The 144,179-nt window shown below is 43.1% G+C and overlaps 4 protein-coding genes and 1 pseudogene across 9 annotated transcripts in view; 3 read left to right on the top strand and 2 right to left on the bottom strand.

The window, feature by feature from the left end:
• Positions 1 to 5,602: 5,602 nt before the first annotated feature.
• On the bottom strand, positions 5,603 to 107,321 carry trim39l.1.L (tripartite motif containing 39 like gene 1 L homeolog). Of its 5 annotated transcripts, none has more exons than XM_041582872.1 (4): positions 107,239 to 107,291; positions 105,493 to 105,558; positions 103,630 to 103,632; positions 5,603 to 8,609 (listed from the first exon to the last, which is right to left on the bottom strand). In XM_041582872.1, the coding sequence occupies exon 4, from the start codon at positions 8,589 to 8,591 to the stop codon at positions 6,972 to 6,974; it is 1,620 nt and encodes a 539-aa protein (XP_041438806.1). In that variant the 5' UTR covers positions 8,592 to 8,609; positions 103,630 to 103,632; positions 105,493 to 105,558; positions 107,239 to 107,291; the 3' UTR covers positions 5,603 to 6,971. The 5 variants fall into 5 exon arrangements, with proteins under 5 accessions (XP_041438806.1, XP_041438805.1, XP_018103325.1 ...); XM_041582871.1 differs by lacking the exons at positions 5,603 to 8,609; positions 103,630 to 103,632 and adding exons at positions 95,367 to 95,876; positions 97,348 to 99,073 and having other exon boundaries at positions 105,493 to 105,575; positions 107,240 to 107,321; XM_018247836.2 differs by lacking the exons at positions 5,603 to 8,609; positions 103,630 to 103,632 and adding an exon at positions 97,114 to 99,073 and having other exon boundaries at positions 105,493 to 105,575; positions 107,240 to 107,321.
• On the top strand, positions 32,998 to 73,468 carry LOC108708801 (protein mono-ADP-ribosyltransferase PARP14). Its single transcript, XM_018247839.2, has 10 exons — positions 32,998 to 33,269; positions 34,261 to 34,479; positions 38,906 to 39,142; positions 43,312 to 45,548; positions 49,563 to 49,617; positions 51,191 to 51,340; positions 62,547 to 62,711; positions 64,541 to 64,735; positions 68,442 to 69,024; positions 72,979 to 73,468. Exons 1-10 carry the CDS (start codon positions 33,161 to 33,163, stop codon positions 72,986 to 72,988), a joined length of 3,960 nt encoding a protein of 1,319 aa, XP_018103328.1. The 5' UTR covers positions 32,998 to 33,160; the 3' UTR covers positions 72,989 to 73,468.
• Positions 107,322 to 109,823: 2,502 nt separating the features above from the next.
• LOC108707773 lies at positions 109,824 to 115,849 on the top strand (annotated as a pseudogene).
• A 10,426-nt stretch (positions 115,850 to 126,275) lies between these two features.
• art5.L (ADP-ribosyltransferase 5 L homeolog) lies at positions 126,276 to 135,152 on the bottom strand. Of its 2 annotated transcripts, NM_001096851.1 has the most exon segments (6): positions 126,276 to 126,546; positions 126,549 to 126,658; positions 127,083 to 127,115; positions 127,554 to 128,247; positions 130,718 to 130,807; positions 135,046 to 135,090. In NM_001096851.1, coding segments are annotated over 5 exon segments (990 nt in total). In that variant the 5' UTR covers positions 130,781 to 130,807; positions 135,046 to 135,090; the 3' UTR covers positions 126,276 to 126,456.
• A 2,638-nt stretch (positions 135,153 to 137,790) lies between these two features.
• Positions 137,791 to 144,179, top strand: part of rsph1.L (radial spoke head component 1 L homeolog) — a 15,677-nt gene continuing 9,288 nt past the window's right edge. Inside the window, 3 exon segments of the mRNA NM_001095320.1 lie at positions 137,791 to 137,962; positions 143,004 to 143,117; positions 143,665 to 143,770. Of these exon segments, the coding sequence (NP_001088789.1) occupies positions 137,909 to 137,962; positions 143,004 to 143,117; positions 143,665 to 143,770 (274 nt within the window). The 5' untranslated portion in view covers positions 137,791 to 137,908.

Here is a 144,179-nt window from a genome sequence, read left to right on the forward strand (position 1 = left end):
GCTTTTACCATACCAGCTGGTGGACTCTGAGGCCTTCCGCAAATTTGTAGCAATTGGGACACCGCAGTGGAAGGTACCCAGCCGCAATTTTTTTTCTAAAAAGGGAATACCACACCTGTACCAACATGTGCAGAGCCAAGTTACCGCATCTCTGTCACTTAGTGTTGGGCCAAAGGTCCATATGACTACTGACGCATGGTCCTCCAAGCATGGTCAGGGCAGGTATGTCACCTACACTGCCCACTGGGTGAACTTGGTAATGGCTGGGAAGCAGGGAATGGGTAGCTCAACAACAACAGTGGAGTTGGTGTCACCGCCACGGATTGCACGCGGTTCTGCCACCACCTCTACTCCTCCATCGCTCTCTACCTCGTCTTCTTCTTCTTCTTACTCTGCTGCTGGGTCCTCCTTCTCCTCCTCCACACCTGTGCACCCCCAGCTCCCCCTAGGCTATTCGACGTGCCAGGTACGCCGTTGTCACGCTGTCTTGGGGATGACGTGCCTGGAAAGCAAAAACCATACCGGATCTGTACTCCTGTCATCTCTGCAGTCACAGGCCGATCGGTGGCTGACCCCACACCAACTGCAGATCGGAAAAGTGGTGTGTGACAATGGAAGCAATCTGTTGGCAGCGTTGAGACTAGGCAATTTAACACATGTGCCCTGCATGGCACATGTGTTAAATTTAATAGTCCAACGTTTTGTCTCCAAGTACCCAGGATTCCAGGACGTTCTCACCCAGTCCAGAAAGGTGTCGGCCCATTTCAGACGTTCCTACACAGCCATGGCACGCCTTGCTGACATTCAGCAGCGCTACAACATGCCAGTCAGGCGTTTGATTTCTGACAGCCAGACTCGCTGGAATTCAACGCTCCTTATGTTGGAACGTCTGCTGCAACAACAAAGGGCCGTCAACGAGTACCTTTTTGAACTGGGTGGTAGGACTGGATCTGCACAGCTGGGGATTTTTTTTCCCCCGTTACTGGGTGCTTATGCGCGATGCCTGCAGGCTCATGCGACCTTTTGAAGAGGTGACAAATATGGTCAGTCGCACCGAAGGCACCATCAGCGACCTAATACCCTTCGCTTTCTTCCTGGAGCGTGCCGTGCGACGAGTGACAGATGAGGCTGTAGACCAGCGTGACGAGGAGCTGGAAGCGCACGATTTCTGGTCGGAATCACCAGAACGAACCCAGGCACCTGCTGCAACGCAGGGAGAGGTGCCAGAAGTGGAGTCAGAGGAGGAAGGTGGCTTTGTGGAGGAGGAGGAGGAGGACCAACAGGAGCAGGCTTCCCAGGGGGCTAGTGGTGACCTTTTGGGGACCCCTGGTCTTGTACGTGGCTGGGGGGAGGAGACCGTGGATGATGCAGTCCTTGATAATGAGGAAGCGGAGATGGATAGCTCTGCATCCAACCTTGTGAGAATGGGGTCTTTCATGCTGTCATGCCTGTTGAAGGACCCCCGTATCAAGAGGCTTAAGGAGAAGGACCTGTACTGGGTCGCAACGCTACTAGACCCTCGGTACAAGCATAAAGTGTCAGAAATGTTACCAACATACCACAAGTCCGAAAAGATGCGGCATTTACAAACCAGCCTGCAAAACATGTTGTACAATGCTTTTAAGGGTGATGTCACTTCAGGAACTCATCAACATTCCAGGGGCAGAGGTGCCAGTAATCCTGCCACGAGCACACCTGCAAGGACAAAGCCCTTTGGCCAGTCTGTAACGTCAGACATGCAAATGTTTTTCTGTCCAAGGCAGCGCCACAACCCTTCTGGATCCACCCTCAAAGAACGCCTCGACCGCCAGGTAGCGGACTACCTGGCATTAACTGCAGATATCGACACTCTGAGGAGCGATGAACCCCTGGACTACTGGGTGCGCAGGCTTGATCTGTGGCCAGAGCTGTCACAATTTGCCATGAACCTCTTGTCTTGCCCAGCCTCAAGTGTGCTCTCAGAAAGGACCTTCAGTGCAGCAGGAGGGATTGTAACTGAGAAGAGAACTCGCCTAGGTCACAAAAGTGTCGATTACCTGACCTTTATTAAAATGAATGAGGGGTGGATCTCGGAGGGTTACTGCACGCCGGAAGACTTGTTCTGACTTCTATGCAGCTGTCCTTCTCTTCAAGCCTCATGACTCCACACACAGCTGTCCTTTAGCGTCCTCCTCCTCCCTCCGCCACCGTTACAAACTAGGGTGCAAACCCTACTGGTTTAATTTTTTCTGGCCTCTGTGCTTCAGTGGCTGCAACCAAAAAAACTGGGCAAACAATGTCTACAAGGTCAACGTATGGCAAAAAATGACTATTTTCAGCATTTATATGGCATATTTTTTCTGGCAACTGTGCTTCAGTGGCTGCATCCAAAAAAATGCATATTTTCTGCATTTATATGGCATAATTTTTCTGGCCTCTGTGCTTCAGTGGCTGCAACCAAAAAAATGCATATTTTCTGCATTTATATGGCATAATTTTTCTGGCCTCTGTGCTTCAGTGGCTGCAACCAAAAAAATTTATATTTTCAGCATTTATATGGCATAATTTTTCTGGCAACTGTGCTTCAGTGGCTGCGACCAAAAAAATGACTATTTTCAGCATTTATATGGCATATTTTTTCTGGCCTCTGTGCTTCAGTGGCTGCGGCCAAAAAAACTGGGCAAACAATGCCTACAAGGTCAACGACGTTGACCTTGTAGGCATTGTTTGCCCAGTTTTTTTGGCCGCAGCCACTGAAGCACAGAGGCCAGAAAAAATATGCCATATAAATGCTGAAAATAGTCATTTTTTGCCATACGTTGACTCAACGTATATGGCAAAAAATGACTATTTTCAGCATTTATATGGCATATTTTTTCTGGCAACTGTGCTTCAGTGGCTGCGACCAAAAAAATGCATATTTTCTGCATTTATATGGCATAATTTTTCTGGCCTCTGTGCTTCAGTGGCTGCAACCAAAAAAATTTATATTTTCAGCATTTATATGGCATAATTTTTCTGTCAACTGTGCTTCAGTGGCTGCGACCAAAAAAATGCATGTTTTCTGCATTTATATGGCATAATTTTTCTGGCCTCTGTGCTTCAGTGGCTGCAACCAAAAAAGTTTATATTTTCAGCATTTATATGGCATAATTTTTCTGTCAACTGTGCTTCAGTGGCTGCGACCAAAAAATGCATATTTTCTGCATTTATATGGCATAATTTTTCTGGCCTCTGTGCTTCAGTGGCTGCAACCAAAAAAATTTATATTTTCAGCATTTATATGGCATAATTTTTCTGGCAACTGTGCTTCAGTGGCTGCGTCCAAAAAAACTGGGCAAACAATGTCTACAAGGTCAACGTATGGCGAAAAATGACTATTTTCAGCATTTATATGGCATATTTTTTCTGGCAACTGTGCTTCAGTGGCTGCGTCCAAAAAAACTGGGCAAACAATGCCTACAAGGTCAACGTATGGCAGTTGTTTAAAGAGAACAGTAGATTACTAGCCAGCAAAGCTACCTAAGCTAAAATGTCCCTCAAATCCCTGCAGACTTCTGTCCCTCCAATACAGAGCAGTATCAAGCAGATTACTAGCCAGCAAACTTACTATCATCTGTCCCTGAAATCACTAACAGCTCTCCCCCTACACTATCTCTTCCAAGCACACACAGGCAGATTTTTCAGATACATTTTTGCCCTTGATCCCCCTCTGGCATGCCACTGTCCAGGTCGTTGCACCCTTTAAACAACTTTAAAATCATTTTTCTGGCCAGAAATGTCTTTTCTAGATGTTAAAGTTCGCCTTCCCATTGAAGTCTATGGGGTTCGCGAACCGTTCGCGAACCGCTCGCGTTTTTGCGCAAGTTCGCGAATATGTTCGCGAACTTTTTTTCCGACGTTCGCTACATCCCTAGCTGCTATCTGGTTACCTTCCCATTGTTCTGTTGTTTGGCTGCTGGGGGGGAAAGGTAGGGGGTGATATCACTCCAACTTGCAGTACAGCAGTAAAGAGTGACTGAAGTTTATCAGAGCACAAGTCACATGACTTGGGGCAGCTGGGAAACTGACAAAATGTCTAGCCCCATGTCAGATTTCAAAATTGAATATAAAAAAAATCTGTTTGCTCTTTTGAGAAATGGATTTCAGTGCAGAATTCTGCTGGAGCAGCACTATTAACTGATTCATTTTGAAAAAGAAAAATTTCCATGACAGTATCCCTTTAATTAAACACTGTTTAAATGATACCTGCACTACGTCCACACTATGCTTGACAAAGGGGCATTCCCCGAAACGTTGCACTGCATTAATAAAATTGCAAGGGCTTGCCCTCCTTGCTTAATTCCTGTGTGCCAGTGAATCTCTACGTCATTTTATTTATGAATTCAGCTGAAATCTACAAACTCTCTGTACTATGGACCAATCACTACCTAAACTGCTAAGGAATAAAGATTGGGTTGAATCAAGGGGAACTGGAGCAGATGGAGCTCAGTGTGCGCAGAATTGATTATTATACAGATTTACACTATGAGACCTAATTATTAAAATAAACGTCATGACATTTTTTCAAAAGATCAGAATAACAAAAGTACGAACTCAAAATTACCCTGAATGATGCACTAAAAATACAAATACCCTGCAAACCTCTACAAATATGAGTTTCTTCAGACAATTCCTAGGAAAAAAAGATCAGAAAACTTCTACAAGTCCCAATTGATTTAAAGCCGTCGAATAGGATCAGCGCAGCCCCCACTGACTTCTACGGGACCTCAACAACTTTTACCTGGCGAAGTTTTGTATTAAAGGTTTTCATGATTTAATAAAGCTCAAATTTTTAGAGCTTTTGTTTAGGAAATAGGAGATTGGTAGAAAAAAAAACAAAATTTGACTGTTAGTAAATGGGCCCCTGTGTGAGCTCATTTTATGTTTTTACGGTATCACATGACATCACCCGTCTTCTAGAATTGTAGCAGCACATTAACGTTGTGAGGATGAACAGCTGGGGGTAATTAATCAACTGTTTAAAGACCATTACTATAATAATCATGTCATGTACATTAGGAGACAAATAAATGTTTATTCCTAAATCTTACCCCAAATGTGCTTCATGCTAAGCCCCCCAACCACTGCTCTGGGCTCCCTTAATGTGGCCACTGCCTCAAAGGTTTAGAATGTTGGGGAACCGGTGGTGTAACGACCATGCACACACCCTGAGACTATGGGGGTCCTGGGAAACAAGGGGGGCCCAGATGATTGTGAGGATCAGCTGTTTGGTTCCAACTCCACCACCCCCAGTGCCAAGATATTGAGAAGCCTGGCCCCTTGTTATTGTGTAGCTGAGGGTGAACCACTCCCATCCAGGATCTTTTTCTGGGGGCTTAACCCCCTAACATAACCCCAATGGGGGAGCACTCTACTGGCTAAATAACAAGGTTCAGAATGACTCAGTAAGTCCATCTGATGTAGAATTATCACTACTAGATACTGTACATCATGGCCCAATGAAATGCTCTGAGATCCAGTCATTTAATTTAAAGAGAACTATTGTGGCCCTGGGTAACTGCCCTTCTCCCACCAGTGGCGCCATCATTACTTTCCTGACCAGACAAGAAAATACCACAGCTGCCACAGAAAATATCTTTATTGCAGAGATCATCAAATAATACACTGATATGAAATACCAAGGTTATTGTATAAGAAACCAAGGTTATTGGGTGTGATAATAAGGGTAATAAGGATGTGATACAAGAAGGTTATGATAAGATAATTATATGAGATAACAGGTTATTATATATAATAATAAGGTTATTATATGAGATACCAAGGCTACTGTGTGTAAGACTATTATGTAAGATACCGAGGCTACGTTATTAGATAATAATGTTATTATATGAGACTTATATGTAAGTCAAGAAGACCATTGTTTATGATAATTAGATAATTATATGAGATACCAGGCTATTGTATATAATAATAAGGGTATTATATGAGATACCAAGGCTACTGTGTGTAAGGCTATTATATAAGATACCGAGGCTATGTTATTAGATAATAATGTTATTATATGAGAAAACAAGGCTATTATGTGAGACAAGAAGACTATTGTTTATGATAATAGGATTATTATAAGAGATAACAAGGTTGTTATATCAGAGATTTCTTGGTCCCACAGCCCTAACTGCTCCTTAGTCAGAAATATGGCAGCTCCTACATCCTTTATTACTATATATATATTTTTTTTTTTTGTTTTTTTTTTGTTTTTTCTTGTGGGTATTTGTGCCTCAGATTTATTACATACATAAAGATCCCAGTCTTTACCCTTCCAAAAAGCCAAGTCTTGGCCAGGTTTCAGCTTCCTACAGCTCAAAATAAGCTCAAAACCAGCTCCAGTTCTGCACTGCTGAATGTGCTCCCATGTGCCACCTAGTGACAGATGTGAGAATAGCACCCAGCAGTAATATAGCAAGAAAAACTCAGTGTATGTGACAGAGGGAAAAGGATTAAATAGACAGTAGCTGACAGATAGAAAGTGCTTGGTGCTGGTACTGATTGGTTCTGGGTCATTCTAGAATGAATTATTTGCAAAGCCCACAGTGTGAAATGGTATTGAAAACGACAGCATCTGTATCATGACAGTGACCCCTGAATTTGCTCATTATTCAATATGAAAGTTCTATACGGCAGGGCTATATATAAATACAATCACATGTTGCCATTTCATTTGTCTCCAGGGTCTTCACAAATGACAATTTACACAACACTGTAAGCCTCAGTAGTATCTATTAGTATAGGAACTAATGTCCTTATTTTATCATCATCATCATCACTTCCACCCATTTCATATAATCAGTGACAAGACACAACAGCCCCCTCTCCCCCCACTATACACTGGGGGTCTTACACCCACTAACATATGGGGGGCAGGGTTATAGAAGTTAAGGATCCCATCCAAGGGGTCATGTAGCCTAATTGCAGAGAAGAAGGCTCTTTCTCTATTCAGTAATGGTCACACTGTTCTCCCCTACCCAGAATGCAACATGGAGGGGCTCAGTGAATGTGGCAGTGAAGGTGTGTAAGTGTCTGATTGGCTCACTCAGCTCATAGAAGGACAGACGTCCGGCCTCATAGTCCAGATACATTCGGATTTTATTAATGGGCCCAGATCTGCCTTGCAGGTCACATAAACTTTTTCCATCATGTATCACTGAAATGTTATATAAATATCTTAAATTCATATTGTTAATTCTGTAACCTTCCACCACCACCCAGGACTTGTTATTATTCCCAATCAGTGAATTATTTCCCCCCCCCCTCTCTATACTGTTATAGGCCACCCCTACCCGCCACTGTTTTGATTTGCTACAATCTACATCCCAGTAATGTCGCCCTGTGGGTAAACTCCTGGTGCTTAATACCTGGGTACAAGTCTGAAATGTCATTGATGTCTCATGATTAGCATTATTGAGCTGTGCAGGGCACTGTTCTACTGTTTTACTGTTATTTGAAATCTTTAACAGACGATGAGCCGTGTTACCATCCAGATACAGGAACGGGTTCTCCCGGGAGCAGTAGCTTCTTTTTATCTCACTGACTTTTCCTTCCAAGCCCTGTATCATTATCTCTGAAAGCAGAAACACATCCAGATCCTCTACTGGTGGAACCTTCATATCATCTCTCCCTATGGGCTTATTATCTGCCCCACAGAATTCAGCTCCATGTGATTCCCATTCCTGTAGGACAGTGAGTGGATCTGCCATGTTGCACAGCTCCTCAATGTGACGGATCTTCCTGGACAGCTCGTCCTTCTTTATTTCCAGCTGCTCCATCAGATCAGTGAGTGTGAGTGAGAGCTTCTCTTTCTGGCTGGAGATGTCACTCAGGAGTCGCTTCTCTAGGGCTTCCAGCTGTTCCCTGATGTCTCTAAACAGGGCAGCGACTCTCTCTGTCTCACCGGCTGCTTTTTCTGCCACTTCTCTCCTGCGCTCCTGCAGTCTCTGGGCTCCTCTCTCAGTCTCCTCTCTCTCTGGCCTCAGTTTCTCCACAACTTTCCTCAGTTTCTCTTTCTTCTTCTCAGAGGCCTCACTCAGCAGCTCCACCCTGTGGCCCCTGTGCTCCCCAATCCGACAGCAGGATTCACAGATACAGGCGGAGTCATTGGGGCAGTAATAATTGAGGGGTTCATCATGTTGGGGGCATTTCCTCTCCCCAAAAGAACGTGTGGGGGCAGTTAAGATGTGCTTGTGTGACTGGCTGTGCCCCCTCAGGTGGGTATCACACAGAGAAGCCTCACAGTGCAGACAGGATTTAGCAGCAGGTACAGGAGAGAGGACACAGTAGGTGCAGAAGATCTCAGTACATTCAGGTTCTGGGTGAATAGTCAGGAGTCGCTTTGCTATGTTCCCCAGAGTTCTGTTCCTGTACAGGGCAGGGCGTTCCTGATACTCTGCTCTACATTCAGGGCAGGAATAAGCCCCAGATCCCTCCTGGGTGTCCCATGTTGTCCCAATACAGACCTGGCAGAAGTTGTGCCCACACGGCAGGGATACAGGATCAGTATAAAGGATCAGACAGATGGAGCAGCTCAGCTCGTCTCTCAGATCTGCAGTCGCCATCACTGAAATCAGGAACAGGAATCGAAACTCACGTTTGTGTCTCTAAGAGACTCGCCCCTTGTTCCTCTAACCCCTCCCACTGGGCTTTGTCTCCCTTTTATTAACCCCCATGGCTCCAGTTTACAGGAAACAATTCCTTGTGTATATTGGATCCTCTACTGTTGAATATTTTCTTTATGTTCATATAATGAGGAGCGTATGTGTATGTTGTGCCCTGGTGCTGCTGTAGAATAAATGAAGATTAACATAACTAAGCAGCACTCATGGGACAGACTTCGTTTTATTGGACTGGTTTTTTTTCGGTCCTGCGCAGGGGACATTTTATCAGAACATGGAAACAGATCCCATATCCCCCAACCCTCTATGTACCCCCCAGTGTGGAGTAATGGCACCCACATTCTGAAGTAATAACACACAAAATATTATCTTGCTGTGGGTACAGAGACAGACAGAGGAGTGAATGAGAGGGACGAGAGTGCTTGCTGTGCGCACAGAGACAGACAGTTGCCAGCTTCCAGTTCTACCTCCATTGCAGCCCAGTTACAGGTAGGGAACAATGTGATTGGCTGGGAAGTGGGGGTGCCTATTGCTTGTGGAGAGCCCCAGGATATATCGGGGGAAAAGAGAATCAAGGGAAGGCCTGGGTGTGGGAATTGCTGGTTGTGAGGAGCCCGTGTGCTGTGTAACTGAAAGAAATTAAAGAAAACATCATTCTAAACAACTTTCCAATATACATTTTTCTATGGTTATGTGTCTATGTATTGCTATTGGAAGCAGTGTCTGTCCCTTTCTTTCAAAACTTTTTATTGGATGAAAAAACAGCATACACTTTTCTCATAACAAATTTTTTTATGCATTCGTAGATATAGAAAATGTGTATCCTCCTACGCAGAGGGGATTATAGGCATAACATACAAATGTCCTGAGAGTGAAGGAAGAGCAACGGCTCCGGACACTCCACATAATGACACATCGGGAAACAACATGTAGTATAAGTAAAGAATACATGTTGAAAAAAAAAAGTGTCTGCCCCTTTCTATTCTCTGCACTGCTGGTTCAGACTGTTGATACAACGTAAGACAAAGCGGCTGAATAACAGACCTGTCTTTGCTGCCAAGACTTTTGCAACATTGTTTAAACAGTAACAACCAGGAGTTCAGCAAATGTTGCTTTTCATAGCCATTGGTTTTGCAAATGACTTTATTGTTAATAAATTTATAATTGGAAAGTTGCTTAGAATGATGTTTTCTTTTATTGGCCACATTTTTTATTTTGGGGTTCACTTGCCCAACACAGGAATTATTAACAAATATTGTAAAACACAAATGAGGAACTGGCAGAAAAACAAAGTCCAGGTTCAGAGTCAGAGTCAGGACAGGAGGTATTTGGGCCAAGTAAAAATAGCTGGGGTATAAGAATCATTGGAAAAGGACCTGAACTGTATATTTATTTATTTATTCCATTTATAGTCAAACTGTGGGACTGTGATATTAAAAAGGAGTCTGACCCCATGTGTCCCCAGTGCAGGATCATTTATATCAGTTTAACCGTAATTTGGTTACTGTTTCTTTAAATAGCAATTTACCTTTGGCAATCCAGGGGCCCCGAGTCCCTTTTGCGTATGACCAGGAACTGGGAATTACAGCGCAGTGCCTCCACCTAGTTAACAGTGAGAAGCACACCTCAGGGAATTTCCACTAGGACAAATAAATCACACAGTTTGCAATTGAAACAGATATAAACTTTATATAAACAATAATGAAAGAACTTGGGGACACGTCTGACCTACCTACCCAGGTAGCGCTACCTCTTCCTTTGGAATTTAGCAGCAGCTGCCACATAGCAGGTAAATACACAAAACTTGTCTTCACTTTGGGGCCCCACAATTGTATCCGTGCCAGTATCCTCCCTTGGGTGGCTCACTCACCGGGGTGCTCTCAGAGGAATTCACACTGGAGATTACAGGCAGCTCTGCAGCAGGATCAATCTCACCAGTGGCACCTTTCTCCTTCTGAGTCTCTAGCAGCTTGGCAGGGAACAGCCTGGGCTCAATCTGTACCTCCACAGATTTAACAGCTTGTCTGTACTTGACAGTCTTACAGCCCCGGTGCTAATGTATATATGATTATTCACCAGATATCTCTCATCTGCAAGGAACATTACTTGGATTGTACCAATATACTGAGCAGGACTACAACATGTACATTTGTATCTTTTAATATTTATTATGTTCTAATTAAGTTATAAATAGTCCCTGACAGACCACTGTGAGACAATCATAGCCACACACTGAGTAGAACCTTTGGACTTTCCCTAACTCCCCCCTGTATGTCCTGTCAGTTGGTCTGGTCCCTCAGTGCTCTGGTTCCACAGAAGAGGTGAGATGTCTGTCACTGCTCTAATCACCTCACAACTTTTATACTTCATGTTAGGGCTCATTTCTTTGCTGAAGCGACTTGTTTACCTGCCGCTGTAGCAACTTCATGCTTCTGCCATAAAGCAAGACAGTGCTGCTGTGTTTGTCAGAAAGGAAATACAGACATTTACATGAACATAAGGAAATTCTCTCCCACATTCAGGCACAAAAATAGACTCAGAAGTATAATAAATATTTTTCTCCCCCCAAAATCTCAGCCTGTATTCAGATGCTAGTCATGTTTATTCCGGTTACCAATATATCTATTTATAGAGGTATATATATATATATAAAATAGCAATTCAATAGGGCAGAAGTAGAACAGTAAATATACAGAGGGGCCACAGAAGATCATTTTGGGGGGAGAAGTAGGTGCAGAATGATGTGTGGATCATACCAAAAATTTCTGCCTCCCACTCACCTGCGTGAACATTCAGAACCAGGTGGAAACATTTTGGGCACATACCCCCCCTGCCCCCAGTGAACCACTGGCTATAAATGTGGCTTCATCATATACTAGTACAATGGGCAGTGTAAGTGGCAGCATTCTACCCCTCTGCATCTGCTGCTTTATCACTCATTCCTACCAACACTACGGACTGGGTGTTGTACTCTCACGTATCACATTTGTTGGGCCCAGTTCTAGCCAACAACAGTCACACTGCCCTCCTTTACCCAGAATGCAACATGGAGGGGCTCAGTGAATGTGACAGTGAAGGTGTGTAAGTGTCTGATTGGCTCACTCAGCTCATAGAAGGACAGACGTCCGGCCTCATAGTCCAGATACACTCGGATTTTGTAACCAAATGCAAAGTAATTAGTAGGAGATTGTTGAGCTCTTTCTGTCATGAGTCACTAGAACTGAGTTACTATGTTTCTCCACAGCCCAGAACTTGTTATTATCCCCAATAAGGGAGTCCCCCCCTCTATACTGCAATAGGCCACCCCAACCCACCACTGTTTGTGGAACGACAATCTGCACCCCAGTAATGTCGCCCTGAGGGAAAACTCCTAGTGCTTAATACTTGAGCATAAACCTGAAATTTCTCTGATACATTATAGGACCCTAAGGTCCCCCCAGGATTTAATAATCAACGACTATAACACTGGTGTTCTGACAATTCCCTTAAAAGCCCCCATCGAATGTTCTCTTCCATTGCTGATTTAGCAACAGCCCAGCCACTGACCCGATCCATCTGGGCCTCACTGTCAATGATCAGAACCAAACCTACATCAGAAGGGAACATTTCTATCATGATATCATTTCTATCATCTATCAATGTGGCACTTCACAGACAGAACACAAAGCATAGGCAAACAAATGTTGCGGTTCCCCAACACATCCAACTAGGAAAAAAAAGGGAGGCCAAAGAGTGTCAGGGAGCCGGGAGCTCACTCCAGGGAGGTAGTCAGGATGTAGGAGGAAGCCTTCTTGAGGGAGCAAGGTCGCGGTGTCCAAAGGGTTAAGCAATCGGATGGTCAGAGTCCAGGCAAGAGTTCAATGGCAGGTAGATCAGGATACACAGCCAGGGAGCAGGAATCAAGGCTGGAATCAGGAAACACAACAGGAACCCAGGCTCTATGGCAGCAAATCCTATTCTTGGGCGCCTTTCTGGCATCCTGGGCACCCTTTTATAGTTGAATTTGGCACCATAGTGACGTCATCGCCTGCGTCCTTACGCCGGCATTGCAGCGTCGGCGTCCTAGCACCCACGTGGGCCGCCTGGGCGCGGCCATCTTGGATTCTAAGCCGCCGGGAGCAGACGCGTCTCTTCGCGCTCTTGACAAAGAGGAAGTGACACCCCTTTCCAATAACTAAATAATGTGAGACATAACATAGATATGACACAATATGGACTTAAGATAATGAAATAAGTTAACTTAGATACAGAGACGTCTGCCCAGCAAGTAGGGAAATGAAAGTGTGGGGGATTTAAAGCCATAGAGACTGCTAACCCTATGGGAATTCACAAAAGTGGAGGAAGTATTTTGTTGCAGTAAATGTGATGTTACAACGTGTGTAAACACAATCTTCCCATTCACAAACAGAAATTCACTGACTCAACCGACACTTTCCAGTTTTTGGTCAAAAGAAAGACATTTTACAGATTCTTTTGTGAATGTCGTTAACAACAAAACCAGAGTGTAACTCGTCCTCCTGCTTCCTCCAATCTCCATTCACCCCATTTACAGAGGCAGTTATGGGGGGCTCATTAGCACATTGTTGGGGATCAGCAGCCTATTGGCCTATACAATAGGTGACAAAATATGTTTTATCTCACATTTGAATTATTTTGCTAGTTTTAGCTTATTGAACAAGACAATATTGGCATTTTGAGTATTGTATAAATCTTTATTCACAGTGGCCTGGCCACCCCCAGTCTGCCCCCCCCACTGGAAGATGTGACACTCAATGGCATTTACCTTGAAGCCTCTTTGTACCAACATGGTGACTCTTGGAGGCCCTACTAGTTGGGTTGACCCATGTGCCGTCACACCCACTGCTTCCCCAGTAGTAAATTTAAAGGGAAATAAAAAGTCTCCCTGGTAAATGTTTATCATCTGTAGTAGCAGAACACAACCCCCAGCCCACCCCCAACATGTCTCTGGCACCAACTTACCTGTTCCCCCAATGCAGGACCAGAACTAGAGAACTGCTGAGCAGGGTTAGTTCTACGGTGTCCCTTCTCTTCCCAACATCCATCTTGTTGATCAAGAAGCTGTAACACTCTGGCACCCAAATGGGATCTTGGGCTAGTGCAGCAGTTAGGGCAAAGACACACATGGCTATTGGTCGCACAACTTTTAAAAAACCCACCATTGCAGCAGATCACAGCGTCTCAGTGGCCGTAGGTTAATGCACAAGTCCCTGACTGCCTCCTGGATGAACCGAGGACTTTGTGGTATAGCAATTAGTTGCCATTATTCATTTCAAAAGTCATGGTTATTCTTCGTCCTTTCATGGATGGGGGTGACTGTGCAGGTCTAGATGTGCAATGAGCCACAGTTACATTGGTAGCAAGTGTAAGTGATGTAGTTGAGGAGTTGGAATGGAAGATTTCTGCTCAGGCGCTAAGAGTAGAATTAACTTACCCTTTAACAGGAGATAGCACCTAATGGATATAAGTCATGTGGTACTGCATTCATCAATTAGGATAAGAGAAATGAACTCAAATTATAGGCAATGCAGCATGAGCTCCCCCATAATGACGACGCACTGACAGGATTGGGAAGAGCTAAAGACAAATCCACAAAAAGAAGGTGTTGAAAATGTTGGAAACAAAATCTGGAAACTGTGTGTTTAAAAGACAAATTGACAGAAGTGGAGATAGAGGTTTGTGAATATGGTGAGAAATACGACAAATACGACAAATCTCCACTTTTATTTTGTCTCGATATCAGCACTTCTGTAATTACTATTGTACCACTGTATTATATAAATATACAGCACTAATACATAGACGCTATACAGTCATATGAAAAAGTTTGGGAACCCCTCTTAATTCTTTGGCGTTTTGTTTATCGTTGGCTGAGCTTTCAAAGTAGCAACTTCCTATTAATATATAACTTGCCTTATGGAAACAGTAGTATTTCAGCAGTGACATAACGTTTATTGGATTAACAGAAAATACATAACAAAAAACTAGACAGGTGCATAAATGTGGGCACCCCAACAGAGATATTCCATCAATACTTAGTTACAAATGTAACAGCCTCTAGACACCTCCTATAGCCTTTGATGAGTGTCTGGATTGTGGATGTGGCTATTTCTGACCATTGGTCCATACAAAATCTCTCCAGTTCAGTTAAATTTGATGGCTGCCGAGCATGGACAGTCTGCTTCAACTCATCCCATAGATTTTCCATGATATTCAAGTCGGGGGACTCCAGAATATTGTACTTGTCCCTCTGTATAAATGTCTTTGTAGATTTCCAAGTGAGTTTAGGGTCATTGTCTTGTTGGAATATCCGACCCCTGCAGCGGAACTTCAACTTTGTGACTGATGCTTGAACATTATCCTGAAGAATTTGTTGATATTGGGTTGAATTCATCCGACTCTGGACTTTAGTAGTCCCTGAACTAGCCACACAGCCCCACAGCATGATGGGACCTCCACCCAGGGCCGGACTTGGAGTAAAAAGCAGCCCTGGCAAAAAAATCAAAGCAGCCCACATAGAAATGTACTTACACATGAGTGTATATATATATATATATATAATCTACAGTCTGATAATTTCCCTATGGGACCAGACTGTAAATTATATCCTTATAAACACTGTTTATAACAGGGGCCCCCAGGTCGCCGAATTTGACGCAGCTTCTCGGAATTTGCCGCCGCACATCCAAAACGCCTGAGACCAAAATTTGACTCCGGCGACCGAAATTTTGACGCCGATCCCTCCAACCCCCCCACAAAATGTAGATTATAATGCTCCTAATGTTCCTGTGTGGTACCGAAACGTTGGATAAATAAACCTTTTCTTTTTTTGACACCTTTGTTTACTTTTTGTTGAAAATCCTGTGAGTGCCATCGTTTTGTATCCTACATTTACACTTCAAGCTTGAGCACCCAGGTCTTTTCAATAAAGGCTTAAATAGAAAATACTTCACGTGTGGTGCTACTTGCTGATCGTGTATACAGAACAGGTGGAAGTGGCCACCATAGACCTGCACCTTCTTCTACTGAATTTTGTGGGTGAGTGCGGACTTCTAATTTTTACTGCAATTCAGCATTAGTGAGTAAATCAGCCCCAGTTTATTTATTAAAGGCAAGATGCCAAAGGCAATTCCAATAATAAGTCACAGTATGTCCATAATTTCACAGATCATACAGAATCATTTATTAAAAAAATTAACTGGTCGTCATTCATTATTTGTGGTTTTTCAGCTATCTGGTTGCTAGGGTCTTATTTAGCCTAGAAACCAGGCAGTGGCTTGAATGAGAGACTTGGGGAATATTTAGAGAGTCATATTTTTAAGAGTTTTTTAAGAGTGAAGTTAGAGATCACCGCAGTTCTCTAGAGTGATATTCCTCCACTTTCCATTCGTTTCTATAGGATTTTTAAAGGCATATTTATCAAAGGGTGAACTTTCACCCTTTGATAAATAAGAATCCCATAGAAATTAATGGAGAGTGACGGAATTTCACTCTAGAGAACTGTGGTGATCTCTTAACTTCACTTTTTGATAATTATACCCCTATGAATAGCAATACATGAGTTACTTAATAATAATAATAATAATACATTTGTAGCCTTTCAGAGCAATAGTAAGTGACCATCATTTGAAAGCAGAGATAGGTAGTAAATAATTAATAAAAAGTTAAAATATGAAGACCAATTGCAAAGTTGCTATAAATAGGACATTCTATAAAACACTCCAGTAAAACTGTGCAAGAACATTAGGGCTAATATGTTTGTCACACTTCTGTCTTCCTGATAAAAAAAAACAATGCTCCCTGCCTCCCCTTCTAAATTGCAGTTAAACCATCATTTTACAGAACTCCTTTACATTTTCTTAGATTTGCTTTTTTCCTTTTCTACTGGAACATGAGAATCAAGGGTTCTCTGTATGGGAAAAGTTGTGGCTGAAGCAGACTAAAAATAATTCAAAGTGCCCCACAGCTCACAATGTACAGTAGAAATGCGCCCCCCCCCCACCAACCAAAGAATTTGAAATGCTGCTCACCTGAGAGCTCTGTGCTGTTTCTTCAGACTGCTGACACTACTGCTCCACTCTCAGTGTAATCCTCTCATCCAATTTCAGTATCAGCTCTCCTTTGCCCCAGAAAAAAAATACTTTTCCACAGCTTCCCAGGAAAAATTCTAAGTTTTTCTGCAGTCCCCCCCTCTCCCTCTCTCCCTCCCTCCCTCCCTCCCTCCCTCTCTCCCTCCCTCCTCCTCCTCCCTCCCTCCCTCCCTCCCTCCCTCCCTCCCTCCCTCCCTCCCTCCCTCCCTCCCTCCCTCCTCCTCCCTCCCCTTCCTCCCTCCCTCCCTCCCTCCCTCCCTCCCTCCCCCCCTCCCTCTCTTTCTTCCCTCCCTCCTCCCTCCCTCCCCTCTCTCTCTCTCCCTCCCTCTCCTCTCTCCCTCCCTCCCTCCCTCCCTCCTCCTCTCCCTCCCCCCTCCCTCCCTCCCTCCCTCTCTCCCTCTCTCCCTCTCTCCCTCTCTCTCTCTCCCTCCCTCTCTCTCTCTTCTCCCTCCCTCTCTCTCTCTCTCTCTCTCTCTCTCTCTCCCTCCCTCTCATTACAGGTAGGGATACTGCTGCCTGGCTGTGATTAATAGTAAACAAGTGAAGCTCTGCTCCGCATGTAATCAGACAGCGGGCGGCCCTCTTATACACAAAGCAGAGCGGCCCCTCGGGCATTTGCCCGTGTCCACAGATTATCAGTCCGGGCCTCCACCAAATGTGACAATGGACTTGTGTCTCCAGCAGAAGCTTCCACCATCCTATCATATTTCACAATTAATTTGCTCACATTTCCCTCTGAGCTGTAGGTGCACAAGGTCCTTTATTGGTGCTGCACCTCCACATGGCAGAACTGCATTTGGACTAATCAGGCCACCATACTCCCAACATGTGAGATGTGACCTACAGTAGTGCCTTTTGTTTAGAAAATCCCTAGAAGTTCAGCACACATCAAAGAATCAAAGAGGTTTTGGAATGGCAATGGTTAATACCAATAGCAAAGCTAAAGACCCTGAACAATAGCCCCACATTGGGGCCTGCCTTTTTTGGGACCCAAACCCTTTCCCTGGCCCTTCAAATAGTTTGAAATGGTTTGATATTATTTCTATCTGGACAGCCAATGAGAGAGAGAGAGAGAGAGAGAGAGAGAGAGAGAAGAGAGAGAGAGAGAGAGAGAGAGAGAGAGAGAGAGAGAGAGAGAGAGAGAATAATTGGGGAGGACATCAAAGCTGGAACCAAGAGGACATTGGTTTTATAGGTTTCCAGTTGTTCCTTCTAGAGGAATAAAGTTCACATCACCCTGATTTATCCACCCTCACCCAGTGACCCACAGTAACAGTCCAGTTACCCACAGGCAGTGGCATAAATAGATGTTACTGGGCCCCACAGCAAATTAATTTTAGGGCCCCCAACAAAGGTTGTCCTGTTTTACCAATATATGTTGAAATTGCTCTTTATTTGGGCCTCATAGGGTCTCCTTCCTCTGTAGTTACGCCCCTCTCACTGGCAGTAGTTTGCACCTAAATCTCAACGTATCCCTGTTACTGAAATACACAGACAAGGCAGCCATGTCCTCAGAAGCAGATGATTATGGGCCTGGCTGGGCTGATATAGGACACAGATCTGCTGGGATCCACATTGGTCTCTCTGAAAGTGCAGAGGCTCAGAGTGCAGTGCTGGTGGCTACAAGGTGATCCTGTTATTAACATCAGCTATAGGACAGGTGTTAAATACAGGGCTCCTTTGCACCCCATGCACCCTAACTTAGGGGACAGGCAGGGGGACACCTATGTGCCTCCCCATCATGAATACAATACTGCTAAATACAGAGAGTGCTCCTATGTTCATAGGGAGATGCAGGTCTTTGTGCAGCGCAGGGGTGCAGAGTGCAATAGTGCAAAAGTGCAAGATACATGGCAGTTTGTTGCAGATTTCGACAGTTAGCACCATGCCCTCCCCTTTGTTATTGTGACCTATGAAATCCAGCAAAATAAAGCTACATTTCATCCAATGGCCTCTAGAGGGGGCTAGTAACCTAGTAATTGTACAGAAGGAACATAATAAGTGAATATATAAGTATACTAGTGTTTAATAATAATTCTGCCCATTGCTACAACCATAGGTGCGCAGTATGGATCAGCTTCTGAGGATTGACTCATATGGACGATAATGCAGCGCCGCATTCTGATAAGAAGGAGAAATCTAGTTGAGGCTCTACTATATAGTCATACCTCCCAGCAGTTTGAAAATAGAATGAGGGACAAAAAGTTTTGCAGCATGGTGAATTTTATTGACCATGCCCCTTTTTTTTTTATAGACACACCCTTTAATTTTTGTGTCCATTTTACAAAATATCCCAGGTTATGAAAGTTTGAACACATTTCTGTGGTTTTTATGTTATCACAGTTTTGCTAATGAGGGTGAATTGCCCTTTAAGCTGCAAGTCGCAGTTTCCCCAAGAGACTTACTTATCTTAAATTGTTGCAATTGTTTCTTTGCTTAACTTAAATTGTTACAAATGTATCTAAGTGCACCTGCCACATATTCTGGAAAGCTGAGCTGATGTTTCTGCATGTCTTCGCAGATTTAGTAATAGGAAAAATAATATATATATTTTCTTTATTTACTGAATGAAGGAATCCTTTTTGGTTCCTATGAGTTAATGGACCAGGGCAGAGTACCATATTTTATCAACTAACCACTACAATTTTCCTTTGACTTAATTTTCAGGGCATCATACCAAATGTAGCTACCTGGACAGAGCACCATATGTTATCACCTATCCCCCCCAAAATGCATACTACTAATTGGTTCCTATAAGTTCAAGGACCTGAGCAAAGTATTATATGTTATCACCTAAACTCTATGAGTTAAGGTGGCTATTGGCTATTCACAAGCAGATTAAAGCTGCCGATATCAGTCCTTTAGATCTGCCAGTGTATGGGGGCCTCCGACATGTCTCCCTGATATCTGGCCAAGATATCGATCTGGTAGGTTTGATTTTTCTGGCGATCGAGGACTAGTGGATTGGTCCTAGTCCCGTAATCGACCATTGTCTTCTTTTTAATCTGATCATTCAGCCCTAGCACCTGCCGTTGGTGGGCGTGTCGTGGCCACCTGAAGAATAGCATTGGACTGGGGCACAAGTAGTCTACCAGGGCTATGAATTCAAGGGTCCTCCTAGCAACCTCCTGAGGTCCACAAAGGCCGCCCACCTGCGCAGATGCCAAATCATGTACCTTTATCTTAATTTATTTTTATGGTGCGGCTTGGGCGAGGGAACAGGCCTGGCTCGGTGGGGCACACCAGGTTTTTTCCCCAATATCTTACTGGTCCAGCTCAATCCTGAATTAGAGGAGCAACCCTGAATTAGAGTACATACATTATCATAACCCCCAAAATGCTTGCTCCTGATTGGTTCCAATGAGGCAGTAGACCCAGCCAGAGCACCATATGTTGTCATCTAACATCCAAAATATTCCTATGAGTTAGTGGATCAGAGTACTATATGCAATTATTTAACCCCTAAAATGCTTGCTCCTGAGTGCTTCCTATGAGTTACCAGACCTAGCCAGAGTATCAAAGGTTATTACCTAACCCCTAACCCCCAAAAGTTAGTGGACCAGAGCAGAGTACTACATGTAATTACCTAACCCCCTAAATGCTAACTCCTGATTGGTTCCTATGAGTTAGTAGACCTGGGTAGAGTACCATATGTTATCACATAACCCCCAAAAATATTCTTACAATTAGCAGATCAGGGCAGAGTACTAGATATTATTACATAACCCCCGAAATGCTGACTCCTAAATGGTTCCTTTGAGTTAGAGGACCGGGGCCAATTCTCATCTGTTATTATTTAACCCCTAGTTGCCTAAGGGAGAAGGAGCAAGTCTTCAGTCCTCCAGGACAGGAATCAGCTGCATATTTTGTGTACACTATACAATATATTACTATAAAAGACCTTTGATAAGCATTGATAAGAAGAGACTCTGTGATGAAGAGGTATGGATTCCACTGTTTCCCTGAGGGCTCTTTGCCTTTCCAATGAAAGAGAAATAACCCCCTTCCTGGAGTCCAGAATCTCCCCCAAATATTGAAGGGTCTGTGATGGTGTAAGTTGACTCTTCTGTAGATTCAGAATCCAACCGTGAGATTTCAGGAATTTCATTGATTGGTCTCTGTGGACTCTCTGCTCCTTCGACGAGGCCAGGATTATTAGATCATCAGATAATGAAACAGACGAATGTCTTGCCACCGGAGATAGGCTACTAGTGTTACCAGGACCTACGAGAATACTCTTGGTGGTTTGGATAGACCGAAAGGTAGGCATCGAAACTGGAAATGGTCCTTGTACCACCTTGAAACGCAGGAATTTCTGACCCTGTTTGAAGACTGGGACATGATGATTGACATCTCTGATATGTCTAGAGAACACATACAATCTCCCGTGGCAATGGCCACCTTGACTGATTCTAAAGATTCCATTCTGAAATGATGAACTCTTAATGCCTGATTGACCATGGCTAGGTCCAGGATTGTCCGCCATGTTCCTGATGATCTCTGGATTATGAAGAAGATTGAATAGTTCCCTAGGCCTCTTTCGTTCATCAGGACAGGAATGATTACCTTCTGTGCCAATAAGGTTGAAAGGCACCCAAGGAGAGCAATCTTCTTCCCTGGACAAGCGGGGAGTGACGATGGGCAATAGGTAGGAGACGGAAGATACTTGAACTCTAGTTTGTACCCTTCTTGTATGATGCTTTTGTCTTCTATTGATCTTTCCCAGGCGGTCCAAAACAGCATTAGTCTTGCCCCTACTGTTTGCCCCTGGGAGCACCACCTTCAGAATTGTTTACGAGAATTGTTGGGGAGCCTTCCTCTAGCAAATTGAAAGAATCGCGACTGACCCCCTTTCCAGTTATTTGATCTTTGTGCATCTCCTCTGGAATGAAAGGACCAATGGTCATACGAAAAAGATCTAAAATTGAAGGGGCTTCTTCCCTTAGAAGACTGTTTACTAGGGTATTTGTGCTTTCTTTTTTGAGACAGCAATCGACTTTTGCTTCCCGATGCTTTGTGATCAAATCTTCCAGCTTATTGCCAAACAAGGACTGTCCCTGAAATGGTAAAGAACATAGAGCAACTTTGGATGCCGCATCTGCTTCCCATAATCTAAGCCACAAGGCTCTTCTTGCCGAGACAGATAGAGACAGACATCTAGATGCTAAGCGTATCTGGTCCACTGAGGCATTGAGGAGAAAGGCTGAGCCCAGTTTTAGCTCCTTCAGGCCCTGTATGATTTCAGCTCTATCTCAATCTTCCTTCAATGCTGATTCCACATTGGACAGCCAAACTTCAAGGGCTTTGACCATCGAGAGACTGGCTATTGCAGAATTCAGGGATTCTCCTGCCATTAAAAAAAACCTTCTTTGAATCAGTTTACAGACGCTTATCCATAGAGTCTTTTAAAGTTGCCTGATCTTTGATTGGCAATACTGTCAATTTAGATAGATTGAGAACTGGAGCATCCACCTTTGGTATAGAAGTAAAGTCCTTAATGTCTTCCTCTCCGAAGGGATACAGTTTACTAAATCTCGCAGTGGAACTGCGTTTGTACACGATATCCCATTCGGACTTGACCAAATCCAGTGCTTCCTGATGAAGGGGAAAAGACTGTGTTTTCCCCTTGGATTTAGTCAAAAATACAGATGAAGTTGCCTGTTCCTCCTGCTGAAGAGCCAAAGAAGCTCTCACTGCTTTGATTAAGGGCTGATCCAGGGCAAAGTCAAAAGAAGAATGTTGAACCTCATCTTCTTCTTCAGAATCCGATGTTAGCATAATTGAACCTGCCCTTGAATCTCTATCATCTTCTGGGGTGATGGTCGCCACCGTCGGGTACCATTTATCTCCTGTTGCTGAATGAACTTCCTTGGCTACTGCCTGCTTTATCCATGATAGGATGTCAGCACTGGGGCTAGCGGATTGTCCCTCAGCAGCATTGAAACAAGCCTGGCAAGCTTCTTCTCAAGTGGGGCCTCCGAGCAACCCAAGCAGTGACATAGTCCACCAATACTGTCTCTTGGTGCAGAATGTTCCTTAGATCTTTCTCTTAATCTGGACAGCCTTATAGCACTGTCGGAACAAAGAGACATTATTAAAAGAGTCATGGGATTTTTTTTAATCTCAACTCAGGGTTGTAGACTTCTTGGGGATGGCAGCTGGGACAGAAACAGGAACTGGACAATCTACCAGAAAATATATATATATAAGGAGACTACCTAAACTCCAGTCCTAGTCCTTTAAATCCCACTACTTACCAAGGGGAAAAAGGACCCGAGGTTAAGGGCAACGTGTGGATAGAAGAATGGCAAGCAAACTGAGCCATGCTTCCTCTCTTCCTCTTCCTCTATTTAACCAGGGAGACTCCACCCACTGCAGGAGCCACCAATCCCTGCTGGCAAACTGCCACTCACTACTCCTAGAGGGGAACCGATGTGGACGTGACATCACTGCACATCGGCGTCGTAGACCTGTCTTGCCAATCGCAAGATGGCGTCTGAAGTCCGCACAGGAAGCAAAAAGTCTGAGGAGTCCGTCCGGCTCCCCCCTCCTGGGAACAACATCAAGGTACCGAAGTACCGCCTACCTTCCATCATCCCCTCCTGTTCTTAAAAATATGTGTGGGAGAAGGATACCAAGTCGCCGCCCAAGGCTTGAAGAGCAGGGAGACACAACAATCACAGTACCTGGAGGTCCCGGCTGAATACAGACATGCTGCTGGAGAAAAGGGTCGTCCCCAAAAAACTCTGTCTCCAGGACGCTGAAAGCAGCCCTAGCTACACCCCGAGAAGCGACCTGCTCCTGCAAGTAGCTAGGAAAGAAAAGAACCCAAAAAAAGACGTGGTGGGAGGTGCTCAGTGAGAATTTATTGGTTAAGCACGGGTTCTATAATTGGGAGAGGGAGGAGCTATCCCATAATGTATTGACATGGAGAGGAGTAGGGAAATTTATCGTTGCACACAGGTTGCACACAGGTTGCACACAGGTTGCACACAGGTTGCACACAGGTTGCACACATACTTGAGACCAGCAAGGTACAGGTATGGGACCTGTTATTCAGAATGCTCAGGACCTCAGGTTTGTCTGGATAATGGATCATTCCATAATTTGGATCTTTATACTTTTTCATGTAAACATTAAATAAACCCAATAGGTTGGTTCTGCTTCCAATAAGGATTAATTCCGGTATATCTTAGTTTGGATCAAGTACAAGCTACTGTTTTATTATTACACAGAAAAAGGAAATCTATTTTAAAAATCTGGATTATTTCATTATAATTGAGTGTATGGGAAATAGCCTTTCCATAATTCGGAACTTTCTGGATATCAGGTTTCCAGATAACGGATCCCATACCTGTACTAACAAGCTGACAACTAATAACACTGCATACACTGTGTAATACACTGAATAATACATACAGACCCCAACATTCTGGAATATCATTTAGTTGTTATTTTTATCTGCAGTATCAGTTCTCACTGGGAATTCTAGTTTTAACTGCCCTTGTCTGCTGTTTAAGAATGTCATATGTTGAATTAAGTGAAGTATATACTTATGTTATAAGGGACGCCTATTGCTTTTATCTTTTCATTTATGTGGATGTGCAAAATCATTTGTTTTAATGCAAATAAAGTTTTAAGTAAATAAATACCCTTTGCTATCTATGGTGTATGCTCAAATACCCATAAATACTCTGGTTCAGTAATGCTGTATATCTATATTTGCTGCATTCAGTAACAATTTAGTAACATAGTAATTTAGTTTGAACAAATGGCACATCAATCAAGCTAAACTTTTTATAATTAAATTCAAACCTGCCAGTTAGTTGATAAAGAGTAAGAAAAAAAACCCTCTGAAGCCTCTCAAATTCCCTCAGAGGGAAAATTCATCCCTTACTGTATTTCCTCACTTTCTGAAGAACCATCCGACCCTTCCTTGTACCTATCTAATGTATCAGCCTGTACCCCTGATTCACTTCCCAGCTCTCCCTGTAACACCCCTTTCCCTCCTCTAATCTCATTGGCTCCCTCCTGTCTGCTGGGAGGAGCTACTGGTGAATAAAGCATCCGACCCTTCCTTGTACCTATCTAATGTATCAGCCTGTACCACTGATTCACTTCCCAGCTCTCCCTGTAACACCCCTTTCCCTCCTCTAATCTCATTGGCTCCCTCCTGTCTGCTGGGAGGAGCTACTGGTGAATAAAGCATCCGACCCTTCCTTGTACCTATCTAATGTATCAGCCTGTACCCCTGATTCACTTCCCAGCTCTCCCTGTAACACCCCTTTCCCTCCTCTAATCTCATTGGCTCCCTCCTGTCTGCTGGAGGAGCTACTGGTGAATAAAGCATCCGACCCTTCCTTGTACCTATCTAATGTATCAGCCTGTACCCCTGATTCACTTCCCAGCTCTCCCTGTAACACCCCTTTCCCTCCTCTAATCTCATTGGCTCCCTCCTGTCTGCTGGGAGGAGCTACTGGTGAATAAAGCATCCGACCCTTCCTTGTACCTATCTAATGTATCAGCCTGTACCCCTGATTCACTTCCCAGCTCTCCCTGTAACACCCCTTTCCCTCCTTATCATGGAACTTCCTTTTGTCTAATCTCAGTGCATGTCCTCATGTCTACAGGAAGGAGTTACTGGTAAATAAAGCATTAGATATATTATTCTTGTTCCCTTATATATTTATACATAGACCTTCCATACCCTTTACCAGCTTAGTTGCCCTTCTCTGTCCCCTCTCTAATACAATAATGTCCTGTTTGAGTGATGGAGACAAAACTGTAGGGTATATTCTAGATGGGGCCTTACCAGTGCTCTATACAGTGGGACCCCCTCCTCCCGTGACTCTCTGCCCCATTTAATACAAGTCAAGATCTTATTTGCCCTTGATGCTGCTGACTGGCATTACTTGCTACAGACAAGTTTATTATCTACAAGGACTCCAAGCTCCGTCTCCATTATGGATTTGCCTAGTGCAGTCCCATTAAGGGTATAAGTGGATATTGTTACATCCCAGGTGCAGGACTTTACATTTATCAACATTGAATCTCATTTGCCACTTAGCTGCCCAGATTGCCAGTTTGATCCCACTAAGAACCTTAATTGCAATTGGTCACATTTATCTTGCCAAATTTCTTACATACATGGGTTTTTCCGGTATCATACTGCAAATAGGTTACACAAATGGTTCCCCAATGTCTCACAACACTGTGGGATGATTGGGACGCTCCTGCGTATAATGTGGCATTGCCCCATGTTAACCCCATTTTTGGAAATCGATGGAAACCCTCATAGGCAAAATATTTTGTACTGACATCACATTAAATCCCCTTATAACTAGGGATGTAGCGAACTGTTCTGCTGCAAACTAGTTCGCGCGAACTTCGACCGTTCGCGTCCGCCAAATGTTCGCGAACGTTTGGGAACGTTCGCATTTTGAGTTCGGGTTCGATTCAAATACAAGTCGTTCGACCATTCGACCATTTGAATTCCTTCGACCGCTAAAAATCGAACGATTTCCATTCATTCGAACGAAATGAAAATCCTTCGATCGAATGATTAAAATCCTTCGATCGTTCGAATCGAACGATTTTAGCGGGTGTTCGAAGTTCGCGAACGTTCGCATTTTTTGCCGGTGTTCGCGAACGGCGTTCGCGAACACCAAATCGGCAGTTCGCTACATCCCTACTTATAACGCTAACTAAGTATGACAGCTAGAATTAGAGATACACTCCACCGATTCAATAAGGTTTGGGCCCGGTGGGATATTACCACAACTGATATGTACAAAGAATTGTCTTCGTAAGACCCAGGCTATTTCAAGGTAGGACTTTCCAAATCTACAAATAAACATATGAAATGGTGTATATGACACATATTACCCAGGAAACATATTTTCTCCCCAAGTTCCCAAGTGACTTTATTGTTTAGCTTGTATATTTGGAAGACATGATGAATAAGGCAAATGTGGTTTGACTTCTACAGGTGGAATTGTTCTGTAGATTTGATATCGCCTACCGATGCCGGCCAGGACATGAATCTATGCTTTATTTTATTTTGGTTTTTTTTATGCTGTAAAATTGACAAAACTTTAATAAAAATTTAAGTTACAAAAAAAAATATTGATGCCAAGTTTGATGGCCAATATGTAAAGCTAAACCAAAGCAACTGTCACATACAGACCCCAATCAGAAATATTGCATAAGAATTTTCTTGGCTGTCAATTCTGTGAACAAAGCCCCCTGACTGCGTATTACAGTTGTGTCCATAAATCCTTGGACAACTTTTTTTTCTAATTTTGGTTCTGTACATGACCACAATGAATTTTAAATGAAACAACTCAGATGTAGTTGAACTGCAGACTTTCAGCTTTAATTCGGTGGGTTGAACAAAAAGTAGGGATGTACCGAATCCAGGATTCGGTTCGGGATTCGGACAGGATTCTGCCTTTTTCAGCAGGATTCAGCCGAATTCTTCTGCCTTGCCGAACCAAATCTGAATCCTACTTTGCATATGCAAATTTTGTAACATAACAAGGACGTTAAAAAAAATTCCCCTTCCTACCCCTAATTTGCATATGCAAATTAGGGTTCCGATTTGGTTCGATATTCGGCCGAATCTTTCGCGAAGAATTTGGCCGAATCTTACGCGAAGAATTTGGCCAAATCTTACGCGAAGAATTCGTCCTAATCCAAAATAGTGGATTCGGTGCATCCCTAACATAATTGATTGCATAAAAATTTGAGGAACTAAAGCCTTTTACAACACAATCACTTCATTTCAGGGGCTAAACAGAAATTGTACAAATTAAAACAATTTATTATTTATGTAAGTACATCTCAAAAAGTCATGATCAGGTTTCCTGCTGACAAAAGAGAAAGTATTTACAGAACTTGCACGTACACATTTACTATAAGTCATGTGATTTAGCTCAGTATTATCATCGCACTGTTGACTATTACAGAACAGCGGCCTGGGGTGACATTGAATAAGAGCAGATCAGAAAATAATAATCTTTGGGGTAATTAAGGCTCCAAAAATAAAAAAAAAGAAACAACCAATTAAGTATCAATGTAACGTTGTTTTGCACAAAGATGAAAGTTATAAAGAACAGGCTGACTGAAAATCACAATAAAGTGCCTCGTTTGGCAATACAGTGAAGTTATACATTTGCAATTTAAATACTATTCTATATCCTAATTTTCACTACTCCATGGGGCATATTTACTAAAGTGTGAATTTTCTCTTCACCTCACCAAAGGGCAGATTTATCAAGGGTCGAATTTCAAAGTGAAAAAAACTTCGACCATCGAATATGGTAGTCCAACATTCAAATTTGAAGGATTTTTTTCATAATTCGATCTGTACGATTTCATTGTACGATTTTACAAAAAATCCTTTGACTTCTCAAATACTGTCTATAGGCTCTAGGAGATCCCCATAGGCTAACATAGCAATTCGTCAGGTTTAAGGTGGCGAAGTGTTGAAGTCGAACTTTAGACAGTACTTCGAAGTCGAAGGCTTTCACTTGAATCAAAGTCGAATTTGGCCTATTCGAAGGTCGAAGTATCCAAAAATTACTTCGAAATTCGAAGTTTTTGAAATTCGAAAATTCACTTTGACCGTTAGTAAATGTGCCCCCAAGTGTAGTACACCAAGGGGCATATTTATCAAGGGTCGAATTTCAAATTTGAAAAACTTCAAAATTCAAATTCAAAAAAACCAACCGAAATTAAGTATTTTTTTTTTTTGACCGAATAGGTCTGTTTTCAATAGAATAGGTCCAAATTCGAATCGTTGATCGAATTCGAATCTAACTTTTTCCACCAAAAAAACTTTGATTTATAAAAGTTCACCAATTGACTCTAAATGGGTTCTAGGAGGTCCCCCAAAGGCTAAAACAGCAATTTGGCAGGTTTTAGATGACAAATGGTCAAAGTTGGATTTTTAAAGAGACAGTGCATGATACATTTCGATATTCGAATTTTCAAATTTTTTTCAAATTCAAATTGAATTTGTACTATTCCCTAGTCGAAGTACACAAAATGAATTTCGAAAACTCACTTCGATCTTTGATAAACCTGCCCCCACATATTTATTAAAATCATACGTTCACTTTTTCAAGAGAAGGTAAAATTCTTGAGAGAATTTTTTTCTGACGAATTTTCTCTAGAAAGTTTTTGCCATGGAGAAAAGTAACCTGGAAAGGGCAATGTTGATTGCAATTTAAAAGTGGCTGCTCTATCCTTATAATGGGAGTTTGACAGCCTGAAACTGGTGAAATACTCGTTAGCGAAAATTCACTGGTGGAATGGTACAAAAGTTCTCTAGCGTCGAGGTTTTTCACTTGTATATCGTCCTCTTCACAATTTAGTAAATAGTCGATGTTGTGGCAAATTGTCTTTTTGGTGAATTTTGTCTAAACATCCACAATTCAGCCTTTAGTAAATATGACCCTATGAGTTTTATTTTGATCTGAATGTAGAGCCAAGTACTGGAGATATATCAGTACTGCTAGGAGAGTCTGCCATTGTTATATATATATATATTATTTATACACAGTAAAGCTGAAGAAATACTTGTTAGTGAGATCAACAAATCAGTGGATCTTCCTCCAATATGGCGACATCAATATGATCTGCCCATTTGTCCCTCGTGCCCAGGATTGTATCATAACAAAGGTAAATGGAGCCCATCAGGGAAGGATCATATGAACAAGTTGATGTTGTCTCACTCAAATGGGATTATTAAACCTGCCCAATAGATATCAGGCCAATCTCTGCTCCTATATCAGTTGAGTAGGGACCACACTTGGGTAGATAAGCTGTTAACTCAGTCTGTCCATGTATTGTCAGAGATATAGGGTATAGTAATATCCCCTCACCCACTTCAGCCAAGTAATGGGTGGGAATGACAGAGAATTCTCTAGGGCAAAAAATCGAATGCGCGTCCCCCACACCTTGTGTCTCAGAACTCTTCTCCTTTAGATTGTGAGCTCTTTTGAGCAGGGAAGTCTATACCTTCAGTATCAGTTATTGTTTCATTTTGTATATAAAGCTACACTCATTTATGGTATAACTGAGCAGAATATGTTGGTGCTTTATAAATACCGGATCATTTCTAATAATAAACGAGCCACAAATAGAGTCTGATCACTGTGAGTGTTTGTCCCAGTGCTGCAGGTATAGGTGAGTCACATGCACTTGGGTGGGGGTGGGGAATGTAACATTACAGGACAATCTGGTTATTTCTTCCAAACGGGCCCCAACAGCTCCACACACAGAACAAGATTTTTGTGTTTCTTATGAGCTTCCTCCTCATTGTCACATACACTTCACAGTTCACAATCACTTGGACTCAAGTAGTAAGACAAAACAGAGGCGCCAAAAGTATAAAAATAGCTAAAAGCACTTAAAAACCCAATGGGTAATTCAGAGGAGGTAGTAATGAACTTGCCTCCTCCAAGCAGACACCAACGAAAGTGGTAATTTTCAATAATAGTTTATTCACAAAACAGTATTGCAACGCGTTTCGCAGGCATTTCCTGCTTCATCTGGCAATATGGAACGGGAACAACAACAGTGTCTTTGTATAAACTCGCCAGGCGCCTCTAGTAGTCTAATAGAGGCGCCTGGCGAGTTTATACAAAGACTGTTGTTTTTGTTCCCGTTCCATATTGCCAGATGAAGCAGGAAATGCCTGCGAAATGTCGCAGACGCCCATTGAAGTCTATGGGCGTCAAAATAATTTTGTCGCGCGGTGAAATTTTTTTTTGACGCGTGTCTTTTTTTTTGGATGCACGCTGCCATACAAGTGTATGGGCGTCATTTTTTCGGCAAAACGAGGAGAAAAAATTTGCCCATCCCTAGTGACAATGATTTCCTTATGCTTTGTGCACTTCTAACCTGCTATTCCCTGATTTTCCATAATCTTTTTCCCAGATTTTACACCAAAATGTTGTTATTCGTGAAATTATAGGAGAAGGCACCCCCGATTAAATAGATGCATATTTTACTGTAAATAGTCACTTACTGATTTAGGTAGTGTATGTGACTGACAGGGAGCTCTTGCCCCCCATAGTGTAACATTAACCCTCATAGTGTAACATTAACCCCTCATAGTGTAACATTAACCCCTCATAGTATAAGATGAATGCAGAAATGCTTAACCCTGGTCAGCAACAAGGTAAATCTTAATTTTTCAAGGTAAAAAAAAAACAAGATTAAACTGTGTTTATTTTCTTTCAGTACTTGAAGAATAAATTATTTTAACATGTTGTCCCAATTTTACACGTTTTTTCCTGGTCCCCTAAAAATTTTAAATAGGGGTCCTACTGTATTTGCAGACATAAAGTATATATATATATACATACATACATGAATTGGGATGTTCACTGGGTGATCTAATGTTTCCCCAAAAGGGTGGAGTGTTATTGACTATTTCTTGGAATTAATAAAGAAACGTTTGCCTCTGGGGATCCCAGAGAATAATTAGGATAAAAGACAAGCAGGTACAACGAGGCTCAGCTTCATTCTGCCCTCGGTATGGACGAGTCAAACACTCACCTGTTCCCTCTGGTTGTTCAGTGGGATTTAGGGCCAGAGAAGCTGAAGGATCTGAAGAACAAGCTACTTGTGTATTTTAGCAGCAAGAGCAGGTCTAATGGAGGGGATTGTGTCATCAAAGACCCCAACTGCAGCCATGGAAATGTTCTCATCCACTTTAACCAAGAAACAGGCAAGTCTGGGGGGACAGGGGGGTTCAGGAACATCTCCTCATCAACTTCAGCCAGGGACAAGGTTGAATTAAGGGCCAGGGGTACTGGGATATGTTCCTCTACTTCAGACATGTGAAACTGGCACCCATAGGGTGCAGGGGAATCCCCTCATTCCCATCAGAAGAAGTACAGAGGATTGGGAGGCACAGAGCATGTATAACTATTTATATGGGGCTCTGATATGCAGCGCTGTACAGTTTAGTCATATAGAACAGGGGGGACAAACATTATAATTAATTAGAATAATTATACAGTGACAATAGAAGGTCCCTGTTCCACAGAGCTAACACTATCCACCCAACAAATAGGCAACACTGGGGGGCATGTGGTACAGGGATATCCCCTCAACAATTTAAGTCAAGAATCAGGTGGCATTGAGGTGAGAGGGGAACATGGACATCCCCTTATCCACTTAAAAAAAAGGATTGGGGGCACAGGGTACAAGGATATTCCCTCATGAAATTTAGCCAATAAATAAAGATGATTTGGGGCACAGGGTAATATCCCCTCATTCACTTCAGCCAACTAACAGGTCAGGTTGGGGGGCAGGGGGTTAATGGATCTCTCCTAATCCACTTTAATCCAGAAAAAATGTAGGATTGGGGGTCCAGAGAGAAAGGAGACCCTCTGTCAACTGAAAAGAAGTAACATTGGGTCAAGGGGGCACAAGGATGATGTTACGTGTGAGATTTGGATCATGTGATTCATCTCCGAGTGCCCCTCAGAATAAACCCACAAGCTTTTTGTATTAAACAAATAAATTGGTGTCACTTTTAATTTTCTTTTTTTCCTTGTCAGAAATCTCCCCCCTATAAATAGGAACAGCCTGTAGGGAGTTGATGACTTTTCATTCAGAGAACCAGTATTTCTATAGTATTTGTATTAAATGTTCTGTGTTTACATTTTCCGGATGTTCCATCTATTTATTAATTAATGTTCTTGTTACTTATCTTTCTTTTCAGCCCTTCTCCTATTCATCTATAAGTCTTTTAGTCATACTTTTCCCTGGTTGCTTTCTCAATCAATTGCTGAAATCCTTGTTGGAGCCTTTGACTGCTCTACTAACTACCCTCACCCTGCCTCTCACTGCCTCTCACTCCTACACTCACTATTATAAATACTTCCAATGTTTTCTTCTCCAGCAAGTAGGGGAACCAAAAAAGACCAATCACGTGTGCTGCCTTTTTAATAGCCATGGGGAAGCATAACACCATACACTGCTAAGGAACCTTTTTTTTTCTTTCATTCCTTTTCTCTCCTCTATCCCTCCCTTCTCTCATAGAGAACGTGTAAATGGCCATGATACAAGCATTGAAGGAAAAATGTTGGGTGAACTGAAAGACCCATGAATATATGAGTCTATCAAGAGTGTTCATGCTCTTCAGGTAACCCTGTCTAGCCAGATTCAGCTTAAAGGGCAGTTCTACGATATGAAGCCCAAGTAGCTTATGTAGTTGGTTTAAATAGAAAACATGTCGTATTTTTTCGCTTCCCAGTGAGGGATCAAGTTCTACTAAAGCCAACCCATGAAATCATATTAGCATGCGGGAAGGCATTAAAGTTGAACATCAGTTTACCGGAGAGGGGGAATCCAAATATCATTGCGGACCATGAAGCCAAGGAAATGTCAAGCAAAGATCCTAAAGCTAAAGAAGTTCATTTGAAAGAGACTAAGGTCAACTGGACTGCAGTGAAGGAATCTCCAGTCAAGGAGGTCATCCAGCAGGGCACAGGTAATACAACCATATGTATTGTATGTAGATATGTAGAAGAAAGATGCAATTACATTTATTGCTTTATGGACTTCTGTGGAGCCCTCTTTCTGTGTGGTGGGGTTGACGTAAGCATGTCCTGCATTCTGCTGTGGGAAAAAACTATGTCACAGGGAGATTGAACTTGAATAGGCACTATGGCCAACCCCCCATAGATTAATGCTGCCTTAAGGAGGGCACCCAGCTAAATGTAAGTGAAATAAAAGGAATAAATAGTGAATACACAAAAAGCAGAAGATAAACCTGGGAAAAGGAGAGCAGAAGCAAAGCAAGAACAGATAAAGCAGGAGAGATAGATGAAAAAATTAGAGGGTGAGAGAGAAGGGAGCAGAATATGCTGACGAGGAGAGACAAGAAGAAAAACAGCAGGAGAAAAGGAGAACATAAGCCAAAAAGGAGATATAAGATGGTAAGTTTGGAGAAAAGGGGAGAGTGAAATCTCTGAACAAAATTGAATGGGAAATATGTTGGAATCATGGAATAAATAAGAAGCAACAGAGGATAAAACAGGGGAGAGAACGTAAAACAGAAGGGAAGGGGGCAATAGATAAGGAGGAAGGAACAAGGAGGAGTGGAAGAAAAAGGGACACAAATAAAATTAGAAGAAATGGAAATGGGAGAGAAATTAAATTTTTCGGATCCACGATTCTAATAGTTATCAGGGTCACGAGAATTTGACAGATCCCAGGTATGTGCCAAGCTCTGCCCGTGGACTTTACAGATATTATTATTAGATATCACGTGTCTGTAGTGAGCAATTTCTCTAGGGAGAGGAGAATACAAATAATCAGAAAATAAGAAAATATAGAAAAACATTTTGGTGGGTTTCTTCTTTGAGATGTCCCATTTGGACCTTCATACTTCCCTCCAACACTTTCCTACTCAAGTGGTTTTTTACAGTTCCAGTCATAAGGAAGGATCCAAACTTCAGCCTCTTCTCTTTTACTTGCAGGCTCTGCAGCATCAACCAAAACATCATCGGAGGCTGGAGATGTCCCATCTGAGTCCTTTTCATCCCACCATGTGATTCTGATTGAGAATGTCAAGGACAACTGCAAAGCTGAAATGCTTCAGTTATTATTGGAAAGACTGGTTACGGGGGACCATGATTTCCAAGTAGAAATGATTCATGAGATCGGCTCTGCGTTGGTCACTTTCACACATGACATAGGTGAGTAACATCACTGACTTTCCTATATACGAGTATGTCCATCATTCAAGGTATACAGCCTTATACTGTAAGCATCAGTAATGAAAATGACATTCACTAGTCTAGTCTCATACTTACTCTCCTAAAAAAAAAAACCCACAGTGAATATATAGTTTGGTACAGGCCATGGGCAAGCAATAGTTCTTCTAAATTGTAGGAGATAATATATTATTAGGCATCCTAAAACTGAAAAACTGAATAATTAACACAACATCTAACAAATACAAAAAGCATTCATTCAATGCAATCATTATGAACAGTTAAAATCCCCAGCTTGTATTCTATTTACACCCAAAGCTTATAATGCTGCTTCTTTTCCAAGCAAACCATTAACTAGATAAATGACATCTACATCTACATTTTTAAAGCAGCACATAACATTTTTGCAATGCTATAACCAGTGGCACAGCCTGACTTAATGCCAATCAGAATACAAACTATATTAAAACAAATCAAAGCTCTGATTCCAGAAAGACAAAATAGTGGGCTACTCACCTAAAACCATAGGAGCCCCTTCAGAAAAATAGAAATGTAATAGATGTATTAGCCCACTCACCAAAGAGACATCAGAATTAGCAAGAAACTTGCCGTGGTTCAAACTGAATGCCCCTCCACCTTGCTTTATCCTTCCCGAGCTCCCCCAGTATCATCTCCACCACCACTGGACAGGTGGAGGACTTCACGCCTCAGAGAAACCTTGCACCGTGCACTCCAGGTGTAAAAGCGGACAACAGAGCTGACTAAGAAAAAATCATAACCCCTGTGTCACTTGAATGCCCCATAGGCCCACTCCTGGTAACTACAACCAGAGAGGCAAGGAATGCCCAAAGCAGCAGAGACTTGTTTGTAGACATCAATGTTAAAGGGGCACTGAAGTAAAAAGTGGTCCATTGTTTCCACTACCCCAGAACATTCCTTCCATGGGCAATGATGGTCATCAGTGTGTCTGTACTTCAGATTTCCATTAACATAGAGCTTCCCATGGAAGGAGCATAGGACGACATTCCATAAAATTCAGGAGGACCCTTGGGGAATTGACTAAAGAGAGCCCTGATCTCAATGGTTAGTTTGGATGGTCCTTCAGAGCCAACAAAGCATGAAAATAATGTAGCAACCCCGTAGTTTAGTATGGGCCCATAAGTCACCACTAGAGGGCAGGGAGTGACCTTATAAATAGGGAAGAGAACAGGTGTTTACCCTGGGTGCATCCCAGGGAAGTACTATTGGGCCAGGGCTCTGGTCCCTAAAAAGATCTTTCCTTCCTTCCCTTCCTTCCCTATCCACAAAGTTTCATATTTGTCCTGGTTAATAAAGGACCTGGAGGCCCTTGAGTAGTCCATTAGCATACATGCCACAGTCGCTGCCTCTTTTCCTCTAAAAACCTTCAGCCTATTGACAAATTGATCCAGAAGTCTGTACCTTTTGAGGAGCAACCAGAGATGCTAGTCATTTACCCTATGAAGAGCCTTTGAGTGATCCGAAGTGAGCAGATACTTACCCCACTCACAAATCCCACATCATTCTGGGACCTTCCATATGCCAAGGACAGCAAGACGTTTCCACCAAATTTCAACCTTAGAAACCCTTGAAAGAAAGAAACCCTTGGAGCTGAGTGTCTTAAAGTAGGCCCACTTCCATGGTGCTATTAAATATCCCAGTGAACAAGGGGCCAGAACATCAACAAACTTTTTATAACGCTTATCTGGACTATCCACACCACAGATAGTTAATGTCCAGCTAAGGTAGGAGCATGGGTTACATTTGGACACTTTCTGCAGGATCCGGGCCTTCGCTAAGTGGAAGCTATCCCTTTAAGGTGTAGTGCAGCTACAACACCCAGACTACTGTGCATACAAAAATGATTGGGAGCCAGGAGGTTCTTATGATGCAAACCAAAACTGTTTATTAATCATAGACAATGTCCCCAGGTTTACTCACATCCACTGGTTAGAGGAAAATGGCACAGGCACATCACATGCAGTTTACACAGGCTGACACTCCCTTAGGACAGACTTGGCAGGTATCCCACTTCACCTCTGCAACATATTCCAGTAGTGTCTCTGGATCAACCTCAGAGCAATCATCTCTCCTGATTCCCTTTCCGCTGGGATCCCTATACTACAGGCAATATGACCTGGGAGAGATACCTCCACCTATCACTCCTGCATTGGAGCTCAGAACTGCTCTTTTTAGCTCAACCCTGACTATCTTACACTCCTAGAGAATACTAGTACTGGGAGCTCACTTGTCACTTTCTATTCCTCATTCATGGGGTTTCCTGGTCCCCGACTTGGACACATGACTTCTTCTGGGCCTATTGCACTCAGTCCCTCTGAGCACATCCAGCTGGAATCACATCCAGAGGTAAAAGAGGAAGAGGCCACTCCTTACACTCACTATATAGCAGTGTGGCAGGAAGTTGTCATATCAACTCTTGGCCAATAACACTGAGCAAAGGGTGGGGCTTTAAAGCCATAGGGGCAGATTAACCCCTATGTGCCACTACATTTTCATAGAATTTGGCTAAATTGTCAGGCCCTGGTGATCTTTTGAGGCCAAGGCCTTTAATGACTCTGCAAACCTCCTTAACACCAATTTCACTATCCAATTTGGTATAAGAAATGTTCTCATCCTGCAGAATAGGGGTCTCTTCCAGAAAGGAAGACAAACTACCCCCTTTATGAGGGCACAGCCCCAAAACCTGACACTTCTCCCTCCCCCCCCACACACACAAACAGATTTCATTTTTTCAGTGCACTCACCAGCCAGAACCTTACACAGTTGCTCGCCAAACTCTTAGGGGCAGATTTACTAAGGAGCGAAGTGGTTAATGCTAATGACAATTCACTAGCATGAGCACCCGAAGGGACATCAACAATTTACTAACAGACGCCAATTTGATAGCGGTCGTTCACACTCTATTGCCAGGCGACTTTTTCGCTCTGGTGAATGGACGTTACTCTGCAAATTCACTAAAATGCTGATTATACAGAACGTTATCTCTTTTGCCAGAGTTGCCTTCGCCACCTCAGATCAAGCGAATTGCTATAAAGCAACTAGATCTTCCTCAATCTTCTGTCACTGACATTATATTCTGTGAGTCGAAAATGTATCCAAGTTCAAAAAGCGCTGGTGACTTTTTCTTTGTGAAATGGGATCTCCTGCAAAAGACCTAACTTGAACTTTTTTGGGTAAATGGTTTCCCCCATACACACATTTTCAAACATATGGAACATTCATTTTACAGTGGGCACATGTATAGGGCATTATAATAAATCTATTGTCTTTATTAAGGTTCCCTGGACAAGTGGTTTCAAAAGTGTAATTTGTAAGTGTTGCACCAAAATTTAACATAGAGACGTTCATAGAACTTTAAATTTCCCGACATAAGCAAGTTGACCTAAGCGCAAGATCACTAGCGAATTTTCGCTAGGCACAAATGGACACAAGCGCATCTTCACTATCAAATGCCTCAACTTGACCAAGGGGGGACACTCCAAGCTCACAATCCAATATAGCTGCTCCTAAACGTCCTCCCTGGTGCTCAGTCCACAGTGTCCCCACTGCATATCCCACTCAAGACCAAAAGAAAAAGATGGCGCTCCAGTAAAGGAAGGCAGGTTTATTGCAGCAACATGCAAACTTTGTACACTTTACGCGTTTCGGGAATCAATCCTGTCGGGATTGCCATCTTTTTCCTTTGGTCTTGAGTTCACTATCAAATGCTCACATTAACGAAATACCACCAGTGAAAAGTTGCCAGCATTCGACCAAACTCCGCATATTAGTGAATTGATGTAGTCTGAGCGCATTTGTGTCTGGTGAAGTGTTGCGATGGGTGCAAGGCTGACTCTGGCGAAAATTTTCCTGGTTAGTAAATCTACCCCTTAGTCTTTATAATTATTAAGACCACCTCTGCCAAAACATTTTTCTGAAAACATGTGAATATTTTGGAATGGCATAAGGGTTGTCATTGGCATGTCAGGACTGGGCCACAATAGAGTAAATTGGTCTCTGTTTTCTGCTGTTACACTGAGAGTAAATCTATACCCGGCCAGAACTAGAGATAGTAGGATAGGCAGCTGTTTGAAAGACTCTGCTCCCTCCTTCCCTGGCTAGCTTTAGGTTTTGGAAAGGGTGAACAGAAGAGGACTGCAGCCCCCCAGTGGTAAACAGGAGAAGATTGGTTGGAAAGTTGCTGAGTGACCCAAGGAGGTACTTGCCTTGGACACGAATACCTCTTGTCCCAACCCTGATATGTAAATATATTGTTGTTATTCTTATGATTTTATAACTGTATAAAAGCTTTATGGTTTATCTTTGCTTATTGCAGCAAAAACTCTTGGTTTTATTTGCTTAATTAGATCAGTCTTTTGTTTCCCCCCAGATATTCCCAGTTTGATGGAAACATTCTCCAGTGACTATAGGGTGAAAAAAATGAACCTGAAAGCAACCGCACTGGAGGAAACGCAAAGTATCCGAGTGGAGGGTCTGCCCCCCGACCTGTCTGACAATTACCTGACACTTTATTTTGAGAACTCTCGGCATGGAGGGGGAGAAGTGGTGGAGGTGAAGCTGATACCAGAAGAGGAGGCTGCAATAGTAACATTTACTAACACACAAGGTGAATAGAACTCAATATATTTCAGTCAGATTTCCAAGTACATTATATATATATAAACAATACAGTATGTCTTTTTGTGTTTATCAGGAGAAAAACAATACATGTACCCAAGTGAAGTCAATCTGCTATTTGTTTAAAGAGAAACCTTATACCCTCTACCGTTTATGGCTTGATAAGGCAAATTTCAGGGAGTTCATTGCTTTTTCACATTGAGGAGTCCAATGTATAGCCTTCCCTCACTTCTGATTGGTTAGAGCTGCCATTGGTTTAACAATGTTAAAACTATAGCTAGTCATGGGTTTTCTATAGTACTTTTCAGTCCCTAAGAATGCCAAGCAGTTGGTCAACTCTACAATGTGGGTTAGACCAAGCACTGGCACAATAATGCTTCTAGCAGTTGGACAACACCACACCAGTGGGTTAGACCGAACACTAGTGATTTATTTCTGTGTTTTGTATCTAAGAATTCCTGCACCTGTTTCTGTGAGTGGCCTACCTCAGCTGTATCTGGACATGGATCTGACAGATGTCCTCCATTCATACAATGTCTTAGATAGGAAAACCTCCACCATGGGCAATTGATACTTGTCTGGACATAATGTAAGACCCTATCTAAAACTTTCTGTAAGTTTTGAAGATGTTCCTCCCAAGTGTCACTGTAGACAACAATATCATCAAGATTAGTGTTGGCAAAGTTTTGGCACTCACTAAGAAGGTAGTTCACCAGATACTGGTGACAAGTGCTTCCTTCATACCAAACAGCATGAACTTGCGTTAGTAGAGTCCATATAGGTTATAAAAGCCAATTTAACTTGTACCTCAGGTGTCAACATTTTTGCCATTGACCGGGACTAAAAACAGTCGTGGTTAGGTATCTATCCTGGGCATTGGGTAGGTGCCAGTGATTTTGTTATAGTATTGAGTTTCCTGTAATCCACAAAGAATTGAATGCTGCCATCTTTTTCATGAACCAATATTACAGGGACTATCCATGGACTGTGTGAGGGTAACCTGTACTGATTTAGGTATACAATAGGCCTGACAGTAGATTGAACAATGATCCATTGTGAGGACTGGGTGTTCTGTTACATAAGTGTAACTTAGGTTGGTTGAGAAGAGGTGTTTGTGTCTTTGCAAGAGTTTGTGAAGTTGCTCCTATTTGAAGGTGGATAGTTGTTCCCCCACTGTAACTTGTGGAAGAGATGAGGTTTGTTGTCTATGGGCATCATTTTCTGCAGCGAAACAAGGTGAAAAAATGTGTCCATCCCTAGTAATGGATCTACAGCCGTCCCATGGAACAGCTCTTCTATAACAGAGTAGGGCTGTATGGGTTGTCATCACATTTCTCTAGGTCTCCCAATTCTTTGGCAACTATCACAAGAGCAGCAAAAGTCTACTACATCATGGGAAATGTCCAGACCAATAAAAGTCTTTTATTAAATTGCTAAATGTAACAAAACGGTTGGGGAACTACTGGTTTTCAAGTGCCTGCCCATTGGTGCCCTGAAGGTGCCTTAGTGACCTTATAATAATGGCCTTGCTCCAGCACAGTCCTGTTACCCTGGGGACCCTCTTTCTGATAGCCAACAGGGTCAGGTCAGTTTCTTGGGCATTTGTAAAAGCAGTCAATTGTTTGCCATTTAAAGAGGTGCATAAGTCTGTCAAATTAGTGTCTGTGGTGGCCTGTTCAAATGTGTTTATGGATGTCATTCCTCAAGTTGTTGGGGATACACAACTCCTGGTGTGAGACTGCAGCAAATATGTCCAATATCATTACATTACAACATTACTGGAGCTGGAAGAGGATTGAGCCCCAATTATATGTTGCATAGGTCCGTTACCTATGTCTAAACTGATCTGAGTCCCGGGAATCTCCTTCGTGGTGCCTCTAAGTTGAAGAATATGAGCAGACTGTCCTGTATGTGGGGTTCCACTAGTGTCATGTAGGCCCCAGAAGCCATAAATCCTTCAGCCAGTATAAGGCAGAATTGGTGAGCTTGACCACTGGTTTGAAATAATCAGTGATTGGGGGCTGCAGTTTTTCTGTACTCGCATTGGAAATGGGAACTCTGTTCTTCCTGAATCAATTCATTTCAAACCAATGAGGTCAGATGCCAGAGATGGAAGCCTTGACTGACTGATAGTGGCCACTGATACAGTCCTGCTGTTCAGTTCAGTTCAGTCTCAGGTTCAGTAATGGTGATGACTTCTCTATCTATTTCACTTAACTATGTCTTCTAAGGTGAGGACAAACCTGTCTACTCCTCTGCCTTCTCCATCAATAAACTTGGCATATCTGTTAGCCCTGGCCGAGTAGCCTTTGTGTATAGGGCAATAAAAGCTGCCATTTAGTTAGTCCAGTTGACTGAGCCCCTGATTCACACAGACCTTTTAGAATGGGAAGATGAAGTTCAGCCAACTCAAGCTCCATCGTATCTGGTTCCGGCAACAGTCTCTGTGTAAAAATGATTCCCCCGCTGCCACCACTTTCTGTAATGGGAGGTGCAATGAACTAATTCCTCACTGCTCACTAGCAACTACAATTGCAAGAAAATTACTTAATGATTACTATCTATAATGTATAATCATTTAACTGGATACTCCAACTTGCAAGTCCTTAATCAGCAGCTTATTTTTATTTGTTCCTGAATGACCAATAAATACAGTTCCCCAATTGGCTGTTGGACATCACAGACCCCTTCATTATGAGGATAGGCCTAGTTATACAATGCCAGATGTATTTATATATAACCTTGTGCTGACTACAACCAAAATACAACTATATATAGTACATAAATAACAACCCCTGGCTACTGGCACAGGGGCACCAGTCACAATAACTAATAATATTGTATGTAGGACATAAGATGCTGCTCAATGAAAGCTTTAAGGCATTTTTCAGAAATTTCACATAATGGCCACACAAATCTAACCAAGTTGGCCGGCGCTCCTTAGACTTTACTCGCCAGTTGCAAATCACATAGGTAATTTCCACATTTCCCAAAGTAGTCCAATTTAAAAGATGGCAAAATAATTTGAACACTGGGTTATATATCAAAAAATGGGTTTCATGTTTATTAGTCAGTTTTTCAACATTGGGACATTGTTCTCAGGAGGAGGCCAAAAATGCCGAATTCCTATTTCAATCGGAAGCTCAGCTCTATGGCATGGAGGAGCCAGAATATTAGCAGGTATTTACATGTAGTAAAGTATTCCTCATCTGTCAGGGAAGACATAAATGTGACAGGGTATAAATGATAAGATATAGTGAATAAAGTACCCCCTCTTGTAAAATATAAGGATATTATAAGTTACTGAGGAGTTTCATGACCATATAAAAGTACGAGGCCGAAGGCCGAATGCTTTTATACAGGTCATGGAACTCCGAGGTAACTTCTAATATCCTAATATTTTGCAACTGGGGGTACTTTATTTATTATAATACACAAATTTCAGTGAGTCATGTGACAGAAATGACATCAGAACTCACCGTTTATAACTGATGACATCAGAACTCACCGTTTATAAGGATATAATTTACAAGATATTCATGGCTTTTGTGTATTATAAGTATATAATGTGTCAATTTGAGGGCATCCCTCTGTCACTGTGCAGCCTCTATTACCCCTCATTCTTGTGATTTCCCCCAATTACTGTCCTTGATATGGAACCACTCAATACGTAGCTCTGTTTACTCCCAGTGGGCAATTCTGTCTCACAACCCCATTTGGGCCAACAATATCTCATCCCAGTTCTTGCCCTAGTTGGGACAGAGGGAAAATAGGAAAGAAATCATTGCATTATTGGCGACCATTACGAAATACTCTGCAGAAAACGTGAGAGCAATTATCTGAAAAGAGGAAGGCATAATCGTTAATTAGGAAAGATACTTAAATATGGTTCAGGAGAATAATGTAAAAGAACTACCTGTGACAGATAGAAACAGATGACATAAATTAATGCTTTTAATTTTCTATTTAAATTTAGTTTTTGCTTTTAATTAACTTCGTTTCCCTGCTGGCTTTTACATGCTATAAATATGTTTATCCAAAGATATAAACATCCCGTGGACCACAAAACAACCATATCAGATTAAAACAAATCTTTATTGGAACATTACAAAAAGTTTATTAATATGTTTATTTCTATTTCTGTTCCTTTACCTTCAGATACAAAGAGAGTGCTGGGGAAGGAGCATGTGTTTGGGAAAAAGCCAATCTCAGTGTTTCCATACTATGTGTCCAAGGGTTTAACTCTGTATGGAACAAATGCACCTCGTATAAAGTTACCCAAACCCCTGGAGGTGCCCATCAGTCCATATGTACTGGAATTCATACTGGGAGATCTACAGATAAAAGACAACATAGACAAGAAGATGGCAGATAAGAGCTGTGAGATAACATGGCCAGATCCAAACTGCTCCCATCCTACCATTAAACTCTTCATTCCCAGTTCTATATCATCTCATCCCAGGACTATGGCAAAGATTGGGCCAACATGGAGACATGGGGTTTCTAAAGAATTCTCTCTTATTATTTCCGAGTTCAAAGCTACAGCGTACAATGTAATTCCATCAGTTTGGGAAGCCATCAAAGGAGAAGTCAGCAGTTCCCTATATGAGGGAGTTTTGGTCAAACCAGACCTTGCCAAACAGATAGTCTTCCTTGCAGGAGTCTCCAAGGTTATCACTGAGATAGAGGAAACATTCAGGGACCTGGTAGAAAATACCACGAGACGGATTGAGAGGCAGAATCAAAGTGTGGAAATGTCTGAGCCACTGGCTCCTGCTTTCTATGAAATAATGTGTAAAAGTGGCCAGATGGACAATATCCAGTCACAGTTGCAATATCTAAAAATTGAGTATGAAGAAGCAACCAAAACCATCAAGCTCTGTGGACTACAAGAAGAAGTTCTCTCTGCCAAATATGAAATATTGAGTATAACCCAGCAACTAAAATCTAAATCCATTCCCTTGGATCCCCATATCATCCAATTCCTGGGGTTCAATGATAATGACTTATTATCCTGTATGCTTTTTGCAAGTCACAATATTAACGCTATATTCCGAGTTGAGGATAATAAAGTGATGCTAACTGGCAGCTCGGAGAAGGACCTGACAGAGGCTGAGGAGCAGATGAGAAGTGAGTTACTTTGTAAGAAAGTTGTTGTTGAGGACAAACAGATTCTACTGAACCCTTTGTGGGAAAGTCACAAGAGACATTTGTTGGCAATCTTTACTGATGACAAATGCACTATTATGATTGAGGACTTTGTCATAGGGGCAGAGAATGAGGTGGTGATTGCTGGTCTGGCTTTCAGTGTAGAAAAGGCTTACCAACAGATCTTTGACTTTGTGGGTAATGCAATAGTACAAGTCATTGAGGTCCAGTCTCTGGTGCTCATACATTGTATAAAAGCAGAAGAAAGGCATCTGTTCAGAGAAATAGCAAATCTGAATGTATCTGTCTCTACAGAAGGCAAAACTATTACCCTGAGAGGGTTGAGCCCACATGTAAAAGAGGCAGCTGACCTCATCCAAAAGTCTTTGTCATCGTTCCACTTAGAAGTGCTTCACATTAATAAGCCTGGAGCTAAAACATTCTACAGAGAGAGAGAAGAAATGTTTGTTAGTGAAGCGATGAATACTTTTCAGTGCTGGTTTCATTTACAGGAGGATGAAGAAGACATTACAACTACTAGTCAAGAGGATCTCATGGAACCTCATTGCCAAATAGACTTGCCAGTAGGAGTGACCATTGCAGTCTATAAGGATGACCTGACCCGTCACCATGTTGATGTTGTAGTAAATGAAGTCAATAAAAATCTGCGGCTCACTGAGGGGCTGTCATTGGCCCTAAATCAGGCTGCAGGGCCCAGACTCCAAGCAGAATGGGATCATATTATACAAACAGAAGGGAGATTAACGACTGGGGACTCAGTGATTACTGGTGCTGGTTATCTGCCATGCAAACAGGTTGTACACACTATGAGTCGCCAGTGGGATCCAAACTCACAAACTGCGTGTAGACGCCTCCTCCAGAGAGCAATAAAGAGGTGCTTAGACCTGGCTGCAGAGAATGGACACGGTTCCATTGGGATCCCAGCTGTTGGCTCCCTCATGTCTGGCTTCCCTGTGAATGTCTCTGTGCAATGCATTGTGGGGTCACTCAGGCAGTATGTGGAAAGCTCAGAAAGGGCTGAGAAAGTTACAAGAATTCATCTAGTTGATTCTGCTGATGATACAGTTGCGGCTTTCACCGAGGCAGTCAGGGCTGAATTTGTGGATAATGTGTTGAACACATCTCCTACTGACAATAAAGCAGAACATTCCGAAAGTAACGAATCACCAACCAGGTCTGATGGACAGATGGCAACAACCAAGGTGGGATTGAACTCTACAACAAGTGTAAGTACTCATTTCCCATCTCTTTATAGGGAATCCCATAAACCGACTGTCCTTACAGTAAAGAACCCCTTCCTATGCTGATGGTGAGATCTCCTTTCCTCCCCACCAATGAATCACTCATTCCCCTCTCTTGGTAGATAATCCCATAACCTGACTGTCCTTACAGTAAAGAACCCCTTCCTATGCTGATGGTGGTGAGATCTCCTTTCCTCCCCACCAATGAATCACTCATTCCCTCTCTTGGTAGGGAATCCCATAACCTGACTGTCCTTACAGTAAAGAACCCCTTCCTATGCTGATGGTGAGATCTCCTTTCCTCCCCACCAATGAATCACTCATTCCCCCTCTCTTGGTGGGGAATCCCATAACCTGACTGTCCTTACAGTAAAGAACCCCTTCCTATGCTGATGGTGGTGAGATCTCCTTTCCTCCCACCAATGAATCACTCATTCCCTCTCTCTTGGTAGGGAATCCCATAACCTGACTGTCCTTACAGTAAAGAACCCCTTCCTATGCTGATGGTGGTGAGATCTCCTTTCCTCCCCACCAATGAATCACTCATTCCCCCTCTCTTGGTAGGGAATCCCATAACCTGACTGTCCTTACAGTAAAGAACCCCTTCCTATGCTGATGGTGAAATCTCCTTTTCTCCCCACCAATGAATCACTCATTCCCCTCTCTTGGTAGGGAATCCCATAACCTGACAGTCCTTACAGTAAAGAACCCCTTCCTATGCTGATGGTGAGATCTCCTTTCCTCCCCACCAATGAATCACTCATTTCCCGTCTCTTTATAGGGAATCCCATAAACTGACTGTCCTTACAGTAAAGAACCCCTTCTTTAAGTCAAAGTCAATAAGTGTTTTCATTGTTTCCCTCAGTAATATCAGTGATGCATGAGGATATTCCGAAATGTTGACCTTTACAGACAACTGTCTTATTTATAATAATGTAATAATAATGTAACATGCCTTGCTGGAAGTGCTCAGCTTATTGAAACATGGAAGCACTTACCTTACCTTTGCACCCCAATGATTCCACAGACTGTTATTCCAAGGATTTTTAACCCTTTAACTGCCAAGCACGTACAGCGTACAGGGCTCAGGCTGCCAAAAACGTGCAACATACGTTCTCCTGCCTAAAAATGTGTTATTTTGACAGCGTGACTATTGGATAATCGATTTTAGCCAGTAATTACGCTGTCGGATCAGTTATTTTGTTATTTCATTGATTTACGCTATTTTTGTGGTTTTATTGCAATTTTATCCCTGCTCTATTGTTCCTTATGTATCTTTAGTATAGTTTTGCTGTTTGGTGCTTTGGTAAAGAAAGATTTATTTTACTTACTTTTATCTGCCAGAATATATGCTTTCCAAAAATATATGGGTTTTCTGGGGGTCTTTTTACAGTTTGGGGGTCTTATTGCACATAACGCACAGTTAGGGTTCTCTTTTCTGCAGCTTAGTTGGCCAGCGTGAAAATTCATAGGCATGTTTTTCATTTGGGGTCCATACACACCACATACTTTGGTAAATCTATGCATATTGGGCATCAAACTATTCATTAGACCTCTGACGTCCATATTTAGGGGGATTTTTCTTTGTGCGTAAAACATTGTGTGCGATAAATGCGGCAAACTGCAACATTTTTACGTGATTTTCGGAAATGTTGTAAAAACCTCTGCGTTTAGAAAAGCTTTGCAGTTTGGTGTAGAAAGACGTCGTTATCTTTGTTGGATTCTTCAGAATGTGTACTTTCCAGAAATATATGGTTTTGGGGGTCGTTGCTGTTAGGAGGGTCTTGAGGCACATAATATGAAGTCAGGGGTCTATGTTCACAGAAGGCAAATTGGCAGCAGAGAAAACTCATATGCACTATTTACATTTGGGGTCCGCACATGCCAGGTGCCTTGGTATATCAATGCATATTGGGCATCAAACTGTTCAGTAGACCCTTGGCATCAATATTTATGGTGTTTTACAATTGTATGTAAGAAATTGGGTGAGATAAATGCGACCAATTGCAATATTTTTGGGCAATTTTCAGAAATGTAAAAACCGTTGCCAAATTTAGGAACGATTTACGGTTTTGTACTTTGGAGTAGAAAGACATACATACCCAATTTGGATTCAGGGGAATGTGTACTTTCTGAAAATATATGGTTTTCTGGGGTGAACTTGCTTTTTTCTACCTTTGCCCCAAAACTATGTAAATGTGCTGATTTTGCAGCACCTGAAATGACAGACCATATGGGAGGGGTCTTCATTTTAGGGCCCCTATATGCCACGTGCTTGGATACACCTATACATATTGGGCATCAAACTGTTCAGGGGACCCCAATCTTTTATATTTGGGGTGTTTTACATTGATACCTAATGATTTGTGGGAGATATGATGCTGTAGATTGGAAGCTTTGAGGTAATTTTTCAAAAAATTCACCAATTTCTATAAAACATTATGGGGCAAATTCACTAAGATTCATAGTTGCGCCAGGCGAAACTTCGCCGCGCTTCGCCGCACTTCGCCAGGCGTAGTTTCGCCAGCGCTCCGCAAATTCACTAAAATCCGAAGTTGCGCACAGGGGTAGCATAAGGTTGCGAAGTTGCGCGAGCGTTGATTCGCTAAGTGAAGCGAAGTTACGCTAGCGAAGGTTAATTTGCATACGGCTCCAAATTCAAATTTCAATGGAGGAATACGTAGAATCACTACAAATGCCTGGGAAACCTTCAAAACATCAAATAAAATTTTTATTTTGCCCTACACATGTGCCCACTGTCTAGGTAAGTTGCCATGAGTCAGGAAATGTAGGGGGGAAGGAGGGGAGCCCCAAAAAAATTCTCAATCTTTTTCAGCCTATCACCCATAATATAGAAAACACGCCAGCGTTTTTTGGGACTTAGAAAAAATTTTGACTTTTTTTGAAGCATTCCCTATCTACTCTATTGCGCTTCGCCTGGTCTGAGGTGGCGAAGGAAGTCTAGCGTAAAAGGTAGCGTTCAGTACACTGCGCGCGTTAGTGAATTTGCGTAGTTACGTCAGTAGCAAAAATTCGCCAGGCGTAAGGGTGCGAAGTAACACTAGCAAATCTACGCCAGCGTTCATTAGTGAATTTGTGAAGTAACGAAAATGCCCAACGCTAGCGAATTGACGCTAGCGTTCGGCGCTTCGGCGCTTAGTGAATTTGCCCCTGTAACTTTAGGAAACAATTGCAACTTGGTAGTTTGGAGTACAAAGATATATTTACCCATTTTTGATTCACCAGAATCTGTTCTTTCTAGTAATGGGTAGTTTTCTAGGGTAAACCTACTGTTAGTGGAATGTTTGGCCTTGAAAGCAGAAGTATGTCGTTTGGGGAGCGGAGCTTTGGACATTTGCTAGTGTACTGTTTGTAGATTTTGATCTATACAAGTGAGAAATCTCCATAAAACTCTATATATTTGGTATTCCCGCGTTCAGGAGACATAGACCTTTCCAAATCGTCTGTGTTCTCGTACGTAAAATAAATAATGTTTCAATATGTGATTGTTCTTTGTGAAACATGATTTTTTTCATTTTATTAGACACTTAGAAGGCTATATTTTTTTTACAGAAGTAGAATTTCACCAAAATTCTTACATATTTTGTAAGTTCAGGTTGTCCTGATAAAAACAATATAATGTTTTCCTGGGTAAACTAAAAAAACGGCCCCAGGAAAGGCCCTTAAAGTGAAAGAGTACAAAATGTCTAAAAACTGCTTGGCAGTAGATGTTCACATCTAGGACAAAACGGCTGGCAGGGAAAGGGTTAAGAAATACTTGAATTAAAAATAAAAATAATGCATCACTGGTTTGTTTATATTTAAATGTGATTCCTGCAGGAAAGGGTTAACCAGTTGCCTAATGCATTTTGATAATATCAATGGAACCAGGATTCCTTTTTGTTTTGGGCATTGGCTTTTCTGGTTCTTGTTGAATTCTTTGTATTTGGTTGAATTACAGCTGAATGAAATGATTTCATGTTTGTGTGTATTTTCAAGGCGATTTCTAGTGAAGAATCCTGTGAATCCAGTTGTCAGTCTGTGGGAGGAAAAGGTAAGAAAAGTTCCCAGTAAGTGATGTGGGTGGTACAGTAGGTACATCAGGGAATCAATATCTTCATATCTTCATACAAAGTGCTCCTGGGATGTGTTTTGCCTTCTATTGGGGCATCTCTCCCAGACTTGTAACCTAGAACCTCAGTGTTTTATAATGGATCAGCAATATTTATAAAGCTCAGCTTCACACCTGCATGACCCTCTGTATTTAATCCCAATGTTAAGGTGATACCCACTGATATCAGTAAGATGGGCATAACTTTATCAGTGCTGCCCAAATGTTTCTGTGTTGTAGAACAAGACAAGGGATCATAAATCCCATTGGAGGGCCATACCCAGCCCATGCACATTCACTTAGACAGCCCTAACCATAGCAGTGCCATCATTATACAGTAAGTATATGTAGGGACCTATAGGATATTCTGTCCCTATAGAGTTAATCCCCTACCTTTCTGTATGTAGTTCTCTTTTCCCTTGTTATTGGGCCAAGCCCTTCTAACTGGTAAAGTGTAACAACCACACCTATTGGACAAAGAGTGTAATGACACTCCCCTGTCACACTGCTATATAGTGTTGTGCAGGGAGTGGCCTCTTCCTCTTTGGCTCCTGGTGCTGCTGCTAGGTGAATCTCCATTGAGCCTGGGATCACCATAGGCCCCAGTAAGCATTTACCCCAGAGGGACCTGACACCTTTGATGCTTAAGTCGGGGACCAGGTAACCCCGTGAACGAGGACCAGCTAAGATAGTAAGCTCCTGTAATAGACTCCCTAGGAGAGTAAGACAGAGAGGTGTAGCAGAAAGAGCAGTTGTCGCTCCAACGAGGATTGTAGGAGGAAGTAGCTTCCCACAAGGCCTGTTTGCCTTTAGAGCAGGGAACTCAGTTGATAGGCATGTAGGTGAGCAAAGGACCATCTGTACCCTACCTGATCGATCCCGATCCCCTCACTGTGCAACGTTAACTGGGAGTTTATGTACACCTGTCTGCAAATACCTAAAGGAGTCGCTTCTGTCAGAATGTGATCCTTACTATGTCCCAAGTGATTCCATCTTCTGTGTCCTGTACATTCTGTGAGTAAACCTGAGGTCATTTGCATCTGTGCATAATAAATCTGTTCACCTGTTTTACTATCTAAGAACCTCCTGGTGTCCATTTATCTCTTTTTACACTAATATGCCTGTGAGTTGTAGTTCTACAACATTTTAAAGGGGAAGCTTCCATTTGGCGAAGGCTCTGCCCTGGGTGTAGATTTGCAATGTAACCCATGCTCACTACTTAGCTGGACACCCTTAACTCCTAATTGGCAGGATAGCCCAAAAAAGTGTTACATATATATTAAGAAGCTGGCATAGTCCTCACCCAAATGGGAGTTTTAAACTTGCCGTGGTTGGTTTGGATCCCCCCAAACAAGTTTTACTAATCTACCAATTCTATTTGGAGGGAATGAACTGGCAGCTGATATTAGATCATAGACTTATCTCACTCACAGACTAATAGGACACGGCTAAAAACATCAGGCCAATCAGGAGGGAGGGAGAGAACTGTAACAATCAAATTATTTGTCTCCTGCAGCGAAGTTTGGACCAGACACCGACCCGACCCACAGAGCCCAAGAGATGAGGATGGAATCACTTAGGTTTGAAGTGAAAACAGGAGATATAACCAAGGAATGTGCGGATATTATCATACATTTGACTGATAATTTATTTACTCGGGAACCAGGTATTTGCCTTTTTTATTGTTTATCTAACATAGGACTAATGGAAGGAACATTAACTAACATTAATATCATCATCATTTATTTATATAGAGCTGACAGGTTACACAGGGCTTTACCTTAGTTATAACAAACAGGGAATAAATGGTGGATAACAAACAAGGGTTACAGATACAATAGGATTAGAGGGCCTACATGAAAGTTTACAAACTAAAGGTTATGGTACAATTGACAATCAGAATAGATAGAACCAGCGCAAACCCTTATTCAGCTCAGCCTGGTGCACAGAGGCTCCGGCAACATCTGCTATAGAACAAGAGAAGATCGGCTCACAGGCATTCAAATTGCAGGGTATACCTGCTCGTTTATTGTGCGGAATGCAACGTTTTGGGGTCACGCCCCTTTGTCAAGACAAATTTCTGTACTTTAAATTGATGGACTTTAAGTTGTTAAATCTGCCATAGCTTTCCTGCCATGCTTCCCCTAAAGATAATTTATAATACCCCATAAATTCACTGTCATGTAACCAACCTACTGCCAACTGTACCCCCAGATCCGCTGGTTGAATAGCACAGATACCCCAATAAATTCACTGCCATGTACCCAACCTACTACCAACTGTACCCCCAGATCCGTTGGTTGAATAGCACAGATCCCAACATAAATTCACTGTCATGTACCCAACATGCAACGAACTATGCCCCCAGATCCACTTTTTTAATAGCACAGTTACCCCTATAAACTCACTGCCATGTACCCAACATGCAGCCAACTGTACCCCCAGATCCACTGGTTTAATAGCACAGATACCCCTAAAATTCACTGTCATGTACCCAACGTGCAGCCAACTGTACCCCCCGATCCACTGCTTTAATAGCACAGATGCCAACATGAATTCACTGGCATGTACTCAACGTGCAATGAACTGTACCCCCAGATCCACTGGTTTAATAGCACAGATACCCCAATAAATTCACTGTCATGTACCCAACATACTGCCAACTGTACCCCAGATCCACTGGCTTAATAGCACAGATACCCCAATAAATTCACTGTCATGTACCCAACGTGCAGCCAACTGTACCCCCAGATCCAGTGGTTTAATAGCACAGATACCACCATAAATTTCCTGCCAATTATCCAACGTGCAGCCAACTGTTCCCCCAAATCCACTGGTTTAATAGCACAGATACCTCCATAAATTCACTGCCATATACCCAATGTGCAGCCAACTGTACCCCCAGATCCGCTGGTTTATTAGTACAGATACCCCCTTAAATTCACTGCCATGTACCCAACGTGCAGCCAACTGTACCCCCAGATCTTCTGATTTATTAGCACAGATACCCCTTAAATTCACTGCCATGTACCCAACGTGCAGCCAACTGTACCCCCAGATCCGCTGGTTTAATAGAACAGATACCCCCATAAATTCACTGCCATGTACCCAATGTACAGCCATTTGTACCCCCAGATCTTCTGATTTATTAGCACAGATACCCCCATAAATTCACTGTCATGAACCCAATGTGCAGCCAACTGTACCCCCAGATCTGCTGGTTTAATAGAACAGATACCCCCATAAATTCACTGCCATGTACCCAATGTGCAGCCAACTGTACCCCCAGAACTTCTGATTTATTAGCACAGATACCCCCATAAATTCACTGTCATGTACCCAACGTGCAGCCAACTGTACCCCCAGATCCGCTGGTTTAATAGAACAGATACCCCCATAAATTCACTGCCATGTACCCAATGTGCAGCCAACTGTACCCCCAGATCTTCTAATTTATTAGCACAGATACCCCCATAAATTCACTGCCATGTACCCAACGTGCAGCCAACTGTATCAGATCTTCTGATTTATTAGCACAGATACCCCAATAAATTCACTGTCATGTACCCAACATACTGCCAACTGTACCCCAGATCCATTGGCTTAATAGCACAGATACCCCAATAAATTCACTGTCATGTACCCAACGTGCAGCCAACTGTACCCCCAGATCCAGTGGTTTAATAGCACAGATACCCCCATAAATTTCCTGCCAATTATCCAATGTGCAGCCAACTGTGCCCCCAGATCCTCTGGTTTATTAGCACAGATACCCCTATAAATTCACTGCCATGTACCCAACGTGCAGCCAACTGTGCCCCCAAATCCACTGGTTTAATAGCACAGATACCTCCATAAATTCACTGCCATGTACCCAATGTGCAGCCAACTGTAGCCCCAGATCCGCTGGTTTAATAGCACAGATACCCCCATAAATTCACTGCCATGTACCCAATGTGCAGCCAACTGTACCCCCAGATCTTCTGATTTATTAGCACAGATACCCCCATAAATTCACTGTCATGTACCCAACGTGCAGCCAACTGTACCCCCAGATCCGCTGGTTTAATAGAACAGATACCCCCATAAATTCACTGCCATGTACCCAATGTGCAGCCAACTGTACCCCCAGATCTTCTGATTTATTAGCACAGATACCCCCATAAATTCACTGCCATGTACCCAACGTGCAGCCAACTGTACCCCCAGATCTTCTGATTTATTAGCACAGATACCCCAATAAATTCACTGTCATGTACCCAACATACTGCCAACTGTACCCCAGATCCACTGGCTTAATAGCACAGATACCCCAATAAATTCACTGTCATGTACCCAACGTGCAGCCAACTGTACCCCCAGATCCAGTGGTTTAATAGCACAGATACCCCCATAAATTTCCTGCCAATTATCCAACGTGCAGCCAACTGTGCCCCCAGATCCTCTGGTTTATTAGCACAGATACCCCTATAAATTCACTGCCATGTACCCAACGTGCAGCCAACTGTGCCCCCAAATCCACTGGTTTAATAGCACAGATACCTCCATAAATTCACTGCCATGTACCCAATGTGCAGCCAACTGTACCCCCAGATCCGCTGGTTTATTAGTACAGATACCCCCTTAAATTCACTGCCATGTACCCAACGTGCAGCCAACTGTACCCCCAGATCCGCTGGTTTAATAGAACAGATACCCCCATAAATTCACTGCCATGTACCCAATGTGCAGCCATTTGTACCCCCAGATCTTCTGATTTATTAGCACAGATACCCCCATAAATTCACTGTCATGAACCCAATGTGCAGCCAACTGTACCCACAGATCCGCTGGTTTAATAGAACAGATACCCCCATAAATTCACTGCCATGTACCCAATGTGCAGCCAACTGTACCCCCAGATCTTCTGATTTATTAGCACAGATACCCCCATAAATTCACTGTCATGTACCCAACGTGCAGCCAACTGTACTCCCAGATCCGCTGGTTTAATAGAACAGATACACCCATAAATTCACTGCCATGTACCCAATGTGCAGCCAACTGTACCCCCAGATCTTCTGATTTATTAGCACAGATACCCCCATAAATTCACTGCCATGTACCCAACGTGCAGCCAACTGTACCCCCAGATCTTCTGATTTATTAGCACAGATACCCCAATAAATTCACTGTCATGTACCCAACATACGGCCAACTGTACCCCAGATCCGCTGGTTTATTAGTACAGATACCCCCTTAAATTCACTGCCATGTACCCAACGTGCAGCCAACTGTACCCCCAGATCTTCTGATTTATTAGCACAGATACCCCTTAAATTCACTGCCATGTACCCAACGTGCAGCCAACTGTACCCCCAGATCCTCTGGTTTATTAGCACAGATACCCCTATAAATTCACTGCCATGTACCCAACGTGCAGCCAACTGTGCCCCCAAATCCACTGGTTTAATAGCACAGATACCTCCATAAATTCACTGCCATGTACCCAATGTGCAGCCAACTGTACCCCCAGATCCGCTGGTTTATTAGTACAGATACCCCCTTAAATTCACTGCCATGTACCCAACGTGCAGCCAACTGTACCCCCAGATCTTCTGATTTATTAGCACAGATACCCCTTAAATTCACTGCCATGTACCCAACGTGCAGCCAACTGTACCCCCAGATCCGCTGGTTTAATAGAACAGATACCCCCATAAATTCACTGCCATGTACCCAATGTGCAGCCATTTGTACCCCCAGATCTTCTGATTTATTAGCACAGATACCCCCATAAATTCACTGTCATGAACCCAATGTGCAGCCAACTGTACCCCCAGATCCGCTGGTTTAATAGAACAGATACCCCCATAAATTCACTGCCATGTACCCAATGTGCAGCCAACTGTACCCCCAGATCTTCTGATTTATTAGCACAGATACCCCCATAAATTCACTGTCATGTACCCAACGTGCAGCCAACTGTACCCCCAGATCCGCTGGTTTAATAGAACAGATACCCCCATAAATTCACTGCCATGTACCCAATGTGCAGCGAACTGTACCCCCAGATCTTCTGATTTATTAGCACAGATACCCCCATAAATTCACTGCCATGTACCCAATGTGCAGCCAACTGTACCCCCAGATCTTCTGATTTATTAGCACAGATACCCCCATAAATTCACTGCCATGTACCCAATGTGCAGCCAACTGTAACCCCAGATCTTCTGATTTATTAGCACAGATACCCCCTTAAATTCACTGCCATGTACCCAATGTGCAGCCAACTGTACCCCCAGATCTTCTGATTTATTAGCACAGATACCCCCATAAATTCACTGCCATGTACCCAACGTGCAGCCAACTGTACCCCAGATCTTCTGATTTATTAGCACAAATACCCCAATAAATTCACTGTCATGTACCCAACATACTGCCAACTGTACCCCAGATCCACTGGCTTAATAGCACAGATACCCCAATAAATTCACTGTCATGTACCCAACGTGCAGCCAACTGTACCCCCAGATCCAGTGGTTTAATAGCACAGATACCCCCATAAATTTCCTGCCAATTATCCAACGTGCAGCCAACTGTGCCCCCAGATCCTCTGGTTTATTAGCACAGATACCCCTATAAATTCACTGCCATGTACCCAACGTGCAGCCAACTGTGCCCCCAAATCCACTGGTTTAATAGCACAGATACCTCCATAAATTCACTGCCATGTACCCAATGTGCAGCCAACTGTACCCCCAGATCCGCTGGTTTATTAGTACAGATACCCCCTTAAATTCACTGCCATGTACCCAACGTGCAGCCAACTGTACCCCCAGATCTTCTGATTTATTAGCACAGATACCCCTTAAATTCACTGCCATGTACCCAACGTGCAGCCAACTGTACCCCCAGATCCGCTGGTTTAATAGAACAGATACCCCCATAAATTCACTGCCATGTACCCAATGTGCAGCCATTTGTACCCCCAGATCTTCTGATTTATTAGCACAGATACCCCAATAAATTCACTGTCATGTACCCAACGTGCAGCCAACTGTACCCCCAGATCCAGTGGTTTAATAGCACAGATACCACCATAAATTTCCTGCCAATTATCCAACGTGCAGCCAACTGTGCCCCCAAATCCACTGGTTTAATAGCACAGATACCTCCATAAATTCACTGCCATGTACCCAATGTGCAGCCAACTGTACCCCCAGATCCGCTGGTTTATTAGTACAGATACCCCCTTAAATTCACTGCCATGTACCCAACGTGCAGCCAACTGTACCCCCAGATCTTCTAATTTATTAGCACAGATACCCCTTAAATTCACTGCCATGTACCCAACGTGCAGCCAACTGTACCCCCAGATCCGCTGGTTTAATAGAACAGATACCCCCATAAATTCACTGCCATGTACCCAATGTACAGCCATTTGTACCCCCAGATCTTCTGATTTATTAGCACAGATACACCCATAAATTCACTGTCATGAACCCAATGTGCAGCCAACTGTACCCCCAGATCTGCTGGTTTAATAGAACAGATACCCCCATAAATTCACTGCCATGTACCCAATGTGCAGCCAACTGTACCCCCAGATCTTCTGATTTATTAGCACAGATACCCCCATAAATTCACTGTCATGTACCCAACGTGCAGCCAACTGTACCCCCAGATCCGCTGGTTTAATAGAACAGATACCCCCATAAATTCACTGCCATGTACCCAATGTGCAGCCAACTGTACCCCCAGATCTTCTAATTTATTAGCACAGATACCCCCATAAATTCACTGCCATGTACCCAACGTGCAGCCAACTGTATCAGATCTTCTGATTTATTAGCACAGATACCCCAATAAATTCACTGTCATGTACCCAACATACTGCCAACTGTACCCCAGATCCATTGGCTTAATAGCACAGATACCCCAATAAATTCACTGTCATGTACCCAACGTGCAGCCAACTGTACCCCCAGATCCAGTGGTTTAATAGCACAGATACCCCCATAAATTTCCTGCCAATTATCCAATGTGCAGCCAACTGTGCCCCCAGATCCTCTGGTTTATTAGCACAGATACCCCTATAAATTCACTGCCATGTACCCAACGTGCAGCCAACTGTGCCCCCAAATCCACTGGTTTAATAGCACAGATACCTCCATAAATTCACTGCCATGTACCCAATGTGCAGCCAACTGTACCCCCAGATCCGCTGGTTTAATAGAACAGATACCCCCATAAATTCACTGCCATGTACCCAATGTGCAGCCAACTGTACCCCCAGATCTTCTGATTTATTAGCACAGATACCCCCATAAATTCACTGTCATGTACCCAACGTGCAGCCAACTGTACCCCCAGATCCGCTGGTTTAATAGAACAGATACCCCCATAAATTCACTGCCATGTACCCAATGTGCAGCCAACTGTACCCCCAGATCTTCTGATTTATTAGCACAGATACCCCCATAAATTCACTGCCATGTACCCAACGTGCAGCCAACTGTACCCCCAGATCTTCTGATTTATTAGCACAGATACCCCAATAAATTCACTGTCATGTACCCAACATACTGCCAACTGTACCCCAGATCCACTGGCTTAATAGCACAGATACCCCAATAAATTCACTGTCATGTACCCAACGTGCAGCCAACTGTACCCCCAGATCCAGTGGTTTAATAGCACAGATACCCCCATAAATTTCCTGCCAATTATCCAACGTGCAGCCAACTGTGCCCCCAGATCCTCTGGTTTATTAGCACAGATACCCCTATAAATTCACTGCCATGTACCCAACGTGCAGCCAACTGTGCCCCCAAATCCACTGGTTTAATAGCACAGATACCTCCATAAATTCACTGCCATGTACCCAATGTGCAGCCAACTGTACCCCCAGATCCGCTGGTTTATTAGTACAGATACCCCCTTAAATTCACTGCCATGTACCCAACGTGCAGCCAACTGTACCCCCAGATCTTCTGATTTATTAGCACAGATACCCCTTAAATTCACTGCCATGTACCCAACGTGCAGCCAACTGTACCCCCAGATCCGCTGGTTTAATAGAACAGATACCCCCATAAATTCACTGCCATGTACCCAATGTGCAGCCATTTGTACCCCCAGATCTTCTGATTTATTAGCACAGATACCCCCATAAATTCACTGTCATGAACCCAATGTGCAGCCAACTGTACCCCCAGATCCGCTGGTTTAATAGAACAGATACCCCCATAAATTCACTGCCATGTACCCAATGTGCAGCCAACTGTACCCCCAGATCTTCTGATTTATTAGCACAGATACCCCCATAAATTCACTGTCATGTACCCAACGTGCAGCCAACTGTACCCCAGATCCGCTGGTTTAATAGAACAGATACACCCATAAATTCACTGCCATGTACCCAATGTGCAGCCAACTGTACCCCCAGATCTTCTGATTTATTAGCACAGATACCCCCATAAATTCACTGCCATGTACCCAACGTGCAGCCAACTGTACCCCCAGATCTTCTGATTTATTAGCACAGATACCCCAATAAATTCACTGTCATGTACCCAACATACGGCCAACTGTACCCCAGATCCGCTGGTTTATTAGTACAGATACCCCCTTAAATTCACTGCCATGTACCCAACGTGCAGCCAACTGTACCCCCAGATCTTCTGATTTATTAGCACAGATACCCCTTAAATTCACTGCCATGTACCCAACGTGCAGCCAACTGTACCCCCAGATCCTCTGGTTTATTAGCACAGATACCCCTATAAATTCACTGCCATGTACCCAACGTGCAGCCAACTGTGCCCCCAAATCCACTGGTTTAATAGCACAGATACCTCCATAAATTCACTGCCATGTACCCAATGTGCAGCCAACTGTACCCCCAGATCCGCTGGTTTATTAGTACAGATACCCCCTTAAATTCACTGCCATGTACCCAACGTGCAGCCAACTGTACCCCCAGATCTTCTGATTTATTAGCACAGATACCCCTTAAATTCACTGCCATGTACCCAACGTGCAGCCAACTGTACCCCCAGATCCGCTGGTTTAATAGAACAGATACCCCCATAAATTCACTGCCATGTACCCAATGTGCAGCCATTTGTACCCCCAGATCTTCTGATTTATTAGCACAGATACCCCCATAAATTCACTGTCATGAACCCAATGTGCAGCCAACTGTACCCCCAGATCCGCTGGTTTAATAGAACAGATACCCCCATAAATTCACTGCCATGTACCCAATGTGCAGCCAACTGTACCCCCAGATCTTCTGATTTATTAGCACAGATAACCCCATAAATTCACTGTCATGTACCCAACGTGCAGCCAACTGTACCCCCAGATCCGCTGGTTTAATAGAACAGATACCCCCATAAATTCACTGCCATGTACCCAATGTGCAGCCAACTGTACCCCCAGATCTTCTGATTTATTAGCACAGATACCCCCATAAATTCACTGCCATGTACCCAATGTGCAGCCAACTGTACCCCCAGATCTTCTGATTTATTAGCACAGATACCCCCATAAATTCACTGCCATGTACCCAATGTGCAGCCAACTGTACCCCCAGATCTTCTGATTTATTAGCACAGATACCCCCTTAAATTCACTGCCATGTACCCAATGTGCAGCCAACTGTACCCCCAGATCTTCTGATTTATTAGCACAGATACCCCCATAAATTCACTGCCATGTACCCAACGTGCAGCCAACTGTACCCCAGATCTTCTGATTTATTAGCACAGATACCCCAATAAATTCACTGTCATGTACCCAACATACTGCCAACTGTACCCCAGATCCACTGGCTTAATAGCACAGATACCCCAATAAATTCACTGTCATGTACCCAACGTGCAGCCAACTGTACCCCCAGATCCAGTGGTTTAATAGCACAGATACCCCCATAAATTTCCTGCCAATTATCCAACGTGCAGCCAACTGTGCCCCCAGATCCTCTGGTTTATTAGCACAGATACCCCTATAAATTCACTGCCATGTACCCAACGTGCAGCCAACTGTGCCCCCAAATCCACTGGTTTAATAGCACAGATACCTCCATAAATTCACTGCCATGTACCCAATGTGCAGCCAACTGTACCCCCAGATCCGCTGGTTTATTAGTACAGATACCCCCTTAAATTCACTGCCATGTACCCAACGTGCAGCCAACTGTACCCCCAGATCTTCTGATTTATTAGCACAGATACCCCTTAAATTCACTGCCATGTACCCAACGTGCAGCCAACTGTACCCCCAGATCCGCTGGTTTAATAGAACAGATACCCCCATAAATTCACTGCCATGTACCCAATGTGCAGCCATTTGTACCCCCAGATCTTCTGATTTATTAGCACAGATACCCCCATAAATTCACTGTCATGAACCCAATGTGCAGCCAACTGTACCCCCAGATCCGCTGGTTTAATAGAACAGATACCCCCATAAATTCACTGCCATGTACCCAATGTGCAGCCAACTGTACCCCCAGATCTTCTGATTTATTAGCACAGATACCCCCATAAATTCACTGTCATGTACCCAACGTGCAGCCAACTGTACCCCCAGATCCGCTGGTTTAATAGAACAGATACACCCATAAATTCACTGCCATGTACCCAATGTGCAGCCAACTGTACCCCCAGATCTTCTGATTTATTAGCACAGATACCCCCATAAATTCACTGCCATGTACCCAACGTGCAGCCAACTGTACCCCCAGATCTTCTGATTTATTAGCACAGATACCCCAATAAATTCACTGTCATGTACCCAACATACGGCCAACTGTACCCCAGATCCGCTGGTTTATTAGTACAGATACCCCCTTAAATTCACTGCCATGTACCCAACGTGCAGCCAACTGTACCCCCAGATCTTCTGATTTATTAGCACAGATACCCCTTAAATTCACTGCCATGTACCCAACGTGCAGCCAACTGTACCCCCAGATCCTCTGGTTTATTAGCACAGATACCCCTATAAATTCACTGCCATGTACCCAACGTGCAGCCAACTGTGCCCCCAAATCCACTGGTTTAATAGCACAGATACCTCCATAAATTCACTGCCATGTACCCAATGTGCAGCCAACTGTACCCCCAGATCCGCTGGTTTATTAGTACAGATACCCCCTTAAATTCACTGCCATGTACCCAACGTGCAGCCAACTGTACCCCCAGATCTTCTGATTTATTAGCACAGATACCCCTTAAATTCACTGCCATGTACCCAACGTGCAGCCAACTGTACCCCCAGATCCGCTGGTTTAATAGAACAGATACCCCCATAAATTCACTGCCATGTACCCAATGTGCAGCCATTTGTACCCCCAGATCTTCTGATTTATTAGCACAGATACCCCCATAAATTCACTGTCATGAACCCAATGTGCAGCCAACTGTACCCCCAGATCCGCTGGTTTAATAGAACAGATACCCCCATAAATTCACTGCCATGTACCCAATGTGCAGCCAACTGTACCCCCAGATCTTCTGATTTATTAGCACAGATACCCCCATAAATTCACTGTCATGTACCCAACGTGCAGCCAACTGTACCCCCAGATCCGCTGGTTTAATAGAACAGATACCCCCATAAATTCACTGCCATGTACCCAATGTGCAGCCAACTGTACCCCCAGATCTTCTGATTTATTAGCACAGATACCCCCATAAATTCACTGCCATGTACCCAATGTGCAGCCAACTGTACCCCCAGATCTTCTGATTTATTAGCACAGATACCCCCTTAAATTCACTGCCATGTACCCAACGAACTGCCAACAAATAATAAAAATGGTGGTAGTCTTAGTGTCACATCCCAAAACTAAATCTTATTTTCTCACTACTTTTTTGTAGGTTCCGAGACAAACAAACGCTACGTCGTTACAAACAGTAGAACGCGGCCCTGCAAGTCCATCATTCATCTGCTCAGAAGGACAAAATCTGATGAGATAAAAGCAAATGTACTGGAGGTTCTACAGGAGTGCGAGAAACTTAAAGCCTCATCAGTTGTTTTTGCAGGTAATGTCATTAAGTTTTCCCTCTCTCTTTTATTAATGCCTCGAGGTATAAACTAATAAATGTTTTATTGCTAAGGGAACAAGCAGATGTGACAGTTTGGAGGAGTGAGTTGACCTATAAATACACCCATCTGACACATTTACTGCAACTATGGGAACAACTGCTGGAGCTCTAAGCACCTCAAAATCACATGCCTTATAGGCCTAGACATGGGGTCCTTGTGTAGCATTGGTGGGGTCTAATTGTGACTGCACCTTGTATTGGGTAAAACAAATCTCATGAGATCTGCAGTGCACATCTGGTGTAAGAAACCCCTATACTTGACTCCTAGACAGCTATAAAATTCACAACTCTCCCCTTCAGGGGTTTCCCATGTGTTCCCCACTTTACACAGTTGCAGAACACAAGCAGCACATACAGGAGAAGGGACAACTATTTGCCCTCCATTCTAGTTCTGTTTGTTTTTTGCATTTAGTAAAGACACTTTACAGGGGAATGATTGTGTGTCTGAATATTACCCTACACCAGGGGTCCCCAACCTTTTTCACCCATGAGCCACATTCAATTGTAAAAAGAGTTGGGGAGCAACACAAGCATGACAAATATTCCTGGGGGGTGCCAAATAAGGGCTGTGATTGGCTATTGGTAGCCCCTGTGTGGACTGGCAGCTACAGGAGACTCTGTTTGGCAGTACATCTGTTTTTTATACAACTAAAACTTGCCTCCAAGTCTGGAATTCAAAAATAATCACCTGCTTTGAGGCCACTGGGAGCAACATCCAAGGGGTTGGTGAGAAAAATGTTACTCACGAGCTACTGGTTGGGGATCACTGCCCTAGACTAATAGAAAACACACTACAGAGAAGATTGTTGCATCTGTATTTGTTATATCAGTGGTATCTGCAGCCCTGCAATTTGCTCCAAGAAAGGGTTGGATGGATTTTGGGCAAGGGATAAAATGCCAATACAATAGTACAGGGTTTATTATAGGTCAGATAGGAATTTACCTTTAAGCTTAGGCAGCAAGTGGTCTTTTTATGCTTCGTTTTAAAAAATAGCAAAATTATGGCAATGATTAAACATGAGCAGATTAAAATTGACTTCAGCCAGGTGTTTACTTTCCCTTGTGATTATCCAGTGGAGTGACTACTGGGGGTGTAAGGAGTGTGATCATACCTGGGTGAGGCCTGCAATTGCTCTGATATATCACTGGAACTAGGCCAGGGGAAAATCTTCATGTGTCCAGAGAGAGTTGGGAGCACATGACCAGGAGAGTTGGGAGCACATGACCAGGAGAGTTGGGAGCACATGACCAGGAGAGTTGGGAGCACATGACCAGGAGAGTTGGGAGCACATGACCAGGAGAGTTGGGAGCACATGACCAGGAGAGTTGGGAGCACATGACCAGGAGAGTTGGGCAGCAGGGGCTTCAGTTCACATCTTGCACCGGGGCCGGGCCAGTCGGTGACCCCAATTGGAAACCTGGAAAGATTTAGATGAAAAAGGCAAATAATTCAGAATCTAGAACAAAGCCAAGCCAAGTCCTGTGTTTCTTTCAATACTTCCATGAGAAATGCATGTGTTTGACATTTGGTTGATGCAGTTTCATCCAATCTAAATGCATTATTGGTGTAGTTTTGCTGAAGTGGTGATTTTTTTTAAATGCAGTGTAAAAAAGCCACATGTGGCATTAGCCTTCGAGGCATATTATAGAGGTTCAGCTTTGCTAACCCCAACACCAACTAAACGCTACATGGGAATTATTTGAGTGAAACTTTGAACTTGATGGACGTTTGCGATTGGTTTCAAGCTCCATTCTGTCCATTCCAGGTCTGTCTTCTGTTGCTGAGGTTGATGTCATATTAGATGCCCTGGAGGAATTTGCCAACTCAAAATCTGCCCATTCTGTAGAGACGGTGAAAATAATTATTCAACCAGAAATGCTGAAATACTTCTATATCATGATGACAAGCAAAGAGGTTCCCGGGCAGCCTGGACAATCCTGGTTATATGACAAGATGAAGTGTAAGTGTCAGCCCACATGCACATACGTATAACTAATCACACAATGACTGGAATGTAATTAGCAGCTATTCTATAGCAGTAGTGATTGGCGAATTTGCGCCGTTTTGCTTTGCCGAAAAATTTGCGAAACGGCAAAAAATTTGCGAAACGGCGCTGGCGTCTCGTTTTTGACGCCGGCGCCTGTTTTTTTGACGCCGGCGGCCGTTTTTGCCGCGAATTTTCACAGGCGTTTCGCAAATGTATTCGCTGGCGGCGAATCGTGCAAATTCGTCGCGAATTCCTGCCTGGTGAATAAATTCGCCCATCACTATATAGGAGGACAGGCCAAGTGTGTACATAGCTCTGCTAAACTACCCCATTAATGGAAACATAATAAGTTACACTCTTGGAACCCTCCCCTTATACAAAAAGTCACTGCAGGGAGAGAAATAACTTGTACAAAACAACATGGTAGTGGGAGACTCTTTCATTGTTAATGCAACACAACTGGGAGGAATGAGCCTATGAAATAAGACTATGGGGTAGATTTACTAAAGGGCGAAGTGACTAATGCTAGCGAAAATTCGCCAGCGTGACGTCATTTTCGTTACTTCGCTGATTTACTAACGGGCGCCGGCATAAATTCGCTAGCGAAGGAGATAGACTCTAGTGGTACTTCGCTCTCTAACACCTGGTGAAGTTGCTCTGGGTGATAGGCTGCAAAAGAGTGTTTTTCGCTTTGATTGCAGAATTAACGCTAGCGCTACTTCGCCAGCATTTGGCGCCTTGGATGCAACTTTGGATTTTAGTGAATTAGCGTTGTCCTGGCGAATTTACGCTTGGCGAAGTGTTGCAATGTGAGCGAAGCAGTCATTGGCGAATTTTAGCAGGTTATTAAATTTGCCCCCATATCTCTTGATGAAGTGACAATTAACTTTGTTTTGGTTCGTATGGTGGCAATTTGGTCATTATTTATTTGCGTTTATTTTCTTTTGTATCCCACACGGTGTAAATGGAATTATAGATATTAATATAAAGGGCATAAAATGATTGTTCCTGGTGCAGAGATGCTGTGCCAAGTGCCCGTCCCACCTGTATTGGCATAATTGGCACAAAATGAACCTCAGAAGGAGGAGCCTGTTGTAAATGATTAAGCTAAACGGGATCAAGGAGCCCCCAGTGTCCCCTGCAACTCATTCCTTAGTAATCAAAGGTCATGCCAGGATACACCATGTCTTATTGGTTGCTATGGGCAACATCTCCAGAAATCTCTCCAGATATTTATCTCCAATGTTAGTAAACATGCCCCTAAGTCTTGGCACTCTATTGACATACAGCAGGGGTTGCAATACTCAATAAACGTGTTTCTTTGCATCTCTTTGTGACACTTTACTACAAAAAGAATTGGTGCACCCGGCCCATATAAGCACTACTAAATGAATGCAATTTCAAAAAGTTGAAAAATAAATGGGAGGGCATACTCACAGTTTACCCAGCACATAGAAACAAAACCAAAATTGTGAGTTCCTCCAAAAAATAAAGCAGCAAGTAAATAAATACAAAATGACATATTAGGAAATGGCCTGATGCATTTCATGCCTGTTGGGCTGTTCATAGCCTGTGAATAAGCCTATGTCCTAATAAACTTTTTGTATTTTTTTACTTGCTGCTTTATTTTTTGGAGGAACTCACATTTTTGGTTTTGTTCTTACACTTTACTTCATCCCCTCCCATTGCAAAACTGCCCGTGGGCCAATAGACTAAAGCCTCACAGAACACAACTGATCTGATTGGACTTCAGACAAGATGAGCTAATTGTAAAACCACTGACATAACCACTATAACTAACACATGAAAAATGGTTTTTAAGATTTACATGTTACTGTTCTTTTAAAGGAGAAGGAAAGCTCCAAGACAGTTTATTGCCAACAGATTAGCCACAATAGTGCAAGCTAGAATGCTTTATTTATTCTGCAGAATGCTTTACCAAACCTGAGTAAACAGCTCTAGACACTGTCTCTATTTGTTTAGGACAGCAGCTGCCATATTAGCTTGGTGTGACATCACTTCCTGCCTGAGTCTCTCCCTGCTCACACTGAGCTCTGGGCTCAGATTACAGCAGGGAGGAGGGAGGAAGAGAGGAGCAAACTGAGCATGCTCAAGCCCTAGCCCTGGAGGTTTAAGCTGAAAACAGTTAGTGTGATACAGAAGCCCATGAGTACACAATAGAAGGAAAGAAATGTGATGTTTCTTTTGACAGAGGACTCAGAGCAGCATTACTTTGAGTATTTACTGGTGTATTTATATAGACCTTTCTGATAAAGCTTACTTACTTCTCCTTTAATACGGTGTTTATTTAATGGAAGCATTTATCTGGCAAGGTGTCCATTTTTGGAGACTTCTTGGGATTGTCCATGTGTTACTGGATAGAGACAGCGTTGACACAAAGAATAGTTGGACTGTGACCAAAAGGAATTCACAGTGAAACAGGAATATAAATTAGTTGTGTGATCATTTTAATCGCATGATGATAATCCAACAATCTCAGGAAATGAATATACAATAAGGGGCAGATTTATCAAGGGTCGAAGTGAATTCGAGGGAATTTTCTGAGTAAAAAAATTTGAAATTCAAAGTAATTTTTTGGATACTTCGACCATCAAATAGGATACTACGACTACGATTTTACTTCGAATTCAATTCGAAGTAAAATAGTTTGAACATTCGAATATTCAATAATCAAAGTACCGTCTCTTTAAAAAAAACTTTGTTTTCAATACTTCGCCAAATTACACCTGCCGAATGGCTATGTTAGCCTATGGGGAACGTCTACAAACTTTTTCCAAGTCTTTACACATCGAATTAAAATCCTTCGATCGATCGCTGAAATCCTCTGAATCGTTCGAAATTTAATTCGATCGATTGCCAAATTCTCTGAAAAAAACTACGGATTCAAAGCATTTAAATTCGATGGTCGAATTTCGAAGTATTTTCAACTTCGAAATTCGACCCTTGATAAATCTGCCGCTAAGTGAATATGACTTCAGATTAAACATACAGTATATGGACCTGTGAATAGGGACATTAAGGGGCAAATTTACTTATGGTCGAATATCGAGGGTTAATTAACCCTCGATATTCGACTGGCGAATGGAAATCCTTCGAATATCAAAGTCGAAGGATTTACCGCAATTCCTTTGATCGTTTGATTCGAAAGATTTTAATCCATCAAGCGAACAATTTTTCTTCGACCAAAAAAAGATTGCAAAGCTTATGGGGACCTTCCCCATAGGCTAACATTGACTTCAGTAGGTTTTAGGTGGCGAACTAGGGGGTTGAAGTATTTTTTAAAGAGACAGTACTTCGACTATCGAATGGTCGAATAGTCGAACGATTTTTAGTTTGAATAGTTTGATTCGATGTCGAAGTCGTAGTCAAAGGTCGAAGTAGCCAATTCGATGGTTGAAGTAGCCAAAAAAAAAACATTTGAAATTCGAAGTTTTTTTTATTCTATTCCTTCACTCTAACTAAGTAAATGGGCCCCCAAATGAATAATAAAGGTGTTGTTCAGGTTACACAACAGGCTTTTGTGTATTAATATTAACATGTCCATTATTGCAATCTCTGTTTACTTTGAATAAGACCTGTCCTATCTGAGGAATAATAATAATATGAGGAATACTGATTATGTGCACAAATCAATAACATTGTTTTCCCTTTAAAACAGCTGCTTGGTACAACTTCACCAACACAAAAGTTGATCTTTATATTTTGAAGGGGAACATTGAACCTGCGATTTTGCATCTTTGTGGAGAAGATAAGGATCAGGTGATGAAGGCTTCAGTTTGGATAAGAGATTGTTTGTTAAGGGAACAGCACACAAATATTATTCCTAATGAGTGGATCAGGGAATTGAAGGGCCAGAAGATGAAGAAATTACTTGAACTTCAGAAGAAATATCCGGTTTTCATTTCCATTGAATCTCTGAGTTCTACTATGAGAGTGTCTGGTTTTGAGAAGAACGTTGGGACTATAACAAGAGAGATCCATGAGATCATAAAGGAAGTAAAAGACAAGAAGAACAGGGAAGCCGAGATTTGCTATAAACAAGTGCAATGGAGGTACCACAATGGCTCTGGGTTTGTTCCGTTTGATAAAATGTCTAATTTAGAACTAGAGACGGCCTTGGAAGAGGCCACAGAAAGTGTCACTGTTGATGTTGCTGGAAGAAAACTCACAGTCAACGTCAAGCTAAAAACTGCATCTGATCCTAAAGGAAATAGGGTTGCGATTGATCGAGTGAATCAAATGTGAGTTGTTTGGATCACTGTAATTATAAATGTCATGTAGCTCTTTGAATTCATTTCAGAAATACCCAAAATACCCAGAGATGGTCACAAGTAGCAATGATAGTGAAACCCCATCTAGGCAAGACCATGTCCAGCTAGGAAACAGTCAGACCCCAGTTACATTTGACTCTCTCTCCACAGGATGGGCCTTTGCCCACGTGACCTGGATCCCCACATGTTGGATCAGGGAAATCACTAAAGCTAAATCCATATCAGCTTAGTGATCCCTACACTACTGGCCAGTGTTGCCTGAGGGGAGATCTACCTCCTTGTTATCCCTCCAATTGGGAGCACAGGCTGCTCTTCCTCACTAGTTCTATCTGCCTTACTAGAAAGTGCTCTTATAGAGAACTGCCCTGTCCTGACTACTCCTCATTCATTGGGTCCCTGTATCCCCGACTTCACTAAGCGACTCACCCTTTGGGGCATTTCTATTACTGAGCCTAATTATTAAAACTGCTAATATGGGGCATTTAGACCGATTTGGCAGCTGATCCACAAATGTATGGGGGCTTCTGACCTGTCTCCCCAATCAATATCAGGCTAACATATCGATTGGGGAGGTTTGATTTTACTGGTGATCGAGGAGCACATTGGCTAGTTGATGCAGTTCTCATCCTGTTGGCACCCATTCTCTTCATGTAATCCAGTTGTTTGGCCCTAGGGCCGTTTGGATTAACCCAATATCTCCCTACTGTGGGTGGGTATATTGGGGAAAGATCCGATTGTTTGGAGACCTCACCAAATGAGTGTATCTTTCCCCAATACGCCACCTTTCCCTGTATGACCACCTTAAGTCCCAGGCTCCCAACAGCAGCCACTCCCTCCTGAAGTGGGAGGCAAAAGAGAATGATCCACCCTCTGCTGAACACAATACCGATGTGTGACAGAAAGTGCTCATCAGTCTCTGGGCCAATCAAACATGTTATGCTAATGAACCAAACTAGATGCATTCCCTTCTGCCCAGCAACCAGCAAACAAGGAAGTATAGGCGTTTAAAGCCATAGGGGAGTGTTAACCCTATGGGTCCCTACAATAGATAAGAGTATCTTTACTGTATAAAAGGCACTTGCAGATTTTTCATTGACCGCTGAAAGCAGATACTGTAGGGCTCATTTACTACATACAGGGCAGGGTCCAACTGTCATGTTTTGTGCCTGTTCTCCATGAAGGAAAATTGCCACAGGTCTCTTTGCTTAAAAATAAAGACGGGAGTTCACCCTGTAAATACAGAGATGTCTTCATTCATTAGAGTTGTATTCATGATGTCAGTCAAGGGCAGACACATAACCATTACCCCTACCAGCCGCTACTCATACCCTGACTTGCTAATCATTCCAACATTCAAATTAGTGAGCACCAGTAGAAACAGGGACCTGTATTTAGTGTCTGCCCATGGCATATTTACTACTTTTATAGCTACTGTATGTGCAAAGTAGTTGCTCGTCTTTTTATTAACTGTTATTATTATGTATAAATGAATATTCGGAGACAATTTGCTATTGGTTTTCATTTTTTATTATTTGTGGCTTTTCAGCAATTTCAGCAATCTGGTTGCTAGGGTCCAAATTCCCCTAGCAACCATGCATGGATTTGAATAAGAGACTGGAATATGAATAGGAGAGGCCTGAATAGAAAGATGAGGAATAAAAAGTACCAATAACAATACATTTGTAGCCTTACAGAACATTTGTTTTTTAGATGGAGTCACCATTTGAAAGTATCATTAGATACTTTTCTACTTGCATTTGTGGATACCTGCAATACATTCCCTATCATGTAAACTAGGATAGTTAAGGGGCTGTTTCTATCTGTGGATTTTGCAGTAGAGAATAGTAACTATGGTGTCCCACCTGCTTGTACTTTCTATGTCCAACTACATTCCACTACTAAAACAAGGGACTATTAGTTGCCATGACTCTGCCCATACGCTACCCACATTTTCCAACCAAAAACAAGTAAACCATTTAATACTGTTAGATGTCTATTTGAGCCCAATGTCATCCTCTATATTGTCATTAAATACTTCTATATCTAAAAGATGCCCTCACTACTGTGACAGGAGTCCAGTCAGGGGCCAAGTCAGGGACTCTTCAATGGTAGCCTAATATCCTTATCATTTACAGTAGGGGGTACATTATCCCTTATAATACATGAGTGATACTCAGAGTTCCCTGTATAACTCAGCCTGCAGCCTTGTGCCTTTATATGGTCACAGAACAACACCTCAGTGACTTCTAATATCCTTATCATTTACAGTAGGGGGTACATTATCCCTTATAATACATGAGTGATACTCAGAGTTCCCTGTATAACTCAGCCTGCAGCCTTGTGCCTTTATATGGTCACAGAACAACCCCTCAGTGACTTCTAATATCCTTATCATTTACAGTAGGGGGTACATTATCCCTTATAATACATGAGTGATACTCAGAGTTCCCTGTATAACTCAGCCTGCAGCCTTGTGCCTTTATATGGTTACAGAACAACCCCTCAGTGACTTCTAATATCCTTATCATTTACAGTAGGGGGTACATTATCCCTTATAATACATGAGTGATACTCAGAGTTCCCTGTATAACTCAGCCTGCAGCCTTGTGTCTTTATATGGTCACAGAACAACCCCTCAGTGACTTCTTATATCCTTATCATTTACAGTAGGGGGTACATTATCCCTTATAATACATGAGTGATACTCAGAGTTCCCTGTATAACTCAGCCTGCAGCCTTGTGCCTTTATATGGTCACAGAACAACCCCTCAGTGACTTCTAATATCCTTATCATTTACAGTAGGGGGTACATTATCCCTTATAATACATGAGTGATACTCAGAGTTCCCTGTATAACTCAGCCTGCAGCCTTGTGCCTTTATATGGTCACAGAACAACCCCTCAGTGACTTCTAATATCCTTATCATTTACAGTAGGGGGTACATTATCCCTTATAATACATGAGTGATACTCAGAGTTCCCTGTATAACTCAGCCTGCAGCCTTGTGCCTTTATATGGTCACAGAACAACCCCTCAGTGACTTCTAATATCCTTATCATTTACAGTAGGGGGTACATTATCCCTTATAATACATGAGTGATACTCAGAGTTCCCTGTATAACTCAGCCTGCAGCCTTGTGCCTTTATATGGTCACAGAACAACCCCTCAGTGACTTCTAATATCCTTATCATTTACAGTAGGGGGCACATTATCCCTTATAATACATGAGTGATACTCAGAGTTCCCTGTATAACTCAGCCTGCAGCCTTGTGCCTTTATATGGTCACAGAACAACCCCTCAGTGACTTCTAATATCCTTATCATTTACAGTAGGGGGTACATTATCCCTTATAATACATGAGTGATACTCAGAGTTCCCTGTATAACTCAGCCTGCAGCCTTGTGTCTTTATATGGTCACAGAACAACCCCTCAGTGACTTCTAATATCCTTATCATTTACAGTAGGGGGTACATTATCCCTTATAATACATGAGTGATACTCAGAGTTCCCTGTATAACTCAGCCTGCAGCCTTGTGTCTTTATATGGTCACAGAACAACCCCTCAGTGACTTCTAATATCCTTATCATTTACAGTAGGGGGTACATTATCCCTTATAATACATGAGTGATACTCAGAGTTCCCTGTATAACTCAGCCTGCAGCCTTGTGCCTTTATATGGTCACAGAACAACCCCTCAGTGACTTCTAATATCCTTATCATTTACAGTAGGGGGTACATTATCCCTTATAATACATGAGTGATACTCAGAGTTCCCTGTATAACTCAGCCTGCAGCCTTGTGCCTTTATATGGTCACAGCAATAAGTGGTGCGAGGATTTAGTACAAGTTCTTGTTTGGTTTCTTTTGTTCTTGGTTTATAGTTTATATTATATGTTTAACTAAATATTCTTTATTTCAGGAGGATTTAATTGGAAGATAAAGAGGAAATACTTTCAGTGACCATTTATGAGTTGGGATAAGAGTGTAAGCTGAGTGGGACAGTACAAGTACCAGTGAATACTTGTGACAAGTACTGATAATAAACTTGCCAACTTGATTCAATAAGTTTCCTATAATTTCACTTGTTAAATGTAGGAAGTTGTAGTTCAGGAGCAGTTGGAGAGAAGTAGAATATTTTAGCTGAGTGTGTTTTTAGCAAAAAACTGCATTTCTTTCTTTGGTATTAAGTATAAAATATCAAGGGACCCTTTCACTGCTTCACTTGTTCTGGAGATCCATTTTGCACAGAGTGTAGTCAGCTGTGTGTAGCAGTCGGCAAGAGCTGATTGGTTACAATGACAGAATATGGCAGTTGCATTGAGCCTGACACTGGAGTTACAACTATTGGAAGAATGTGAATCTTCTGAAAAACACACGTTTGTCATTCTGCAATCTGAGTCTGACATTAAGGGGCCGATTCACTAACTTCGAGTGAAGGATTCGAAGTAAAAAAACTTCGAATTTTGAAGTTTTTTTTGGGCTACTTCGACCATCGAAACGAAGGATTCGAAGTAAAAATCGTTCGACTATTCGACCATTCGATAGTCGAAGTACTGTCTCTTTAAAAAAAACTTCGACCCCCTAGTTCGCCATCTAAAAGCTACCGAACTCAATGTTAGCCTATGGGGAAGGTCCCCATAGGCTTGGCTAACTTTTTTTGATCGAAGGATATTCCTTCGATCGTTGGATTAAAATCCTTCGAATCGTTCGATTCGAAGGATTTAATCGTTCGATCGAAGGAATAATCCTTCGATCGTACTATCTGCACTAAATCCTTCGACTTCGATATTTGAAGTCGGCTCCTAACTCTGAACTGTGTGTGTATTTATCATTATTACTATAATGGATATAATGTCATCTTTTCCTGCAGTGCATTACAAGACATGGGGCCGTATTTATCAAAACTATTTCAATAAAAAAAAGTCAGACCAAATTAGAATACACGATTGGAGCTTATTTATTATTAAAAAAGCACAATTTAATCGGATCGGGGACAAACCTGAAAAAATCGAGTGAAAATCCAAATCAAAACGTTTTTTCCTGAATCGCTCACTTTTTTCAGGCCTTTTCCTGAAAAGCTAAATTTTTTTGGATTTTTGCCCAAAAAGTCAGAAATAGTCAGATTTTCAGGCTAATTCCAGAGCAGACCACAGAAACTTTGAAATAGGAAAGAGACTTCTCCCATTGACTTACTGTATATAGCAGCTCAGCAGGTCTAAGATGGAGGATTTTCGGATTCTGACTTTTTACATCCTTGTGGTATAAAAATTTTTGAAAAATATGAGGTTTTTTTTCCACTACTAAAATGAAACCAAATAAAAATGTGAAATTTAAGTGACAATTTGAAGTCCTGGAGCCTCTGAAAGAGTCTAATGGGATGGGGCAGAACATTCTAGAGGACGGGTGCAACACATGAAAAGTCCTGGATATGGGAGTGAAGAAATAAGTGATGAGGAGAGAAGGTGCAGACCAAATATTAGTGCACTTTTTGATTAGGGTGGAGATATACACAGGCAACACTGGTGAATACAAGAATATTAAAGTAAATTGTGTATATGGCAGGTACCAGTGCAGGGACTGGCAGAAAGGGGCAGCACTTGTAGAGCCGGAGAAGAAGTGTATGAGAAGTGTATGAGTCACTGTTTGCAGAGATATGATTAGTATTTTGCTAAATCTCATTGAAGCTGCTCCAGAGATTGGGAAAAGAAATCCATTGTGTCCCTCCACCTTGAAGATTGGTGAGTGCAGGTGTTTGGCAAAGATTGGCCATTGCTGTACTTGTACCAGCTCCATACAGGCAGGCAGAGAAGGGAAACTCATTAGCAAGTGGAGTCAGAATACAACAAAATTAATAATGTAAGAGATGCACATGTTTACAAAACAGTATTATATTAGTAATAATATATTATAGTAATTAATGTAAATGGTTGAAAAGTCTCCCAAAAGTAGCATTTGCCAAAGCTCACCCTATGTAACTTTACCTGTACCAGGGAGCTGGTATAACCCAATAATACAGAATAATGCTTAATACATGTAATACAAAACTCATTGGTGTAGGAATGTGCTGATTTCATACAGATCTCTAACAACAAAAATGGCTCCTGTGATATTATGAGTAGCTTAAACCTCAGAGTCTGAAAGTACCAGGAACTTGACACGTTCCTTCTCCTTTAGTAAAAAAGTGAAAATGAAATAAACGACAGTCTAAAAGACAGTTGTAAAATACAGATAGGAGATAAAAAAAAACATATTCATGGGGGCAAATTCACTAACTGGCGGAGTTGCGCCAGCGATGGCTTCGCCACACTTCGCCTGGCGAATTTTTGGCAGCGCTCCGCAAATTCACTAAGATGCGAAGTTGCGCTCAGCGAAGTGAAAGATAGCAAAGTTGCGCAAGTGAATATTCGCCAGGCAAAGTGAAGTTGCGCTAGCGAAGGGGAATTTGCATACGGCAGGAACTTAAAGTACAATGGACGTATATGTTACAGCAAATACATAAAACTACAGAAGATCAGGGAACCTTAATAAATGCAAATAGAGATGTTTTATTGCCCTACACATGAGCCCAGAGTATAGTTTATGTGCCATATATGTCACGATCGCCGCCCGGAGCAGGCCCAGGAGCTCCGGGCGGCGCGTCTTTCCCTGCCGGCGTCGCATCCAAAATGGCGGCGCCCATGGCCGCCACGTGGGTAGCGGCGCCGGCGCGATGACGTCAGCGCGTCGACGTCGGCGCAAGGACACCGATGACATCAGAATGGCGCCAAATTCAAATATAAAAGCCTTACCAAGACGCCAGAATGGCGCCCAAGTATAGGATTACTTTCCCTAAGCATATCCTGGGTTCCCTGTGTGCCTTATTGCCTTATCCTGTTCCTGCCTTGTATCCTGACCCCTTGCCTGGACTTTTGGACTTTGCTAATATTCTGCCTGCCTTAGAACTCTTGCCTGGACTTTGACCTTGATTCTGCTTAACCCTTTGGATACCGCGACCTTGCTCCCTCAAGAGGGCTTCCTCCTTGATCCTGACTACCTCCCTGGAGGGACCTCCCGGCTCCCTGACATTATACTTGGGCCATGGATCCCACTGAGGAAGCTCAGCCAGATTTCGGCAGGGCCTTTCGAGGTCTGCATACCCGCATGGAGGCGTACGAAGCTCGGCAAAATTACGTTGGACGCACACTGGAGTCGATCTTGGAAAAATTATCCATGCTCACGCCGACTACTCCAACGCCGACAACGCCCACGCTAGCTGCTGCTGATATGGCTACACAATCCTCCACTTCTGGTCCGCGAATTCCTGCACCGCCTCTCTACAGTGGCGACCCTCAAGCCTGTCGTGGTTTTGTGAACCAGTGCCAGATTCGGTTTGCCCTGCAACCTGCGGAATTTAACTCTGAACGAGCAAAGGTTGGTTTCGTAATTACTCGTCTGGCGGGGAAAGCACTCGAGTGGGCATCTCCGCACTGGGAGAAGGAGTCTCCCTTAATTGACGATTCCAAAGCCTTCCTTCATGAATTCCGGACGGTGTTCGATGCTCCCGGTCGAGTGGCGACCGCTGCTTCTCGTCTGTTCCAAATCTGCCAAGGAAATCGCAGTGTAGCGGAATATGCCATTGAGTTCCGTACCCTCGCTGCAGAGACTTGCTGGAACAATGATGCCTATCATGCTGCCTTCTACAATGGACTCTCTATCCGCCTCAAGGATGACCTGTTCTCCCGTGAATTACCCACACAGGTAGAAGACCTCATTGCTTTGTCGGTCAAGGTGGACACTCGTCAGAGAGAACATCAAGCTGATAGGGACAGAGTCAAGAAATTTCAACCCATGTTGGCTCCTCGCTTTCAAAGACCTCTGTTACCTCCTACCCCCCAGCAGCCTTCTGTTATTCCTCCGGAGGAACCTATGCAAATCGGAAGAGCTCGTCTCTCTGAACAGGAGAAACTCTGGAGACGTACGGCTGGACTTTGTCTTTACTGTGGGGGTCAATCTCACTTTGCCAACTCCTGTCCTGTGAAGCCTCTGAGTTCCCCTCTTCAAGGTAACCTTGCAAAGACTCATGTAGGGGGTGTTACTCCCAAGTCACAAGAGAACTCTCATAGGTTTCTTCTGCCTTTACAGATTCGTCTGCCATCTAAGACCATTGTTGGCTCAGCTTTTATTGATTCTGGGGCTGCTGGTAATTTCATGGACGCTCTCTTTGCCAAGCATATGAATGTTCCCCTGTTTCCATTGACTACCCCTCTCCGTGTCACTGCTATTGACGACAGACCCCTGGAGGCTGAATTCATCTCCATGACGACTGGGGAATTGCCTGTGCAGGTTGGGACGCTGCATAAAGAAAGACTTTCGTTCCTAATTATTTCCTGCCCATCCGTTCCAGTTGTGTTGGGGCTCCCTTGGCTGCGTCTGCATAATCCCTCCATTGATTGGTCCGCTGGACAGATTTCTCGTTGGAGCCCATTTTGTCAGCAGCACTGCCTTCCTGCTGAACCCCTCCAGAGGTTGAATATCTCTTTGTCGGATCTAAAGACTTTACCCTCCTTTTACAAGGACTTTGCTGATGTATTCTGTAAGAAGTCTGCAGAATTCCTTCCTCCACATCGACTATACGATTGTCCTGTCGATCTCCTGCCTGGAACCATGCCCCCTAGAGGTCGTACTTATCCTCTCTCTCCAGCGGAGACCACTGCCATGAAGCAGTATATCCAAGAAAATCTCCAGCGGGGGTTTATTCGCCCTTCTACCTCTCCTGCCGGGGCTGGATTCTTCTTCGTGGAAAAGAAGGATGGAGGCCTATGTCCTTGCATCGACTAACGGGGTCTTAATAAAATTACGGTTAAGAACCGGTATCCCTTACCCTTGATTGCCGAACTCTTTGACCAACTGAAGGGGGCTAAAATCTTCACTAAGTTGGATCTCCGTGGGGCGTATAACCTTATCCGCATCCGGGAAGGTGACGAATGGAAGACAGCATTCAACACTCGGGATGGGCATTATGAGTACCTCGTAATGCCCTTTGGTCTCTGCAATGCCCCCGCTGTCTTTCAAGAATTCGTGAACGACATTTTCCGGGATCTCTTGGGAAAGTTTGTGGTCGTGTACCTTGATGACATCCTGATTTTCTCCAAGGACCTTACAAGCCATCGTTCCCAGGTGAAGGAAGTACTCTCTCGTTTGAGGAAGAACTCTCTCTTTGCCAAACTGGAGAAATGTGTGTTTGAAGTGTCCAAGATCCCTTTTCTGGGCTATATCATCTCCCCAGTGGGTTTCGAGATGGATCCTGTGAAAGTGTCTGCAATCCAAGAGTGGCCCCTACCGCTGAGCACCAAGGCAATCCAGAGATTCATTGGTTTTGCCAATTACTACCGGCAATTCATTAAGGGATTCTCTTCTCGTATTGCTCCTATCCTGGCCCTCATCCGAAAAGGGGGTAAACCCAGCTCATGGCCCCCGCCTGCTATTTGTCAAGACCGCCGGGAGCGCGAGGAGTCGCGTCCGCTCCCGGCGGCGAAGAATCCAAAATGGCGGCGCCCAGGCAACCCACGTGGGTTCCGACGCCGGCGCCGTGACGTCAGCGCGGCGCGACGGTCGCGGGCGCGCTGACGCTGGCGCAAGGGCGCCAAATTCAAACATAAAAGGACGCCTGAGGCGCCAAGATGGCGCCCGAAAATAGGATCCTGATTCCTAGTGATTCCTGGGTTTCCCTTGCTGTTTTCCCTGCTTATTCTGCCTGATTCCTTTGTGTGACCCCTTGCCTGGACCTGGACTTCGCTGATACTCTGCCTGTCATTGACCCCTGCCTGGACCTGGACTTCGCTGATACTCTGCCTGTCATTGACCCCCTGCCTGGCCCTGGACTTTGTTACATTCCGTCTGCCTTTTGACCTGTGCTTGAACTTTGTTTCTCCTGCCTTACTCCTGGATACCACGACCCTGATCTTTCCTGAGGGGCTTCCTCCTAGATCCGGACTACTCCCCAGAGGGGGCTCCCGGCTCCCTGACATTATTTTCGGGCCATGGATCCTTCTGAGGAAGCCACACCTCATGTCGGACGAGCGCTCCGCGGACTGGCATCCCGCATGGAGGACTACGAAAACCAGCAGGTTCGCATTGGGCAAGCACTCGATGTCCTGCTAGCTCAAGTGCCTTCTACGCCCTCCGCTGCTCCACCTACTGGAGATCCCCCCATGGCGGCAGCCTCTACGAACGCAAGCTACCCGACAGGTGAGCCTCGCATTCCACCTCCCCCTCGCTTCAGTGGGGACCCACAAGCCTGCAGGGGATTTGCCACACAATGCCAAATTCAATTTGAGTTCCAACCCACACAGTTTCCAAGTGAGCGTTCCAAGGTGGGGTATGTGATGTCTCGATTGGAAGGCAAGCCACTGGAGTGGGCAACGTCTCTTTGGGAGAAGAATTCCCCGGTGACTTATGATGTTAAAGACTTTCTCCAAGCTTTTCGCATAGTCTTTGATGCTCCAGGTCGGGTTACGAACGCCCCTGCCCGTCTCTTGCAGCTCCGGCAGGGAAGCCGCAGTGTCAATGACTATGCTATAGACTTCCGAACTCTGATGGCGGAGACTTCCTGGTGTGATGACGCTTACAAGGCCGTATACTACCAAGGCCTATCCATCCGCATCAAAGATGATCTCGTCTCCAGAGAGACTCCTGACACCCTGGAAGGGCTGATCGCTCTATCCATTAAGGTTGACACCCGTCTCAGAGAACACCAGGTGGAGAGAGAGCGCAGCAGACGATTTTCTCCTATGTTGGCCCCTCGCTTTCAAAGGCCGATTCTGCAAACACCCGCTGTTCCTGTGACTCATGTGTCGACGTCTCCCCTGGAGGAACCTATGCAAGTAGGAAAGACTCGCCTCTCCGAGCAGGAAAGACTCCGAAGACGTTTGGCAGGTCTCTGTTTATACTGTGGTGGGCATTCCCATTTTGCCAACGCCTGTCCTGCCAAAGCCAAGAGTTTTGTACCCCGAGGTATGTCTCAGGTTTCTCATGTAGGGGGTTTATCCGCCCTTCTACCTCTCCTGCAGGGGCTGGGTTCTTCTTTGTGGAGAAGAAGGACGGAGGCCTTCGGCCTTGTATAGACTATCGGGGTCTGAATAAGATCACCGTGAAGAACAGGTACCCCCTGCCCCTGATTGCCGAGCTCTTTGACCAGCTGAAAGGGGCAAAGATTTTCTCCAAGTTGGATCTCCGGGGGGCCTACAACCTCATTCGCATCCGGGAGGGTGACGAATGGAAGACGGCATTCAACACTCGGGATGTGCACTATGAATATCTTGTTATGCCCTTCGGCCTATGCAATGCCCCTGCCATCTTCCAGGAGTTTGTTAATGATGTGTTCCGAGATCTCCTAGGAAGGTTCGTAGTCGTATACTTGGACGACATCCTGATCTTTTCCAAGGACCTTGAAAGTCATCGCTCCCAGGTGAAGGAGGTACTCTCTCGTCTGAGGAAGAACTCTCTCTTCGCCAAGTTGGAGAAGTGTGTCTTCGAGGTATCCAAGATCCCCTTCCTAGGATACATTATCTCTCCAGAGGGATTTGAGATGGACCCCGTGAAAGTGTCGAACTTCCTCCCTCCGGTGGGAATACTGTGATCTGGGTTGTTATTGACCGCTTCAGCAAAATGGCCCATTTCATCCCTTTGAAGAAGTTACCCTCTGCGGTTGAATTATCCCAACTCTTTATTAAGTACATCTTCCGCCTGCATGGTTTCCCGGTGGAGATCGTCTCCGACAGAGGCACCCAGTTTACCGCCAAGTTCTGGCGTTCCCTATGTAAAGACTTGGGAATAACACTTCAATTTTCGTCTGCCTACCACCCGCAGACGAATGGGGCAGCTGAACGTGTGAACCAAGCCTTAGAACAGTTCCTGAGGAACCACGTGTCTCTTTGCCAGGACGATTGGTCTGACCTCCTCCCGTGGGCGGAGTTTGCTCATAATAATGCATGTCATTCCTCCACAGGAAAGTCTCCGTTTATGGTGGTGTATGGACAGCACCCTCAAGCCTTTCCTCAGGACTTCGTGTTGTCGGACGTCCCGGCTGCAGATGATCTGGCAGCCCATATGCTTGCTATTTGGGCTGCAACCAAGTCTAATCTGGAGAAGAGTGCTCTAGTCCACAAGACTTTCGCGGATCGCCGTAGAAGGCCCTCTCCTCCCTACAAGGTGGGTGATAGTGTCTGGCTCTCTTCCAGGAATATTCGCTTGAAGGTGCCATCTCCCAAGTTGGGTCCGAAGTTCCTGGGTCCGTTCCCCATCTTGGAAATAATTAACCCTGTAGCCATCAGACTTCAACTCCCACCAGAGATGAGAATTCCCAACGTGTTCCACGTCTCCCTGGTGAAGCCCACCATCTTTAACCGTTTCTCTGATATCCAATCTCCTCCTCCTGCCGTCTCTGTGGAGGGTCAACAAGAATTCGAGGTGGAGAGAATCCTTGATTCCAGAATCTCCAGAGGGTCCCTTCAGTACCTCATCCATTGGAAGGGCTTTGGCCCCGAAGAATGCTCTTGGGAGAGACACCGTGATGTGCATGCTCCTCGTTTGGTAAGAGACTTCCACTCCAAGTTTCCCCAGAAACCAAGTCCCGGTGGTCCTGAGGCCCCCCGTGAGGGGGGGGTACTGTCAAGACCGCCGGGAGCGCGAGGAGTCGCGTCCGCTCCCGGCGGCGAAGAATCCAAAATGGCGGCGCCCAGGCAACCCACGTGGGTTCCGACGCCGGCGCCGTGACGTCAGCGCGGCGCGACGGTCGCGGGCGCGCTGACGCTGGCGCAAGGGCGCCAAATTCAAACATAAAAGGACGCCTGAGGCGCCAAGATGGCGCCCGAAAATAGGATCCTGATTCCTAGTGATTCCTGGGTTTCCCTTGCTGTTTTCCCTGCTTATTCTGCCTGATTCCTTTGTGTGACCCCTTGCCTGGACCTGGACTTCGCTGATACTCTGCCTGTCATTGACCCCTGCCTGGACCTGGACTTCGCTGATACTCTGCCTGTCATTGACCCCCTGCCTGGCCCTGGACTTTGTTACATTCCGTCTGCCTTTTGACCTGTGCTTGAACTTTGTTTCTCCTGCCTTACTCCTGGATACCACGACCCTGATCTTTCCTGAGGGGCTTCCTCCTAGATCCGGACTACTCCCCAGAGGGGGCTCCCGGCTCCCTGACACTATTGAAGCTTTTCAATCCTTGAAGGATGCCTTCACTTCTGCTTCGGTTCTCCGCCATCCTGATCCAGAGTTACCTTTCTTCATCGAGGTGGATGCTTCTGAAGTTGGAGCCGGAGCTATCTTGTCCCAAAGACATCCCTCTGATGGGAAGCTGCATCCATGTGGGTATTTCTCTAAGAAGTTCTCTCCTGCGGAGCAAAATTATGATGTAGGAAATCGAGAACTCCTGGCGGTTAAGCTTGCCTTAGAAGAGTGGCGTCACCTCCTTGAAGGTTCCTTGATCCCAGTCACGATCTACACAGATCATAAGAATCTTGAATTCATCCAATCTCTCAAGAGGCTGAATCCCAGACAAGCAAGGTGGTCTCTCTTCTTCTCTCGATTTAACTTCGTCTTGACTTTTCGCCCTGGCTCCAAGAATCGGAAGGCCGATGCTCTGTCTCGAAGTTTCACTCCGGTGGATCGTACTCCTGAAAGACTAGAGCCTATTATTCCTCCTGTCAAGATCATTGCTTCCTTGTACCCTCAATTCGCTGACCAAATCCTGGCTGGTCAATCTTCTGCTCCTCCTGATACTCCCATTGGAATGGCTTTTGTACCTCCTGAACTTCGGCTACCTATCCTGCAACAGACTCATAGTTCCAAACAAGCTGGACATCCTGGTCCTGTTAAAACTCTTGAACTTTTACGTCGTCTAGTTTGGTGGCCGACAATCCGTAAAGATGTCAAAGACTTTGTTTCTGCCTGTACCGTTTGTGCCACTTCCAAGTCCAGTCATTCTCGCCCCAGTGGGTTACTACAACCGTTGCCGGTTCCCTCTCGTCCTTGGACGCACGTGGCTATGGACTTCATTGTTGAACTTCCTCCCTCCAGTGGGAACACTGTGATCTGGGTTGTCATTGACCGCTTCAGTAAGATGGCCCACTTCATCCCTCTACGGAAGCTTCCGTCTGCAGTGGAGTTGTCACAGTTGTTCATCCAGTTCATTTTTCGCCTGCATGGCTTCCCGGCAGAGATCGTTTCTGACAGAGGGTCTCAATTCACCGCAAAGTTCTGGCGTTCCCTGTGCAAAGATCTGGGTATTAGTCTTCAGTTCTCCTCAGCTTATCATCCCCAGACGAATGGAGCGGCTGAGCGAGTGAACCAAGCCTTGGAACAGTTCTTGAGAAACCACGTTTCCCTTTGTCAAGATGATTGGTCTGATCTCCTCCCGTGGGCGGAATTTGCTCATAACAATGCCTGCCACACTTCCACTGGAAGGTCCCCATTTATGTCAGTGTATGGTCAACATCCTCAAGCCTTCCCACAAGACTTTGTGTTGTCTGATGTTCCGGCCGCTGATGATCATGCAGCCCACATGTCTGCTGTTTGGGCTGCAACCAAGTCAAACCTGGAGAAGAGTGCTCTGGTTCATAAGACGTTTGCAGATCGTAGACGTAGACCCTCTCCTCCCTACAAGGTTGGTGATAAAGTTTGGTTGTCTTCCAGGAACATTCGGTTGAAGGTACCATCTCCTAAGTTGGGTCCGAGGTTCGTAGGTCCATTCTCCATCTCGGAGGTGATCAACCCTGTGGCTGTCAGACTTCAGCTTCCCCCTGAGATGCGAATTCCCAACGTGTTTCATGTCTCCTTGGTGAAACCCGCTACCTCCAACCGCTTTTCTGTTGTCCAGCCTCCCCCTCCTACTATCTCTGTGGATGGTCAACAAGAATATGAGGTGGAGAAGATCCTTGACTCCAGAATCTCCAGGGGCTCTCTTCAGTACCTCATCAAGTGGAAAGGTTTTGGACCTGAAGAATGCTCCTGGGAAGGACGCTCTGATGTCCATGCTCCTCGTCTGGTGAGGGAGTTCCACTCCAAATTTCCCCAGAAGCCAAGTCCTGGTGGTCCGGAGGCCCCCCGTGAGGGGGGGGTACTGTCACGATCGCCGCCCGGAGCAGGCCCAGGAGCTCCGGGCGGCGCGTCTTTCCCTGCCGGCGTCGCATCCAAAATGGCGGCGCCCATGGCCGCCACGTGGGTAGCGGCGCCGGCGCGATGACGTCAGCGCGTCGACGTCGGCGCAAGGACGCCGATGACGTCAGAATGGCGCCAAATTCAAATATAAAAGCCTTACCAAGACGCCAGAATGGCGCCCAAGTATAGGATTACTTTCCCTAAGCATATCCTGGGTTCCCTGTGTGCCTTATTGCCTTATCCTGTTCCTGCCTTGTATCCTGACCCCTTGCCTGGACTTTTGGACTTTGCTAATATTCTGCCTGCCTTAGAACTCTTGCCTGGACTTTGACCTTGATTCTGCTTAACCCTTTGGATACCGCGACCTTGCTCCCTCAAGAGGGCTTCCTCCTTGATCCTGACAACCTCCCTGGAGGGAGCTCCTGGCTCCCTGACAATATATTAGGAAAAGTAGGGGGAAGCAGGGTACCCAAAAAAAAAATGTTGTCTTTTTGCAGCCTATCACCCATGCAAATGGAAAAGACGCCAGCGTTTTTTGGGACTTAGAAAACGGTGACTTTATTTTTTTTTTTAAGTCCTATCTACTCTATTGCACTTGGCCAGGTCTGAGCGAAGTCTGGCGTAAGAGTTAACGTTCAGTAAAATCCACTTCTTAGTGAATCTGAGTAGTAATGATCTTTAACTCTGGCGAAAATTCACCTGGTGTTAGAGTGCGAAGTTGCGCTAGAGTCTATCTTCTTCGCTAGAGTATTTTCACCACCACCCATTAGTAAATAGGCAAAATATTGAACTTACTTAATGCTGGCGAACTTACGCCAGCGCTCACCACTTTGCACCTTAGTGAATTTCCCCCCTGGATTTCTGTACTACATTGCCCAGGGAAGACCATCAGGAAATCCTGGAACTTTCAATCAGAAATGCTCTGGCTCTTCTGCCTATAGTCAAAGGAAGCCCCCTATCCCCTCAAAGTGTGTCCTTACTATATCTAATTAAAGACACCGAGACAGAGGCAAAATCTGTGGAGGTCACAGCTTTATTTATCAATTTAGGCAAAAAAGGACTAGGTACACCCTGACCCCAGCTGCGGCTCCTACTTTCAAATGGTTCATCACCTTCAGGTTCCTGATAATGAAGCGATGATCCAAATCCTGGCGCCCACTCATGGTCCGAGGTGAAGCTCCTCATGTAAAGTGAAAGCTCTTTCTTATACCAGAGTTCTTAGAAAACCCCCAACCCAAGTGCCTCCTTGTCCTAATGTGTTGTGCAAAATGTCTAACTAGTCAAAGTATTAACTTTGTACAAGGCCTTATTTGTTACCCAAATCAGTTGTCTGGATAGATTATTGACTATCTGCTGTCTGTTTATTCCAAGGATATTTGCTGGGTAACTATTTATACAGCAATATACATAGAACAAAGACATTGGGGTAAACTTATCAAAGAGTGAAGTTCTGCCACTAGAGTGAAATTCCGCAGCTCTCAATTCATTTCTATGGGCTTTTGAAAGGCGTATTTATCAATGGGTGAAAGTGAAAGTTCACCCTTTGATAAATACGTCTTTAAAATCCCATAGAAATTAATGGAAAGTGGCGGAATTTCACTCTAGTGGCAGAACTTCACTATTAACTTCACTCTTTGATAAATATACCCCATTGTACCTTGACAATTGGACAGTTGCCGTCCCAAAATCTGCTGATGAATCAATTATATAAAAAACGCTATGCTACACCAGGTAAGTACTGTTGACCAACACAGATAATGGTTCTGCAGAGGAAGGCAAATACTCCAGTGCTTTGAAGCCATTTAGCAGTATGAGAAAAATTCCTTCCTGACCTCTCATAGTGATCGATCACAAAGTACCCTGGCGAAAGGTCGACCATCCATCCTGCAGCGCTCGATTTCTCCTCCTGGCTATTCACTGACAGCGTGTCCTCTGCCTGATCACCTTCTCCAGCTCTTCTTCATCCTCCTTCATCCAGCAGCAGTAGGAAGGCGATTTCTCCAAACCTCGCTCCTCTGCTCCAGGAATGCAGCCCTGACTGCCGACCCCCGTGCCCACTCCGGCACTCTCAAGGCACATGAAATAAATAAATAAAGTAAATAAAATAACCCCGGCTCTTTGCAGGTCCGCATTGAGTGTTAGGAGGCTGTTAGGAGGCTGCAGTTAAATCAAATTAAAGTTTAATGCTACACAATTACTTTAGCAGGAATTAGCCCATTTTTCCCTCACCGATCTAGCGTCCAGGAGGTCCGCTCCATTAAGTGCTTCCCTGGGAGGATACTCACCGATCCGGCGTCCAGGAGGTCGCTTGAGACAGCATCGCGCACCGCTCCATTTAGTGCTTCCCTGAGAAGGAACTCACCGATCCGGCGTCCAGGAGGTCGCTTGAGACAGCATTGCGCACCACTCCAGGTGCGGTAGGAAGGAGATGTCTCCAAACCCAACTCCTCCGCTCCAGGAATGCAGCCCTGACTGCCGACCCCCGTGCCCACTCCGTCACTCTGAAGGCACATCATGAGAGGCTGTCCAGAGCTCCTCCACTGGTCCCAAGCAGCCGGCAGGATTTGGGGGGGGGACAGACTTTCACACTGGAGTGGTGCAGCCTCCTAATACACTCAAAGACCTCCAAAGAGCCCGGGTTATTTTATTTACTTTATTTATTTCATTTGCCTTGAGAGTGACGGAGTGGGCACGGGGGCTGCATTCCTGGAGCAGAGGAGCGAGGTTTGGAGAAATCACCTTCCTACTGCTGCTGGATGAAGGAGGATGAAGAAGAGCTGGAGAAGGTGATCAGGCAGAGGACACGCTGTCAGTGAATAGCCAGGAGGAGAAATCAAGCGCTGCAGGATGGATGGTCGCCCTTTCGCCGTTTCTGAAGAGGACAGGAAGTGGAGTTTCTGTAAGTTATTTCTCAATAAAGGCTTTGCTATTTTAAATTTTAATTTGTGTTTGTTTTTCGTTGTATTCTTATGAATTTCTTTGTAAAACTTTTTGACGTTACTGGTCCTTTAACCTCATCTCAGCCCTAAATGGGCTTCATTCCCACTTCTGCCTCAGAAAGAACTACATGGAAGGTGCTTGGATCTGTTAATGGAGTGGTTCACCTTTAAGGTAACTTTTAGTATGTTATAGAATGGCCAATTCTAAGCAACATCCCAATTGGTCTTCATTATTTCTTTTTGTAGCTTTTGAATGATTTGCCTTGTTCTTACCTACACAAGATCTCCTCTAGGTATGATACTACTTGATAAACTGCCATGTTTGATTCATTCATATCTGTATAATTCTCTATATAGGGTATTTAGTGTACATTCCAAGATATATGTACATATATTATAATTTTACTTTTTGATCTTAGTATTTTTTGGGAGGGTTTGTGTTGATATATGCTTTTAACATTAGTGGTGTACATATTTAAAAAGTGGATACTGTCTCTTTAAGAAAAATGTGTTTCCTATTGGCGGTTTCTCCTTTAAATTCCCGCTTCCTAATGTGGGTAATTTAGTCAATGTTTAAGTGCCAACAGGGCATGAAATGTGTAGAGTAAATGGAGATGCTTAATTTTTAATATAATTTTATCTCAATAAAGTGGTGCCTGGAGGCCCCTCTGTATTGGTGAAGGTTTTCCACTCCATGAGCTGAGGGGCTGGTGCACCTGGACAACTGCTTCAATTTGGGGAGTTATTCCTGCTCGTTACTTGTGGAACCCCCACTTCTTCTGGCGCGTGCGTTTACGCTGAATGTATTCGCACATGGATGGTAACTCCGCACACGTTCGCTGGAGTTGAATGGCAGGTGAGTCTGGTCTAGGGGAAGCAGAAGAGACCCCCAATCATTGTGCCCTAAGCTGCCTCTTCTGCTTCCCCTTGTTCTGGCCTGTGTGACACCTTCTCTGGTGGTTATTAGAATTTCACTGTTTTTGGAGGAGCCAACCAGAAAAAATGCTATTGTGGATCTAGTGATCTCTAATGAGCCTGAACTTATAGCAAATGTGCAAGTCATTGAACCCCTGGGTAATAGTGACCATAATGTTATATCATTTAATGTCTGGTGCAAAAAACAAATATATACTGGGGCAACAAAAACCAGGAATTTCAGAAAAGTGAACTTTAAAAAACAATAACACCATAAAAGTAATTCAGAATTGAATATAATGTACCATTGCCCTGCTTCAGAAATAAAATAATTAAAATGTAATTTACTGTTGCTCTACACAGGTAAAATGGGTGTATTTAATAAAAAAAATACTACTATAGTTTGTATAAACAAGCTGCTGTGTAGCCATGGCGCAGCCATTCAAGCACAAGATACACAGTAGATAACAGATAAATACTACTATAGTTTATATAAACAAGCTGATGTGTAGCCATGGGGGCAGCCATTCAAGCACAGGATACACAGTAGATAACAGATAAGTACTACTATAGTTTATATAAACAAGCTGTTGTGTAGCCATGGGGGCGGACATTCAAGCACAGGATACATAGTAGATAACAGATAAGTACTACTATAGTTTATATAAACAAGCTGCTGTGTAGCCATGGGGGCAGCCATTCAAGCACAGGATACACAGTAGATAACAGATAAGTACTACTATAGTTTATATAAACAAGCTGATGTGTAGCCATGGGGGCAGCCATTCAACCACAGGATACACAGTAGATAACAGATAAGTACTACTATAATTTATATAAACAAGCTGCTGTGTAGCCATGGGGCAGCCATTCAAGCACAGGATACACAGTAGATAACAGATAAGTACTACTATAGTTTATATAAACAAGCTGCTGTGTAGCAATGGGGGCAGCCATTCAAACACAGGATACACAGTAGATAACAGATAAGTACTACTATAGTTTATATAAACAAGCTGCTGTGTAGCCATGGGGCAGCCATTCAAGCACAGGATACACAGAGGATAACAGATAAGTACTACTATAGTTTATATAAACAAGCTGCTGTGTAGCCATGGGGGCAGCCATTCAAGCACAGGATACACAGTAGATAACAGATAAGTACTACTATAGTTTATATAAACAAGCTGCTGTGTAGCCATGGGGGCAGCCATTCAAGCACAGGATACACAGTAGATAACAGATAAGTACTACTATAGTTTATATAAACAAGCCGCTGAGTAGCACTGGGGGCAGCCATTCAAGCACAGGATACACAGTAGATAACAGATAAGTACTACTATAGTTTATATAAACAAGCTGCTGTGTAGCCATGGAGACAGCCACTCAAATATATCAGGTTATATAGCAGGTAGCAGATAGGATCTATAGAATATAATGGTGTTCTGCAGAACTAATCTATCTGCTATTTAACCTGTGCCATTTAGCCCTACTTCAATAACTTAGATTTGTCTTCCCTGTGTATATATATATATATAGTACTTTTATGCACTGTACAGTGCTGCAGCTCGTTAACAGTGTATTACAAATAAAGTTATAAATACATACACTACTGGGAACTTGTGCAGGAGAGGTGTAAATGCAAGGATGCTGCACTACCTCCCTACAGAACTATCACTGTTTACCATCTCATTACATGATATTACAAAGTTGATTTCTGTATATCTAGTATAGGTCAATCTAAAAACAACTGGACTTGCTGAGTAATCAATGAAGACGTTTCACATCCGAGCAGCTTCTTCAGTACAACTGACTGGTGTGGGAAGTTCTCGGCATATAAACTCTTCCACTAATCCAATCACAATCCCACATTGTAACTCTTCAAAGAGGTGAAACTCACAGAGGTGTAGATTGTGTGTAGTTACTGTGATAGGATTATCCAATGTGTCATGTGACTCCTAGATACAGCTGTTACTTGATAAAGGGCTCTTGGCCCGAAACATGTTGTGTGCAATAAAGAGAACCTAGTAGCAAGTTCTGCCTCTTCGTTGGCTTTCTCTCAGTTCTCTTGTTAATTGACTTCATTTCCTACACCTGGAGCGGGGGTGCCCTACTGAGATTGAGAGCACAGCTACCAAATCCCCAGTCATTCCAATACATTGCCCTATATAGTGATCATATCCCCTTATATATTTATATATAGTGATCATATCCCCTTATATATTTATATATAGTGATCATATCCCCCTTATATATTTATATATAGTGATCATATCCCCTTATATATTTATATATAGTGATCATATCCCCTTATATATTTATATATAGTGATCATATCCCCCTTATATATTTATATATAGTGATCATATCCCCTTATATATTTATATATAGTGATCATATCCCCTTATATATTTATATATAGTGATCATATCCCCTTTTATATATTTATATATAGTGATCATATCCAATTATATATTTATATATAGTGATCATATCCCCCTTATATATTTATATATAGTGATCATATCCCCTTATATATTTATATATAGTGATCATATCCCCCTTATATATTTATATATAGTGATCATATCCCCCTTAAATATTTAGATATAGTGATCATATCCCCTTATATATTTATATATAGTGATCATATCCCTCTTATATATTTATATATAGTGATCATATCCCCCTTATATATTTATATATAGTGATCATATCCCTTTATATATTTATATATAGTGATCATATCCCCCTTAACTGTCTCTTAGCTTATACCACCCCTTTAATCTCGTCAAAAAAAACCTAAGAGCATTCCTTTTGGATCACTAGAACATTAGCCTAATCCTGTCCCTACTGACTATGCCTTACCTTGTGCACTTTTTCATCTCCAATTTGTACCTGTATGTTATCCTCCCATCCACTTAGACTGTAAGCTCTACGGGACAGGGACCTCCTTCCCACTACGTCTCTTACACAAAGCACTTAAAGGGGTTGTTCACCTTCCAAACACTTTTTTCAATTCAGTTGTTTTTAGATTGTTCCCCAGAAATAAAGACTTTTTTCAATTACTGTCCATTATTTATTTTTTAAATTTTTTCCAAAATCTAAGTTTAAAGGTGAATGTTGGTGTCTCTGGTGTTTGAGTGACAGCTCAGTAATTCAGGTGCAGATTCTGTTACAATTTTACAACATTGAGTTGATCCATTTCTCAGCAGCATCTGTGGAGTATCAGTAACTATTGTATCAAGTCTAACAGCTGCCTGTAATGAAACCCAGAGATTCTGCTCAGCAGGGACAAAGATAACAAATGGATCAACTAAATGTATCAATTTAGAACAGTTTACAGGGTCGGCGACTCCCCTCCCAGAACTGCTTTAGAAGGAGGGAAATGACACTTTACAGTTCAATATTAGAAAAACCGTCACACATAGAAAATAGAAAGTCATTGGAAAAAGTCATTATTTCTAGTGATCTTTTTGAAACCCACTAGTTGTTTGAAGGTGAACAACCCCTTTAAGAGAGGATTCCTTAGGGAGGAATTCAGGGATGGGATATCAGAGATAAGGAGCAGCAAGATAGAAGGGTTTGAGATGAGAGGTGGCAGTGGATGTGGATGGTGTGAAGAGAAGTGCGGAGAAGACAACTAAGAACGTATAGTGAGACAAGAGAAGAAATGTAATGAGGAGCAGAAGAGTGAGGGACATGAATGTCAGTAGAAGGAGTTTATATGTTATCATTTGCTTAACAGGCAGTCACACTGAGGATTTTAGTTGGAGTTGAGCAGGTTCCCTTTTAGGAGAGAGGAGAAGGATCCTGGTAGCAGAGATTAAGATTGATTGGAGGAGAGAGATGGGAGTCAGGAAGACCAGTTAGTGGAGCAGGCACAGAGTCTCTGTCAGTGTGCCATAAGCTGGTGCCTAGCAACCAGCTGCACAGTGATCTCAGTGCTACAGGAAATTGCATAGCAGCCGGGGAGGGGCCGGGGAGGGGCCGGCAGGAAGAGGAAACAGGAGAGTCTGGCAGAGGAGGAAAGTGTTGCAATTAGCACAGAAATAGTTACCTGGGAGCACGCCGATTCTCTCAAACCTCTATGTATAATGTTTTTAGGTAATTATACCTTTGATATGTTCTTGCATACTGTTTTAAAGTTTTTTTTCTCTCTGTGTTCCCCCTTCCCCTTTTCTCCCATGAGCTTTTCAGAATTTCTTATTTTTCCCTTTTCATTTTTGTTTGTTCACATTTTCTTAAGGGGGAATTAATTGTTAATATATTCTTTGCAGAGCATTAAGGGTTAATGATTTTATGGGTGGCGGCTTATTTGTATTTATACTTGATTTTTGTGTGAACCAGTGTGCTTTTGAGAAAGTGTCTGGATAGCCACAAAACGCGTTAAGCTATGGTTCCCTTGCTAGACAGAGTGCCTTATTAATGGAACATTAATGCAATAATAAAATATGGATTTTTAAAGCGACTTTCAAGTCTGTAGTTCTCCCTCTACGGTAGAGGAGGAAAGTGTGTCAGAGAGAGCCACAAGGGTGAGAGCAGTGCCGGAAGGGTAGTCGCACTGTATGTCTGACTGGGCTGGACTCACATGAAAGATCTGTGTGAATCATTCAAAGAGACTTTTGGAGTGAGTATTACATTTAAAGTGACAGTACCCTAAAGCACTTGAAGATTTTACAGAATGTGTTTGGGCATACATTAAAGGGGACCCGTCACCCAAAAAAATAAATCAAAATCCTATTTTATCACATTAGTCAAGCAAAATGAACTTTAATTACACTGTTTAAATGATTTGAATCTTGTTTCCTTGTCCCGTGTCATCAGGTAAGTGCTTGTTAGGATCACTAGAGTCAATTGAGTGAAGAGTTCAAGCAGTGAAAACTGCTTAAGTGTAACAGGGAATTGAAGAGTGGAAGACAGGCAGAGGTCAAACATAATCAGAGACAGACAGAGGTCAATAAGCAAATAGAAGTTCAGAAGTATCCGAAGGCAAATCGAGTCAAACAGGAAAAGTTCACAGGTTCAGAATCACTAGCCAGGAAAATAACCAAGCGCTGTTTACTTCCTCAGACGTCTATTTGAAGGGACAATTTTGGCGCCAAACGTCAAGGCGCAGCGGGATGACACTGAGCGTTGAACATGGCGTGTCCGCGTCTGTCGCGATTAAACAGATGCACACGCAAAGATGCGCGCACAGGCAACAAGCACCGAGAATGCGCAGAACCCTGCACACCCCTGCGCACAGGCAAAGACTTAGCTGCGTCCAGTGGTACATTACAGTGTCACATGTGGAGTGTAACATTGACAAAGGGGTGTCAAAAGGGGTACAGTTCATAAGAAATAACGTAGCTTATTCCTAATACAACAAGCTGCTGTGTAGCCATGGGGCAGCCATTCAAAGCTGAAAAAGAACAAAAGGCACAGGATATAAAGCAGATAACGGATAAGCTCTGTAGTATATAGTTGAATTTTTCAGAACTTACTGTATCTGTTATATACTGCCCCCATGGCTACACAACAGTGTGTTTATATAAACTATAGTAGTACTTATCTGTTATCTACTGTGTATCCTGTGCTTGAATGGCTGCCCCCATGGCTACACAACAGTGTGTTTATTTAAACTATAGTAGTACTTATCTGTTATCTACTGTGTATCCTGTGCTTGAATGGCTGCCCCCATGGCTACACAGCAGTTTGTTTATATAAACTATAGTAGTACTTATCTGTTATCTACTGTGTATCCTGTGCTTGAATGGCTGCCCCCAGGGCTACACAGCAGCTTGTTTATATAAACTATAGTAGTACTTATCTGTTATCTACTGTGTATCCTGGGCTTGAATGGCTGCCCCCATGGCTACACAGCAGCTTGTTTATATAAACTATAGTAGTACTTATCTGTTATCTACTGTGTGTCCTGTGCTTGAATGGCTGCCCCCATGGCTACACAGCAGCTTGTTTATATAAACTATAGTAGTACTTATCTGTTATCTACTGTGTATCCTGTGCTTGAATGGCTGCCCCCATGGCTACACAGCAGCTTGTTTATATAAACTATAGTAGTACTTATCTGTTATCTACTGTGTATCCTGTGCTTGAATGGCTGCCCCCATGGCTACACAGCAGCTTGTTTATATAAACTATAGTAGTACTTATCTGTTATCTACTGTGTATCCTGTGCTTGAATGGCTGCCCCCAGGGCTACACAGCAGCTTGTTTATATAAACTATAGTAGTACTTATCTGTTATCTACTGTGTATCCTGTGCTTGAATGGCTGCCCCCATGGCTACACAGCAGCTTGTTTATATAAACTATAGTAGTACTTATCTGTTATCTACTGTGTGTCCTGTGCTTGAATGGCTGCCCCCATGGCTACACAGCAGCTTGTTTATATAAACTATAGTAGTACTTATCTGTTATCTACTGTGTATCCTGTGCTTGAATGGCTGCCCCCATGGCTACACAGCAGCTTGTTTATATAAACTATAGTAGTACTTATCTGTTATCTACTGTGTATCCTGTGCTTGAATGGCTGCCCCCATGACTACACAGCAGCTTGTTTATATAAACTATAGTAGTACTTATCTGTTATCTACTGTGCATCCTGTGCTTGAATGGCTGCCCCCATGTCTATACAGCAGCTTGTTTATATAAACTATAGTAGTACTTATCTGCTATCTACTGTGTATCCTGTGCTTGAATGGCTGCCCCCATGGCTACACAGCAGCTTGTTTATATAAACTATAGTAGTACTTATCTGTTATCTACTGTGTATCCTGTGCTTGAATGGCTGCCCCCAGGGCTACACAGCAGCTTGTTTATATAAACTATAGTAGTACTTATCTGTTATCTACTGTGTATCCTGGGCTTGAATGGCTGCCCCCATGGCTACACAGCAGCTTGTTTATATAAACTATAGTAGTACTTATCTGTTATCTACTGTGTGTCCTGTGCTTGAATGGCTGCCCCCATGGCTACACAGCAGCTTGTTTATATAAACTATAGTAGTACTTATCTGTTATCTACTGTGTATCCTGTGCTTGAATGGCTGCCCCCATGGCTACACAGCAGCTTGTTTATATAAACTATAGTAGTACTTATCTGTTATCTACTGTGTATCCTGTGCTTGAATGGCTGCCCCCATGGCTACACAGCAGCTTGTTTATATAAACTATAGTAGTACTTATCTGTTATCTACTGTGTATCCTGTGCTTGAATGGCTGCCCCCATGGCTACACAGCAGCTTGTTTATATCAACTATAATAGAGTTTCTGAAGCAAACACACCAGTTTTATCAGTGCATGGCAACAATACATTATATTTAATTTTTTTATCACGTCTTTTCCTTTAAAACACTTTTATTTTTTGGTGTTACTGTTCCTTTAATCTAAAATTCCATCACTGATAATTACACATCATTAACATTCACATGATCTAGACTTACAGCAACATTAAGATGTGAACATGTTACTAACATATTGAAAAAAACTTTACAAATACAGTATCATAATAAAAAATTAAAACATACTGTATAAACCATGCATTTGCCTTCTATTTGGATAAAATACCATTGAAGGCAAACACATTCAATTAGAATTGTGCCCAGTTGATGAAACATTTTAAACAAGATTTTATGAATAATTCCCAACCTTATCAAACCAGCATAGATATATGAAAATCATTTGCAATATAGGTACACAGTGAAAGCTCAATTTTATATTCCATGTAAAGTTTTTCTGCACTTTCCATAGTTTTTTTCGCTCCCTCCAATATATAACGAATAATACATTTTCCCAGATTTGTAAATTTTTTTCTGGTCCCCTGAAAAACATAAAATGAGAGTTCTACTGTATTTAACTATATTTAGTTAATATCTTCCATCAATGACAGTTGATATATCCCACAAACTAATAATGTAAATGCTCTATGAATATTTAATAGGGGGTGTTTTCATACAACATAAACCAATATTCATGTCAAAAAAAATATTTCTAAAATTCCTTGAAATTCTCTTTTCCTGTGTGCAGAACAGAAAGTTCTCTTTACCAGATATTTTCATCTGCTGGAGCTGAAATCTAACACATAAACTTTATAGATATATGAGGCAACATGCATTTGTTAGTTGTCTATTTCTGTATGAAAAAAAAAAAACAGGTTTTCCATTTTGCTAATATATGTAGGTATTACTAGTCCTTTGTGCCTAAAGGTCAAACTAATAATGACCTTCTCATTAAACCACCATGGACCATCTGAAAATGTTGGAAAACCTCAAGTCTCATTCATCTACTGGACAACACTTTGTTTAAATTCTACTGCAGTCTCTCCAAACCTCAAAAGTTGTAATTTAAAATAAAGACACAATGGCTTAAAGGGATACTGTCATGGGAAAAAAAATTTTTTTCAAAATGAATCAGTTAATAGTGCTGCTCCAGCAGAATTCTGCACTGAAATCCATTTCTCAAAAGAGCAAACAGATTTTTTTATATTCAATTTTGAAATATGACATGGGGCTAGACATATTGTCAATTTCCCAGCTGCCCCCAGTCATGTGACTTGTGCTCTGATAAACTTCAATCACTCTTTACTGCTGTACTGCAAGTTGGACTGATATCACCCCCTCCCTCCCCCCCCCCCCAGCAGCCAAACAACAGAACAATGGGAAGGTAACCAGATAACAGCTCCCTAACACAAGCTGCCTGGTAGATCTAAGAACAACACTCAATAGTAAAATCCAGGTCCCACTGAGACACATTCAGTTACATTGAGAAGGAAAAACAGCAGCCTGCCAGAAAGCATTTCTCTCCTAAAGTGCAGGCACAAGTCACATGACCAGGGGCAGCTGGGAAATTGACAAAATGTCTAGCCCCATGTCAGATTTCAAATTTGAATATAAATAAATCTATTTGCTCTTTTGAGAAATGGATTTCAGTGCAGAATTCTGCTGGAGTAGCACTATTAACTGATTCATTTTGAGAGATCTACCCATGATATCAAAGCCAAATGCCCAGTGGCAGTCACATACGTCTACTAATGCCCTGCCATATAAATGATAATGTGATTCTGCTTTCAAAGGTAAACTAAACTGGGAAATAAGAAATATCCTACACTATTACAAGTTGGTTAACATTCCTATTTTACTGCCTTCAAGGACTAAAAGGATATATTAATGCATCTTGTAGAATTAGTATACTCTTGCTCATCTGTTCCTCACAATGTGGTATCACAGACACAGAATATGATCACTTTCCCTGGTGCTGACACTAATTCTATAGCTAAAGTACAATATACTCACGTATCATCCCCTGTTGGGCCCAGTTCTAGTCAATAACAGTCACACTGCCCTTCCCTACCCAGAATAGAGCATGGAGGGGCTCAGTGAATGTGGCAGTGAAGGTGTGTAAGTGTCTGATTGGCTCACTCAGCTCATAGAAGGACAGACGTCCGGCCTCATAGTCCAGATACACTCGGATTTGGTTAATGGGAGATCTGCCTTGGGGGAAAGATAAACTGGTTTCTATTCCACCATGTAGCACAGAAAAGGAACTTGTGTTATAGCTGGATTGTACAATCCCCAACTCCCAGGACTTGTTATCATTCCCAATATTAGAGTACCCTCCCCTCTCTATACTGGGATAGGCCACCCCTACCCGCAATTGCTCTGATTTACTGTAATCTACATCCCAGTAATGTTGCCCAATATGAAAACACATGGTGCTTAAGACTTGAGTTTGAAACTGAAAATTCTTTACTGTGTAAGCCTGGTTTGCACTATAAACCTGAAATGTCTGTGATTGATTATAGTAACCCTGGTTTATATATGATCCTGGGTAAGATGAGTAACCCTGTTTTACAGATGATCCTGAGTAAGATGCAGATTTAGCATCCGTTGATATTGTCAAGTCCTTGTGAGCTGTGTTTCTATCCATGATTATTGACTCATTCCCTAGTCTTCTCTTTGCCCTTGTTACTATATCTCCTAAGCCCCTGTATATTGGGTTCATGATCAGAACCTCATGCAGATCATTTTCATCATGGAGCTTTCCATCATCACTCTCTTTCCCCCCAATATCTCTGCAGTCATTTTCCCAAACATCAGCCCCTTCTGATTCCAGTTTCTTTAACAGAGAGAATGGATCTGCCATGTTGCACAGCTCCTCTATGTGCCGCATCTTCTCCCCCAGCTTTTCCTTCTTTATTTCCAGCTCCCGGATCAGATTAGTGAGTGGGAGTGAGAGCTTCTCTTTCTGGCTGGAGATGTCACTCAGGAGTCGCTTCTCTAGAGCTTCCAGCTGTTCCCTGATGTCTCTAAACAGGGCAGTGACTCTCTCTGTCTCACCGGCTGCTTTTTCTGCCACTTCTCTCCTGCGCTCCTGCAGTCTCTGGATTTGCCCTTCAGTCTCTTCTCTCTTTATGGGCAGTTTTTCTAGAACTTGTCTTAATTGGATCATCATCTTCTCAAAGGCTTCCTTCAGAGGTTCCACATTGTGCCCCTTGTGCTGCCCAAACCCAGCACAGTACACACAGACACAGACGGATTCCCCATGGCAGTAATAAGTCAGGAGTTCATCATGTTGGGGGCATTTCCTCTCCCCAAAAGAACGTGTGGGGGCAGTTAAGATGTGCTTGTGTGACTGGCTGTGCCCCCTCAGGTGGGTATCACACAGAGAAGCCTCACACAGGAGACAGGATTTAGCAGCAGGTACAGGAGAGAGGACACAGTAGGTGCAGAAGATCCCGGTCTCTCCCAGTTGGGTCTCAGTTGGACGGAATCTCTCTGCTATGTTACCCAGAGTTCTGTTCCTGGGCAGGGCAGGGCGCTCCTCATACTCCTGTCTGCATTCAGGGCAGGAATAAGCCCCAGATCCCTCCTGGGTGTCCAGCACCTTCTCAATGCAGCCCTGGCAGAAGTTGTGCCCACACGGCAGCATTACAGGGTCAGTATAAAGGATCAGACAGATGGAGCAGCTCAACTCGTCGATCACATCTGCAGCCGCCATCACTGAAATCAGGAACTGCCTCTGAGAAACAAGAAAAAGAAACGAAACTGAAAGTCTTTCTGGGAAACAATTTGCACATCCTGGGCTTTCTCACTGCAACATTAACCATTAAAACAACATAGGGTTGTGTCTTGAAAATAATAACTCCCTTGTTTGGCTAATGGTAGTAGAATCCTATTAAAAAAAATTACCAAACAATATTTGTCAAAGTTGGTCAAAATGGACTTAGTTCCTTTATCTCATACAATACAGACTCTGCACTTGTACCGGTTTGAAATGGGATGTATCGTTGTGTATATTGGGCACAATGCAATGATGTAATAGAGGGTTTATGAAATGCAAATACACTTTGGACAGAGACAAGTTTTTTCTAATTTTGGTTCTGTACATGACCACAATGACGTTTAAATGAAACAACTTAGATGCAGTTGAACTGCAGACTTTCAGCTTTAATTCAGTGGGTGGAACAAAAAGATTGTATAAAAATGTGAGGAACTAAAGCCTTTTTTTAACACAATCCCTTCATTTCAGGGGCTCAAAAGTAATTGGACAAATTAAAAAGTGAAAATAAAATGTTCAAGTCTAATAGTTGGTAGAAAATCCTTTGCTGCAATGACAGGCTGAAGTGTTGAACTCATGGACATCAGCAGATTGTGGGTTTGCTCCTGTTTAATGCTCTGCCAGGTCTTTACTGCAGCCGCTTCTTTCACTTGCTCTTTGTTTGTGGCCTTTCTGTCCCACGTTTAGTCTTCAACAAGTGAAATGCAGCTCAATTGGCTTCACATCAGCTGAATATTCCACTTCTTTGCTTTAATAAACTCCAGGGTTGCTTTGGCTCTATGTTTTGGCTCATTATGAGACGCCTCCCAATCAATGTGACTGCATTTAGCTGGAGCAGACAGTGTCTCTGAAGAGCTCACAATTCATTCTTGTGCTTCTGTGTCACATGATGGATAAACACTAGTGTCCCACTGGCAGCCATGCACCCCAAGCCATCACACTGCCCCCCAAATGTTTTATACACAACTGTGCTATGCTTTGGATCATCAGCTCTTCCACTCCATCTCTTTTTTACTCTTGCCATCATTCTGCTAGAGGTCCATCTTGGTTTTATCTGTCCAAGAATGTTTTTCCACAATTGTGCTGGATTGTTTAGATTTTATTTTTAGCAAAGTCCAATGTAGCCTTTGTATTGTTGATGCTTATGATGCTTTATGGCAGACTTGGATATGGAGACTCTACCTCCTGGAGACTGTTCTTCACTTGTTTGGCTCTTGTGAAGGGCTTTCTCTTCCCCATGGAAATGATTCTGAGATCATCCACCACTGTTGTCTTCCATGGACGTCCAGGTCTTTTTGTGTTGCTCAGTTCACCAGTGATTTCTTTCTTTCTCACCATGTACCAAACTGGAGATTTTGCCTCTCCTAATATTGGAGCAATTTCTCGGATGGGTTTTTTCTGTTTTTGCAGCTTAAGGAGGACTTGTTTCACCTGCATGGAGAGCTCCTTTGTCCTCATGTTGTCTGTTCCACATACACCCCCCCCCTCAAATCAACTCCAGGGCTTTTATCTGCTTCATTGATAATGATATAACCAAGGAATTGCCCCACCTGCCCATGAAATACCCTTTGACTCAATTGCCCAATTACTTTTGAGCCCCTGAAATGAAGTGATTGTGTTAAAAAGGATTTAGTTCCTCACATTTTAATACAATCTTTTTGTTCAACCCTGAGCTGTTTCATTTAAAATTCATTGTGGTCATGTACAAAACCAAAATTAGAAAAAACTTGTCTCTGTCCAAAGATTTATGGACTTAATTGTACATGTACTTGTAATGTCCATTTGGACTTTTATATATGTAGGAGAAACAGTGCAACATAATCATGTTCATATTTCACAACATTGTTTATCAATTCTTGAATGGTATAACAAATCAACTTTAAATACATACCCATTAATAAACTAAAACACCACATTTATACAATCCATCAATGAATGTCCAAATGTTTAAAAACATAACACAAAATAGCATTTATAACTGTATCAGTACTTTAACACCTCAGATAAACTATATAAATATTGTTGCCAATGTGTTATTCTAGTAGGTGATTTATAGTTCAACACTATAGTTCAAAGCTACCAGTCATGAAGTAGCTACTCTCCAAGTTCCACCCCAGTTACTACAGATCCAGCACAGTTGATCCCATTCAGCCTCTTTAGTTTAATCCTTAATGAACAGCTTAATGTTACTTAGTATCTTATTGGTATATCCCTTAATTTAATTTAAATGACCACTTAACCCCCACCTACATCACATCCTATCACTCAGTATTATTATTTTGGGTCCCAAGTTCTTACAGCATAGCTACAAACTCTGCCCTACTTCTTGTTGCACACTGGTACCGTGGTTATACATTAAGGGGCCGATTCACTAACTTCGAGTGAAGGATTCGAAGTAAAAAAACTTTGAATTTCGAAGTGTTTTTTGGGCTACTTCGACCATCGAATGGGCTACTACGACCTTCGACTACGACTTCGAATCGAAGGATTCAAACTAAAAATCTTTCGACTATTCGATAGTCGAAGTACTGTCTCTTTAAAAAAACTTCGACCCCCTAGTTCGCCATCTAAAAGCTACCGAAGTCAATATTAGCCTACGGGGAAGGTCCCCATAGGCTTGGCTAAGTTTTTTTGATCAAAGGATATTCCTTCGATCATTGGATTTAAATCCTTCGATTCGAAGGATTTAATCATTCGCTCGAAGGAATAATCCTTCGATCGTACGATCGCACTATTTGCGCTAAATCCTTCGACTTCGATATTCAAAGTCGAAGGATTTTAATTCCCAGTCGAATATCGAGGGTTAATTAACCCTCGATATTCGACCCTTCGTGAATCGGCCCCTTAGTCTACTAGAAAATCATGTAAATATTAAATAAACCCAATAGACTGGTTTTGCCTCCAATAAGGATTAATTATATCTTAGTTTGGATCAAGTACAAGCGGCTGTTTTATTATTACACAGAAAAAGGAAATACGTTTTAATAATTTGAATTATTTCATTAAAATAGAGTCTATGGGAGACAGGTTTTCTGTAATTTGGGGCTTTCTGGATAATGGGTTTCCGGATAATGGATCCCATACCTGTAAATGGTTAGCAAAACAGTAAACATACACCAACCTGTGCACTACAGTATAAATGGTAAATTCAATACTGATGTGATTTCACATCTTAAAACTAACAAAAGCATTGAGCGCCATCTTTAAGGTGTTGTTCTATTCATCAGTGAGTCACTCATTTTCCCTAAATTTTCAGTAAATGTAGAACTTCTGCTGAGTATTTCCCCTTATACTTGTCCATCACCTTCATCATTTCTAAAATCAGCAGGAAGAATCTGTTGCAGGGTAAAAAGTGGCAATGGAAGTATGAGCACAGGTGTAATTGCCTCTCATCAATGAATTGCAGGATCAAAGTAATTTATTATTATTATTATTATTGTGCAAAGGAAGCACCTCATTAATTATTTGCATCATCAATAAACCATCTGTTCATGGTCACAAACCAATGGTGCCTAAGATTCCTGGTTGTGGGTGTGAGAGTTATAGTGGTCCTGAGACCCTTTCTCCAGATCTACTGGAGTACAGTATTACTCTATTACATACACATATTACATACCTCCATGTTCATACAAGGTCAAGAACCACAGTTCTTTATATTTATATACATACATTAAATTTAGGAGGGTTTAGGTTTTTGCTCACCATCAATTCAGAAAGTCCCTGGATGGGTTTTACCAGCTAAGTGCTCATTGGAGGAATTGATTCCTTTTTCTTTGATGGACAAGAGATGTCAGGCCCCCCTAGTCTTTTTAAGGGGATGTCACCAAGTGCTTGGGTTCTTGGTGCTCTTTCTGAATAGAAGGTGGGAGTGGAATCTAGAGTCTGGGCTGGGCCTCACCTTCTGGATTAAGTTAGGGTACACAGTGCACCCCAGAGCTATAAATAAAGCAGGGTTAGTGAGCAAGGGAAGCTCAGTGCCCCAGCCTAGAAGTAATAGTGAGGATGGGACCCCCAAAGGCAATAATGGCCTAGTGCAGTGACCACAGGGAAAGGGACCCAGAGGACCCTCCATACTCTCAGATGGGGAGTAAAATTGCTGCTTGTGATTTGCTGCATAGGCTGCTATAGAGCAAAAAGTCATTGTGCCCCCCCCCACTTCTCTTGAATTGAGAAAGATAAGGGAAAGAGTTGAGATAGGGTCCCAGTGTGAGAGTATTGGAACCCTTTGGGGTACATTTACTTAGCTCGAGTCAAGGAATAGAATAAAAAAAACGTTGAATTTCGAATGTTTTTTTTGGCTACTTCGATCATCGAATCGGCTACTTCGACCTTCGAATCGAACGATTCGAACTAAAAATCGTTCGAATATTCAACCATTCATTAGTCGAAGTACTGTCTCTTTAAAAAAAACTTCAACATTCGACCCTATGTATATCTGCCCCTTAGTGTTGTCCAGTATTGTATTGTAGTATTCAATTGTATAGACTATGCTCCCAAATCTGCTGTTTCAATCCAATCCTCTGGGTAGATTTAGAGTGAGTAGCTAAGGATGTCATACAAAGCAAGGGTCTCACTACTTCAGACTATTTCAGTTCCTTGATAACCTCCAGCAGTTATTGCTTTATCTATGGACTTGCAATTACTAATCTATTAAGGCACAAATTTAGATCCGATACTTGTGGAGGCTGCAATGGAAAATAATCGGACCATGTGATTAAATGGGTTGTTCACCTTTGAGATAACTGTTAGTAGGATGTAGAGAGGGATATTCTGAGATAATTTGCAATTTGTTTTAATTTTTTATTATTTAAGGTTTTTGAGTATTTTCGCTTTTTATTCAGCAGCTCTTCAATTTGCATTTTAAGCAATCTGGTAACTAAGGCCCAACTTTCCCTAGCAACCATGCATTGATTTGAATAAGAGACTGGAATATGAATAGGAGAGGCCTGAATAGAAAGATGAGGAATAAAAAGTAGCAATAACAATACATTTGTAGCCTTACAGAGCATTTGTTTTTTTAGAAGGGGTCAGCGACCCCCATTTGAAAGCTGCAAAGAATCAGAAGAAAAAGACAAATAACTATAAAACTATAACAAATACATAATGAAAACCAAATGAAAAGTTGCTTAGAATTGGCCGTTCTATAACATAATAAAAGTTACTTTAAAGGTGAACCACCCCTTTTAAGAGGGAGGAAAGAGAACACAGGCTATTGATAAAATAAATTAGTTATGACAATTGGAGGTAAATCTTCTGTTAATTAGACAGTAAATGTCTCTTACGTTTCCATTCAACTCTTGGGAAAGACTTGCATTTAAAAAACAAAACCCACCTACTTTGTTAATTGGTCAGTAGATGTCACAGATTGACTCACATTTTTGGTCACTGTATTAATAAAAGTCTCAGATATTTGTTCCCCCCAATTTGTACATATACTGGGGGTGCAGTGTTATTATTTAACTGTTAATTGCCCCTTATTCAACCTTTGGAATATTTCTGGTTATTGACTGAAAGCATTTGATTTTTTATTGCGTAACCTTCACTATTTTAGATTTATTTCTACAAGTCACAAATGATCATTTACTCAGCTGGTCCACTGAGTCTTTGAAAATGTGAACTTTGTGCTACAGATTGTTCCAGTGTTGGGTCTCCATAATAAGTCTAAGCCAGTAGAACAATTTGGGTTTGGAGAAGACAGAGCAACTATTTTATTCCTTCCCACTCCCAGAAGTCCTGGTGCCCCATAGAGAAAGGACAACTAATACTGCTCATGTGCCATGGGGCCCCGGAAATCATGACTCTCTTGTGAAGGGTCTCCGTGACCATAAGTCAACTCCTAGATTATGGTTTGTAAGGACAGAATGTCTAGTGTAAAGGTGGCTACAGATACAGAGATCCATTCGTAGGAGATATTGGACTGATCCGATCATCAAACAATCTGGTCTTCGATCCAACGGGATTTTTAAACCTGCCCGGTCAACATCTGGCTGACTTGGCTTGACTTGGCCAGATATTGATTGGGCCAAAAAAACTCCAAACTTAATCTGTTGGCAGCTTGGGACCTTTACTATACAATCCAAATTGGGTAGATTTTTGGCAACTCCTTTAAGTAGGAGCTCCTAAGAAATTTGTTAAACCTACTATTTAAAAAGGCAAACAAAAGCATCTCTGTCTGATAGCGATTGTCCAAATACATATGTGAATGATGGGTTAAAGTAGTTAAAGGAATGCTAGATTGCTTATATTTACCTTGACTGGGCAAAGGTAACTGTATAAAGCAAAGAAAGGATGAAGATGTACATTATCACTTGATCACAGATCAGGAACCCAGAGTCCCAAACTTGTAGGGTATCATGGTCACCACATTTATAGGTACATACCTGGTGAATTAAAAACTGAAGTGCTTGGGTTTAGACAAAGTAGCAGAAATTGAACAATTTATGAAGTTGTATGTGGCAAAACCCTAAAAAAGGAGAAAGATAAGACAAAACATGTTAGAAAAACAAAGGCAGGAGACTGAGTTCAAGCCATGAAAGTAAAAGTAGAGTCATTGGGGGTCATTTATCAACATTGGGCACATTTGCCCATGGGCAGTAACCCATGGCAACCAATCAGATTGCTGCATTCATTGTTCTACTTGCAGCTGGCTTTTAAAAGCTAATCACTGATTGGTTGCTATAGGTAACTGCCCATCGGCAAATTTGCCCAGTGTTGATAAATGAGCCCCAATGAGTTCATTGTTGAAAAGACTAAGCAACAAACTGCTGCTAAATGTCATGGTGCCCCTGAGTGGTCAGAGTTTATTTCATACCCAACCAGTTAGTAACCACCTACATCAGTAAAATTGGAAGGCAAGTCATATTGGGTGGTCTCTTGTGCCCAACAATGAGTGCTTAACCCATGCCAAGATCCTATAGCCACCTTATTGCACCATGTTCCCCCAATATGGTAAACTACCAAGTCCAATAGCCGACACAGTTACTGGGACTATTAGTTGTACATCAACAAAGGGGGATATGTCAGGGATGGTTAACTAAGCCCCGAGTAAAACCCTTTTGCTTCTAGTTTTATTTCTAATAATGATTCCAAAAAGCTGAAGTATCAAAATGAGTCAGTAGCAATGGTTTCATCATTATCACAAGCTCAGCACAACTTATAAACAAAATCAGCAGGAGAAGCACAAAACTAGAAGGAATCAGCATTATTACTGGATACAAAGGGGAAGTTGACATGGAAGGGAACAATAAGGGAGGGTTCTGCTAAACAGAAGGATGAAATGTATATGGGGTAATTCATGAAATAATAATAAGATCATTTAATTATAAGTCAATGAAATGCTGCAACTTTAATAAGATCCAATCAAACCATAATGATGTTAATATGATAATAATGTGGTTTTAACTATAACAACATGTGACAGAGGGGAGAGCTCTCGTGGCTACTGAATATAATTTCTATATGAAACTTGTTCTTGTAATAAATTCTCCTTCTCTGATCAAACTGATTTCCAAGGACTCGGGGAGTGTGGGGTGATTCCAAGTCTCAACACATTTACTGTGGGTGTCCTTGCACCTAGTAAGGTTTATCTGATACTCACACTATCTGTACTATGTTCTACATTATTTGATCTCCATTACAATAAATAGTTTATTTTGCACCATCTCTGATCCTGGGCACTTTCACTACTAACTACCCTCACTCCTAGAGGAACCCATTGGACTTGTATCTGTGCTCTTACTTGTCCTACTGGAACCTTCCTCATCCCAAGCTCCCAGCAGCTCCTCCAGCCAATGGGGGAACCAAAAGAGACCGGGCACAAGTCTGATCCCCTTTATTCATTTAGGGGAATCCTTACACTGTAACGAATCTATTCTCCCCTCCCAACTGAAACTAAGAACTTAATCCAGCTGGCCAAGAACTAGGGTTGCCACCTCACCCCTTTAAAAGCAAACACATATGGAATCCACAGCCTGCATGGCTAATTAGCAATTCATTTAGATGCATGGCTGCACAGAAATCAGTTCAGTCTGCAGCATGCATCTAAATGAATTGCTAATTAGCCATAAACAATTAGTCCCGGGCCCACCGGATTTTCTGTCTAAGGGGGGGGCGACCATGTTCACTTACTTGATTTAAGATCAGCGTGTTGCCAGTAGGACACTGCAGCTCTGTGCACGGAAGCTTTTTCCAATTAAGATTTCCTGTACCCTCATTGGTCCATTAAGAAAAAGCTAAATCTGCATTGGGATTGGATGCCCTTGTCCAATCCCTGTACAGCTTTACCGGGACTTATTTTTAAAGGACCAGGAGGGTACTGTAAATCTTAATTGGAGAAAAGCTTCCATGCACAAAGCAGTGTCCTACTGGCAACACGCTGAAAGCGGGGGGGGGGGGGCTGGCTAATTAAGTAAGTGAAGCATGTCTGCCCCCAAAGCCCTGGCAAGTATTTTTTTTTAAAATTTGGGGATATCTAGCCAATTTTTTTTTTACTTGCAGGAGGGCCCCTGATCACCAATGGCTTTTTATAATTTGTGGAGGGGCCACAGGCCATCAATTTTTTTTTTTACTTGTAAGGGGGGCCCTGTCACCAATTTTTTTTTTTTTTTTTTTAAATGTTGTTTATTTTAACTTATAAGGGGGCCTGACAATCAATAGCTTTTTAAAACTTGTGTGTGTGGGGGGTATGTGGTCTTTTAACTGTAGTGTGGAGTGGGCGGGATCTGGGGTTGGGCTTGGGGGCTGTGGTGGGCAGGGCCCATGATTTCTAATGGCGGCCCTGCACGGGCAACACTTGGCACAAAGTATTAGCAGCATCCAGTACTTTCACCCCTGGCACAATTAACTCATTCATAGCCATATAAATTGCACCACAATACTTTTAAAGGAGAGCTAACCCCCCTAATAAGAAAAGCCCCAACCTACTACCCTAGATAGTCCCCTCCCTGCCCCTAACACAGTATTCACGTATTGGTTCAGAGTAAGCACAGGGGAGCTCATGGGCACCATCTTCTAGCTCTTCTTTATTCTTTGGGTCCTTTTCCTTCCCTTCGGCAATTCACGGCACTTTTAGCACACGTGTAGTTGCTACAAACCACAAGACTGCTCCAACTGCGCATGCGCCAATACAGCACCGAAGAGCCAGAAGATGGCGCCCATGAGTTCCGCTGCGCTTAGTCTGCATCGAAACGTGAATATTGTGTTAGGGGCACTTTCAGGGGTAATCAACTATGCGGGGGTGGAAGCAGGGAGAGGGGACTATAAGGGTAGTAATTAGGGGCTTTTATTATTTTATTATTTAATAGAAATATAAATATTTTTACAAAGGATTTTCTTCTTTAGTGGGGCACAGGCCCAACCTGCCCGCGACATCACAACACTATTATGTGTCTTCCTCCTAAGCTGTTGCTTATTTATAAACTCTTGTTTGGCTCTTCATTATCTAAATACAAAAGAGCAGGGGAGGTGTTGGTCTCACGAGGAAAAGGGACACTTCCCATTAATAAATAATAATAATAATTATAGAGACACTAAAGTAACTGTAGTTATTTAGACTATTTATTTAGTGAGGTTCTACCCCTGTGTGTGTATGTAGGTGTGTAAGTATATAGTAGTAATATGCACACAGCCCCATACAGCAGAACAATACATTAATAGGACAAACAGGGGGTGTCACGGAGAAATGAGAAAGGAGGTCCCTGGCCCATAAAGCTTACAATCTAAGTGGGTGGGTAACTTATAGACACCAATAAATGCTGCAGGTTACAGTACAATAAGTACCAGAACTGGGTCAGGTGTTCTGTGAGTTTATTCTAGTCCAATTCCCCTGTATGAGGGTCGTACTGCCATGACATTATTGGGGTGACTACAAGGGCCACTAAGGAGATATCTGATTGCTCTGTGCCCGGTGTTTAATGTGGTCCTGGGGTTTGAGGGATGTTACAGAGAAGAACTCTTAAGGGCTCCAATATATTTACCCCCCCCCCAAACTGAGGTGAGGCTCCCCCTGTCTGTAATGACTCAGTATTTTTACCAAGTCTCCCCACATGGGTCTGTTTGTGCAGAGAGAGAACGTTTGGCTCCAGACTGGGGTAAAACACGGGTTCTGTATTGTGTGTCCCAGTGGTACTTGGATATGGGGGGGTATAGGGGTTGTACCACTGCCCCCTCTTAGTAACTGAGCCCCAGTAAGTTCTATTAGGGCTAAACTGGATGAGGAATTATTTCAGCAAAAGTCTGACTTTTATGGACAGATCTCTTTTTTCAGCTGCTGCAACTGATACTGTACCTGGGGGCACCAACTATGAGCAGCGGGGGCTTCTCTTCTCTACAAACCAGTGGGATAATCAGCTGTAATTGTCACCCCCAGGGACCCCCATCTGTAGCAGGATTATGGGCAGGGAGTAGATGAATGTGCCGCTATTAGCCATTAATTGTGCAGCTCTGGGCTCAGGTGTGGCAGTGACTCCCATGGGTGCAGCTCAGAGCAACGAACATTCACCTTCACTCCGAGCCACTGACCCCTCCCCCGTCTGCCACAGAAAATCCCTGTCTCAGGTACAAGGAAAGGGCGGAAGGATCAGCATCACAGGGACAGGGTTAGGGGAGTGTTTGGGTGAATAATTCCCAGGAAGGGGTTCAGGAAGGTGCTGGGTGGGCAGATAGAACTGAAGCTAAAGGGGGTCCGGGAGGGACAGTATCACAGCTCAGTTCAGCACAGTGTCAGATATATTGTATCCCTGGTACAGTTTTCAGCATCCCAGATAAGGGGTTCAATATTTCTGGGGAGACTACCTTAGATAAGTAGTTAAGGATTTTGCGGGGGCAGAATCCCAGATAAGGGGTTTGGGGAAGTGCATCCTGGTTAAAGGGCCCAGAGTAATTTGGGGTGCATAATACCCCCTGAGAAAGCTTTCAGGAGAGAGCACAGGGGCTCTGGGTCATTTTTGCACCATGAACAACCTGACCCAGATGATGTCCCACCGTGTGAAGAGGATGAGGGAAGATGAAAAGGAGGAGATTAAAGCCTGGAGCCAACCCCTAGAGAACATGGATAATCCCAGGTATGTAGGGGATGCACAGGGAGGTGTGAGTAGGGAATATTTCCATCTTGTACTTCCTAGTTATTGCTGAACTACACATTCCAGCATCCAGTGGCAGCCAGCAGTTATTGGCAAGTGTTGGCAGTTTGGGTTCAGAAGAAGCTGGAGAGGAACAGGACTAAGATCCCAGAAGTAGGCGCCATCTCCAAAACCAATAACTGTTTTTCCCCCTTTGACTTTCTCAGCAGCAAGAAGCGCTCATTCACCCTAGATCCTTCAGGGAACTAGTACTACTGTTGGCTCAACATCACGGTCTTTCCAGTCACTTACAACTGGGTTATCATCATCTGCAGGTAAACAGTAATTTATAGTCTGTTGCCCATAGTTGGGTCCACTGAGCCTCCTCTTCTTCCTCTACCCATAACAATGTGCCCTATACAATGGATTTCTCTATTGATAACTAGAGATGAATCATATATATTGTACCACAGAACCCCCCACACCAAGGGGTTAAACTTTCCTTCTGCCAATCAGGTTGGGCCAGGAGGTGCCACACATGTTGGGTTGGAGTTGGCAGATGGATCCTTAATATTTAACTGCTCTGATTTCAGGTTTTTTACTCTTGTGAAAGTGACTGTCAGCACTCAGATTAGTGGGTTACAGATTTGAATTGTATCTAATGTCTCTACAGCTTGCCATTTGCCATGCAGTTGCCAGGATCACTCTCCCTAGCAACCAGACTGTGGTTAGAATAAGAGATTGCTGGTAAAAAAATCAGCTTTGGTGCACTTTCAGGTTGTCATTGTCACTGGCTCAGTCAGATATCAGAGAGTATCTTTAAGGTTTTAGGGAGTGAAAGAAGAAAGACAAATAAGTAAAAACATGGAAAGTAAAACTGCAACTTTGCTTAGATTAGACACATCTACAACTCTCTCACAATTGGAGTTAAGGTGAACGTTAAGGTGAACTTACCCTTTAAGCCTTGAGAAGCTATAACTGCCCCCCTGTTATATGCCCAAGTATAATGCAGGCTGCACTGAGTAGTATAACTAGTGGGGAGCAGACCCTGCAACCATTTTAATTCTCACCTTATACTTGGGACCTGGTGGAACACACTCGGGGTACTAACCCTGTGCTCACTCGGGTAAAGCTTTAAATTGCTCTGATACCCCCTGATTAACTTATGCTCCTGCAGCAAGTACATATGGGCTCTACCCTACCCCTAACCAGTCCTAATCCATCTTGACTAGGAGCCTCCCTTCACTGGTGCCTTCCCTGTCCCAGAATTCTCACTCCACTCTCCCTCCTCCATGAAGGAAATACAAAAAACTACCCATTTCTTTATGTTCCACTAGAGGGAAGCCACCTGACATCATTACACCAATGGGAGCAGGCTATACCCCTAGTTAAGAACTGAATCTCGGGAACCTAGAGAGGATTGTCTGCAGCATCACGCACATAATAACTGATGTTTCCCCTACCCAGGTCTTGTTTCCCAGAGTAACAGTCCCAGTACCTGCCTGTCTGGCTGAGCCTGGACTATCTGAGTGATGATCTGTATGTGATGGACATAATCGCCAACTTCCACACAGGTCAACAGGGGGCGCCACTGGGACTGGGCAGTTCATTATTACATTTCTGTTTATATCAGAATTTTCCAAAACAATGAAGTGCCAATATGTTGTGTTTCCCCCATATGTTGCTTTAACTTACTTTTTAACCAGGGTCAGATCATATATACTGCGGTCGGATTGTACTCGAATTCTTCTCTGCCTGATGTTGTGCATTAATTTGAGGGCCCAACTCAATGTCCACCTGGTTTCTGGCAACAGATTTTCCCATGTGGAAGTTATTATAAGCAATGAATAGACAATTGATTTAAAAATGGCTTAGTTTCCCTAAAATAATTATTAGCATTTTAGTTTGTATCTGTCATACCCAGTTTCAGTCATTTTAATTTATTAAAAGCTTCGTCGTTTTCAGGGCTCTGCTTCAGTTGATCTTTCTTGTCTTGGAATTGCCACCTGTCTGGTCTTCACCCAGACAGCCTGGTTTTTGGAAGAGCTGTTCAGTGAGAACTGCCTGTACAGATTTCCAAATTAGGATATCCGGACAGGACATTGAAGTTAATGGCATGGTGATCAGCCAATCGCTGTTCTCCACTTGATAACCCTGCCAGATGTCACCTAACCCCATCACCAGCCCCACCTCCAATGTCCCCGCCCCGATTTCACCCATCCCACCTCTTAACATCACCCACCCCACCCGCTGTCTGAAGTTGAGCAAGGGAAAGGGTGGCAACCCTAATCTTGTCTCTTCAGCAGAATTGTATGTGTAAATGAGCCTTATAGATAAAGGGTAACTGACCCTGCCATGTGACTGTTTCTCTAAACCTGAGTGGTAACAAGTTTTATTTCTCTGTGACTCCCCAATAGGATTTTTGGAGGAGGGGATATTGGTCAGTGATCACCATATGATTGCCAGGCGCTACCTGTTCTCATCCAGATTCCGGTGGGATTTGCTCTCTGTGTTGCCCACAGACTTTTTCTACTTTAAACTGGGTATCCACAACCCTTGTGGTGCGTAGCAACCGCTTCCTGCGCTTCTACCGCCTCTTTGAGTCCTTTGCCACACAGAAACCAGAATCCCCTATCGCAATGCATTCCGGATCTGTAAGCTCATGGCATATATCTTTGTGGTTATCCACTGGAACAGCTGTGTCTATTTTGCCCTTTCAAGCTTTATTGGGTTTGGTAAAGATGATTGGGTTCACCCTAATACATCTGACCCTGATTTTGGACGTTTGGGTCGGCAGTACCGGTACAGCTTTTATTTTTCTACTCTAATCTTCACCACTGTTGAAGATATTCCTCCTCCAATGCAGCAGGAAGAGTGGCTCTTCATGGTGGTGGACTTCTTCATTGCCGTCCTTGGGTTTGGTACCATAATGGGAAGCATGACTTCAGTCGTTTCCAACATGAACAGCGCAGATGAAGCTTTCTAGCCAAATTATGACAACGTCAAACTGTATCTGAAAATGTACAAAGTCAACAGGAGTGTAAAGAAGAAGGTCATTGCTTGGCACCAGCATCTCCAGATCTACAAGAAATTGACCAAGGAGAACCAGATTTTGCAGAACTTACTGGAGAAGCCGAGGGTGGAAGTAGCAGGGAGTGTTCATTTTCCAATTCTCAGCAAAGTCCAGATTTTCCAGAACTGTGAGAAGAGTCTCCTGGAGGAACTTGTGCTAAAACTGAAACCTCAGGTCTACAGCCCAGGGGAGTATGTGTGCAAAAAGGGGGACATTGGGAGGGAGATGTACATTATTAAGGAAGGCAAGTTGGCTGTGGTGGCAGATGATGGGGTGACACAGTTTGCTGTGCTTGGGGAAGGAAACTACTTTGGTGAGATCAGTATCCTGAACATTAGAGGTGAGTGGATTTTCTAAGCCAGAGGAATTTAGACTTAAAGGCACACTTTTGGTCCAACATTTGGCCAAGCCCACCAGGTAACATAAAATAGTGTTGAAAGAAAACTAGATTAGCATTGACCCTAAAGTCTATCCAGGATACCACCATTATCCTCTCAGTTGTACAGTCCTTGAAGCTCTGGGACACCTGGGCACATGGGCATCTGCTGTGTGTAGACTAGTTAGCAGGTTAGTATACGTGGATAACTCTTCAGTGGTGAGAGATAATTTGGCTAGTGAGAATGGACAACTTTAGCGCCTCACACTTACAGTATTTATAAAGCTCCAATGGTCTCCAGCGGCTCATCAGGAAAATGCAACAATCAGTAACTGCACAAACCTTAGTTGTAAACCAGGCAGGTGCTGATGGTATTGTGCAACTCCAACTCACACTGCTCCCCTATAAGATTAAATGCCCCTGACACAGGGGGTGAAGGTTTTGCTGAGAACCATGATATTGTTGGGTTGCAGCAGTAGCTCAAATGCATTGTGTTATAGATGAGTTTGTCAAAGTTTGTAACACACTACTCCATCTGTCCAATAAGGTTGCATTCTGTTTCACTTGTGGCTTTTTATAGGTGCATCAAGTTTTTATTTTAGTTTGAACTTATCTCTTGTGTGCCTCCTTGAACCACCCTTGTGTCTAAATTCTGTCTCACCTGTGCCCTTCTGATTCTCTGCTCAGGTAACACCTCCGGAAACCGCAGAACAGCCAATATACAGAGCATTGGTTACTCCGACCTCTTCTGTCTGTCCAAGGAGGACTTGAGAGATGCACTGACCGAGTATCCTGATGCCAAGGCCATCTTGGAGCAGAAGGGACAGGAAATTCTATTCAAGATGAATAAGTTGAATGAGAAGTTGGCTGATGAGCTGGCGATCAAAGAGCAGGAGCTGGAGATGAAGGTTGGAAGGTTGGAATCCAACTTTGACTCCTTACAGACCAAACTGGCTCGTCTGATGGCAGAACTGGAATCCAGTGCAGTTAAAATGACTCAGAGGATTAGACAGCTGGAGTGGGAAATAAGTCTATTGGAAAATGAGGCACCAGGCGATACAGAGGCTGATGGGAAATAGAATACAAATATGGCTGCTGGCCTGTGGGACTGACTGATATGGGATTATTATTTATTGGGGATGGCAATGACATGGAGGTGCCCCATCAAAACTTACCCTCTTTCTAACCCTCATGGATCCTTATTGCAGTATTGCTTGGGAGTCTGTAATACTTACCTGCTTTCTTATCTGCTCTACTTCCTGGTCCTCCACTGAGCCAGTCAAGCTCCTCCCTCTGGTTGAAGAACCAGAGCCGTTAGTTAGAGCCGAGCTGATCAAAATATTATTTGATGGAAATACTGTAATTGAATGCTGATAGTTACATAGTTAAATTGGGTTGAAAAAAGTCCATCAAGTCCAACCCCTCCAAATGAAAACCCAGCTCCATACACACACCCCTCCTTACTGTCACATAAATGATATATACCCATATCTATACTAACTATAGAGTTTAGTATCACAATAGCCTTTGTATTCTGTCTGTCCACTATAGATTCCACTATAGTTTCTAATAAAATGATGTGTCATAAAAGGAGTTCTATGGTGCCATTGGGTAGGTGCAGGTTGGGCAATAAGTCTCCAGTTAGACAAGCCTGTAATATTCAATGTGGAACATCTAGTGGTTAGTTCCATGTAGGATAGTTTTCCCCTAGTGATTAGCACACGGCATGGCACTGACAAGTTTTTAAGATCAGCTTATAAAAGGCCACCTATTGTCCAACCTACTGTTATATCACCTTAATTTGCACATGCAATCATTTTATTGGATTCATTTACCTTCAAATAAAATATTGCTGACAATTATAGTTGTCATGGTGGTGGGGGAAATATGTAGATGTACCTGGTGCAGACTGGCCTTTTTATTGCTGAAGTTGAGGGGCAAAAGCTACAGACCAAGGCAGCCATGAACTACCTCCTGATTGTAGGGCATTGGGGGCAATAACAGAGGTGGAAAGGCCAAAAATACAGGTGTTGGGGGTTTGAAGGCATTGGAATGGGGAGTGGCATATAAATGATCTACACAGACTACTGAAGGCTGAAAATCTGTTGGATAAAAAGAATTAAATGGAGTTGGGGTGTAACAGAGATTTTGGGGTTGAAGTGAATACACAGTTTGCTATCTGGCCTGCAGGTCACACCACATGTGTATGGAACTGGTCACTTTATTGCATTAAATGGAATCATAGGTGACAATGGGAAGAACCCAGAGCATTGGTGGATTATATTGGGCCTACCTGGGTGTTTAAAGGGGGTCCAGCATTGACAGACGGGGGCAGAGTAGACATGGGGAGGGGCACTGTTGAGGGTCCTATGGTCAGTAAATTTGTCCCTGATCCATAAAGCTGATCTGATGGAGACGTATGTTCTGTTGATCTACTGGTCCTCACCATGAGAGCGACTGGTGGATTTGACCCAACTCTAGGGGCGGCTGATTTAAGTGTTGAGGAGAAATAGTTGGCACTAGAAATGGCACAAATATGAGGTGAGAATGAGCCAATACACTTTATTATTTACTGGCTAACAATCACCCTGGGGTCTCAAGACACACTGAATGCCCCCCTGTGCAAATTCAACAGATATAGGAGCAAGTCTATTGGCCCTTGCATAGACAATTCAAGATAAAATGCAAAAACTACAATATTAGAAAAAGGAACAACAACAACACCAGGCCTGGACTGGAAATCTGTGGGTTCTGCAAAATCTGGCAAATGTATGAGAATTGAGTCTAAATCTCCCAAGTGACTTGCAGCCTCGTCCTCGCTAGTGACTTCCATGTGAGACAACCCCAAGCCACTGCTATAGGATATGATGTGTGTAATTCATTGGCTGGAGTCACTAATAGAGTGCCACCTGCTGTTAGCACAGGGTACTACATCAAACTCTAAGCAATAGGGCAGCTTCCATGTACAGGGCACAAACACTGCAATAAATATAAACAGAATTAGGAGGGTTCATGTGTAATTGGACAAAGCACAAAGAACCTCTAAATGTGAAATATCAGTGTGACAGATGCCACGGGCTGGGTAGCCACAAACCTGAGTTCACTTTATGCCAATGCAGTTCATAGACAGAGGGGTGATGGGCCCCAAATCACTACCTTTTCCCATTAGGTCTGTATGAGCCAATCACAATAATGGGGTCAATAATGCCGGGTCCTGTTGATAAGGAGATTTGATGGGTTCGGGAGGGATTTCTTGACTGTAATTAAATGAAATCCAATTAGAATAGAAGTGAATAAACACAGGGGTTAATTGTACAAGTGGATTCATCCACAACAGCCAATCAGATCTTTTCATAACTTGAGTCAGATCTATCTCTCATCTCCTGATCTCAACCCAGAACTCCTAACTCGCGTCTCCTCCTGCCTGTCCTCTATCTCTACCTGGATGTCACAACGCTACCTTAAATTAAACCTCTCTAAAACTGAAATGGTTCTCTTTCCTCCAACTAACACCAGTAACATCCCGGAAGTCTCCATCATAGTTAACAATTCCACTATCACCCCCTCTCCCCAGGCCCGGTGCCTTGGGGTTATCCTAGATTCTGCTGTTCTGTCATTCACGCCTCATATCCAGTCACTTATTAAATCATGTCACTTCCACCTACGGAACATCTCCAAAATACCATCATTTATCACCCAAGATGCTGCCAAAATTCTTATTCACTCTCTCATCATATCGCGTCTAGACTACTGTAACTCTCTTTTAATTGGCCTCCCCCTCCAGAGACTGTCAGCTCTCCAGTCCATAATGAACACTGCTGCGAGGCTCATACACCTCAGCAACCGCTCCTCCTCTGCCTCACCATTCTGTCAATCCCTGCACTGGCTTCCGTTACCTTTCAGAATCAAATTCAAATTAATGACACTGACTTTCAAAGCACTTCATAACTCTGCTCCACCCTACATCTCTGAACTCATCTCTATATACTCACCCACTCGCTTACTACTCTCCTCTACTGACCTGCTCCTCAACTCTTCTCTCATTACCTCCTCACACACTCAAACTCACTAGGACTGCACCCTGTGAAGTTACCTTTAGGAGACTCATCAGCAGGTAACTCTCAAATGGTTTATTGAAAAGAATAGTAGAAATATGTGAACTGAATTTAACTATTGGTGACTTGAGAACACTGGCATGAATAACAAATCCCAACATTTATACAACAAAATAAAGGCAACACCAATTCACACATCAGTCTCTCTGGATGATTATTAGGGAGTTGAACTTGTAGGGTCCACTCACAGCGATGCAGCAAATAGACTCCCTGTGTGTTTATTCATGTGCAGCGGGTAGTAATGGTGAATACAGGGTGTAATTCCAACCCAGTCTCTGCTGAAGATGTGCCAAGTACAGGGCAGTGCAATGTGTGGGCACAGACTGGGCACAGTTACATTTGGGGCTGGTCGTAGAAATGCCACAGGGTGATATGGAGATGAAGGAGAGGGGAATGATTTGCTCTTATGTAATACCAAAATGTTACATCTCTCACATCCAGCCACTCCCACACCTTGTGTCTCATTCCCTTCCCTTTAGATTGTAAGCTCTTTTGCACAGGGCTTTCCTCACCCTTTGTACCTGTACTGGTCACTGTGTATGTAACTCTGTATGTTCTATGTATGTAATTCATGTGATTTCTTTGTATAAAAACAGATTTATTTTACAGTGTTGTGCAACATGTTGGTGGTCTAAAAATACATAATAATAATAATAATAATAATAATAATAATCTCTTGAATGTCATTGGGGGGATTCTATTTTTATTTGATCAAATTATTTTTCGTATTAGAATTTCTTTAAATTGCTGTTGGAAAGTGATGGGCGAATTTCTCCCGTTTTCCTGAATTTTCTCCCGAAATTCGCGAAACAGCAATTAATTCACGAAGAATCGTGAAAATGAAAAGTTTCACGAAAAAATCATGAAAAATGTAGAATTTTGGCTAAAAAATAGTGAAAATCAGAAATTGACAAAAAAGACGCTCGCGTCCATTTTGATGCTGGCTTTAAAGTCAACGGGCGTCCGAATAGTGTTCATTTTGACATGAGCGACTTTTTGGACATGCGTCCAGAATTTTTTTGATGCCGGCAAAATTTCGCTGGAGATTAGCAAATTTATTCGCCGGCTTCGAAACGCAGAAATTTGCCGCAAATTTGCGCCAGGTGAATTTATTCGCCCATCTCTACTGTTGGAATAATTATTTACTTTATCTGTGGGTGCTTAAGCTCATACTACAGGCTATAGGGTGACCCTCCCGCCCACCCCAGTCCCCAAGCCCCTCCCCAGATCCCGCCCACTCCACATCACAGTTAAAAAAACCACACAGACATCAGCGTTAAAAAAGGTAACCCCCCTACACAGTTATAAGTTATAAAAAGCTATTGGTGCCAGGGCCCCTTTACAAGTTAAAAAAAATTGGGGCACCAAAGAATATTTTTTTAAAAAACATTGGTGGCCACTTCTTTTCGCCGCTTCTGGACTTTGGCTGTTCGGCTTTTCGGCACTTCCATATTTTGTCTGTTTGGGACTTTTGAAAAGTTCAGCACTGCCGGCCCCCCCTTCAAGCCCAGGCCCAGTACACTTGTACCCCCTGTGCCCCCTGATTGTATCACTTTAGTTTCCAGTAACAAAACTTTATCCAGTTCCAAATTGACTGAATGATACAGCGCCACCTGGTGTCCATTAGAGGGAATGACCATATCATTGATGGAAATGGGAATAAATGAAGGTGAGAGAAGAGAAGAATAATGAGAAAAGAGAATCATAAGAAGAAAATGGGGTGTAAAACATTTGTATTTTATTGGGGCTCATATATTTGTGTGACTGTACTAAGGGCAGTATATGTGGGACACACGCTGTGGCTACGGGTGGAGAAATGTGCAACTCCCTGCAGTGCGGTTTTATTTGTGGGATGAGAAATTTTACCTACACTATATGTGTCTGGAGGGACACACAGTAGTAACACTTCTCTTCTATAGGGAGGTTCTTACTTGACTTATTAACATTTATTTCTCACTCCTAGAGTGACTATGACATAGATTTACTATCACTATCTGATCCTGATCTTTTAGGAACCAGAGCCCTGGCCCTATAGTACCTCGCTGGGAGGCGCCCAGGGGAAAAGACTATTTATAATAGTATTTATAATGTCACCCACTTCCCTCTAGTGGCGGCTTAACTTAACAGGCCCAATACTAACCATGGGGTCTCTACATACAGATTGCATACAAATAAACCCAAAAAACAATAAGGTAAATAGGGCCCTGCAGTTGGATAAATACTGGGGGGGGGGGATTGGATTCACATATTCATGGGAAGGTTCTGTTAGGACCATGGGAAAGAGAACAGCCCAGGAGGAAGAGGTGCAGAGAATCTGAGCTTTATACCAGAGTAAGAACCAAGTAGACTTGTCAAAGTGAGTGTCAAAATAAAGAGATGTATAACAGGAGAAAGGAATACGAGGGGTTAAATCAGGAGTGGCCGATGTTGTCCCATCTACACCTGTAATATCACTGTCAGCATTCTGTTCCGTGGAAAATATTACTTATATATTATGTGGATTTATGAGATCATTTATATTGTTATATTTAACAAACAACTATTTCACATGTGACCTTAACATAAGAAATATCTGAATGAAAGAATAAAACAGGAGGGTGATATAGACGAGCTGTTTGTTGACAGAGTCTTGAGATCTACTGATCCCCAGCTAAAGGTCAACTGGTAGATCCCAATCTAAACCTTTTGGGCTCCCTTGGGGTAAAGCACCCTTGTGGGTGCTGCACGGAGATTGTTCTAAATGATCTACTTGCACCCTGGAGTCTCTGTGCTGTTAAAGGGTTAATAAAGCGAATCCCCCTGAATAATCGCTGGTTTCACGTTGACTCCTCTCGTTGGTGATTCAGTCATTTCCCAGAAAACAAAACTGTCAGAGTCCTGAACCCAATGATCTTCTTCCTCTGAAATGTTCTGACATCTCTCAGCTTGTTCTGCCCAATAGAAATGATTCCAAGTCTCATCCAACAATAAACAATTAATCCTCCCAATGAAGCTTCTTACTCACATCAACTGACTGACACCCTGAATATGGGGGTATCTGGGCAGATCTGGGGGTACAAGCTGCCTGCTGATTGGTTGGTTATTAGTAGTGATCTTTTGCAGGGTCAGGGGCAGCAACATTTTTATTGAGTTTTACAAAGCATAAAAGATTTACAATGTAGCAGATCATATTAAGCTTGATTATATAACAACTATATAAATATAAACCAAGAAAAAAAACACAAATCTCGCATGGTGAATTTACTAAATCCAGAATGTTTTATGATGATACATAACCATTAAAGCTGCCCAATTAATAAAATAGTTAAAGGGATACTGTCATGGGGAAAAAAAATTCAGTTAATAGTGCTGCTCCAGCAGAATTCTGCACTGAAATCCGTTTCTCAAAAGAGCAAACAGGTTTTTTTATATTCAATTTTGAAATCTGACATGGGGCTAGACATATTGTCAATTTCCCAGCTGCTCCCAGTCATGTGACTTGTGCCTGCACTTTAGGAGAGAAATGCTTTCTGGCAGGCTGCTGTTTTTCCTTCTCAATGTAACTGAATGTGTCTCAGTGGGACCTGGGTTTTTACTATTGAGTGTTGTTCTTAGATCTACCAGGCCGCTGTTATCTTGTGTTAGGGAGCTGCTATCTGGTTACCTTCCCATTGTTCTGTTGTTTGGCTGCTGGGGGGGGAAGGGAGGGATGATATCACTCCAACTTGCAGTACAGCAGTAAAGAGTGATTGAAGTTTATCAGAGCACAAGTCATATGACTTGAGGCAGCTGGGAAATTGACAATATGTCTAGCCTCATGTCAGATTTCAAAATTGAATATAAGAAAATCTGTTTGCTCTTTTGAGAAATGGATTTCAGTGCAGAATTCTGCTGGAGCAGCACTATTAACTGATTCATTTTGAAAAACAATTTTTTTTCCCCATGACAGTATCCCTTTAAACCTGTAACAACTCCAGAATTTTAGATTTATACCCAGGGTCAACTTGATGAAAATAAAGAGACCAATCGTCAGTAAAACGAAGTTTATGATGTGGTTCTTCTGATATAGTTTTTCTGGCCGGGTTTAATTGGGATGAAATATCTTTTATTGAGGGGGGGGGGGACTCTAAAATCCAAAACTGAAATAGGGCCTCTTTAATAAAGCGGAAAATGAAGTCCGAAATCATATTCCGATTAGAAATACAGTGTTTACCCAAAGTAAAAGAAGGAGCACCAATGTTTAAAAGGGTATAAACCAGAGAAAGTGAAACATTTATTTTCAACTTAGAACAAATAAAATCTCTTCAATTTTGCCAATCTGGGGTAATGAGGGGCAGATCCAAAGATAATGGAGATGGTTCACATTTTCCGTTTGGGACAAAACGATAACTGACCCAAACCCTTATGGGAACGATAAAGTTAAAGGACACGTTAAAGTGTTCAACTCTCCATATCTCAGATTTAATCATTTTAACGATCGACGATTAACTGGGTGGGGTGATGTCACAAAAAACGGTAATTTGACCATTTCAACGCTGTATCCGAAAGGGGGTGAAAAATTATATTTTTTACTCAAAATGAGATTTAATAACAAAAATGTTCAGTAAAAGGCTTCTGATGCAATTCGGTGTCCCATTTCCAGTGAAATGCAGCTGATTGCACAAACCTTCTATAGAAGTGAATGTGAAACATTATTATTATTATTCTGCTTATTCCTATAAATGTGACCAAATCGAATTCTGGGGAAAATGTTCTTCTGTTTCACTGAGAAAATGTTTCCAGGATCTTTAGTCAAAGTTTCTTCTTCTTCGGAAATATTGGTTTATTTGTTGCCTCTTATTCCTCTAATCGGCTAAATCCAACGGAACCCGCAGAGTGTTCTGCACACAGCCCCTCCCCCCCAATGACTTGTATATAAAATATATATTAATATATAAGTTCAATTAATAAATAAGGTGCAACTCAAGGGAATTCATAGAAAGATAAATCAGTGTTTAATACAAGTCCAAATTTCAGTTCTGCCCAGAGAACCTTCCGCAACATGTTTCATTATTGTTAAAGGGGTGATTCTCCTTTAAGTTAACGTTTAGTATGTTATAGAATGGCTAATTCTAAGCAACGTTTCATTTGGTCTTCATTTTTTATTTATTATTAATTAATTGCCTTTTCCTCTGACTCTTTCCAGCTACACATGTATTGTTATTGCTACTTTTTATTACTCCTCTTTCTATTCAGGCCTCTCCTATTCATATTCCAGTCTCTTATTCACATCAGTGCATGGTTGCTAGGGGAATTTGGACCCTAGCAACCAGATGGCTGAAATTACAAACTGGAGAGCTGCTGAATAAAAAGCTAAATAAGTCAAAAACCACAAATAATAAAATAAAATTGTCTCAGAAGATCACTCTCTGCATCAATTAAATACATTTGTAAATCCCTTTGTTACACAGTGATATAGTAACACAGTAAGTAAGGTTCAACCTTTAACTTTTTTTTTTTTTTTTTTACTTTTTTTTTTAACCTGCTTAATTGCCAATTGTTACAGAGGAAGATGAAAAACCCATCTGCAGTCTCTCCAATTTGCCTCAGAGGGGGAAAAATTCCTTCCTGACTCCAAAATGGGACCAGTCCCTGGATCAACTTGTACTATGAGCTCTCTCCCATATCCCTGTATTCCCTCACTTGCTAAACACCATCCAACCCCTTCTTATACCTATCTAATGTATCAGCCTGTACCACTGATTCACTTCCCAGCTCTCCCTGTAACACCCCTTTCCCTCCTCTAATCTCATTGGCTCCCTCCTGTCTGCTGGGAGGAGCTACTGGTGAATAAAGCATCCGACCCTTCCTTGTACCTATCTAATGTATCAGCCTGTACCCCTGATTCACTTCCCAGCTCTCCCTGTAACACCCCTTTCCCTCCTCTAATCTCATTGGCTCCCTCCTGTCTGCTGGGAGGAGCTACTGGTGAATAAAGCATCCAACCCTTCCTTGTACCTATCTAATGTATCAGCCTGTACCCCTGATTCACTTCCCAGCTCTCCCTGTAACACCCCTTTCCACCTCCTCTAATCTCATTGGCTCCCTCCTGTCTGCTGGGAGGAGCTACTGGTGAATAAAGCATCCGACCCTTCCTTGTACCTATCTAATGTATCAGCCTGTACAACTGATTCACTTCCCAGCTCTCCCTGTAACACCCCTTTCCCTCCTCTAATCTCATTGGCTCCCTCCTGTCTGCTGGGAGGAGCTACTGGTGAATAAAGCATCCGACCCTTCCTTGTACCTATCTAATGTATCAGCCTGTACCCCTGATTCACTTCCCAGCTCTCCCTGTAACACCCCTTTCCCTCCTCTAATCTCATTGGCTCCCTCCTGTCTGCTGGGAGGAGCTACTGGTGAATAAAGCATCCGACCCTTCCTTGTACCTATCTAATGTATCAGCCTGTACCCCTGATTCACTTCCCAGCTCTCCCTGTAACACTCCTTTCCCTCCTCTAATCTCATTGGCTCCCTCCTGTCTGCTGGGAGGAGCTACTGGTGAATAAAGCATCCGACCCTTCCTTGTACCTATCTAATGTATCAGCCTGTACCCCTGATTCACTTCCCAGCTCTCCCTGTAACACTCCTTTCCCTCCTCTAATCTCATTGGCTCCCTCCTGTCTGCTGGGAGGAGCTACTGGTGAATAAAGCATCCGACCCTTCCTTGTACCTATCTAATGTATCAGCCTGTACCACTGATTCAGGGAGACAATTCCACATCTTCACAGCTCTCACTGTAACAAACCCCTTCCCAATATTTAGCTGGAACCTCTTTTCTTCTAATCGGAATGGGTGACCTTGTGTCAGCTGGAAAGACCTACATATGAACAAATATTTGTCACATGCTCCTCAAACATGAATCATATGGGCCAATAAGGGGTTAAATCGAGTGGGGGGAGGAGCAGATACTGTGGGTCAATCTTGTGGTTTATTTACTAATTCTATGATATTTCCCTCCAGTTGCTCCGCAGCCCTGTGTAACATAAAGGACACAATAAGGAGACGTCCCAATTCTGCAGCTGCTTCTGCTCCATCTTCTCTTATTTATCCGGAGAATGAGAATCTCATTGTTCCCTGGGGAATTGAGTGAAGGGAAACGTAACTGGGATGGAAATAAAGGAACATAAACACTATCAGGAGGCGCAGAAATGATAAAATCAGAGACAATTTCTCCTTTTTATTCCTCACACAGGGGACAATTATCTGCACAATTTCGGGGTGTTTATAACTGAGCCTGGCTTTAGCCAATCAAACGCCAGTTTCACTAGCGCCGGGAAACACTACATTATATTTTAACACTTTTATTTTTTGGTGTTACTGTTCCTTTAAAAGGAGATGGGAGGCCAAGGGTGGGGCACCCACTCACTTTAACCCTTTCACCATCAGCAGCAGCAGCAGCACCTTCCCCTCAGTGCCAGGGTCCCACATCCTCATACAACTTCTCTCTTTTATTTGACTTTAATTACATAATCTTTACTTTTTCTTTTTAATTCTTTTTGTTTCTAATCAGATGATTTTCTTGCAACTTCTCCTTTCTAATTCCATTGGTCTCATATGGTCTAATCCTCCTTTATCAATTCTCTCTTTCCCTCTCACTGTTTTACACCATTTGTTTCATGCTCTGAACTACAACTCACTACTACTGTCTAATGGGTCAGAATAGCACCCGAAACTGACTGAGAGGCTGGACAAGGGCCAATGGGAGTATAAAGCAAAAAGGAACATGTGGAGAATTAAATGGGGGAGAGGAGAAATATAGAAGGGGAGAGAAGAGGGAGGATGGGGGAGAGTAAGGCCAAACAGTGGGGGAGAAAAGGAAAGGAGAGGGGGTGAGAGACAGAAGGAGAGAAGGGAAAGGGGGTTAAGGAGTAGAGAGACAAATGGGGGAGAGGAGAAATATAGAAGGGGAGAGAAGAGGGAGGATGGGGGAGAGTAAGGCCAAACAGTTGGGGGAGAAAAGGAAAGGAGAGGGGGTGAGAGACAGAAGGAGAGAAGGGAAAGGGGATTAGGGAGTAGAGAGACAAATGGGGGAGAGGAGAGATATAGAAGGGGAGAGAAGAGGGAGGATGGGGGAGAGTAAGGCCAAACAGTTGGGGGAGAAAAGGAAAGGAGAGGGGATGAGAGACAGAAGGAGAGAAAGGAAAGGGGGTTAGGGAGTAGAGAGACAAATGGGGGAGAGGAGAAATATAGAAGGGGAGAGAAGAGGGAGGATGGGGGAGAGTAAGGCCAAACAGTTGGGGGAGAATAGAAGAAATAATAGGAGGATGTTGAAGGGAAGAAAGAAACAGGGGAGGAGGGAAGGGGAAGAAGAAACAATAGAGAAGAAAGAGACAGGGAATGAGGGGGTGAATATTAATGTATAAAGGACAGACTGTAGGATAAATTGGGAAAAGAACTTGGTGCATTATGGGGTTGGCAATAATGAATAAAATACATTCCTTCCCTTTGGGAACTGCAACTTCCCAGCATTCCCAGCTGCCCATACCCCCCCCCCCCCCCACTCACTGACCCAGTCGGACAGAAATCACTTTATACGTTTATTTTATACAAATCACTTTAATGACATAACAGCCAATCTCCCATCATGCCCTGCTCCATGGAGTCACTGCCATTCGCTAATATTGTAATTATGAGCCTTAGAGACTTGTTTGGCTGCAGCTCTATGGCAGCTCCTACAGACACAAACAAACACACACTTTATAGAATCACATGATATCGACCTCGTCAGCTCTAACAGGGAGGGGCCAGAGCACGAGAAGCAGAAGGAGAAAGTTAATTTCAGAGGTGGGAAGTCGTTACATTAGAGACTAATTAGCAGTTGGGGGCCCAACAGCAGTGACACCGCAGTGATGATCAGATTAAAGGGCAAATCACGAGTTGCAGACCTGGAGATCCTGGGTGTTTCACCTGTGGGACAGACAGAATATAAATCAGAGTCACACTCATATAGTCCTGCACCGGGGGGGCCCCACAAACCCCCGCAGAGTTGTTGAAATGAATCAGAAGCACCTTACGGACATGTCCCAACCCATCATTAAATGACTTATAGTTTAAGTGCGGTCCTGGGGGCTGTTTCCCCACTATACTGGTGCACCCCCTAATTATCCCCCATGGGAACCTCTTTTGCATCATCTCCCGCTGCAAGTTCTAGTGATCAGCTCCTCCCACTTCTCTGACTCATTGCTCTGCCATTTACTGCTGTGCTGCGCTATGTCCCACTATATGATTAGTGCTGCACATATAATGGGGAATTGGGGAGGAATCCCCTAAATTCTTTATCATAGGTGAATTCCCCTTTAATGCTCCCCTAGAAGGAGTAAATGTCACTTACCGGAGTAGGGGGCGCACCCCAGGGGTCTCTCACCTGTTGATTAAGAACAAGAAAAATTGTAAAACTTGTTCCTACTGTGGAAATTGTACAGAGAGTGTCATGGAGAGAAAGGGGTCTGGCCAGGGATATGGGGAACCTGCATATGTTACGGGGTGCAGTTAACTGACAATCAGTTACAGGGGATACAGAGCAAATGAGATGAACCCCAGCTCCTCACAGTGAATAATATAAAGACGAGGAGGAGAGGCTACTGGGACAGGGTTACCAGTAAATATGAATATTATTGGATCAGAGTTAGAGAACAGTTTAATATGTAACGGACATGGACTCTAACACGAATGGGGCAAAATAACCACAAGAAGAAGGTGGATAATAATAATATACGGAATAGGGTTATCGAGTGTATTAGGGTTAGGGTTTAGGATTAGAGACAAGAAACAATAATGAGACAAGAATACAATAATGACTCACCTCTAATTAGGGCACAATTAAATTTGCTGCAGGACTTTTTGGTGCTGATTAACACAAACTCATTGGGTTCTCCCTCATAAACTGAGAAGATCTCGTAGCCCGGAACTAGAACTGCCCTTTCATGGGGGAACTGGGAGAACATCTCCATCTGAACCCCATGGCAGCTTTGGATATATAAGACCGTGTCATTGCCAGAGTCCATCGCCTGTTCCTTCTCTGAGTAGGTGGTCACAAAATGGCCAAACTTGACTCCATCTGATGTAGAGTTGGTTGGGTACCATAACCCTTTTATCCCAACATAAACCATCTTGGCTCTGCACCCAGACAGCAGCTGCACCGCCACACTCAGGTAGAAATGGAGGGATTTGTATTTGAAGCTTTGCATATAGTCATTGTAGGACCTGCCAGCAGATATAATGGCTTCATCAAAGTATGTTTTAATAAATCCAGAATAAGCCACCAAGGCGACCCCATGGTTATCTCTAAACCCATCTGGAAGCTCAGACCAGATCTTATTTTTCTTGATGTTCCATATTTTTTCCGCTTCGGTCCAAGCTCGTCTGAAAAATTTATTCTCTGATTTCTCAGTCTTCAGGATCTCCTCCATGAGAAGGTCCACTTGATCCCGGCACCCAATATACTGGTCATCAAATGTATCTTTTGAGACGTCCATGGGTGCCACTGAGAAGATTTCCTGCAATTAGGAAAAAAACATCTTTGGTTCATCCCACATAAAGAGAGGGGAGGCTGCACTAGTGGTAGTAGGGGCTACTTGTAAAAGTAATGGAGGTAAATTCCTAAGTCAAGGAGTAAAGGTTTCAAACTAAAGGATCCACAACAAAGTCTTCCTCAACTCGTTCCACAAAGCACAGGGAAGTCATGTATTGCAATTGCCGAATTGCACTGGATATTGTAACTATTGTTTCTCCTACTCAATGTTATCTGTAACTATTGTTTCTCATACTCAATGTTATCTGGAGGAGTGTTGGGTCCTGGTCCTCTTTCTTCTGCATGGTGCTATTCTTATATCCACCACCAGGTAATACATATATTAGCAATGCAAACCATTTCTGAGTTTATTTTGATCTATCGAACTTTCTCCAGCCTTCAGGAACCTGCTTTTTGGTAGGGTAAGGGGAACGTGAGGTGTCATTTGGGCATAATACCTGGTGATACCACCGTGGAACTGGCAATACAACTACATGTGTAGTGGGGAGGTGACTGAGCTTCCCATAGAGAAACAGAAGATGAATTCTCATTATATCCAGCCTGGGTTCATCTCATCTCCAAAATTCATGAGTGAGGAGCTGAGCTGAAAATCTGTGCATTTGCCCCTGAGTATGGCACCTGGGACCCTGTGGCTGCCATCTTGTACTCACAAGAAAGAGCTGGGAGGCAGTGCTGTGTATCAACGACTCCTTTTTAAATTTTAAATTCCAGTTATCAGTTTCACCCAATTAGCACCAACCAGGCTACGATGCATAGTAACAAGAGGTGGGTTCAGCATGTGGTGCCGTTAATATTGGAAATATATTGGTTACAATGGGATCAGTTCTTTAGCTTGATCAGTTGAGAAGTTACGCTGTAGTAGTACAGAAGGCTCAGCTCACACACAAGGGGTCGGGGGCAGGATATAGTACATAAATGATTCTGCAAATTTCAGTCTCTACATGAATCCCCCTGTGTTCTGAGCCACATATTGGGGGAAGTAAAACCTCTGACTCAACCTCGAGCAGAACAGGGACGGGAGAGTTGCAGTTTCCACATTGTCTTGATGTGTATGAGGCAAACTCAGCACAAATGATCTGCTCCTCAATCAGGAGGGAAATGTCTGCAGAACCCAACTCCCCTGGGGCCCTTGAGTGGCATTTGCACTCCCTGCCAGCTGTGTGAGCACATGATGTCTCATTTAGATCTTAAACATTCCCCACCCACCAGCAGTGCTGTAAATACTCACAAGCCAATGTGTAAATACTCACAAGCCAATGTGTAAATACTCACAAGCCAATGTGTAAATACTCACAAGGACCTTCCTGGTCAATGTACTGATATTGTTACGGGTCAAGTGATTCTGGGGTCTCTCATGGAACCAGACCTTAGGCCAGTGATCCCCAACCAGTAGCTCGTGAGTAACATGTTGCTCTCCAACCCTTTGGATGTTGCTCCCAGTGGCCTCAAAGCAGGTGATTATTTTTGAATTCCTGGCTTGGAGGCAAGTTTTAGTTGTATAAAAACCAGGTGTACTGCCAAACAGAGTCTCAATGTAGGTTGACAATCCACATAGTGGCTACTAAATGGCCAATCACAGCACCCCAAGAACATTTTTTATGCTAGTGTTGCTCCCCAACTCCTTTTACTTCTGAATGTTGCTCACAGGTTCAAAAGGTTGGGGATCCCTGCCTTAGGCCATACAGTATGATGGGTGGGTAGATATGGGGCACACATACAGACAATGGCAGTGCCAACATGGGCACACTGATGGGAATGGAGCCCAGTTCCACCAAACCTATTTGGTGATAGAATTAAAATGGCGCACACCCATATCTATAATCCTGAGGGGCAAATCCGGCAGAGACTCCCCATAGAGGCCTCCAAGCAGAATCACAAAAATAACAAAAGGGGATTGTACACTCAATTAAAAAGAGAAAAATGTATTCTACAAATTGGAACATAATACAAAAAGTACCTACACATTTTGACCACTAAGTGGTCTTCTTCAGGGGAAAAATATAGTAATGAAAGTAAACAAAAAGGCTGATGATGAAGACCACTTAGGAACACGTAGGGACTTTTTGTATTGTCTTCCAATTTGTACCATCAAATCTATTGTCTATGGATGCACCAGGATTCCGTTTGGTATTTGGCCAGGATTTGGCCTTTTTTTTGTCTGGCCGAATCCAAATCCTTAAAATCATGTGACTTTTCATCACAAGCAAAGGAAGTAAAATTTGTTTTTGCTGCGCTTTGCTTTCTTTTCCCCTTCCCCTCTCTGATTTGCACATGCAAATTAGGGTTCAGATTTGGTTTGGTAGTCGGCCAAATCTTTCACGAAGGATTCAAGGGTTCGGCCGAATCCAGAATAGTGGATCTGGTGCTTCCCTACTATTGTCCGTTGCTGGGTGAGGACCACATGTCCCATGAGCAGTAGCAAATACACAACTGACCTGTGCAGTTATGGGCTGGAGCAGGAACCAAACGATTGGCCACAACTTCATCAGATGATCCATTTTGCTCAGTGAACTTTCCTCCACAATCTGATGTAAAAGAGAAAAGACTTGAGTTTCCATCAGACCAAAAGCCACTGACAGGCACAAAAGATCTGCCCCCCCCCCCCCCAGGGGCACTTTCACTAAAATTCTCTTCCCCCCCATTGCTCAGTCTGTGACGAGACCAAACCCAAGTCAAAAAGGGGGTCAAAGTGCCCAAAGCACAGGGTCCCGTCATTGGTCAACAGGAAAACAAACGGGGCCACAAGAATAAAAGTAACAAATATTTATGACTTCATTAAACCATCCTCTCCATATTCCCTACGCATTTTGTACCCTAGGGGCACTTAGTCATGGGCTAAATCCAGCCAATAGGAAGAGAGTATTTAAAGAATGGACAGCCAATAGGAAACGAATATTTAAAGAATGAACAGCCAATACGAAGATAGTATTTAAAGAATGGACAGCCAAAAGGAAAAGAATATTTAAACAATGGACAGCCAATAGGAAGAGAGTATTTAAAGAATGGACAGCCAATAGGAAAAGAGTATTTAAAGAATGGACAGACAAAAGGAAAAGAATATTTAAAAATGGACAGCCAATAGGAAAAGAATATTTAAAGAATGGACAGCCAATACGAAGAGAGTATTTAAAGAATGGACAGCCAATAGGAAAAGAGTATTTAAAGAATGGACAGCCAATAGGAAAAGAATATTTAAAGAATGGACAGCCAATACGAAGAGAGTATTTAAAGAATGGACAGCCAATAGGAAAAGAGTATTTAAAGAATGGACAGACAAAAGGAAAAGAATATTTAAAAATGGACAGCCAATAGGAAAAGAATATTTAAAGAATGGACAGCCAATAGGAAAAGAATATTTAAAGAATGGACAGCCAATACGAAGAGAGTATTTAAAGAATGGACAGCCAATAGGAGACGTCACATAAAAAAAGAGAAAAAGCCTTAAAGAGACAGTATCCCTATTAATAATACATACAGCAAACCAAAGACATTACAACGGTAATAAAAACCTCATTTTCAGTTCAGGTTGTAAATCATGTTACACATTTGAGTTGCTCTGTCTAAGGCTACAATGTATATTTATTGCATACTTTTAATTCTCATTTTCTAGTGCGAGGCCCTAGCCTATTCATATTCCAGTCTCATATTTAAATCAGTGCATGGTTGCTAGGGGAATTTGGACCCTAGCAACTAGGTGGCTGAAATTACAAACTGGAGAGCTGCTGAATAAAAAGCTAAATAAGTCAAAAATCACAAATAATAAAAAATTAAAACCAATTGCAAATTGTCTCTCTACATCATACTAAAAGTTAATTTAAAGGTGAACAACCCCTTTAAGGAAGAGACGTTCCCTGAATCTGGTTACAAATCAGGAGTCAAACCCTCCTCTGTATAAAGGAACCTCTCAGTGCCGGCTGATCTGCCCCTATAGATGCACCCAATACATATAAACCATATCTACTCAATATTCTTGTGTATTTACTGTTATACAAGAAATGTCAATTTAATGGTATACTTAAAGGGCAAGTCAACCCCAAAATAAAAAAGGTCCTAATAAAAGAAAACATAATTCTAAACAACTTTCGAATATACATTAATTTAAGTTTTTCATTGCTTTTAAAGTTATTGGTAAAAACTATTACTATATAAAACAGCATCTGCTTAACTCCTGGTTGTTACTTTTTAAACAAGGGTGCAAAAGTCTTGGTTCCCCAGTAGTAAAGACAGTTTGCCTTACATTGTATGAACAGTTTGTATGAACAGGGCAGAGAATAGAAAGGGACAGATAAACTTACAATAATGTATTTTTTTATTAAGCAAGTTTTTATTTTGAGGTTGACTTGCCCTTTAAAGGGCAACGCAGAATTTGTGGGAAAGAATTGAGTAAAATCGAAAGAAATAATTCCTGGCTGTCGATCTGATATAATTGGACATAAGGACATGAATGTTTCTAGGTATTTAATTAAATGGGGAACATTAAATATGTGACAGGGAAGAGAATTGAGGGAGAGAGGGGAGGTGATTTATCCAAAATGATCTTAAATGTGAAGTTTTTTGGATTTCCCCCCAAAACACAAGACTGAGGGTATAAAGCCAGATTGTGATGCATCTGTTACTAATCAGAGCAAATAGCCTTCAATTCTGTGTAGAACAAATATATATTTATAGTCATGTATTTATAGTACAAAAATCCCATTTATTTATACAAATTATAATCCATTCGTCCCCACAAAAAAGCCTAACGCATTTCACGCTGACCCAGCACTAAATCTTCGTTCAGTCTCATATTTAATGGAGCTGTTGCACCTTTTCTATTAGTCGTTCCTTTATATAAGCAATTACACTCCTGTACACTGTATATTGTATTTACACCTATCCACTACACACATTTTATATTAGTTTTCTGTGTGTGGTTAATAAGGGCTACTGTCTCTTTAAATATGTTTCCTGCGCCCTCTCCTATTGGCTGTCCATTCTGTACATTCCCTCTCCCTGGTGTCGGGATCTGGGGAATATGGAGATGATGATAATTTGAATGTTGTCAGAAATAGACTTTTATTCTTGTGGCCCTTGTGGGGCCCTTGAGTCCCGGGCGCCCACTTTTTGCTGCTGACGGAACCCAACACTCTTAGACCCTTGAATCCTCCGACGTTGCTGAACTACAACTCTCATCACTTCTCAGCATATAATGAAGGGGAATAACTCTCAGCCTGAGAGTTGCAGTTCACTTACATTTGGGGAAGGGTAAGAAAGAGGCAGAATTAACCCCCCACGTGCCAGTGTTTGCCCCTATCAGTGAGCAGAGATGGGGCAATTGTTGGTGGGCAAAGGGAGCATAATGTGAAGATAAAAGAGGATTGGGGTGACTCTCCATATGCAGCAGATATTGGGGTGTCAGGATATAATAATGAGAGGTACCCGAGGGGTGTGTGAGTCTTGTGCTGCCCCTCAGGAGATTATTCCATAGGAGAAATACATCTTTGTGTTCCCTTTAAACCTGTTTCTTTACCCGGGGCCCAAATCCTGGGGGGACAATGTCCCTCTATAGAAACTCATGGGTTAATCACTTGCCCAACTCTCAACCCACTTGCCCCCAGCAGCCTGGCACACGTAGCCCCCCGAAATCTCATGGTGGCACTTACCCCCAGGGCAGAACTATAAGGAGATTTTTCCCCAGGGCAGAACTATAAGGAGATTTACCCCAAGGGCAGAACTATAAGGAGATTTACCCCCAGGGCAGTAAAGAGACTTTCCACCAGGGCAGAACTATAAGGAGACTTACCCCCAGGGCAGAACTATAAGGAGATTTACCCCAAAGGCAGAACTATAAGGAGACTTTCCGCCAGGGTAGAACTATAAGGAGATTTACCCGCAGGGCAGAACTATAAGGAGATTTATCCCCAGGGCAGAACTATAAGGAGATTTACCCCCAGGGTAGAACTATAAGGAGACTTACCCCCAAGGCAGAACTATAAGGAGACTTACCCCCAGGGCAGAACTATAAGGAGATTTACCCCAAGGGCAGAACTATAAGGAGACTTTCCGCCAGGGTAGAACTATAAGGAGACTTACCCCCAGGGCAGAACTATAAGGAGATTTACCCCCAGGGCAGAACTATAAGGAGACTTACCCCCAGGGCAGAACTATAAGGAGATTTACCCCCAGGGCAGTAAAGAGACTTTCCACCAGGGCAGAACTATAAGGAGACTTACCCCCAAGGCAGAACTATAAGGAGACTTACCCCCAGGGCAGAACTATAAGGAGATTTACCCCAAGGGCAGAACTATAAGGAGACTTTCCGCCAGGGTAGAACTATAAGGAGACTTACCCCCAGGGCAGAACTATAAGGAGATTTACCCCCAGGGCAGAACTATAAGGAGATTTACCCCCAGGGCAGAACTATAAGGAGACTTACCCCCAGGGCAGAACTATAAGGAGACTTACCCCCAAGGCAGAACTATAAGGAGACTTACCCCCAGGGCAGAACTATAAGGAGACTTACCCCCAAGGCAGAACTATAAGGAGACTTACCCCCAGGGCAGAACTATAAGGAGATTTACCCCAAGGGCAGAACTATAAGGAGATTTACCCCAAGGGCAGAACTATAAGGAGACTTTCCGCCAGGGTAGAACTATAAGGAGACTTACCCCCAGGGCAGAACTATAAGGAGATTTACCCCCAGGGCAGAACTATAAGGAGACTTACCCCCAGGGCAGAACTATAAGGAGATTTACCCCCAGGGCAGAACTATAAGGAGACTTACCCCCAGGGCAGAAGTAGAAGGAGTGATGGTCTCGGTGTCTCACTCAGTGACTGCAGCAGTTTCACTTCTCTATTGATTATAAAGGAGAGTGACAGCCCCTTGGGTCAAACCCATTTGTGGTCACATGGTGTAATACAGTGCAGGTGGGGGGCAACTTGGTGCCTTCCTGCTAAACTGAACTACAACTCCCAGCAGAGCTCATTATGAGTCACAGCTAAGGATCCTCAGTGTCTAATACTCCCCTACCCTCCTGTCCCCCCACTCATTGTACCCTCTGACCCCACACACAGTAGCCTGCACTTATGTCTCTACTCACTGACTTCTACTGTGTGTGGCCTCATCAGAGCAGTGCAGGCTGCAGCAGGAATCCCAAGCAATTGCCAGGGACAGTGAGACAGTGAGACAGAGAGACAGTGAGACAGTGAGACAGTGAGACAGTGAGACAGTGAGACAGTGAGACAGTGAGACAGTGAGACATTGAGACAGTGGGACAGTGAGACAGTGAGACAGTGAGACATTGAGACAGTGAGACAGTGAGACAGTGAGACAGAGAGACATTGAGACAGTGGGACAGAAAGACAGTGAGACAGTGAAACAGTGAGACAGTGAGACAGTGAGACAGTGAGACATTGAGACATTGAGACAGTGAGACAATGAGACAGTGAGACAGTGAGACATTGAGACATTGAGACAGTGAGACAGTGAGACAGTGAGACAGTGAGACATTGAGACAGTGAGACAGTGAGACAGTGAGACAGAGAGACATTGAGACAGTGGGACAGAAAGACAGTGAGACAGAGAAACAGTGAGACAGAGAGACAGTGAGACCGAGAGACAGTGAGTTAGAGAGACAGTGAGACAGAGAGACAGTGAGACAGAGAGACAGTGAGACAGTGGGACAGTGAGACAGAGAGACAGTGAGACAGTGAGACAGAGAGACAGTGAGACAGTGAGACAGTGAGACCGAGAGACAGAGAGACGGTGAGACCGTGAGACAGTGAGACAGTGAGACAGAGAGACAGAGAGAGAGATAGAGAGAGAGAGAGAGAGAGAGAGAGAGAGAGAGAGAGAGAGAGAGAGAGAGAGACAGTGAGACAGAGAGACAGTGAGACAGTGAGACAGAGAGACAGTGAGACAGAGAGACAGAGAGACAGTGAGACAGAGAGACAGTGAGACAGAGAAACAGAGAGACAGTGAGACAGAGACAGTGAGACAGAGAGACAGTGAGACAGAGAGACAGTGAGACAGAGACAGTGGGACAGTGAGACAGTGAGACAGTGAGACAGTGAGACAGTGGGACAGAAAGACAGTGAGACAGAGAAACAGTGAGACAGAGAGACAGTGAGACCGAGAGACAGTGAGTTAGAGAGACAGTGAGACCGTGAGACAGAGAGACAGTGAGACAGTGAGACAGTGAGACCGAGAGACAGAGAGACAGTGAGACCGTGAGACAGAGAGACAGTGAGACAGTGAGACAGAGAGACAGAGAGAGAGATAGAGAGAGAGAGAGAGAGAGAGAGAGAGAGAGAGAGAGAGAGAGAGAGTGAGACAGAGAGACAGTGAGACAGTGAGACAGAGAGACAGTGAGACAGAGAGACAGAGAGACAGTGAGACAGAGAGACAGTGAGACAGTGAGACAGAGAGACAGTGAGACAGAGAGACAGAGAGACAGTGAGACAGTGAGACAGTGAGACCGAGAGACAGAGAGACAGTGAGACCGTGAGACAGAGAGACAGTGAGACAGTGAGACAGAGAGACAGAGAGAGAGATAGAGAGAGAGAGAGAGAGAGAGAGAGAGAGAGAGAGAGAGAGAGTGAGACAGAGAGACAGTGAGACAGTGAGACAGAGAGACAGTGAGACAGAGAGACAGAGAGACAGTGAGACAGAGAGACAGTGAGACAGTGAGACAGAGAGACAGTGAGACAGAGAGACAGAGAGACAGTGAGACAGAGAGACAGTGAGACAGAGAGACAGTGAGACAGAGAGACAGTGAGACAGAGAAACAGAGACAGTGAGACAGTGAGACAGAGAGACAGAGAGACAGTGAGACAGAGACAGTGAGACAGAGAGACAGTGAGACAGAGACAGTGAGACAGAGAGACAGAGAGTGACTTGTTGTTCTGGAGTGAAGTGACATCACAGGGGCAAATATTCGTGGCACAGAGCCAGTGATATTCTGTAGCCAGTCATGTAGCCCTGGGCAAGACAGAGCCAGTGACAGACAGACCAGAGACACAATATTATTCCCCTGTCACAGACATTGGGCTGATCCATTACTGATTCATTCTTTTCGGGTCGGACTTTCATTGGAGCAGCAGCAGCTCCTGATCAGCCACAACCAGACCCAAGTCCCAGACACCGAGGAAACATGTGGGGTCATTACATGGCGGTACAGACATCAGCACAGGCTGCAGCAGGCAGGACAAATGGCACAGGGGCTGGAGACACTATTTATTTACTGGGCTGTTTGTACATCAGGGAAGTGGAGATGTGACTGAACAGTCTGTCCCCAGGGACTCAGTGCCAGTCTGTAAGGGATACAACAACATCAGCCCATCAGCTGCCAGCACTAAACATGGCGGCACGTCACTTACACGGAGCGGGACAATCTCCATGGGAACAGGACGCGTCACGCCAGCAGGTGCCCCGTCGCTATGGTTACACAGGGAGAACGCTCGGCGTGCGTGTAATTATCTCCATGGAAACGGGACGCTCGCACTGGAAACAGTGAAAAGTCAGCGGTACCGAGTTCTGAGTCTCAGTCTCTCCGCTCTCCGCGCCTGATCTTCCCTCCACCGACCCCTGAGCCCTCTGACCCCTCAGACTTACCACTCGTGTCTCTGTCAGACCCTGAATCCGGAACATGTCCGAACTGGGATCCGAGGAATTCGAGGAGGAAGCGGAACCCGATCTTGGGGTGAGAGACACGGGGGTATCCGGCCTGGAACCTGCTCCCGCCGCTAACTGGGATTGTACTGGGTTATACTGGGACTGTACTGGGTTATACTGGGAATGTACTGGGTTATACTGGGACTGTACTGGGTTATACTGGGAATGTACTGGGTTATACTGGGACTGTACTGGGTTATACTGGGAATGTACTGGGTTATACTGGGATATGTACTGTTTTATACTGGGACTGTACTGGGTTATACTGAGACTGTACTGGGTTATACTGGGACTGTACTGGGTTATACTGGGACTGTACTGGGTTATACTGGGAATGTACTGGGTTATACTGGGACTGTACTGGGTTATACTGGGACTGTACTGGGTTATAATGGGACTGTACTGGGTTATACTGGGATATGTACTGGGTTATACTGGGACTGTACTGGGTTATACTGGGGCTGTACTGGGTTATACTGGGACTGTACTGGGTTATACTGGGACTGTACTGGGTTATACTGGGATTGTACTGGGTTATACTGGGACTGTACTGGGTTATACTGGGACTGTACTGGGTTATACTGGGACTGTACTGGGTTATAATGGGACTATACTGGGTTATACTGGGACTGTACTGGGTTATACTGGGACTGTACTGGGTTATACTGGGACTGTACTAGGTTATACTGGGACTGTACTGGGTTATACTGGGACTGTACTGGGTTATAATGGGACTGTACTGGGTTATACTGGGATATGTACTGGGTTATACTGGGACTGTACTGGGTTATACTGGGACTGTACTGGGTTATACTGGGACTGTACTGGGTTATACTGGGATTTACTGGGTTATACTGGGACTGTACTGGGTTATACTGGGACTGTACTGGGTTATACTGGGACTGTACTGGGTTATACTGGACTGTACTGGGTTATACTGGGACTGTACTGGGTTATACTGGGACTGTACTGGGTTATACTGGATTACTGGTTATACTGGGATTTACTGGGTTATACTGGGACTGGTACTGGGTTATACTGGACTGTACTGGGTTATACTGGACTGTACTGGGTTATACTGGGACTGTACTGGGTTATACTGGGACTGTACTGGGACTGGTACTGGGTTATACTGGGACTGTACTGGGACTGGTACTGGGTTATACTGGGATGTACTGGGTTATACTGGGATTTACTGGGTTATACTGGGACTGTACTGGGTTATACTGGGACTGTACTGGGTTATACTGGGACTTACTGGGTTTACTGATGTACTGGGACTGTACTGGGTTATACTGGGACTGTACTGGTTATACTGGGATTACTGGGTTTACTGGGACTGTACTGGGTTATACTGGGACTGTACTGGGTTATACTGGACTGTAGGGTTATACTGGGACTTGTACTGGTTATACTGGGACTGTACTGGTTATACTGGAGTACTGGTATACTGGGTTATACTGGGTTAGTACTGGGACTGTAGGTTATACTGGGACTGTACTGGGTATACTGGGACTGTACTGGGTTATACTGGGACTGTACTGGTTATACTGGGTTTACTGGTATACTGGGACTGTACTGGGTTATACTGGGACTTGGTACTTTGGGTTATACTGGGATGTACTGGGTTATACTGGATGTACTGGTTATACTGGGACTGTACTGGGTTATACTGGGACTACTGGGTTATACTGGACTGTACTGGGTTATACTGGGATTTACTGGGTTATACTGGGACTGTACTGGGTTATACTGGGACTGTACTGGGTTATACTGGGACTGTACTGGGTTATACTGGGATTACTGGGTTATACTGGGATTTACTGGGTTATACTGGGACTGTACTGGGTTATACTGGGATTTACTGGGTTATGCTGGGACGGTACTGGGTTATACTGGGATATACTGGGTTATACTGGGACTGGTACTGGGTTATACTGGGACTGTACTGGGTTATACTGGGACTGGTACTGGGTTATACTGGGACTGTATTGGGTTATACTGGGACTGGTACTGGGTTATACTGGGATTTACTGGGTTATACTGGGACTGGTACTGGTTATACTGGGACTTTACTGGGTTATACTGGAATTTACTGGGTTATACTGGGACTGGTACTGGGTTATACTGGGAATGTACTCAGTTATATTGGGATTTACTGGGTTATACTGGGAATGGTACTGGGTTATTCTGGGACTTTACTGTGTTATACTGGGCCTGTACTGGGTTATACTGGGATTTACTGGGCTCTACTGGGTTATACTAGGATATACTGGGATATACTGTGGGCTGTCCTGGGTTATACTGGGATTCACTGGGCTGTTCTGGGATTTACTGGGATATGCTGAGGACTGTACTGTGCTATACTGGGTTATACTTGGATTTACTGGGCTGTACTGGGTTATACTGGGATTTACTGGGATATACTGTTGGCTGTAGTGGGTTATACTTTGCTGTACTGGGATATACTGGGCTGTACTGGGAAATACTGGGCAGTGCTGGGTTATGCTGATTTATACTGGGATATACTGGGCTGTACTGGGTTATACTGGTTTATACTGGGCTGTACTGGGATATACTGGGTTGTACTGGGTTTTACTGGGCTGTATTGGGTTATACTGGGCTTTTCTGGTTTATACCGGGATATACTGGGCTGCACTGGGATATACTGAGCTTTACTGGGCTGTAGTGGGATATACTGGATTATATTTAGATTTACTGGGCTGTTCTGGGTTATACTGGGTTATAGTGGGATAGACTGGGCTGTACTGGGTTATACTGGATTATATTTGGATATACTGGGCTGTACTGGGTTATACTGGGTTATATTGGTATATACTGGGCTGTACTGGGTTATACTGGATTATACTGTGATGTACTAGATTCTGATGGGATTTACTGGGATACACTGGCCTGTACTTGGATATACTGGGCTGTACTTGCCTGTACTGGGATAAACTGGGCTATACTGGGCTGTACAAGGACATACTGGCCTCTACTTGAATATACTGACCTGTACTGGGATATTCTAGGCTATTCTGTGCTGTACTGGGTTATACAGGGATTAACTGGCCTGATCTGGGATATACTGGGCTATACTGTGCTGTACTGGGTTATACTGGGGTATACTGGGATATTCTGGGTTAAACTGGGCTGCACTGGGATAAATTGGGCTGTACTGGGATAAACTGGAGTAAACTGGGCTGTACTGGATGGGATATGCTGGGCTGTACTGGGATATACTGTGATAAACTGGGCTGTACAGGTATAAACTGGGATATGCTAGGATAAACTGGGCTGTACTTGGATAAACTGGGATGTACTGTACTGTCACTGTCCCTAGGACAAAATTTTGAATGTTATCCCTTAAGTCTTCAAATAATTTGCCCACCACAGATGTCAGACTTACAGGCCTATAATTACCAGGCTGAGATCGTAATCCCTTTTTAAATATTGGAATAACATCAACTTTTCTCCAATCCATAGGCACCATACCAGATGAAAGTGAATCTGAGAAAATCAGAAATAAGGGTTGGTCTAAAACTGAACTAAGCTCTCTTAGAACCCGGGGGTGTATGCCATCAGGCCCTGGAGCCTTGTTTACATTCATTTGTATTAAAGCTTTATGAATCATATCCTGAGTCAGCCACTGACTAGATTGAGCTGAGCCATCAGTGCAGCTATAAAGTGAGCCTGGGAACTCACACTCCTCTATTGTATACACTGAAGAAAAGAACTGATTTAACACATTTGCCTTTTCTGTATCTGTTACAACCATACTGGTACCATTATTTAATGGAGCAACACTCTCAACCTGCATCTTTTTACTATTAATATATTTAAAAAACTTTTTAGGGTTAGTTTTCACCTCCACCGCAATTAACTTTTCTTTTCTTTGCCTTCCGGATTGCTGATTTACAACATTTATTACAGTGTTTATATTCATTAAATGCAGCTTCTGTCCCTACAGATTTGTAGTTATTAAATGCCTTTCTCTTCTTTCCCATTAACTTCTTTACTTCTGTATTAAGCCACACAGGGTTAGGGTTGGCTCCTCAACAACCTGTGCCATAAAATTGTCATGTGACAGTTTATAAACTTGTTCCCATTAACTGATCTGGCAGTACTGTTGCTCCAGTCAATATCTGGCTAATTAAAATCCCCCATTATCATTACTTTACCTAAACTAGCAGCCTTTTCTATTTGCATTAGGAGCTTCGCCTGCTCCTCGTCACTTACATTAGGGGGTCTATAGCGACTCCTACAATTAATTTGCTGGATTCTTTACATTAATCTCCCTACACTCCCACTGTCTCCTTAGTGTTGCTCGTGGCTCAGGTGATATCTCGGAGAAAATTAACTTGGAAGTCTTTGCCCTCAACTTTACACCTAGTTTTTTAAAATCATTCTTGAGGACTTCACCCCACTTTATCATTGGTACCTCTGTGTACCCCAACTGCTGGGTCTTCCCCAGTCCCTCTCAATAATGTGTCCACTTGTTCCACCACAACCGAGTAAAGCCCAGTACATACCAGTATAGCTGAGAGATGTTATATATATATTAGTTATACTGGTATGTACTGGGCTATACTGGGATGTACTGGGGTGTATTAGGATATGCTGTTATATACTGGAATATGCTGGTATGTACCTCACTGTACTGGGATATACTGGGATGTACTGGCGAATACTGGGCTTTTCTGGATATACCGAGATATACTTGTCTGTACTGGAATATACTTGGATGTAATGGGAATTATGGAATGTACTGGGATTTACTGGAATATACTGGGTTATACTGGGATATTCTGTGGTGGTTACAATGTTACCTGAATAAACCGGGATATATTGGGATAAAATGGGATGTTCTGACCTAGGATATGAGGGAACAAACTGGGATATAGGGACAATATTACATTTAAAACATTTTTCTTACATTGTAATATTTAAACTAGGGGTTGTGTTTGTTTGTGTGTTTGTTTGTGTGTTTGTTTGTGTATTTGCTTGTGTGTTTGTTTGTGTATTTGGTGCAGCCCCAGTTGTAATGATCCAATGACATTGTGTTGCAGGAGTACGAGGGGGAGCGCAATGAGGCGGGCGAGAGGAACGGGCACGGGAGGGCAAGACTGCCCAATGGAGATACTTACGAGGGACAGTATGAGGGGGGGAAGAGACACGGCCAGGTAAGATGTGTAACTGCTGTTGCTGAACTAATTCCCTCACACTGAAGCCACGCCCAGCAGTCTGAGCCACGCCCACTCCAGTGGCACCGGGACTGACAGTTCTTTTAATCAGGATTTATTTATAGATGAACAAACAGGGGACACAGTGTGAAACAGTAGCCAGTAAACAGGCCCTGCTCCAAAGAGCTAACACTCTAAGCCCATAGGCTGCTGTGCATTAAGAGGGTCCCCTTTCTTTATCTCTATGTTATTATGCCCCCCACTCCTTTCTCTCATCACTCTGCTCTGACCCTGTGTATGGAGCTTACAGAATAATAACATGTGCTCCACATCTTGCAAATCAGCCAATCAGCTTGCTTCCCTAATGTTTCCATCTGACATTTGATTGGTTGCTGCAGATTTGCCCCCCCCCTCCAGTAGTACCTCCCCCAGTAGTTCAGGGCAGTTTATTGCACAAAATGAAGAAAAGTTTTGATTTCTATATATATCCCCCACCCCATTCATTTAACTCTCCTTCTGAGCTTACACTCCGTCATTCTTTTCTCAGGGAACATATCGATTTAAGAACGGGGCCCGATACATCGGAGATTATCATCAGAACAAAAAGTACGGGATGGGCACGTTTATGTACCCCGATGGCTCGAAATATGAAGGTACCAGCAGTAATACTTGAGTAGTAACACTACTAATATAGTAATACTCAAGTAGTAACACTACTAATATAGTAATACTGGAGTAGTAACACTACTAATATAGTAATACTCAAGTAGTAAAACTACTAATATAGTAATACTGGAGTACTAACACTTCTAATATAGTAATACTCAAGTAATAACACTAGTTATATAGTAATATTCAAGTAGTAACACTACTAATATAGTAATACTGGATTAGTAACACTACTAATATAGTAATACTCAAGTAGTAAAACTACTAATATAGTAATACTGGAGTACTAACACTACTAATATAGTAATACTCAAGTAATAACACTAGTTATATAGTAATATTCAAGTAGTAACACTACTAATATAGTAATACTGGAGTAGTAACACTACTAAT

The sequence above is a fragment of the Xenopus laevis genome, chromosome 2L (assembly GCF_017654675.1).
Source record: "Xenopus laevis strain J_2021 chromosome 2L, Xenopus_laevis_v10.1, whole genome shotgun sequence".
Taxonomy (NCBI): domain Eukaryota; kingdom Metazoa; phylum Chordata; class Amphibia; order Anura; family Pipidae; genus Xenopus; species Xenopus laevis.

Bases quoted from the DNA above. Each gene is read 5' to 3' on its own strand.
- trim39l.1.L (XM_041582871.1), bottom strand. From the start codon at position 99,052: ATGGCGGCTGCAGATGTGATCGACGAGTTGAGCTGCTCCATCTGTCTG.
- art5.L (XM_018245374.2), bottom strand. From the start codon at position 130,780: ATGGATCATCTGATGAAGTTGTGGCCAATCGTTTGGTTCCTGCTCCAG. The intron at 128,248-130,717 runs GTCAGTTGTGTA...TCCTAATTGCAG, and splicing joins TCCAGCCCATAACTGCACAG to GAAATCTTCTCAGTGGCACC. The intron at 127,116-127,553 runs GTGAGTCATTAT...CTTAATCAACAG, and splicing joins TAATTGTGCCCTAATTAGAG to GTGAGAGACCCCTGGGGTGC.
- LOC108708801 (XM_018247839.2), top strand. From the start codon at position 33,161: ATGTCAAGCAAAGATCCTAAAGCTAAAGAAGTTCATTTGAAAGAGACT. The intron at 34,480-38,905 runs GTGAGTAACATC...GTTTCCCCCCAG, and splicing joins CACTTTCACACATGACATAG to ATATTCCCAGTTTGATGGAA. The intron at 49,618-51,190 runs GTAAGAAAAGTT...TGTCTCCTGCAG, and splicing joins TCAGTCTGTGGGAGGAAAAG to CGAAGTTTGGACCAGACACC.